The sequence below is a fragment of the Thermobia domestica genome, chromosome 1, assembly GCF_964235325.1.
Source record: "Thermobia domestica chromosome 1, izTheDome1.hap1.1, whole genome shotgun sequence".
Lineage (NCBI taxonomy): Eukaryota > Metazoa > Arthropoda > Insecta > Zygentoma > Lepismatidae > Thermobia > Thermobia domestica.
The window spans coordinates 157,335,148-157,479,326 of record NC_137454.1 but is presented as its reverse complement, the minus strand read 5'-3'; the positions used below and the strand labels follow the sequence as shown (position 1 = coordinate 157,479,326).

Below are 144,179 nucleotides of genomic sequence, written 5' to 3'. Positions count from 1 at the left end.
AACTTTTCGGTGCACAAAAAGTTGTTTTACTTTTTGCTTCAAAATGATGAAAATTTTCCGACTCATAAAAAAGTTCTTCAATTTTTCCGTATAAGACAGAAAATGTTTCGATTCATGAAAAATGGTTTAACTTGTTCCTACATAGTAGTGAAAATTGTGTGAGCCATGAAAAATTTCAGATTCTTTAAACGATCTTTCACAATTTTACATTTCTGTACACGAATTCAACCAATTTTATGATTGCTGAGGAATTGTTACTTGATTACTGATATTTTTTAGAACGGAAAATTTTCCGGAAAAATGTAGCGGAAAATTTTCCACCTCACATCACTAACAACTAGTATACTTAATCCAAGAATTACCCAGATGAAATTGGAAGCAATGGGCATATTTTCGTAAATTTATGGATGCAGCAGAGTTCAAATTTCCAACGACACATGTGCAACTAAGAAAGGCCTCGAAAAGTGTATGTGCTCGACAACCTAGCGTACAATTAAATGAAAAAAATAAACAAAATATTACAATTTTATGTCTCAAGGTTATGGCGTGTAAGCTAAACGAAACGGTGATAAGAAATGAATGAACTGGTGCCATGAAAAAGAGGGACCCCAAGAAACCTCACGCACACAGTGTTTGACAACTAAAAGGCCCTCTTGGCGCTAGTTGGAATCAAATCAGGGATATTACACACCAACGATGAAGTTCTACTATTTTTCTTGTACCACTTTTTTATTGTCAGTGAAACTATTATACATTGCAATGTCTAACAATATTGTACAACTAGAGACCTGCACGGGTCGAATTTTTCGGCCCGAGCCCAACCCAGCCCGAACGTACCTAGGCCCGGCCCAGCCCGGGCCCGAAAAGTTTTGGAGATTTTCGGCCCGAGCCCGGCCCGGCCCGATAAGTTTTTCAAAATTCTTGGCCCAAGCGCGGCCCGGGCCCGACCCCGGTCCGATAATTTAAAAAAAAATTAGCTCGAACCCGAATCTTTTTCAAAATTTAGTACTAAATTTGACCTAACCCTCAGAAACATTTTCTAAACTCTGGTTCACAACCTGACGCTTGCCTCCCGAATGGTACCATTGCCTCCTAGAACTTTACCTGTCACCAAGAGAACAAAAACTCCATTCCCTGTAAAAAAAAATCTAAATTAATTGATTTTTAGCATAAAGTGAAGATGGCAACATTGTTTAGCGACAGGCAAAACATTCCCACCTGTTGTGTTTATATTTTGGGTTCAGTGAAGGTCAAGGTCAGAGCTCAATTTACCACATAATGCCTGCAATCGTCTATAGTGAAAGTGGAGCCGCTAAGCAACACAAACTGTAAATAGCTATTGCATTCTTTATAACATTTTTCACGGACAGACTTGTTCAACGTTTGGCTTTATTCCAATTATCGTTTAACGAAAGTCAATAATTATTAAAGAATTGCAATTGATCGGCCCCAGCCCGGCCCGACCTGAAGAGAAATCAGTGTTGGCCAGCCCAAGCCCAGCCCAGCCCAAAGAAATAACAGTGTCGGCCCGCCCAAGCCCGGCCCGACCGAAAGAAATAACAGAGTCGGCCCGCCCAAGCCCGGCCCGTGCAGGTCTCTATGTACAACTATAGACATCACATATGATAAATGCACTTGAATCATGTAACAAGCATCAAAGTATATTAATCAGAAAACATGAAAACACCCATGGAAATGGAGTGAAAAAAGTTATGAATACACACACCGTTTCTAATTTATCATTCACAATGGAGAAGTAGTTAGCCAACTATTTCCGTTTGACATTTTCTGTGATTTTCCATTGTTTCTCTCAATACATGAAAACAATAGACTGCATGAGCTAATTTCTGACTTTGAACCAAATATTCCACAGTTACACCGCTCAATAAGAATATAGTTTTTTGAGTGTAGCAAGGATAGAACGAAAAGTCTGGAAATAAGGATTATAATGATGCAATATACATGATCTTACAACGGCAGAGAATACGCATGAAATGTCTGTTACCCAATCACAACTGAAATGCTGATGTTGTAATGTGTCGTCTTTATTGCAATGCGAACATGTTCCTGTATACATTAACTTAATTTCCTTTAACTTTATATAAGTTGGTATTATGTCATGTACAATTCGGTATCACATAGGTTCGACATAAGGGTCTGTACCCAATATATTCCTCATAGTTTAGCGAAACTAAGTATATGGAACTGTAATTTGTAATTCCAATTAAGCAAAAACAAGACTGCTTTTAGAATATATATCTACCAAGTTGAGATCTCCAACATTTTTAGGTTCAGTGAAAATATACAAGGGTGTTTTAAAACTGTTGTCTCTCGAAACAAAAGTTAACTGCAGTGTGCATAGAACGAACAATGTGTCTTTGCAACGGTATGACAGAATTTAAGTCATATATATAAACTTAACACGTCAGTTGCAAAACATGATGCGTGACAAAATAATATTTTCTGCATTAAATAAATATGTACTACAAAACAGATCGCAAAAAACGTTACAATAGTACTTAGATAATCAAACGCAATCCTGAAGTTATTTCAGTTACTTTGAAATTTCAACGTACCTCTTCACTTGACGAGGCAATCAAATCAATTACATTTTCTTTATCTACATTCTGGAATAAATCTTTTTATCTAAACATAAAACTTAAAGGAGACAAAGGATTTTGACTTATCGGTGTAGCTATGCATGAGACAACAGGTGAAAGTGAATAAGCGAAAGGGAACGTTACGGACTAGAGGGGTCCTTTGCTGAGTATGAAGTTTTATTGGGTTTCCTTGGAGGTTTGTTTAGCACGCAGCCAAAAACTAATATGCGTGGAGAAAAGGAAATAGACCAGCAGACCGTATATTCTAGTACCTAACCGAATAGAAGGAGAAATCGCTATAAAGAAATTAAAGAAACAAAAATCTGTGGGTGTAGACGAAATTCCAGCTGAATTAATTTTAACTTTAAAGCAAAATTGACCCAATATGCAGATGAAACTATTGGATATTATCAGTGCAGATTTAGACGAACTCGATCAATTATCGACTAAATATTTACCACTCGACAAATACTCGAAAAGAAGTGGGAATACAATACCCGGTACATAAATTATTTATTGATTTTAGAAAGGCTTATTTCTCCGTCAGGAGAGAAACATTGTACAACATTATTACAGAATTTGAAATACCGAAAATGCTAATTAGATTAATTATGATATGTTTAAATGAATCCCAAATTAAAGTCCGGGTAGGAAAACTTATGTCCACGAGCATTAACGGCGAGAATGTCCTGAAACAAGGATGTGTTTTATCGTCATTATTATTCAACTTTGTCCTGGAATCAGTAGCAGATTAACGCACAGGCACAGTAGGCACGTGCCTAGGGCGCCAGCGCTGAAGGTACGCCCAAGAAAAAATATTTAAAAAATCAGTTATCGAAAAATCGGTCTTCGTTTACAAATATCACTTGATAGGCTTATTTAATAATTTTAGAATAAAGTATTAATCTAATGTTGTACTTGCACTTTATTTTTTAAAAGTGCTGTGCAGTTTTGATGGCAATAAGGCACCGCTTTCATTTACTGAAGCGCCCACCTATGTACGCACATCGTATTCGCTTCCTTTCCGTTCTCTAGCAGATTATAAAGTTAAACAGAGGGCGCTCCAACTTAAAACTGTTTAGGGGAAAGATCTTTTTCTGTGTTAAAATGCATTAAGAAGCATTTACGGTCCAGAATCCACAACAAAAAACCTTCATCCCTTCGTTAAATGTATATTGAAAGCGAACTGTTAAGAAATGAAATGAAATGAAATCATAATACTCAAGAAAGAATTTGCGATCGCAAAAATTGGACCAAGGCCTACAGGTCGTGTGCCTCGTGATCCCTGCGGCCCCCCCGTGGGTCTCTGGCCCTTGGTGATCGCCATGTAGCCAAACTGGCCAGTCCGGCACTGATGTAAAGTAACTCTTTCAAAATTCCAAGAAATGAATGCTAGCCACTAATGCATGCCCCACTATAGCCTAATATTTTGTATTACTTGAATAATATAGAGAAAAGTGAGTTTCATTTCGTACGTTAACAGCAATATCGTCAGTATATGAGGGCACTCTGAGGTTGAGATATGGGAAGGAAATAGATATATGGATTGTATTTAATTCGTAAATTAATGGCAGAATGTGCCAGCGTTAAATAACCACTAACTTGAATTTTGGATCACGCGGTTAAATACAAGAGTTTCACTTGAATAGTCACAATTGGATGAAATCTAAGTTTCTCCATTACTTGATATACGTAAATGTCCATGGTTAAACAAATCAAAAACTGTCCTTAAATCATTTGCATCGCGAAGATCCATCAACACACAAATATGTATTATCTTCTAAAAATCCTGCTTGCATCGGTTCCAGGATGCTTCAGAGCATACTTTTTAATCTATTGAAAAAAACATTTTGCTACTATTTTGTAGTCAACATTATTAGTGCTGCATAGTGCGTGAATATAGTTAGTGCTCTACAGTCCTCCAGAGAATGAGAGGCTAGTAATTTTGATAATAATATAATTACATATGTAGCAAAAGACTCACTAATTACAGAATGACGCAGAATTTCATGGACAAGAATGGTAAACTTATCGGCAATAATAGAAAACACTTTTTGATAAAATTTCGCTACTATTCCGTGTATTCCAGAAGTTTTGTAACGCTGTAAACTGAGTATAACTTACTGAATCTCTGCTTTGGAATATGGTTGCATGAACATGTTGTATTCGAATGCCATTCTATATTCTGTAAAATGCAAGAGAACAGCAATGTTCTCTGATATATCATATAACTCGTGGTAAGCAGTACAGAATGTGCTCTATATTATTCGGATTATTGAGTACTTCCTGAATGTCAAAGTCAATTTTGAAATTAAATCAGTTTATTTATGTTTCTTAACATAGATGGAATTGTATACTCTATTCGGTCCTTCTTACAGTAAATAGCACAGTCAACCAGCCTTGACTGAGTAACGATAATTGAAGTCCGGAACGACAAATTGAAGTCCGCGACTATGAAATGGCGTTCCAACACAATCACCATCTCGAAGTACGCAAGCAAAATCAGCAATGAGCAACATGTTATGAAAGGGTTCCGAAAAGAGTTTTAACAATTCCTCAGAATATAAGAACTCTCTATCCTCTCTTCCTTGTTGCCCAGAATGTCCGTATATATTGACTGCAATTGTATTATTCCAATATAATGCTATATCTCTTCCAGCTAACATTTTAAGGGAAATAATTTATATCCCTTTTCTCACCAATATAGCTGTTTCAAAATTACTTACATCAAGTGTAACATGATTTTTAGAGTCAGAAAAATTGAAAGCCAGCAGTGACTATTTCCTGAAGACAAGATAAAAATCAGTCATAGTCACAAACGAAGTTCATAAACATTTCTTTTTAGCACTATTTTGCATATTGTTTACATATAGAGAAATAACATTAATGTGTAATGTAGTATTATAAGCAAAACAACAGAAAACTAACAATTTAATATTTTGACATAACAAAGTATTACTGCAAACAGAAGGGAAGAAAGTCAATGGATTCACTCTGAGAAGACGAAAAACATGTCCACAATTTCGGAAGTTCAGTGATTCCGCGTGATGTATTGTGTTGAATGAAATATTCAGTGACGGAAGCACCTCGCCTCTTTTTTAAGTATTGTTATCACATTTACTAGCTGAGAGGAAGAAACAGGTGTATCACGTTTATTCCATGAGCGTTATTTCTTGTTGTATCAGCAATGTTAGCTGTGGTTTCGCTTTCTATAGAAAGGCATCTGAAGTAGGTTCAATGAGTTTCATAGCAGGTGTTTGGTGTGTACCTGGCAGGAAGATCTTAGAAATTATAGTGATTTGTTCTGTACTAGCAGCACAGACAAGATCATCAACATCATCATGATTTCAACTGTCCTAGTAGAATCAGAGTTGTCAGCTTAATGAACACTTTCGTTGTAGAAGTGTTAATGGTTCTGAGTTTTTGTCCGGTAATGGTATATGTTGTTCACCAGATTTTTTGGAAGTAGTACTTAGATGCGACACTTGTAAGAGCAATGGTGGTTCACAAGATGTTGAGGAGAGTGGGGAGAAAACTGTAAATCGAATGTCAAACGTTTTGGACAATTGAGAATCATTCAGGTCTTCTTTTATTGTCACATTTAGTAATCGTGTGTTTTAAGGATGCTAGAAAAAACAAAGAATAAACTGTTCTTCATATGATATGAAGACTCGAAACCCGTTAACGAGTAATCGGGAAGGAATCGGTTTCCTAATAACAACGTTCACAGTTCGAATTCCATTTTACAATGAAAGCGGATAATTTTGAGAACAAATCTCGTTTGTTATATGTTTCACTGTTCCATATTCGATGGAAATGTACACATTAACATTATTATCTAATTCAAAATATAAATTAAAAAGCCTTACTCTGGTAATAGTTTCAATCATACTAACGAGTTGCATATTGAAGATAGTTCCGTATCCATGGATGTATTCTACGATAGGTTCTAGCTTACGCAGTACTTTTCCAAAACTTGCATCAGTATTAAAGTTTGCAAACACAGCATAATCGTCTGAATGGAGTTGGAGCTCAGTAATATTATGTCAGTCCCTTTTACACAAAGCTTCTACACAAAGCATGTAGTTATGAATAATTATGGGCAGAGGACGAATATTACGGTTCTCCTCCTCAAATACACATTTGATAGTACCTTTTCTAACAAGTTGGGACATCGTAGTATACTTAACATACAGCATACAAGTAGTATACAAGTTACTTACAGAATAAAACCACAAGAAAGTGGTAAATCAAAGCGACATCAATCTGTCAACACATCACAACACAGGAAGACGCGTCGTATCGCTAGCACAGTTGAATAGATACTTCCACTAAGCCACTACCCTTCCCTAGTTTAATAAAAAAGTGGTTACATACACAAGTCTAATTAGTTTACAATAGGAAATAAAAACTTACTCTCATCGGAAGCTTTGTGCACAAGTAGGAAAATTTTATATGCACAATATCAGTTATATTAAGTTGAAACAAGTCTCCATTTCTGGAAAGTTAAAGAAAAATATTTATATATCCTTTATGGTACAAGAAAATTGAAATAGTATCACAACTATTATATTGCAGAGCCTTCATTATGCATAATCCGATATGAGTTTTCTTTGAAACTTAATAATAATAGTAATAATAAAATTAATAGCTATATTTTGTATGATGAAATGAAACAATAGAACAATTAAAACCCTAAGGTGCCGGGGAACCTGCCAATATACCTAATTACATAATAAAATAAGTATGGCGTAGTTCCAACACTTGTTAATATACAAAATGCAGAATTTCCAAATTACTAAAGAAATCTTACATTAAACCATTTACAAGAGAGATGAATGACAACTATAAGTCTATTCAGTAATGCATTAGAGTCTACTACTCAAGAATGTATTCAGTTTAAAGTAAAAACCTAGCATGGTTTTGAAGAAACGTCTATTGTAAATAACTTCTTCAAATTGTCTAAGAAACTTCAAAGATTATATCTAATTAGACGTAATCTAATTAGACGTAAGTAATATCGAAATATTTAGCTAACGTTTTTGATTCTGTGTGCATTACTGCTATCAGACTGTTTCCAAGATTTGAAACAGGGTTCCAAGTTTTTTTTTCTGGTTATTTAGAATATTTACAGTAAAAAAAGTCATAAGTAGGACATTCTATCATACTGGAACAATTCAAATTCGGGTATCACAATGATCTCCCTTGTGGATTCTACTGCTCTCAATTTTAATAAAGGATTTATCAGAATAAGTTAACATTGTCAATATCCTGATGTACGATGCTGCTGCTGATGATGTTTAATTATTCATGATTATTAGAGATTATCATGATATAGAGAACATGCAGAGCTATATAAATGTCGCATTAAACTAGGCTAATGAAATTATATGTATATAATATATAGGGTGTTAATGAACTATACCGACAAACTGTAAGAGGTGACTCCCCACATCAAAAGAAGTCAAAAAGTTCCTATGGACCTGTGGGGAAAAGTGCATAGTTTCAGAGCTAGGGCTGTACAAAATCGAGGAAAAAACAAATTTCAAGAGGCCCTATTTCGAATTCGAAAAAAACGTGGAGTGGTGGTCTTTATCCGCGTAAAGAAAGTCACGCATACATAATCCAAGAATGCATATTTTATTAATGTGCAATGGATGTACAGAATATTCCCTGTAGGGTGAAATTCCCAGACATGCCATCAACCGAATTCTCAGATATGCTTCGAATTTATGATTGCTCCAAAGTAGGTAAACGATAAGCCTTGACAGCAGTGAACACGGAATCCTTTGGCACGATATCGGAAGTGCTGAGGATCGTCATCAGCACGGTCTCTCGTACTCGTGAAAACGCATGCTGTGATGTTTTCTTTCACGCTTATAAGTAAAGAAAATGTGAAATATACTGTGACGAAATAAATCGAATCAAATGTTATTCCGAACACAAAAAAACATGGAGCTGCTTCTTCCTAACACTTTCGACTTTACTCCGAAGCACTGGATGTCGATTGTTCTCAAGTCTTACCTCCTACCTACTTTTGACCCTTTTTGAAATCAGGGTATATCTGAAAACTCTATTGAGAGCACATTTGAGAATTATACGCTGTACAGAATACCCTGCACACCCATTGAAAATTGGTGTAATATGCATTTTTGGATTGTGTTTGCGTGACTTCCTTTACGCTGATAAGGACCACCATCCACAGTTTCTGGAATTCAAAATAAGGCCTATTGAAATTTAGCATTTTCGTGATTTTGGACAGCCCTAGCTCTGAAATTATGCACTTTTCGCCATAGGTCCATATGAACTTTTCCTCTTATTTTGATATAAGGAATCACCTTTTACAGATTGTCGGTATAGTTCATTAGCACCCGATATATATATATATTCGAAATGAAACAAAAACAACGTCATATACGAGAAGTACAAGCTACGTAATGATTAAATATTGTATAAACGAAGAAAAGTTAGAAAATGTTAGAAATACATGTATGACTTAAGAGAAATACATGTATGAAGTAAGTCATGTATACAAAAATGACTTAAGAGTACACTTGACGGAAAGATATAAATGTAAAGGTAATAACTAGACTTGCCATGAAATTTTTTATACTTGCTACTAACTCAATATAAGAGTATTTTTAGAATATTGAAATGCAAATTTCATTGTATAAAGCTTTTGTAGAACCAATATTGAAGCCGGGCGTTTTATAACAGTACAAATCCACTTTTTGGTATTATATTAGTTATATACATCGTTGCTATCCTCTAACTGGCTTTTTTGTTTAACATTCAAAACAACACAGGTTCCCGTATCTTCCGCATGCTATTGACGTGTTGAGTTTCATTAGCACCAAGTTCATGGACCTATGTTGTTAAACCAAATAAGCCCACTCATGATGTCAGTTCATATCGGCCGATTCAGTTGAATTCCGTATTTAGTAAATTATTCGAAAAGATTCTAGTAAATCGACTTCATGCACATCTTAAGGCATATGGTCTATTACCAATACATCAAGCAGGTTTTCGACCTAAATTCTCTATCAGTGATCAACTGCTTCGTTTAACTACAGTCATCACAAATCAGTACAATAAGGGCCTTCCATCCTGTCTAGTCCTCATGGACCTAGAGAAAGCATTCGATAAAGTGTGGCATTATGGCTTACTACGTAAACTACAGTCACTCCGCCTGCCCACTTGTTACCTTCGACTCATATACTCTTTTATAAGTAACCGTATCGCATATGTTTCAATTGGAAATGTACCATCAAGGCCCATTTTCCCACATACAGGTGTACCACAAGGTTCCGCCCTTAGTCCATTATTGTATATATTATACGCTTCCGACATGCCGAGCCCACCGCCTAATGTGTACATCTTTCAATACGCAGACGATACTGCCTTTTTATCGCTTGGGAAAACAATGCTTCAGGTCAGCAGAAACCTACAAATAACCTTAAACAACTTTCTTACTTGGTGCAGTAAATGGAAATTAACTGTTAACACTGCGAAAACACACGTCATTGTTTTCCTCCCTTCAAAACGACGCAGTAAAGTACACAGAAATCCTCGAAATCTTCGTGTGTCAGTAGATGGTCATTTCCTTAGACCAGCAGTTTCTGCAACATACATAGGAGTGGTCTTCGATTCGAAACTCTCTTGGAAACCTCACTTCCAAAAACTGGCGTTGCAAGCAAAGCGCAGGTTAAATCTCCTCCGTCGTCTCACTGGCACAACTTGGGGGCTAAATGCAAAGTTACTACTCAATACCTATAAAGCATTTTTACGGCCTATATTAACATTTGGTCACATTGCCTGGTGCCATGCCTCACCTACGCTATACGAAAAGCTTGCAATTCTGGAACGCCATGTTATTCGCCTTGCATATCGTATTATATCACCATATCCAAATTACCTCACGTATGAACACATTGATTTTCCCAACATCATTGATCATCCCTCTACTCTTAGGGCACGATATATAAAGTCTCGCATCACTACTTCTCATCCCTTATATCTCGATACATTACGAGTTGATGCCCTTACCGATGCAACGTACAGATTTCTACACTCGCCTCTCAACATCCTAACAACGATATATATTCAAACATCGAATCTGGATGCAGCAGAAAGAGATACCTTTGCCATTTACATGATTCACGAACATTTACCTCACATTCTACCATCATAGCACTTGTTTTTCATTCATAATTAACATTGGGCTTCCATCCTGTCTACATCAGTCTTGAGTCGCCCCGAGACAGAAGATATAACCCTCATGTGTTTAAACTAACTTACCCACTGTGATTATGGCGTGAATGCACTTCATTTCATCTATTCATATCCACATTATATTTAGTTACACTTTTTGTATTATTTTTTCATATCCAGCACCTTAGTACCTTGAATGTGTTTCCTGCACTTATGTTTTCTCATTATTCTCATTCTTCTTGTTATTATACTTTTTTTCTAATCAAGATTAATATATTTGTATTTTGTGTTAAATATTAATCTACTCAGTCGCACTTAGACCAACTACAATAGTTTACATTCAATTAACTTGTCTTAACATCTGTGCCAAAGAGAGGGCGTAAAGTGTAAGTATGAAAAATCTTATTTCCGAAACATATTCAGTTTTTATTGATTTTCTCAATATCTCTTCAGCTGGACTTTTTGAGTGATTATTGAAGTCACGGCGTCAATTGCAGTAAATATATGCAATATACTAGGTATAAATCTGTAGCTAAAGTTTATTCTGAAATGCCTTAAAAGGAGATGTGATTTTAACTCTTATAGTTACGAACTCGGCAATTTTTTTAAAACTGGATATTTTTTCATGATCAGACAACAATACCGAACTTTAAGTATAATAAATTAGCCAACATTTAATTAATCCATTAGTATTAGTACTATTCTTGGAAGTTTTTAATGTTAAGGCAAGACAAGGAATGACGTAATTTAATAGCTATGGTAAATGTATTTTAGTTTGAGGTCCAAGAAACTATGATTGAAAAATATCAAGATAATAATATTTTAAAATTACAGTAATTATATTATACTGCAGTTAAATAAAACAACAGTATATTATTAATCAATAGTAGAGGTCAAGTTTTGAACTATGATTGATTCGACGGTTTATATATATATATATATATATATATATATATATATATATATATATATATATATATATATATATATGTGTGTGTGTGTGTGTGTGTGTGTGTGTGTGTGTGTTTATATTTTTAATTATACTATTTTGTAACGTTGCCAAAATACTCTCTCAGACTGATAAATGTTCCTACCATTATATATAAACATTATTATCATTGTTGTTGTTAAAGAGAAAACAACTATTAGACTCAGTTAACTTTGTTACTAACAAGTAAAGGGTCCAAATGGATGAATCGTGTTGCGGGATGAGACTTAGTGCGCCTGATAGAGAATGTAAAAATATGTGTATGAGCAAAGTTATAGCGGCTGAGCACCATAAGAAACGGAAAGAGAGGGGTTAGAGTTGGTGGGAGAAGGGCCATGTTATAGAAATACATTAAATAAACTGTTGAATTGTAAAAATAGTGAAACATAAACACTGCAAACTGTAGTAGTTTCACATATTGGCAAAAAAAGAATGGCCAGAGTAGATCACGAACCTCCGCCGGCATATTGAAATCCGCCAATTTGGAATCTGTGATATTTTTTGAAATGGAAAGGTAGTCATATGATATATCAATTAGGGCCAGCATGTTTTCAAAAAGGCAATTATGGACTTTAGTGATCGTTATCTGTACTCGTTTGGAAGATTTAGGATCATATTTATAGTTATTTACGAAAATCTAGGAGACTGATAATCATATGTTGAAAGCTTTGATGATCACGAAAGCACATGTAAGTTAAACATATCTACAAGACAACAAAACTAATAGTGAAATTTGATATCCAAGTTGTACATTATTGCATTATCATTTATGACATTACTTCCAATTTGCTTCATATAATGCCGAAACGAACCGTTCCGGTCTGGAAGAACCGCTTCCGCTTTCGGTCGAAAATAATATGGAGTTTACATAGCTACGTTTTGTTAAATGACATACCATAAATATAGAGCATTAAACAATAACACTACTTTTTTCACCACTTGTTATATTTTTCAGTCAACTTTCTTTGTTCACCTGCATAAGCAATAGCAATTTATGACGAGCGTAGCATCTGGATGACAAGTGGACTACTGCAGTCGAATACAGCAATGAGGTTGTAGTGGAAAATAAGTTATCGGGCGAGATGGCTCTCGAGTCTCTATCGTGTTTCGTTATGTTTGACCGGTTTGTTTGAAATACGAAGTTTTCAATTATTGTGACAATGTTGGTTCGCGAGTTCGGAACTTACAATAATGAACCATCGGAGGAGGAATACAGTGAGTTTGAAAGAATCAAAAATTTGTTGGAAGGAAATGAAAGTGTAGTAAATTAGATACAAACATTGCTGACTTGGAACCAGATGAAGATGGTGATGATGTTGATAATACAGTTAATGATTTAGAAGAGCAAGAAGATGTTTCTTAATTAAAATCATTCATTGAAGCTGTAGAAGATGGTTGTTCGTAATAGAGCAGCAGCTCCTCATATATGTCTTTCCGCCACGAAAATAATTTCAATGTTAGTTTTCTTGGCTTGTAGATATGCTTAACTTACATGCGTTTTCGTGATAATCCAAACTTTCAACATACGAGTATATACGAGTATCAGTCTCCTAGATTTCCGTAAATAACTATAAAGATGATCCTAAATCTTCCAAATGAGTACAGATAACGATCACTAAAGTTAACAATTGACTTTTGATAACATGCTGGCCCTAATTGATATATCACACGGCTACCTTTCCATTTCAAAAAATATCACAGATTTCAAAATGGCGGATTTCAAGATGGCGGCGAAGGATTTTGATCTACTCTAGCCATTCTTTTTCTGCCAATATATGAAACTGCTACAGTTTGCAGGGTCTATCCTTACCTATTTTTACAATTCAACAGTTTATTTGATCTATTTCTATAATATAGCATAGCCCTTCTCCCACCAACTTTAACCCCCTCCCCTTCCGTTTGTTATGGCGCTCAAGCGCTATAACTTTGACACATATTTTTACTTCCTCTATCATGCGCACTATGTCTCATCCCGCAACTCAATTCATCCATTTGGAGCCTTTGCTTGTAAGTGAGCAAACGTTAAAGTACCAAAACGGCATCATGCAATTCTTGCATAAAATATCTGTTACATAGTAGTTATGAGCAATACACTAAGGATTTACGGGCAAAACACGTAGAGTATAATAATATGAGCAAGGTATAAAGAGATTATCACTGAAAGTGAATGAATACATCTTATTTAATTACTTTTTTTTGCTATTTATTAAATATAATATATACGACTTACTCTACTTGACGTGAATTGAACGTGAAACAATTCGGAGCATCAGAAGGTAGCCATCGGAATAAACAGCAGTCTATAGGTTGAGAATCCACTGAGCAATTACGAAATAATTGGTTACATGACCTAGAAAGTAATAAACACCTATTTATCCAGCTGAATTTTTGTATTTTGCTTACACGAACCATCAAAGTATGACACGAGGAATTCAATAAATTATCTACCTCAATATGATTGCTTAGTCAGTATGCAACATTTTTTTCCCCGTGTATCAGGACAAGAAATTCAGTATGTCTTGATCCACATCTGTTCATTGTTGGCATTCGGAATAGGTTTTATTAGAAACGGGTATCTGTGCCGGAAAGTGAAAATAAAATACTTAGAGGATCGTTTGGTTATTAAAATTCTTACAAAAGAAGGTAATTAACTAAGGAAATGTATATAAAAATTTGCAATATGTGTTAATAATTAGCAAGAAAGCTGTTGAAGATTGTCCTCATTCGGAATACACAGGAAAGGCATCCACACAGGGAAAAGCCAAAAATGATGGAGGAACATTACTTAAAATTGCACGTTATGCTTCATGAATTAAGTACTACAGTTAGCGTAGTTTAGACAATCATCCACGAACATTTGGTTACGTTGAGGCGATTTCTCGATAGGTGCCCGGAATGTTCATAGCAGATCTGAAGCATTTTCAAGATAATGCTTGTAAGAAAAACTTGTGTTTGATGCACAAAACCCACGTCTTTTTTCTCAGGAACTGTGAGGCGGATGAAAGTTTGATTTATTGTTATAAAACATACACCAAATATAAGTCGGTTAAGTGCGTAGAAAATACGGGGTTTTCTACTCACAGGAATCTTCATTCATAGAGCTCAACTGTAAAGACCACATTTCGACATAAACCGTTCTTCTCAGACAATTGATGTCAAAAAATCCACCAGAACAAGGAGATTTAATACTAATAGTATGTGATGACTGCTGTGATCATGAAACAATAGTGTTGCATCAAACTGTTAGTACAAGGTGCTGCGTCATAACAATATATCCATGTACAAGTGTCAAAAGTAGCAAACTCGATGTCGGATTCCAAGAAATGAATCATCCATCTTATAGTAGGGGCATTAACTCTATTGTTTACTGTTTCAGAACCTGAAAACATTTCTGCGTAGACAATACTTTACTGCTGAAGAGATTCACGTCCGTAGTAACCGATCGCTTAAGTAGATAAGATCATGGGAATACCTAGGATTTTGCGCATTAGAGTGCAAGTCCGCAGTTTTTAGGTATTTAAAATTAATTATACTTATCGTATTTGATATATATGACTCAACTTAGAAGAGATAAAAAGAAATGACATGGAAATGATTTATCAGATACCTGACTTTTATAGTATCATCCCGGTATTCAAAGCATAGTTTTCAACAATAAGGCAAATCTTTCTCTAATATGCAGACCATCAAGTTTCATACGAAAGGTAACTTTTACAATAAAAGTTGGAAACATAAAGTAAGAAAAATATTAGAAAATAAAAGTTAGAAAAACTTTTTGTGCTCAAAAATTTATTTGAAATTATTGAATAACTTGATCTCCATTGAAAGGCCTATTTCCTTGCAGATAGCTTCTATTTTGAGGACATTCGTCTCTCGAATGAAAAATGTTGAATTCCGTAAATGTCAGTGCAACTTATACCAAGAAACAATAAAATAAATTTTATATTTTCTTATTTAGGTAAATAATTTATTGAACGTTCCTCGTATTTTCTCAAAACTTTTAGTACTTCTTTAAACTTCACGAGAAAGTTTCAGTTGAAAATTACAAAACATCTATGTGATTTTAATTCAATTTGAAAATGTCTTAAAGTGAGTGCCATGAAAGTTCGATGGCTTTCCTTGTCCTAATCTGTCACGCATAACCATCAACAATGAAAAAGTTAAAATGAAATTTACTTTATAGGTGGAGCATATTACACAGCCATTAATCCATTTTTCCTTTATATATATAACTACATTGAATAGTTAGTCTTTTGTGTTGTTGGAAATACTAAACAATAATAGTTAGCAGGAAAGGGACATGGACCCTCAAAGTACAGTGAAAGCTCCTCATCCATGAAGGTTACGTTTCGTAAATAGGAAACTCTGATAAATGAACGGGAAAATGTAGGGATTATAAGACATATGTTTCAAACTTACAAAACTACAATAAAAATGTTTTTAGTTAAAGTTTCTTAACAAAATACATAACATAGTTAATTATCAATCTTAGGCAGTAGCTTGAATAATTAAGATATTTTTTTCTGGTTTCGCAATTTTTAAAATATCTTATAATTTAAACTAGTATTCGGCTCCGGTTTGATCGAATTTCCTTTTGAAAAAGAGTATTCTGTCCGTAAATGGATCATTTTTAATGAAAAAAAAACAGAGATAACTAGCCATTCGTATTCCTTCACTCGTATTTTTATGGGTTAATTTTACTTTTTCCGTACTGATTGTAGGTTCTTCACGCCTGTGTGAAGTTGGCCCCCAAAAAGTTTCGGCTACACGAGATATTTATTGGGCCAGAAAGTACTTCATTTGGGCTGTTCGGGCTAGCAACTTTTAGCGTTTGGGCTACTCTGGAAACAAAGTTACAGCCTCACAAAGATTGAGGGACAACTTCACGTTATCCCCCAAGTGTTTGGGCCAGACGAGATTTTTATTGGGATGCATAGTACTTCGTTTGGGCTGATTGGGTCAGCAACTTTTAGCGTTTGGGCTAATATAGTTTCCGAAATATGGGCTATTAAACTTTTTGAAAAGTGCTTTTCCTGCTTCTTTTGTCGGGGCCAACTTCACTAATATGATATTTCTGACAAACATGTTTATTGGAATTTACAGTACTTTGTGTCGACTAGCAATTTAGGAAGTTTCAAGATTTGGGCTGTTTTCGAAACAGAATTAGAGCTTCACAAAGTTTGGGGGGCCAACTTCACATTAGCCCCCAAGTGATTGGACCAGACGAGATTTTTATTGGGCTGGATAGTACTTCGTTTGGGCTGATTGGGTCAGCAACTTTTAACGTTTGGGCTATTATAGTTTCTGAAATATGGGCTATTAAACTTTTTGAAAAGTGATTTTCCTGCTTCTTTTGTCAGGGTTATCTTCACTAATGTAATATTTGTGATAAATACTTTTACTAATTAGTGTAATTTCTCTTTCTCTTTTTTTTTTTTTAGTTCTTTAAATGTTATTTATGATGGAGATTATACTTGTACGAACTAATTTGAGATAGATTAAGCTACCAGTTACTATATACTCAAATATACGATGTTTTCTTCGTCTTTATGTAATACAATTTGGAATTCTTTTTCATAAGATTTTGTCTAATGCTGCCCAACATGCATATATCCAGATTTTAGTATTTCATTATACGAAATCCGGATTTCGGCTTTCGCCATTTCATTATCCGAAGTCCGTTTTCGGTTCTTGACATTTCATTATCCGAAATTCTAATTTCGGTTTCTGACATTTTATTATCGGACATTCGGATTTCGGTTTCAATTGAAATTCTAAATCCGGATTTTGTGAATCTGAATTTTTGACAGCGCTAATTTTGTGTAAGTAGTTATCGGCTTTAATCTCCTAAATTTAGACTGGAAAACAATTACTGTCTTAATAAACTGTAAAAGCAATAACTTTACAATTGTTTGGTTATATACGGTAATCTGACCTATGAATAAGATACTGGTGAAAATTATATATACTACATATATAATTGAATTACGTCAAACCATGATGAATTATGTCCAAATAATTTTTATATCCATTCATTGTTTCCTTTCTACGTAAGCCTTTCGTGAATACTTGAATAATATATACCTGTGTTTCATGCAAAAACTCCAGGTTTGATTCCCAATGGAGTCTCAAGGAACATACAGTACTGTAACTAGTCTCCTTTATATTATTATTATTATTATTATTATTATTATTATTATTATTATTATTATTATTATTATTATTATTATTATTATTATTATTATTAACAATTCTTTGTAATTTTTAAGCCGAATATTCATCCACATTATATTGTATATAGGGAAAGAAATAAGAAAGCAATCTTTTTTTCTCACTTCGTTTATTTTAAAAGATTACGATGAGCACCTCATGTTTCTAGGGAAGTACTTGAATCCTTCTGCTCCATCTTGCTGAAAACGAAATACAAAATTATGAATTTGAAGTATAAAGCTTTTCTATATTTTTCGCCTATTTATAAAAGTATCAATGCAGGTGGGTCAAGTTTTTGCTGGAGTCTTGGTAGTCTTGGTATTCTTACACATTTAGTATTGGTTTTGGTCTTGCATATGCATCCTCGGTCCAGGAGCGTAACAAGGCTGGGGCAACCGGGGCGATGCCCCCGTCCAAAGGCGATCACGGTGCTCGCTGGTACAGTCGTAAATAAATGTGAGTCGTAATTACAAGTCCTACATATTAATGGTGACGTTCAGTTTCTCACGGTGCAATTTCACACGGTCCTGTTTATCGGATTAATCACTCTGCAGGTGTCGTGCACTTTCACATGGTCCACCTGTCAATCATTTGATTCATCTTGAAAACGCTTTCACTATAGGGGGAGGGAGGACACAGAACGACTGTCAACTAACTAAGAACAGAAAAAGAGCAAACACAAGTTAAATATGAACAATTGCAATTAATACTACAGGAGGACAGCTTAGGAAATGTTTCACTTTCACGAAAAGAATAATCAAAATAACGCGAAATTAAAATAACTTACGAACAAGACAGAAGAAAAGATAAGCAAACCTAAGTTATAGTAAGGGAGGAGAGAAAATAATAACATAAACAATTTGAAATTGAAATAATTAGGAAAAATAATAACAAAAATTATCGCAAATTGAAATAGATGAAAACAAAAAAGAATAGCAAATGAAAATAAATAATAAGGACAGAAAAGGAACATAAAAATTGTAATAATCAGAAATAGGAGATAGAACAATCACAAATTAAAATAAATAAATAATAAAATAAGCAGCACATCAGAGAATTCAGTCAGGAAGTTTAAAAAGCGAAAAAAATTGCCCGCCCCAAAGCATAGAAAAACGTTGTTATTTGTGAAACACAAAACCTTAGCTATATACTCCAAGGCAGTTTGAAGACGAACCTTGTCGTCTTGATATTTTCCGAACGAACAATACATTGCTGAGGTAGAACATTCATACTTCTGTACATCGTCAATCCATTTTGTACAAATCATAGTTCATTATTCCAGCTTTTGAAGGTGGGTAGGAGCAAGTTCGAGCGAGTTCTTTTGAAACTCGACTCGACTTGAAACAGACATCTTTAAGCTTGAGTCGAGAACTCGGATCGAACAATTTCCTCTTGAGCTAAATCGAGCCAAATCCTGTGTGTAATTTCAAGTACTTTCTTCAAGTATCCTACATAGACAATATAATTATTATCAATGATATTACTACTGCTAGAACTTATTATTATTATTATTACTATTACTATTATTATTATTATTATTATTATTATTATTATTATTATTATTATTATTATTATTATTATTAACAACAACAACACAGCATATAAAGAGGAAATACAGGCGGTTTATATCTGGATACCAAAATCCAAGGCGAGTCTAGGAGGCAATGACACCGTTTACGGGCTTTTCGGTTTGAGTTTCGGAGAAGCAAGTATTCGAGCTCGAGCCAAAAATCATTAAAAGTTATAGGGCATCAGGCAAACATGTTCAAAAATGTTCGGCCCGGATTTAGAGCTGTCAACAGCTCGAGCTGCTCAGGTCACAGCTCATTCACTATCGAGCTGAACCGAGAAGTTGGCCGAGCTTGCAACTCATCCAACCGAGCCGGCTCGAGCCATGGGCTCAGTTAGCCTAGTCAAACCGATGCACTCATTTCAACCCAGCCTGCTCAAGCCATCGGCTCAATTGAGGTAGTATTAATTCAATTGTTCGTATTTATTTTAAATTGTGTTTGCTCAGTTTCTGTTCTTATTTAGTTGACATTTTTCTGTCCTCTCTGCCCCTATAGTGAAAGCGCTTTCAGAATGAATGATTGACAGGTGGACCGTGTGAGAATGCACCACACCTGCAGAATGATTAATCGTGCGAAATTGCTCGATAATGAGCACTGTGTGAAACTGTACAGTGCGAAATCGAAAGGAATCATTTTAATGGTTTTGGGCAGGGGTGCCCACAAGGGGGGCTATGACGCAAACTGCGTCATTGAAATATTTGGGGGGTAAAAATCTATATAAATATGTTTGAGGGTGTAAAAATTAATCGAAAAGTTTATTTTTCACGGAAGAACACCTACGGATAAGAGGGGGGTGCGTCATGGACATGAGGGGGGTGGGCACCACTGGTTTTGGGTGACCACTTCCAACCTCTGCCAAATGTAAATTTAGTACTATCGTAGATATTAATAATGACGAAATTCTGTGTCAAAACCTCTTGCATAATGTGTGGAACATTGCATCTTTCTTCACCATTTGGTGTTCCACCAATGTATAGTCCAAACAGTTTATAAGATTAAAAAAAGATCCCTACCTATTACATTGAAACCTATAATTTCTGGCAGCAAAATATCTGAAGGTCTTACCTCTTTGAAATACAGACCAAATATTAATAGCCCAAAACACTAAAATTTGATGACCCAATCACCCCAAACGAAATACTATCCAGCCCAATAAAATTTTCGTCAGGTCCAGTCACTTGGAAGGGATTGAACGTAGCCCCCACCAAAATTCGTGAAGGTCCAACTATTTCAACTACAGCCCAAATCTTGACCTTCGCTACACTACTAGTCGGCACAAAGTATTGCCAATTCTAGTAAACGTATTTGTCAGAAATGTCATATTAGTGAACTTGGCCCCCACAAAAGAAGCAGCAAAATCACTTTTCAAAAAGTCAAACGCTAAAAGTTGCTGACCCAATCAGCCCAAACGAAGTACTATTTAGCCCAATAAAAATCTCGTCTGGCCCAATCATTTGGGGGCTAATGTGAAGTTGGCCCCCCAAACTTTGTGAAGTTTTAATTCTGTTTCGAAAACAGCCCAAATCTTGAAACTTCCTAAACTGCTAGTGGACACAAAGTACGGTAAATTCCAATAAACACCTTTGTCAGAAATATCATATTAGTGAAGTTGGCCCCGACAAAAGAAGCAGCAAAATCACTTTTCAAAAAGTTTAATAGCCCATATTTCGGAAAATATAATAGCCCAAACGTTAAAAGTTGCTGACCCAATCAGCCCAAACGAACTACTATCCAGCCCAATAAAAATCTCGTCTGGCCCAATCACTTAAGAGCTAATGTGAAGTTGGCCTCCCAAACTTTGTGAAGCTCTAATTCTGTTTCGAAAACATCCCAATTCTTGAAACTTCCTAAATTGCTAGTCGATACAAAGTACTGTAAATTCCAGTAAACATGTTTGTCAGAAATATCATATTAGTGAAGTTGGCCCCGATGAAAGAAGCAGGAAAATCAGTTTTCAAATAGTTTAATAGCCCATATTTCGGAAACTATAATAGCCCAAACGCTAAAAGTTGCTGACCCAATCAGCCCAAACGAAGTACTATCCAGCCCAATAAAAATCTCGTCTGACCCAATCACTTGGGGGCTAATGTGAAGTTGGCCTCCCAAATTTTGTGAAGCTCTAATTCTGTTTCGAAAACATCCCAAATCTTGAAACTTCCTAAATTGCTAGTCGACACAAAGTACTGTAAATTCCAATAAACATGTTTGTCAGAAATATATTAGTGAAGTTGGCCCCGACGAAAGAAGCAGGAAAATCACTTTTCAAAAAGTTTAATAGCCCATATTTCGGAAACTATAATAGCCCAAACGCTAAAAGTTGCTGACCCAATCAGCCCAAACGAAGTACTATGCATCCCAGTAAAAATCTAGTCTGGCCCAAACACTTGGGGGACTAACGTGAAGATGGCCCGCAAACTTTGTGAAGCTCTAATTCTGTTTCGAAAACATCCCAAATCTTGAAACTTCCTAAGCTGCTAGTCGACACAAAGTACTGTAAATTCGAATAAACATGTTTTTCAGAAATATCATATTAGTGAAGTTGGCCCCGACAAACGAAGAAGGAAAATCAGTTTTCAAAAAGTTTAATAGCACATATTTCGGAAACTATATTAGCCCAAACGCTAAAAGTTGCTGACCCAATCAGCCCAAACGAAGTACTACTCAGCTCAATAAAAATCTCGTCTGGCCCAAACACTTGGGGGCTAATGTGAAGTTGGTCCCTCAAACTTTGTGATTCTGTAACTTTGTTTCCAGAGTAACTCAAACGCTAAAAGTTGCTAGCCCAAACAGCCCAAATGAAGTACTTTCTGGCCCAAAAAATATCTCGTGTAGGCCAAACTTTTGGGGGGCCAACTTCACACAGGCGTTCTTCACTACAATCGATGTATGCATTTCTTCAAATTCTATTTCAGTTAAAATTTCATCTTCGGATTCAAACAACTCATAAATGTTGTTCGATTCCAATTATTCGAAAGTATATCGTCTTATGTTATTTGCAATTTGAACAATATTTTCAGGCATTGCTTATTAAATTTGTATGGAATGGTTATTATCTTGGTATTATTCACTGTCAAATTTCAACACCTTGTCATTTATGTTCTGTGCACTTGTGTGCGTTAAAACAATTTTGCTTGCATGCTTGCAAAAGAGGAAGGGGAGAAAACGGCAATTGCCGTGTGGCCAATAGTAGATATACTACTTAGGAGCAGATATACATACAGTCGAAGGAGAATTATAATTTCTGCGAGTGTAGAGGAACTTTGAAACCGAAAGTTGTTGTGGATTTCTATCGTTTCCAGTTTTACTATAGCGTTAAGGACGGGCATAAATTATTCTTGGGATGCCTGGGAAGGATAGTCCGTCAAGTCGAAATTGAGATTTCTTGTCTTCCGGACATATGGACACACGAGCAGAGTAAATATATAAAGGGGTTTTAGGTAAACTAAACTCTTTTAAAATCCAGAAGTATAGATTTTCTTTAAATTATGTTACGTATATATTCAGTACTGTTCTTTCGTTGTTGATCTTCAATATCTTCCTTCTTTATTGATTTTCCTAACATTTCCTTATTGTTGGTTTTCCATTTCCAGTTTTCCAGTTTTCGTTATTCTTTTTGACACTTCGAAGCTTTTTAAATTACTTTCCGTTACTTTTTATAAGTAATGAGTTTAGCAAAGAAGTTGTGCTCCAATACTTACAGATTGAATATTGTTTTGAAACAGAGTGTAACAGCTGGAACATAGGTAGAATTCCATTTCTCGAAGTCTGTCTCCATTTCATAAGCTACAGAACTGTAATAGTATGTTTGGTACAGTGTAATCGATGCCACAAATGATTGAACCATAAGAGTTACCAAAGCTACAATCCAGAAAATCCTATAAGAAGAAAAACTAAGTAAATCTATAAAGTTTTCAATTTTCTTCTTTCATTCAGAATCAATAAATAAATTACCATAGTGATTTAGTAATAATCATACAGTTGCATAATGATTTAATAATAATGATATTGGATTCCATTTTTTCTTCAAATTGTAGAATAAAACATACATATATTTCTATTCTTTACTATGAAAACCTAAACTTCATACAAAGAAAAGAATTTTGAGAAAGTTTGCTAATTTTGCTGATCACATATTAAAACTTCCTTATTTTGAGGAGATATATTGTAAGTCGTCTGTCGTCAAGATGACGTCTATGCTTAGAAGAGACGAAGTTCATGCTCCGGTTTTGGGCAGAATATTTGTGGTGTCTGTGTGTCTTGTGATTTCTATTGAGATCCCCGTAGTAAGATTACGATTAGAATATGTCATCGACAATGCATCGCACAAAACGTCAAACCGGAAATGCAGTGCAAGACATCTGCTGCATGTTCCCTAAATATACTTTAACACGCGCAACACTAAAGGCATGAATCCAGTGACAGGACCGTGTCAACGTGATTTACGCCGGAAAAATGTGACAAACCAGGTGCTCCACATACTGTGTTTAGTGTTGTTATGTGGTAATGTCCAGGTAAATCCTGGCCCAAAGTGTAGTGATCAGACAAACGCCTTTAATGTATACTACCAAAACATACAAAGCATTAGGAACAAACTAACAGACTGTGCTATAAATATCAGTGAGCTACTGGAATATGATTGCTTAGTGATGAATGGATCATGGTTGAACGAATCGGTAAGTGAGAGTGAACTCCTGTTTTCTAATCAGTTTGTCATATACAGAAACGATCGTAAGACTCGTGTGAGAGGGGTGCTAATGTGCATTAATAATAAATGGGCCAGTAGAGCACGGAATGATCTCGTACGTGATTGTGAAATTGTTTGGGCCAAAAATACAAAATTCTTTGTCGGATGTTTCTACAGACTACATAGAAACAACCCTTGATGCTTACTTGAAGCGCGCCACGAATCACTTGTAGATACTCTGTCACAAGGTGACAAACTAGTTCTCTTCGGTGACTATAACTTGGGTCTCGAATAGATCGACAGCAAACATGGGACAGCATTAAACATAAATGACACTTTCTTTATGGACTACTTTATTTATGGTCTCGATTTGGGACAATTTAAAATGCATAATACACGTACAACAGGAAATTAGATTATGTCATCTCAACTTTTCCTCCAGAAAGTGTCGTCCCATCTAAGAATTTACTTACGTCAGACTACGAGTCTCTAGAAGTGACACTCCCCGTTTCCTGCCACACTCCCTTCCCTAACAATCAACAACTCACCTCTCAAAGGAAGTTTCTACCTGACTGGAGGAAAGCCCAATGGGACGAAATCTGCAAAGCTCTACAGGTATTACCGTGGGTGGACACTTGTACTAGAAGGGACAATAGACGAGGCAGTGGATTTCTTAACCGATATTGCCCATGCAACAGTAAAATACTTTGTATCATCCAAGAAAATAAAAACAATGATATTTCCAGCATGGCACGACAAAGAGACTCGCCATATATTGCGGAATAAGAAAAGGGCTTGGGAACTGTGACGTGCATTCCCAAATGAACACACTTAAAAGAAATTTTCTGATATAAGACGTCACGCAAAAAAAAGCTATTGAGGTGCAAGTACTTAGATCATATTTCGCTTCTTTCAAATGTATCCATCGTCTGCGAGAAAATTATCAAACACATACTTCTCAAATTTACCTCCCCCTATATTAACACAGCCCAACATGGTTTTGTGTCCAATAGCTCTTGTCTTACTAAGCTAAGTAACATTCTTAATCATGCCGTAAATAGTATCTCCAACAATGCACAACTTGACACAATGTATTTCGATTTATCTAAAGCCTTCGATTCCATTAACAATCTTTATCTAGTTTCCAAAATCTCCAATAGATTCGGTATTCATGGACCACTCTTACCTTAATGACTAGCTACCTACAAGATTGCACCCAGAGAGTCATCTTGGCTGGATCAATTTCTAACTCGCTGCCTGTAACATCCGGAGTAGCGCAGGGTAGTGTACTTGGTCCACTCTTATTCATATTGTATATGGACGACCTGGCTAATTGTTTCAACTCAACCTGCAGCAGAATCTTGTTATTTGCAGACGTCTGTAAAATCTTCAGGGAAGTCAACAGTACAGAAGATTCCGACCTACTTCAAAACGACATAGATAGTTTTTGCACCTGTCTCACCGTTTCAGATTAATAGGAGTGGCAATAGACTTTTTCATCAAGAGTCGAGACTTGTTTTCTTTTCTTTCACTTAACATAAGCTTTCATCTGATACTCAACTTGAAACTCTTTCCATTTCAACATTTTGAGTTGGACCCCGTCTGGGACCCTGGAACATTTCTTTTTTTACTTTGAATTATTATACTTTTGAAATAATGACGTATATCCGTGTTTTTCTTTCTACACCTATTCCACCGTTTCAGATTAATACGAGTGGCCATAGACTTTGCATTGAAAATTGTGTTGATATTTTGACCCACCACTATTTTGCACAGGCTTATCGTAGAGAGTCGAGACTTGATTTATACACCAACTTTCATATGATATGCAAGTTGACCCCCTTTCCATTTAACAATTTTGAGTTGGACCCCTTCTGGGATCCTGCGGGGGACCCTGGAACAATTTATTTTACGTTGTACTTTTGAAATTATGAAAGAGATGTTTTTCTGTTTTTATATTTGTCCCACCGTTTCAGATTTTTCGGGGTTGCAACGGACTTAAGGTGTTAATAAAAATAAGTAACGTGCTGCCCTCAAGCGGAATGCTTGAGACCTCCCCAATTTTGGTAACCGGTTTTGATCTTACCTTGACCCAAGCTTTCAGGAATTATATACATCACCTCCCTTCCTTTGTGGGTTCAGGTTCAAGTACATCCCATGTTAGATTTGTTAGATATTTCAGTGTAAATTGGCGTTCAGCTGTATATGGAATTATGTTTGTAAATAAATAAATAAATAAATAAATAAGTACAATGTTTAGACAGAATCAGACGTTCTCACAAATCGGTAGATTTTTATTTAGTAATAACTTCATAATTTTAACATATTAATTCAATTTCTCCCCTAACGTAGAAGAAATATGATTGTCTGTACTCTGCTGGAACCTGTATTCAATTTGGAGAATTCATTTCAAAGTGTTTGCTAAAACAGAATCTAGGGTTAGGAAATAATTTCTGGTTCTTACTGTATTATTACTACATAAATTTTTATGTAGTGATATTTGTGTTTGTATGCATGACTGCGTTATTTGTGTTGTTGCTCTTTTAAATAAATTAAACAATAAATTACTGTAAAATGTATTCAGTATGGTATTTAAACTATCATTTAAGTAAATTAACTAAAATAAATTTTTATAATGTACGTAATGCTTATATTACATTCTTGTCTATAAGCATAGCATAAAATGTGTTTTTTTATAAATTTATATTGGAATAACAAGGTAAACCGCTTTTCTTATCAGCAAATAGCGTTCATGGCCAAGTGCAAATGGTCTGTAAGTTTAATGTTGACATCATTACAAATAATTAACAACTTGTCATTAACACCAGAAAGAACAAAAAGATTGACGTACTCTCCTCTTGAGTAATGTTACTCATTGATTTTGTACTATTTGTATACTAGATATATCTATATCATAATCTCATAACCTTCGATACCCAGAATGATGGTAAGAGTAGTCTCTTTCTATGGAACTTTCGAAACAATATGCAAACATTGAACTTTTTATCCAGAATGTGCTAAGTACTGCCGTGACTTTTCAGGTTAAGAAAATATTTGAATTTCTATTGAAAAAAATTCAAACGCCTAACACTATTTAATAAATTCACCTAATCTTATGTAACATCACAAATTCAAAAACAAACAATGAAACAATATTCAAAAGTATATACCAAATATTTATTTAGGGACAATGATTCATTATATATATGTGTGAGGTACTTATGCTAAGCTAATTTGGTCTGAAAAAATAATACTGATTAATCCGAAAATATCAAACTTTATTTACCTTTGTGGCCAGTTAAGTGATCTTTTACCAAGGTAAGCTACTCCATGTATCGTAGAATATTTGGTATATTCCTTTAATGATTGATATAAGGACGTAAATGGTGACATTAAGTTCCAATCAACCATTCTGTTCCTGTAACAACAGATTTATGTATGATATGCAATATCTAAATCATATATTTACTAACAGTACGTGCTTAGATTATATACGCTAACCATCGAGAATATTATTACCACCTATCTAATATTTAATATGTCTACATTTCACTGGCAGGACAGCAGAGAACAACAATGAGACATTTGTAAGTGACTGGAGATATGGCGCTCCACATCTGTACACACAAGTTATTTAAATCCTGTAAATTACGCGGAAGAGTCGATGAGATGACGTTCAATAACATTCTAAAGGAGTTCATTTGTTTTAAGATTGGGTGACGTTGAGGGCCATTGCAACAATTAAAATTCACCACCTTGCTCCTCGAACCAATGAACCATAACAATGACCTTCAGCGTGGTGCTGCTGAAAGATACTATTCCCAGGTATAAATATGGCCGACACAAATGGATGTATGTGATCAGTAATCATCTGCCGATAGTTAAGAGCTGTTATGGTGCCCTTATACGCACTACCAGGCCGATGTATGATAATATGAAGGTTCTCTAAATTATAATAAATCCACCAACGATCTGCAGCCATTATTGTGCATGTCTCGAGCAGTTGTTTCCCTGAAAGATGACTGATATTGACCTAACCATCGATGTGATGAAGCCAATATGCGATTCATTGGACCATGCGACGTTGTGCCATTATTCGGCAGTTCAATGACAATGAGCACACTCCCATTCCAATTGTAATCGACGATACCGCGCGATCAAAGGTACTAGTTGGCTGGAGAGGCACATATCTAACAATGTACAACAAATTGTGTGCTCGGACATATTCGTGGTTTGTCCATTGCTAAAGTTTGTTGCTAATTTTTGCAACAGTTTTCATCATATCCTGTTGTGCTAGTTCGATATTCTACGACGTCCGACACTTTGGTAAGGTGTGGTTGCTCCATGTTTTGTGGTTTTGGTACTGGTTTCACCGATCGTTTCCCACTTTCAAAACACACTAACCACGTCAGATCGCCAAAACTCTACAAGTCACACTGTTCACGAGATCGTCGTTCCCAGCAATTTGGCCATCACAATCTGACTCTTGTTGAACTCTGATATATTGCCGGTATTCCCCATTCTACACACAAGTATCAAACTGACTGTTCGAGTAAAATCCCTGCCAGTGTCTGGCGAGTAGTTCTACTATGCCACGTGCTTACGTCAGCGCAACGTATTCGTTTATAGGGGTGTTCATAATGTTTTGTCTGGTCCGTGTAATACATAAATATTATGTTTTGTGAAGGATCTTTTTAAAACCTAATAAGATCATTATTTTGCAAAATATACTCTATAAATTTTATGCAACATTTTGTTCTTCAAATACGTTAAACAAAATTGCAGTAATATGCTCTGCATATAACAGAACTTTTATCATAGCCTTTAATTCAGAAAACTAGAGATAATTCAATGTAAATCTGAAATTACGAGTTTTATTCTAGTGTCCTGTGTGGTTTTTCCTCATATTCATCGGGCAGGTTGTAGGATGTAATATTCTATAAGAATCTACCTATCACTTCCATACTCGTTGTTATAGCTGCTAATGTTGATTATTAGTGATTCCAATTCATCTCTCTCTCTCTCTCGGGGTGCATTTTAGACTTTGTTAAATAAACAAATTTTAGCCTTCATTTTTGTTAATGTATGATGCTTTAAAAGAAATTAAGATTACTCAATGCATATTAAAAATGATAAATCTATAAACTCTGGTAGATAGTAAAGAAGATCATACGAAGCTTTCACTTATGAATTCGATCCCAGCTCGCGACGTGTGGACTCTGTGGTGGACAAACACCGTGCTCGTGGGTTTTCTCGGGGTCGTCCCGTTTCCTCCCACTTTCTTCATTCCACCATTTCATTCATTTCTTGTAATCACCGTCTCCTTTAGCCTAACCGGCATATCTGCGGGACGTAAAACTCAAAGATTTCATTTTTTACATTTCTGAATGAATCTTTGCTAGTAATTGCAGTCGGGATCGGCTCTATCATATATGCAACACTTGCATTTGTTCTGAGCGTCAAATTCTTGTTGGAAATAGACTTCATGATGATGGTAGTTAAATTTACTAAGGTGACCTTCTGTTGAATACTACATTCATAAATCATGTTTAGGTCGCATTAGTTTAAGGTCACATTGACAATGCTAAAGCAAATGGTCAAAGAAATTCAGTATGAATTGCTTGATTGTTGTGAAATCTAAGAACTCAATTCTGTACAAACACCTATTCTAGTTAGTTAGTTATCACGGTTCTGATATGGAAACTAGTCTTTCTACAAACAAGTTCCTTATCATTCAAGGTGGTAACAAGTTTCTTTTTAACTTATATGGAAGGGAAATCAAGAAGGGAAGGGAAATAAAGATAAAAGAGCTAGTTGCAAACTGATATATTGAGATTGAAGCTCGATATTGAACTCTATAAAAAAGGATTACTATCTTTCCCCTGCAGTTGTGTTTGTTTTATCTTTCACTAGCATAATAGATTATTATTTTAAAAATAAAGACAACGGTTTGGGTACAAAACCCCGCGGCGACAACCTCGCGGGCCAAAACTTCGCCATCTAAAATCTCGCAGCCCAAAATCTCGCCGCGCTGAAACCTCGCCTCGGCAAAACCTCGTTCCTCGAAACGTCGCGAGACAAAATCTCGCCTGAGGAGAAATTTCCTCAATATAAAACCTCATCACGACGATTTTTTCAATGCAGAATGCTCTATATATTGCTGTATGTATATATTTTGTAATAACATATAATTGAATTAAAATAATGACAAGAAAATATTCTAACGCGTCCTTTGAAAATCTGTTTATATAAAAATGAAAATGCCTATGTTTGTGACATTATACCTCTTGAGCCACCCGACCGATCTCGATCAAATTTTAAAGGAGACGTAGATGATCAGAACGAAGGAAATGATGTAATGAAGAAAGTATGAGAAAACGTAATACCCCGAGAAAGCCAACACACACGATGTCTTGTATCTTTTTATTATTATTATTATTATTATTATTATTATTATTATTTGTAATATGGAATTGCATATTAAGAAACTCATTGGGTTAATTCTAAGTAAAGGTTTCATTCCGCAAGACGACATTTTGGCCATGCGACGTTTTGGCCCGAGAGATTTTAGGCGGCGATGTTTCGGCCGCGAGATTTTGTCCGTGTACCAGACACAACGAGATTGTATTTGTGGTGTTTAGGCCTTTCTGAATGCAAATGCGCTTTTCCTCCCCTTCGTTGTTAATAATAGGGTAGCATACTTAAAATTATGACTTTTAAGATGTGTTTTTTCTGGAGAAGGGGCGGGAAATAATGCCATTGCACGAGGTGGCCAATTGCCTAGGAACAATATTACATATTGACAACCCAGCTCACTTCGTGCCTAATTTGGGGATGCATAAATTGAACTGAGCTGAGCGCCTTCCACTCACCATCTAGAATGAGTGGGCAAGTTCTCAAATTCATATGCGAGAGGTTTGTAAATTTTACACATACCAATTGGGGATTGAGTTCTAATAATAAAACATTGACTTCAATGACTAGATAACAATTGTATTTCTATTTCGTAAAATGTGATGAATGTAGATGTTGTGAATTTGATTACGGATATTCGGAAACTTTGCCAGACGAGTATCGCTTATCGAGCATTGAGCAATTGAATCCTGAATAGGAGAAACACATACCTTTCAGTTCTCTTCCAGATGACGTTCGCTGATGACCTCGGTGTTAAAGAGTCGAATCCAGTATCGCCAAGTTGATACTTCTATGGACAGGCGTTGTTGCTTAGCATTAAGTCTGGGCTCACTCCAAATGCTCTAGATGAATCGTAGAACTTCTTTAATAAAATACTGGAGCTTCTCTAAAATCTGAAGCTTCCATCCAGATCGCGATGACTTCTCTTTCAATAGAACTCACGGTTTTCTATTTCCATCGAACACGCGGTTCTCTGACTCGAATTCTTGGTTCTCTATCTGACTGTCTGTCACCCTCGCTTTCTGTCCCTCACTTTCTGTCTGTCACGAAGACCTCCTGTCTCTTGGTTTTGTTCAACTTCTCCGTTCTGGAATTCTCTGGTGTCGTCTGCTGTTCGGCACGTGTGACCTCCTTTCATTTGGAAAACAAATTCTTTCCTCGTGTCAAGACTCAAAAACTGCAACACTCGATACACTCCGATTTCCCGATTCTAGGCAATTTCCTCATATCCGTGAATGTGTGAAATGTTCACAAACAGATTACAATTACTTTTCATGATTTACAGAATGTCGTTTATGTAGGAGTTAACGCATTACATACATTGTCTTCCTGCATTCGCAGACTCTCCATTGTGCATTTTTGTTTACTGAATCTTGCTGACAATTAAATAATACATTTGCATCAGCTTGCGTTAATCTCGATTCTTAACAGTTGTTTACCTTCACCTCATTATTTTATAAAACCCAATATCCATAAAATAAATAAAAATTGATCAATAAAATAAAATTATTATACATGAAATTCTGATTAATTCTGTCATATCTCAGGTTTTGAGGTTTAATAAAGAATCCGTTAACTTCAAAAGAAATTTTACCTCTTCACTTCAAAAAGTTCTAATCTTAGTTCATATTTTTATATATGGATAACCATAGTTACAAATGAACATGTTAACGGATTGACTTTGTTAACAGACTCGGCCGAGATAATCTCTTTAGATACAGATTGCAAAAATAAATAAATAAATAAATAATAATTCAAAAGTTCACCTTCTTTCAACAGTTATCGTATGGAGTAACGAACATATGTACTAATAGTACAATCGTATAAAGCCCAGTAGCGTGATCCTAACAGCACGTGGATAGGATTAAGATGCAAAATTAACAGTTTAGTATCAGGCATACTGTGACAGATTGTAAAATCTCTAACTAACTAAACTAACTCTATGGCCCATTTAACCCGAAGGTTCAATGCTGCGTTCACAAAAGCTCTCCACTGACTTCTATCCTTAGCTAACTGCATCCAGTTGCTACTTCGTATTCCAATCTCCGCGAGATCCATCTTAATATTGTCCTCCCATCTGCGCCTAGGTCTTCCTAATGGTCGTTTTCCGATTGGTCTTCCAGTCAAGACTTTGAAAGCGTTTCTACTTTCTTCCATTCTAGCTACATGACCCACCCACCTAAGCCTCCTAGACTTGACGACCCTAACAATGTTGGGTAAACCATATAAATTATGTAGTTCCTAGTTATGAAGTTTCCGCCATTCCACATTCCCGTTCCTCTTGGGTCCGAATATTCGTCTCAGGATTTTGTTCTCAAATACTTTCTAGTCTGTGTTCTTCCCTCAGAGTAACCGACCATGTTTATCAGCCATGCAAAACAACAGGCATGATTATCCTTTTCTATATTTTAAGCTTCAAATTCCTCTACAGAATTCGCGACGGCAAGAGATTTTGAACAGAAGAGTAACACGAATTTCCTGCTTTTAGTCAACATTTAATTTCTCCGTGAATATGATTTTCTTCTGTTAATATTGATCCTAGATATTTGAAACTATCCACTTTATCAAAAGTATTATTTAATATTTTAACGCATCCATAATTGGCTGTATTACGGTCCCGACGCACTTCCATGTGTTTAGTTTTCTCTGCATTTACTTCTAAACCTATGTCCCTGCAAACGTTTAATAAGATCTCTACATTTCTTTCTATTGTTCTCCTATCATCACCTATTAAATTTACATCATTAGCATATGCCATAACCTGGTGAATACCGTTCAACTCTAGGCCCTGGCTGCTATCTTTGATTTTCCTTATAACGTATTCCAGAACTAAGTTAAATAATAATGGTGACAACGCATCTCCTTGTTTCAGGTTATTTTCGACGTGAAAGCAAAAATTTTCCTACCCGCACTCTACTTTGGGATTCATTTAAACATATCTTAATTAATCTAATTAGCTTTCTCGGTATTCCAAGTTCTGTAAGAACGTTGTATAATGTTTCTGTCCTAACCGAGTGGTACGCCTTTCTAAAATCAATAAATAGTTGATGTACCGGAGTATTGTATTCCCACTTTTTTTCGAGTATTTGGCGAATTGTAAATATTTAGTCGATAGTTGATCGATTTCGTCTAAATCCTCACTGATAATCTCCAATAATTTCATCTGCGTATGGAGTCAGATTTGCCAATAGAATATTTGAAAGGATTTTATAGGACGTTGACAGAAGAGAAATGCCTCGATAATTATTACAGTCAGTTTTGTCGCCTTTCTTGTGAATTGGAACAATGATTGATTCTTTCCACTCTTGTGGCAATTCTTCCTTTTTGTAGACAAGGAGAATGAGTTTGTGTATCTTGTTCCACAATTTTTCGCCTTCAGCTAAAATTAACTCAGCCGGTATTTCATCTACACCCGGAGATTTGTGTTTCTTTAATTTCTTTATAGCGGTTTCTACTTCTATTCGGTTTGGTTCTGGAATATACGGTTCTGCGGTGTGTATCTCCTTTTCTCCACTCACACAAGTTTTTGGTTGCGTGTTAAGCAAATCGTCAAAGAAATCTTTCTATCTATTTAAGATGCTATCCGTGTCAGTGAGAACTGTACCGTCAGGTTTCTTTAATATATAAGCACGAGGTTGATAGCCTTTCTTAAATTCGTTGATTCCCTTATACATGTCCCTGGTGTTTTTATTTTTACTATTATCTTCAAGTTCCTTAATTTTAGCTTTCAGAAAATCGCGTTTCTTTGTTCTAAAAGTTTTGGAAGTTTTCCGCCTGATATCTGCGAAATTTTGTGTAGTTATTTCATTCGGATTTTGCAGCCAGCGTAATTTTGCCTGTTTTCTCTTCTCTGCTAGTTTTATGCATTCCTGGTCGAACCATGATTTATTCCTACGTATTTCCGCGTGTCCCAATTTTTCTTTTGCTGAAATTTTAATGCTATCCTTAATTTCAATCCAGATATCCTCAACACTAGTGCACTCCGAATCTTCTAAAGCCGAGAATCTATTCGAAACTTCAATCTGGTATTTCTCTCTTACCTGGCTCTCTTCTAATTTCTTTAACTTGAATCTCTCCGTTTTCATACAATGAATATTATCTTTATTCAACGATAACCTCTATCGTATTATCGCTGCTACCAGGTAGTGGTCAGTGTCACAATCAGCCCTTCTAGACGACCGGACACCATTTATGCTAGATTGCCTTCTTCTATCTACTAAAACGTGATCAATTTGATTATGTGTTTTCCCGTCTGGTGATGTCCAAGTGTATTTATGAATGTCGCGGTGAGGGAATTTTGTACTCTTCACGATTAGGTTTTTGGGCGTTGCAAAGTTCAAGAGTCTAACACCGATGTCATTACTCTCCTTATGCAGACTTTCGTTCCCTATAATCGGTTTGAAAATATCCTCTCGTCCTTCCTTCGCATTGAAATCCCCTAATAGAATTTTCATATGGTATCGCGGGAGTTGGTCAAATATAAGTTCCACTTCTTCGTAAAAACTGTCTTTTATATCGTCATCCTTATCTTCAGTTGATTCATGTACATTTGAAACAATAATATCACACCACCGTCCCTTAAGAGCAATAAAAGAAAGTCTGTCAGTAACAAATTCAACCCGTTTAATTGCTGCCGTTCCACTTCTTCGTAAAAACTGTCTTTTATATCGTCATCCTTATCTTCAGTTGAGGCATATACATTTAAAACAATAATATCACACCACCGTCCCTTAAGAGCAATAAAAGAAAGTCTGTCAGTAACAAATTCAACCCGTTTAATTGCTGCCGTTCCACTTCTTCGTAAAAACTGTCTTTTATATCGTCATCCTTATCTTCAGTTGAGGCATATACATTTAAAACAATAATATCACACCACCGTCCCTTAAGAGTAATAAAAGAAAGTCTGTCAGTAACAAATTCAACCCGTTTAATTGCTGGTAATATACGTTTATGAACGAAAAACCCTGTTCCTAACTGGTGATTTTTATTTCCTTCCCCGTAAAATTTCCGGAATTCACAGATCCATTTCCTTCCCACCTAACTTCCTGAACTCCTACTACGTCCATCCTGCATTTCTCTAACTCACTCGTTTCGGATTTTAACGCCCTTCCCTATAAAGACTCCTAATATTCCATGTTCCAAATCTCATGTCCATTTTCTTTTGCTGAGGTCGTGCCAAGTTACCAGTCCTTGTCCGAGGCTTTGTGAATATTTCTGAACAAGTGCTTTTTTTTTTTTTACAGGATGAGGTTGTTAGTCCTACCCAAACCCCCAAGCTGGAGGACCAGTCCTAGTCGGCTGTCCGCGACTGCTTATTCAGTATATTCGCAGCTAACCTCTATATCTAGTGGCCTTCTCCTCGAAACGCGACCTGAGGACGCGCCGTGCCGTAGTGACAGGAACCTACGTTACACGGTTGTAAAATCTCTGCTTCTCAATTTTATTGTCTATGTTCTGAATACGCTGTTAATGAAGAGCGACAACTTTATCAAGAAAAGGGCTGAATATACATATTCATTTTATGCCAATATTTGAATGGGGAATGGGAAGTTAGTTAATTAGCCCAAAAATGTGCTTCCATATTTCAAGCCCAACAATATATTTTATTTGCTTTACTACATTTCAGGTATTGTTTCATATTTGGCATGACTTCTCTCTCCTTCCCCTTTCTGAATGTTTATAATGTGCTACTGATTAATGGGTTAGATATATTATATGATTGCTAATTAGAATTTCAAGATAATATTTTTTATTCTTGAAAGCGTATCAACTTATGAATATATGATAAGTTTGGCAATATTTCTTTCTTCTCCTTTCCTTCGTTAGTTTTGCTTACAATTTTCAGACGAGAACGCTAAGTCGAAGCAGTAATATTTTCTTCAGATCGTAGCATTGAAGTCAAATTTTGCTTCTACCGTATTGAGACCAACATATTCCCATGTCATTTACCAGGAAAAAACTGAGTTGTGTAGTTGATCAGGTGTTTAAAAATCTTAGATGCACGATCAGAAGCTCAGAAGAATTCAATAATACTAAGACTATTAAAAAGCTATATGAATACTGAGTTCGTACCAAGCTCGAATACTTAGGCATTATGTGCAATCCACATTGAAACCTAATTTAACGAAATTTGGAAAAGTTCAGAATAGATTCCAAAGGTATTTGATATACAAGAAAACACAACTATATCCAATGACATATAGTAGCCTATCTTTGAGCTTGAACTTCAATACTCTAAGTTTGGAAGGGAGAACTATGAAGGAACTGTTATTTTTATGGAAACTTTTTAAAATAACATTGATTATATGGACCAACTTAATGAATTTAGAATTCATATTCGAACAAATATATCACTTTCTTTTATTAAGGCAGACTCTACACTAATGCTCAAGATTAGAAAGTCCCCAATATTGAAATTGAGTATAACGTACAACAAATCAGTGAAAGTTGATACTGTTTTGGTTCTTAGCAGCACAAGAAAATTTAGGGCAGATGGAGGGAATTCTTTGTATCTGTTAAATAATTAAATGTTATATATATTATGGACATTGTAATCGTGTGTTTTAACATGCTACCTTGAAGTAAATAAATGTATGAATAAATAAATGACTAAATAAGGATAAGTATCATGTTAAGCAATTGATGGATTCTTTTGTGCAGTATGCAACAGAAGAAAGCAGCATGCTACATATGCAGTTTGTATTTGAATTATGTTATTTTCTTTGTCGATGAATGTAGTGAAAATGTTAGTTTGTCAAGAGAGAAAAAAAGATAAGCATGGCACGACCATCAAACCATACATATTTTACTTTTCAATTATTTGTGGAAAGGTTGTGCTATGCAATATAGAACGGGGATGAGTAGAGTCAGTAAGTATATTAAGCATTTCAAACGTGCGTTTGTGATTTCAAGATAAAAATTACACACATTTGTTGTTTATTAGCTGATGATCTTGCATAGTGTCAATCAATAGTGTCATAAAGGCCTACATTTGCACAATGTTATGCAGATATTTCATGAATACTACAAAATCTACTCTCAGAACTACTACTATAACACAACATGATATCAACAGGCAATGCTTTATCCAGTCACGTTTATTTGTTCCAAAACTTATGTTTTTTTGAGAGAGGGTGGTGCAGCGTTATCCAGATTTCAATTCATCATGTCTGTGCTACATGTATATATATATTTGCACACTTCTTGGATATTGGCATTTGCTTTAGCTTGCCTAAGGTGACCCTTCTTACGACCACTTTTAACCATGTTGTAATATTCGGTAGAGTAACAACAGTGGGTTTCTCTAATCTTATCTTAATTATAAAAGATGTTTGTACAATTTGTACACGAGAATAAATAAGTATCTATAAGTTCTTTCCTCTATAATTTGAGCTCGAAGTTATGAGATTTGGTGGTTAAGAATGATCCAGCTTGTTTTAGCTGGGTCTAAAAGAACCTCTTGCCCGTTGCAGCTCAGAGGTAAGGTTAGAGGAGTCTCTCCCGCCTGCTACAGCTTGGATGCATAGGTATGATATGACCAGTTAACAAGTGATGTCTTCTGCCTCGAGGTGTCGTTTATATAGCCAGTCTTTGGAGGCGGAGCCTGTAGAGCAGTTGAAGGAGTCTTTGTGTTTCCTTATGTCTACTTCGTATCTCTTCGTATCCTTTTCGTGTTCCATTCGTGTGACCGTATCCGTCGACTGCTTGCTGGCACTTGTGCCGAAGTATGTGGTTTTATTTACTAATAGAGTCACACCAAATGCTCCATTATGAGGGCCATAATGCTCCAAATTAGTATTATCTACTAATTTTCAAAAAATAATGGAATATCGCTATACGCCTAAAGTTCTTCAATTAACGATGTTCAGTCAGTACCTACACCATCTTTACTTTTTAGATCAATGATTTACATAGAAAATTTGTTTCATGTTTTATGTAAAATTAATTGAAATTTTAATGATGTGATTATAATGATTTCTTCCTCAAGTCTACCATATTTAAATATCCCACGCTTTTTCAAACCAAAGTTTCAGTATATATAAACTTAATATTACTTACATTCGATTAGTAGATGTTAAAATTATATATATAACAAAATGATTTTCATGAAGTAAGGGACATTGAAGTAAATTTCAAAAGAAATGAGTAAGAGTAAACAATCAAAATTCCAGTTCATTCCAAAGAAACAGTAACAAACAAATATAATGCAAATATTCGACACCGCTAACACTAAGAGTACCAGTACTTTCTAAAATCATGATGTGTTGAAGTTAGGTCTTATCTGGGAGATGTTACTGCTACTACGGTAGAAGAATAAAGTCAATTCATGAACATTTCTGTATGTTTAATACGTGTGTTGCGTAAATTGTAATAGTATGATTCTAAAGGTTCTAGTTGGACATACTAATTTATATTTGATTGAGTGTTCTGATCATCGATTATAAATATCAACGTTTCTGGTCCACTTGATCCAATTAACAAAATAAGTTACCACTTGTCCTCACACAGCAGAGGCAAAACCGAAAATAAATCTCACAGGAAGATGATCTCACCTGCCATTAAGCAACCAATAAATAAATTTATATCTTACCTGCTCTTTTGTTTCATTACAAGTGATTTTTGTTCATGAGCCGTAGTCCAAGCTTGATGATAATGAACAATCTCTCGTGTGACGCTCAGACCTTGTTGATTGGATCCAATATTAGTTTCACTCTTCATTTCGATCACTACTACTGGTTTAGAAGTTCTCGTTTTCGGTTTTATTTTTCGGAACTTTTCTTTCGTATGACACTTATAACGAAATATCAATAATAGTATTCTCAACGTAAAATAATAGATAAACTCAATTAGAGAGAGCATGCTTCCACCTAAAAATAAGCCTGCTACCCCACCAAATGACACTGCAAACATAAAAATAGCATTAGAATTATTTAACACAGCTTAATTTTTTAAAAATTTTATTGCTATTAAAATTAGAATTGAAGCAATCTCGGGCATAATTAAGCAGAATACACTACATGGTTAAACTTCTTCGATGAAAACATAATATATGTTAGTGAAAAAGTTTCTTCAAAAGTTGATTAGTTTCTTCAAGCCTGAATGTACATATCTAAATTCGTTTTAACTAAAGTAACTTTGTATAGGTTTAATGATTGCACAAAAGCTATTTATTGCTTTATAATAATATGCTTACGTATATAAAGCATTGTTTATATTTTGTTTAACCATAAACTTGAAACTTGATATGTTGTTAGTGGAAATACGGAAATGTTTTAACTATAAACGTATAAAACCTGAGTAATTTTACGGTTTCTCAGTCGATACCATCACGTGAATACTGATTTGATAAATGTAACGTTATTAGTATCTATATCATCGTTATTTTCTATCATACTGATTTAAATGGCCAAATATAATTCTTAAAAGGAACAGAAATTATAATGATGTGATATTACTGGCTCTTCCTTTTAGCGTGGTTATATATCATTTGCTTGAGGCAAGAGGAAAATGTATCCATTAACTTTAATTTTAATGAAAGAGGTCATCAAAACCCATGAGTACGCCATACAAGCACAAAATCTTGTATTATGCACTTTATGCTATGAGGCAATCACTACTCTCATTGTCAACTTAAATTCTCAGTGTTTGAGTAAAAAAATACTAAATTTTACAAGAAAGCTTGGTGAATTGAACTCGAGTTAGTGACTTGATCTATATTACAGTTCAAGTGGCTAAACTAATAAATGGTATGTTATTTTCTTGTTTTGAGAAAGCTTCACTGCTTCAAGATCTTTAAATGAGACTGACTGACATTAGATAGCCTACCAAAAAAAGAACAAAAAAATGTACAAGATGCAGATAACATGCTAATTGAAATATCACCTGAACATGCGAATTAAAATATCTTTTTATCAGATTATTTTGCTTATCGTTTTTTACAGGTGTATTGGTCTTATTTTTGGAGAAATTACTATTACAAACAAACACAAATAGTGCCCATTAGGAAATAACACTTTCAGTGTACAAGGGAGCCAAGTCCATTTCTGATCATTTGCGACATATTTAATCTTTTAAGATCTCTATTTGAAGCTCCTTTCAGAGGTTAAGCGAATGGTGTACAAATATTGCAAATAACTCTTGTAACTATTTTTTTACATATTTCAGTTACAAGTTTTATGTATCTTTTTCTCAACGTTTTGGTAATTGGACTAGATTCACTCCCTAGTACCCTGAACGCCAAAATAACTTTAGTTAATCGCATCTAATTTAATTTCTCGTAATCAAAACAAAAGTGTTGTGTTTGTTACGGTAAATTAAATTAAATTACAATAATTCAACTTCTTACCTATCATTTCTAATTTCCCAAATACCACATCCCTTTTGTATCTAATTATGGGGAAAGATGACATGATGAATCCAATTGCCTTTGGATTACTTCCATATGCTCTGAAACGAAGTCAAATGAGTCAAGTCAAATGAGACTTTGAAAGCACAGTAGGCTTCCAAACTATGCAATACTAAAACCTTAAGTAATGCATATCCAGTTGGAATCGAAAGATAAAGTCAGTAATGGAAATTGTTCCTCGGACTCAGAATTAACGCAACAAGAAAAGTCACTTCTCGCTATCCGTACCGTTTAAGCTTTTTCTAGAGATTGATATTGAAAACAGAAGCAGTGGTACATTGGTAACACATCAAGTTTTAGCAGAGATATAAAAGAAAGTAGCATTTATTCTTGGGGCATTGATTCGATTTCAACCTGCTTCTTCTCGCTTTCTTTTGCTGTTTTATCCTGATATCTGTTGACAAAAAACTGGATGGACGGACACAGTCAGTATAGAATAGTTTGGAAGTTAATACAATATTAATACTAAAGTGAATAATGATGTAGTTATGAGCAGTAATGGAGAAGAAACAGTTTATTTGAAAATTTGAGCAAGGAACAAAATTTAAAAAGACCCAAAATGGAAAAACATAAACTGAATACAAGGAAAAGAACAGATAAATATATTATTAATTCTAATCAGAACTCTCAGCCAATCTTCCAACCGGGAAATTATTTTTGAAGTGGTGGCGAAGTCTAGTCATTCCTCAACTTTCTGCTGAAAATACTTGTTCCAGATCTTCGATTATGAATGATTGTTTTCAGTAAGCATGTAATACAAATTATTCAGACTATAGGAAGACCTTCAATAGCTATCACTTACAATAAACATCAGCAGATACAGAGATAGAGTCCTCTCTCATGAGGACATATCGAGCTGCTTTTAGGTTACTTGTGTAAAACTATTGACTACAACCGCTCGTTGCTAGAAAGTAGAACTCATTAGTAATATTTATTTCTCTTAAATATTAAACTAATTTATATAGAGTGTGAGCTTTTGAACTATCAATGAAGAAACTGCTTTGCGCTTGTAAAGAAAACATATAACAAAATATGAAGTAAATATAACATACAGGTATAGACACATTGAACAAATACACTTCTGCAGAGATGAAATAAATCTTACATAGAGACCAAATTTATTAAACCTTCTCTCTTTCCTCACAAAAAGTACAGGAAAGAGTAGAAAACAATTAAAAGATTTGTAAATATTGTGTTTTAATGTTTGACAGAAGATTTGTTTGTTTTTTTTTTTTTTTTTTACATATTATAACCTTTTAACCTTTTTAAACCTTCCTTCATGTTTTTTATTCTTTTGGAAGTCTACGACAGGATGAAGAAGGAAGTTATATCTTCCAAAAGAGCTACCTGTTGCATGGAGAAGAAATTTTTGGTATATATTTTCTCATTGATTTGTAAACACTATAACTTATATTTTATTATTATTATTATTATTATTATAAGATACAGGATAACTGTACAATCTTATATACATACAACAACTGAGACATCTTTCTTCTGATTGGCTACTGGCAGCAGCAAATCCCTTTCAAGTATATATAATTATTTACGTTAATTTTTAATGTAAAAAAAAAATCTATTTCATCACACACTTCTACACCTAGCACTCCATTTTCGACAACAAACACTATAACTTGAATATCAATCGAAAAAGTTTATTTTTATTTACACTTTCTATACATATAATATTAGGAATAAAAGCTCATTTTGCTCTTACTATAAGATTTACTGCGATTTCCACCCTAAAAATACTTTCACATAGTATTTATTTTGACTACAATCTCAATTGCACTACATTTGGAGAGTAGGAGAAAGGCACTAACAGCTGAATTTGGAAATTGTCCATTATGTGCCTACAATATCTTTTGAATTTATCCTATGTACAGTCATATCCAAAATGATTGTCGCATGTCTATAACTGTCTTCTTGTAAGAATATAATTTGATACTGATTTTGCAGGGTGCTTTTAATACTGATACTCTGTGTATAATCATGAAATGTATATTTGTGGTAAATTTCATAGGAAAAGAATTATATTTGGTCTAGGAATTAATTCGTGCGGGTGGACAAGAAATGGCGCAACGAACGGAGCGTCCCACAGTTCCGTGTATCCACACATGTGTTGCAAACCCCTGTCATTGCGTATCGTTCGTAGTATAGGGCAGTGGATTAAAGCGTCAACAACACCAGTTTGTAGTTAAGTGAACATGGCGCAATTTGTGCCTGATAAAGTGTTTTTGCGGGGTGTCCTGCTGCATTACTTTAACATGCAGAAAAGTGCGACTGAAAGTCATCGTATTTTGGTGGAAGTGTATGGTGACCATGCTCTAGCTGAGCGAACATGTCAGAAGTGGTTTGCACGGTTTAGAAGTGGTGATTTCGGCTTGGCAGATCAAGAGCGAGCTGGACAGCCAAAAAAATTTCAAGACGAAAAATTGACAGCATTGCTCGAGCAGGATTCGTGTCAAACGCAGGAACAACTTGCAGCAGCATTAGGCGTTGATCAAACAACAGTCTCCAAACGCTTGAAAGCCATGGGAATGATTCAAAAGATGTCACATTGGGTTCCACATGAATTGAAAGACAGAGACGTTGAAAGACGAAAAACCATTTCCGAATTGCTGCTTCAACGACAGAGCAGAAAGGGGTTTCTGCATCGAATTATTACGGGTGATGAGAAGTGGATCCATTACGACAACCCTAAACGAAAAAAGGCCTGGGTGAAACCAGGTGAACCAGGTCCATCACAACCAAAACGAGATATTCACTGTGCAAAGGTTATGCTGTGCATATGGTGGGATATGAAAGGTGTGGTGTACTATGAGCTGCTGCAACCGGGTGAAACTATGAATGGAGAACGTTATCGACGACAATTAATGCGTTTGAAGCAAGCTCTGGCCAGAACACGACCAGAATGGGAGAACAGACATGATAAACTTATTGTTCAACATGATAACGCTCGCCCACATGTCGCAAAACCGGTCAAAACCTATTTAGAAAATGTCGGATGGGAAGTTTTACCCCACCCGCCGTATTTACCAGACGTTGCTCCTTCGGACTACTACTTGTTCGATTGCATGAACAACGATTTGATTGGACAGCGGTTTACTTCTTCAGAAGATATCGAAACATGGGTCTCTGACTGGATCGCTTCCAAGGATGAGGACTTCTTTCGCTACGGAATCCGTACATTGCCTGACAGATGGGAGAAAGTGGTGGCTAGCGATGGACAATATTTTTCTTAAGGTATTTACGTATTTTGTGTTTGTACTACAGCTTCAATGTGTGCGTACCAACCGCACGAATTAATTCCTAGACCAAATAAATACGAAAATCAGAATGAGTAAAATAAAATGTTGCTAAATACAAAAGAGAGTTTTATTTTCATTTTAATGTTCTTACTTACCGCTCTTTTGATATGAAATTTTCCACATACATATCTTTGCCGATTATACACATACTAACATTATAAGAAATACCGGGCGAATCCGTTATCAAATTATATTTCTACAACATTTTTATGGACATGTGACATTAATTTTGGACATGAGTGTACATGCTTCGATATCTTGATTTTAGGCTATATTCTTCTACTCAAATAGATAATCACTATAAGATTTTGGCTTTATGATGGGTTTAGGCTAACATTAACGATGTTAACTCTTCAAAGGTATAATTACGCACTGACTCTAGCCGTGTGACTAGCAGCTAGATTGACCTGCTAGACTGTGTTCGTTAATTGAGTCAATCCGTGCAGATTAAGAGTATGGAATCCACTTCTCATGACTGAAGATTCTTACTTCCTTTACCGAATTTTTCATGTGTTTTGTGTGTATGTGTTGTGCGTATTTTCAAATATAACTTCAAAATACGCTAACGAATTTTGACGATTTCTTTATGTTTTGTTGGCAAGTGTATAGTTTCCTGGGGGTTTCGTATAATTTTATTAGGTATAGTAATTATATAAAATTATATAGACTAAGTCTTTCAGGTTAGACTATGAAGTTCATCAAGAGCTGACAGTGTTCATCCGTAATTGTATCAGTAATTACATATATAACTTCGAAACAGGTCAATCAATTTTATTGATTAATTCTGCTCTTATAGTAGTTTTCTTACATGGTGGTTTAGATCTGTTGATAGTCTTCCGAATTAAATATGAAACTGCTCAACGCCTGGTGGTATTAATACCGTAATTGTATGTAAGTTCACTTATAATTCACTAATACATAGACAGTTTTGAAAGAAAAAATGTTCAGTCATCTTCATTAGACTGGCCAATTTTATAAGAAGTTAATACCCTTCCTCTAGTTTAGGCAACTACCGAAAAGGGATATTTAAGTTAATGAAAACGTGCATTTAAAAACAAATTTAAAAGAAAAATAAGCGACCACAGAAAAGCACTACAAGCATAAACTAAACTAAAAGATTATTATGGAAATGTGAACCGACATCAGGAAAAGCACTAAAAAATAGAAAAAAAGACGCTAAAAATTAGAAATAATAATAAAGCGCTTAAAAGTAACTATTTATTACTATTTTTTGTATATATATATTTTTAGTCATGCCAAATCGAACAAGTTAATGTCTAATATAAAATTATTTCCAAGGTAATTTTTTGAGGCATTAATTAAGTTGGCTGGGCATTACTTCAAAACCTTTTTATAGATAATAGTAATGAATTGTTTTATGCTTTTAGGCACTCCATTATTATTGTTGTTATTTTTATTATTATTATTTGCTTTTTATATAGGAATGAGATTTCACGACTTGCCATTTCATTGAAAATATATCATGTCTCTAATTGCTGAAATCCTATCCCAGTTTCGGCGAAATAAAATATACTGGATATTTAGTACTGACTAGGCCCTCTTTGCAAAGTATTACTTAATAATAAATTCACGTTTTAAATTTTAAAATTATTATAACAAATGTTACCAATTATTGAAATGAATTTCCCATTTACGTGAATATCTTAATTATTATCAGGAATACAAATATAACAAACGGATTACTTAGAATGACTTAGACTGTCTTGTTTGAAAGTTCTTATCATGCAGAAAAAATACTTTATTCAAGACAAGAAAGAAAGTTGACGGCAGCAAATTTTAAAGTACAGGTATGTTACTTACTTCCCAGTAAATCCAAGGTGAGTTTCAAAGTGTTCTTCGTCGCAAGGTGTGACACATTTGCAATTTTGCACCATATGGACAGTCCTGTTTTTCCTTGAGTTTTCTACAAAATACGAAAGAACCATGTAACAAAAATTTGTAAGATAGTACTAAAAATATTCCACAAAGCAAATCACATATATGTAAGAGTGTCACGAACATGTATGAACTGCGTACAAATAAGCATAAAGCATTACCAAGTTAACTTTTCCAGCAACGAAACTAACTTGATTCTAAGATAACAATCACGTATAAGGTTCTAAACTTAATGACATTTTAAAGATAAAGTAGAAAATCAAAATCAGTTGTTAGCATAATTAATAGTGGATGCTAAAAGGTGTGCCTTACGATATCGATAAATTTCCCTTATTCTCCCATTTGAAATTTCACGAACAGATCAATCGACAGTACTGTGTTATCTTAATATTGTTTTATTTCTATAACATTAAACTGCTTTAAATTCTGAAGACTGATTAAAGCGCCTCATTACATGCACAATGGAGATCTTGGTAAATGCTATGTAATGTTTTACTTGCGTCGGAGACACTGAAACGATCAGATGGTTCAATATCCGTTTTCTGAGATCAAACTATATGAAATGTAGACCTACAGGTTTACGTACTATGTGAACCACGAAAGTGAATTCCATTGAGATTCGAAACATACGAGCTGTTTTCTGTGTATATAATACACCCAACGTTTCAAGTTATACACTAATTTAGTTCGAGCTTTCTACAATAGTAATAGTACACTATAGTAATCTAATTGGCTTCTACTAAAAGAAAATAATAATGACGCATTTACCTAATTTCTCTGAGAAACATATTAATCCTTCAAGATCACATTCTATGTATTTTCCTGAAAAAAATATTAGAAAGTATTATATTTAAGAGGAAAAAGAATCAGCTGTCCCTAAACATGTAATTAAACAATTTTTACTTTAATATTGGTATAAGCACTTCATGGGGATTTTTCTGAAAAGCGTGAAAGTCAAGGAACCAGAAGCATCGGAAGAGTTATGTAGCATCTTGAAATGTTACTTGTGTAGTATTGGAAAATAAATTATACAAGAAATTATATTTAGATTTAAGTTAAATGAAACTGCCACATGCCTTTGGATACAGTGTAGAATTTAAATTGTGTTATGGAAATAATTGGTTTTCTTACTCTCTGTGATTTATAGTTAATTGGAAAGCATATGGAATGTAAACATCAGTTTATGAAAAAAGCGCCAATTGTAATTTAAAGTGAGAGCTTTGAAAGTGAGTCGCTTTGAAAGTTTGTAACCACATTACATCTGTGTAATTTCAGTTATCCTTTTCGATGAAAGAAAGTTTGTAGACCAAACCTATAAACATTGGCTACTCATCAAGAAAAGGCACAATGTGTATTGTGGTTTATTGAAACAAAATCCGATACATAGACTGCAACCATCCATTCGAAGACAGCACAGAATACCTATGATGATGATGATTTCATAACAACCACCACGAAGAATATCTTAAGTAACAATAGAGTTGTTACTAGACATACTAGAGTTATCTTGGAATATTGTTACTATGTAGTTGACATTTTATTAACATCGACATTTTGAAGATATTACAAATAACTTGTGATAATACATTTATTCTTCGAAATTGAAACACTTGGATCTTCACTCCTTCCATCGGTAGGAAATACCAAAAATGCTCAAGAGTCATCATTACTCATTTTTATTGAACGTAATGTAAGACAAATAGGAAAATAACATGCATCATGTTATTCACAGGTTATATATCAACTATATCCTATAATGTAGTGTGCTCTGCTAAATTCTAATGCACTTTAATATTATAAATATTAATGTGAAAGTATGTAAGACCAGATATGATATTTTAAAATACTACGATGACGATAAGACACAGAAAAAAGAAAAGATTGTCACGACTGAAAACCGGAACAAACTGTAACGACGGGACTACTTCAAACTGGGACGTACATGAAACCATAAAATTCTGTTACCCAAAATAATGTATAATGACTGTGAATAAAAATAAAATACAATGAAGAAAGTTAACATTTAGTAGCTGTTGTTTTCATAGATGCAGTTAAGACACAACAATAGCACAAAGTACAAAATTTACATAAAATTAAATTTGTGCTTGAGTGAAAAATTAATATACAGGGTGTAACGTTAGTACATGGCCAAAAGTGACTAGGTGATTGCGGACATTCAAATAAGTAAAAATGTTCCTATAAACATGGGTTTGATGTCGCTTCGTTTCCGAGATGCAGGGTGTTCAAATGTCGAGTCCCAATAATGGGTCAGTACGGGAAAGTGAATGGAAATGCTCAATATTACAGTAATAATATAACCAAGTGAAAATATGCCTGTGTAGATACATTTACACTAACATAGAGAATGAAACTAATCAACATTTGAAGTTATTGGGTTCTCAGTGTTGCCAACCGGGTACAAAGTGTTATGTTTTCAAATAGCACTAGACGCCCACACGTTAGCATATGGTCGCTAACATCAAAACTTTCATAAACATAGGTCCAATTTCGCTTCGTTTTCGAACGCCAAGACGTCCGAGTGTAAAGTCAATAAAGGACAGACAATAGGAAACAACGGTTCAAGGATCACAACTGTTGCATTAATTTGAACTCTCATGTGTTATTGTGTCGTTACAAATGAATGCACATGAGAATAACTTACGTATGAAGCCACAAAGTAATTAAATGTTAAAATTCACAAAGTAATGTTATTGGGTGAGAATGTTGCCCACTTCGTATAAAGGCCAGAGTGTATTTGTCAGGTTACCAATACTGACAACCCAATAACCTCAAATCTTGATTAGTTTCATTATCTATGTTAGTGTAGAATATTTTTGCGCAGGCATTATTCCATTTGGTTGTCTTATTCCTGTAATATTGAACATTTCCATTCACTTTCCCATACTGAGCCATTGGAGGGACTCGACATTTGAACACCTGTATCTCTGAAACGAAGCGACATCGGACCCATGTTTATAGGCACTTTTTTACTTATTTGGATGTCCGCAATCACCTCGTCATTTTGGCCATGCATTAACGTTACACTATATATATACAGTGGCATATTTACGATTTTATTTCGAGAGGGCCTATGCAGAACACGTGAATAAGCACTTATATTTTTCCTTAGAATTGGTAAGAAGGATTATTGTTGTACATGGAATTTCGAGGGCGAGGGGCTTGAGTCCCCTAAATACGCCACCGTATATATATATACTTGCAATGAAGTACACTTCATAATAAAAGAAAATAACAATTTTGTTTTTAAATCATGTATGTTATTTTCTTTATCCATGACTGAAGAATATAAATGTGATTAAAAGGTATTTTTCAGTTTAACGTCTCACAATTACACCTGTTAAGCTAAAGGAGACTGATGATTAAGGCAAATGAATGATGACGGAAGAATCAGTGGAATGTTAATGTAGGACGAAACGGGGTACCCCGAGAAAACCCATAGATACCATGTTGTCCACCACAAACTTACTTTGCCGTGGATCGAACCAGAGACCTTATGTAACAGACGTAAACACTACCCTTGAGCCTCCGTGCCCCCCTACAACATAATTGTACGTACAGTCAAATTGTCGATTTCTCCAAAAATGATAGATACATCCGAAAATTTTAGAAGTATAATATTTTCACATGAACATTTTGTCTTAATTATTCTTCATCACTGAGTTTTTTAAAACTTTGAAGTCACTCTCATTAAATGATAATTGTGTCAATTTCCCGCTTTTAATATTTGCTATTTTCATGGATAAAAGAAAATCCTATTTATGAAAGTCAAACTCGTCTGTACGTCATGTTAAATTTTGACAATAATAAATAATCACTCGAATAGATGTCACTACTTGCGACATCGCTTGATTGCCTGAAGCTAATAGAGTGTCGCTAGCGTGCAGCAATATGCCAATTTAACACTACTGTTACAATTTAGCTGCAATTTAAAAACTGTGTTCATCAATTTAATTATCGCAAAATTTATAATGATGGTGCTAAAATGAACAGGCTTTGATCTTTATTATTTAAACAAGGACCATAACCATATTTGTATTTGAGTAATAATATTTGTGTATCTTCCTGTTACTTGATGGATAATGTAAAATAAACAATAATTGTAGATACGCAGTTAGATCTTCAATTAAGCACGCTGCACGATTTTAAGGTATAGTGTATATCAGTCCGAATGCTTAGAGGCAATAATTAATGTTAAGTATGCATACATTGATTAAATTTCTGGTGTAAAAGAATTTCATGAAAATATTTTACATAATGGTTGATGAAAGAAATAATCTAACATTATATATGATTCAAAATCTAGTTTTCAAATGTCGTTGAACTTAATAGTGCTAAAACATATGCAGAAAACATTATAATAGTAGATTAAAAAAGATTTTAAAAAATCTATACTCACCTGTGAACTGGAAAATTTGAGGAACACATCCACAGATTTCAAAAATTTCCTTGTACTTGCATTCCATCTGACAGGCAACAGGAGTATATAAAGGACTTATGTTAAGTGCAACTTCATCCGAAAATAAACATTTTCTCTGACTAAGAGAAAGTTCCTTTATCGCTGGTGTACTGACTGATGCAACAAGTAGCAAGTCGTAGATGTAGGAATCAATACCATTCTTCAGTATGTATATTATGAAGTTCTGCATTATTTGAATCAAATCATGTGGAGAAGTTACAAAAATCTGGAGGAAAAAAATGTCATGTTTGTATAAGTTTATAGAATATTCATATATGTGAGTTTATACATGTATATGTAGTACTGTACATAAGTATGGAGTCAATGTTGCATTTACAAATCTCTTCAATTTTTTTCTCATATATAATAACTTATTTTATTAAAATTAATTTAATTCATAAGTTTCCATAACGTAACGTTATCTTCCTCAGATATAACATATAACCTTAGTTTATTGTTATATGTTATACATTTAAAATTGATAGCAAATATTTGAAGAATACATATATACATATATATACATACACATTTTTTCAGATGATAGCAATATATTTCTTAATTTTCATTTTGGTATATGAATTAAGATCTCTCTCGGCTCAACTTCCATCTGGTAGAACCATTCTCGGTAAAGCGTTCTGTACAGTACTGTCCTTTATCAGTACATCGTTTAACTGTGAAAGACATGACGGAAAAAGACAGAAGGTGAATAAGAAAAAGAAAAAAGATAAAACGGTGGTGCTTAGAAAAGGAAGAGCGAAAAATAATATGAAAAAACAGCATAGTTCTGCATAGTTATAAAAGGAAAACTTCTTCTAATAATTTGACAGGAGGTAATGTATTTAAAATGGAAGCCACACTGCCTCGCTGAACTGCTATGCTGATACATTGTTTCAGAAAATTAGTAGCCGGTTTGTCCCAATAATGTGTGCCATACGTTGGCCTACTTCTTTGATGAAATTTAGACCTTCGAGGCCCCAAGTGCCACTCGATTCAATGACCACGGTCACGAACATGTACCTATCGAGTAGTTCTTTATATTTTCTTCTTTTCTCACATTCTCTGCGGGCTGCAATAGCTCTTTCTCGTGATGACGAAAGAGTAAGGTTGGATGACGCGAAAATGTCACATCAGGTGAAATGCCAGAGATGAAACTTTCCCCTCTTCTATGGTACCAGCGTCATGCCATTTGGTCTTTTGCCGTCAGATCTGTTACATCCCGGAGGTTCACGAACAGATGGAACTATCTCCGATGTGAGTGCTATTCAGATAATGTCATTCACGTTCAAATGTCTCACGTATATTCTGGAACTACTTATGCAAGAGAGACTGTGTAGCCCTTTCTGGTTGACTGATGTACCACATTTAAAGCAGTTGTGTTTTCGCATGTGTCTACCCCTAGGCGAAGTGGAACTGCAATATGAAAACTTTCATTTGAAAGGTGTAGTCCTAGATTGTGTGAAGGTAAAGCCTGTAGCCAAGCACCTGAAATTGGAGATGGGGAGGCGAGAAGTCTGGTCTTGTCCTCTTGACTTTCTGCTTCTTGTAGTATCACTGATTGATGCAATTTGATGATCGGGTTGTCTCAAACTGATTGTGAACTTCTGTTCGTTGTTTCAGGAGGACTTAAACCAACTAGGTGAGAGCAGCCAGATATGCAGTCTTGGACATTCAATTCTATGTGAGGCTCATTTTCTTGATTGAAGATTATCTCAATGGTATGCCGGGATCTATAGGACGACGTTAAATATGCAGAATACGCCAAATCTATAGCCCTACAAACACCAAGACCTCCAGAATCAAATGGAAGGGAAGCCTGTATCCGTTATTATTTAGGTTACAGTTGAGTAATGATTCTTGTCCACTTTTCAGAACAATGTCAAACTTCTCTAGCAAATCGACTTCACGCCAAGAAGGAGAACAGCGTAAAAAATTTGATTGATTTGATTAATCTTGGCATGGATAAGGACGCACGAAGAATGTAAGAAGCTGAATGTGCTGAGACTAGGGTCGGACGTGACAAGGAAAAAACTAACTTTCTAGTTTTCTCGGCTAACAAGTTATGTGTTCCCTCAGGTGAAAGGGCTGCATCAAGAAGAAAGGCTGAACAGGTTGTGGTAAGTTGTATTCTCGGTGCTGAATTTTAAAATTGTGAATATCACACTTCCATTTGATCTTGCGAAATTCCTAAAAATCTGGTACTATGATTGTGAAGGAACTTTGAGGACTAGAATTGGGAATACTAACAGATCCATCCATGCGTCTAGTTCGTTTGTGTTTACAATACGACGGATAACATCATATATAAATTTCATGAAGTTGAATTCCCGCTGTTGATTTTTTAAATTGTGAATATCACACTTCCACTTGATCTTGCGAAATTCCTAAAAATCCTACTCCACATTTGATGAAATTTCAGTGTAATCCAATGTCTGCTGCCATTGTTCGAATATTGTGAAGCTCCTTGATAACTGTGCCAGGATCTCCTGCTATAGTACCATCATCTAAGTACCAGATATTTAATTCTGTGCTTAATCTAGGCACTATGGACTGAATTGTAATGGCGAACAAAGCGGGACCTAAAAGATTGCCTTGTTGTACTCCACGTTGCCAAAGTATCACCTAGGAATAGGTTACTTGGGTGGACACAACATTGATAGACACAGTGATAAATTGATGGAAAATTATCTTTCATTGTGAGTAGCATTACAACTCGGTTCAGTTCATTGAAAGCATTACGAAAGCTTTTTGTTGTGCATGAGGAGTAGAAAAGTAAATGCGAGATGCATGTGCTGTTGCTTCGGCTCTATTGGGGACGCATAATCCCAATTGATGAGGATAAAGTTAAGTTACGATGGATTCTTTAATTCTGAAACATATAACTTTTGCTGATATCCTTCTCCAAATGTTGCCCACAGCGATTGGTCTAATTCCACCACTCTTCTTATTGGGTGCAATAAGTGATGCTCCAAAATAGGTTGGTCTTATTTCGTGAGGTACGTTACCTGAAAGAATTAAATGAAGTAATTCTAGAATCACTGTACTTAATCTTTCCTTTGAATCTGATTCGTGTTGTAAGAGTAAATCCTTAAGAATCGAATGACGGAGACCATCGATACCTCCTGCTGATCCGGATGGGAAGGATTTTATTGCATATTCTTATTCAGTACCTGTTACTCTTGGTATATTAGGCTGATCTGGTAATGCAAAAGTGTCTGAATGTGAAGGTGCTTCTCCTTAAGTGCTTCTAAAACAAAGGCATTAGGTGTGGCGATAATTTCTTCAAAAATTAATAATCTGACTGCACCTTTTATGTCTCCATTATTGAATTGGTTTTCGACTCTTTTGGCGTGAAAGGATGTTAAATGTTGAGGTTTGCAAACGAATCTCGGTGGGAATCATTCCATTTCGAAGGCTCTTTGCTATCCATTCATGCGTCTAGTTCGTTTGTGTTTACAATACGAAGAATAACATCGTAGAGAAAGTAGCTACAGATGACCGAGCACCTCTTGGGACTCTTCTTAATAAAGGTACAAATGATTTTAATTTGACTATTAGATTGCAAAAGTCGGAAATTTGCTTTTTTTGTTCTGATTGTCATATTCAATTCCATTTGATGAGGAAGCATTGTAATTCAGAGATTGCTTCTCTTTTGGTATGGAAAGATTATTATTCTTGTGGGCGGTTTGATGACTTTTCCTAATGTGGATGGCAAGCCCTCTGTGATTAGCCAGACGTCTTTCACAATGAGGGTAGGATACATGTTTTCCATCGTAAGAAAAGATAACTGATTCTTCGTTGTTAATAAGTGACACGCTTCCGATGTCAGAAATGGTTTCGTCAAGATTGAGGCCCTCGTGGCAGGAAATAGCATTGGAGATTAAAAGATTTACGTCATCATAACTGGAGTCAAGCCTCCGCCACTGCACAAAGGCGGCTCTGGATTGTTATTTCCGCGTAATGATGACTTCATCCGCCATTGTTGGTAAAAATAAATAATTTTGATCAAACAATAGAAATTTTTAAATTGGTGTTTAAATAATAATTTAACGAATTGAGAGAAAATGTATCACTGAATCAAATTTAAATCATAAAATCACCTTAATATCGAGCGATATCGTTTGGGAACAAGCACTCCTCCGGAAGCACCTTGCCCACACACAAACACAGATACAATTTACAAACGCGAAAGATATCACCTAATCAAACGAAAATTGCGGAATAAACACTATATGCACATTCAATATTTGGACTAAAGAAGAACGTGCTCAAGCACTAGATAAATAGAATATTGGACTCTATGGTTCAGAGACTTGGACACTGTGGAATTTATTTAGCGAAAAAATATTTAAAGATCTTCGAAATGTGGTGTTGGAGGAAGGCGAAGAAGGCAAAATGGAAGGAGAGAGTAACAAACGAATATATATATTTTTTTTAAGAATAAGAGAGAGGAGAACGCTTTTAACCAACATCCTTCGTCGGAAGATCAATTGGACTGGACACAGCTTGCGAAGTAATTGAATTCTCCATATCGCAATAGAAGGAAAAATGAAAAGAAAGTGAGGAGTAAGAAGAAAAAGAACACGATTGATGATTTGAAAAACAGAAGAAAATATTGTGCGTTGAAAGAGGAGGCTGAAAATTGAGAAACGTGGAAGAAACATTTCCAAGTCCGAACGTAAGACAAAAAAAAGTCAATTAGTCCTACGATCTGCCAACAGGCAGAATACTTAATAATAATAATTATTATTATTAACCGTGATTTAAGTACGGAGAAAAGAAAACACATATGCTATGATAGAAATTGTTCCATTATCAGTTTATTAAGATATGATTTCGTGCACATGAGTATTATCATTCGTCAAGCTCACGTTATCACCAATTTTAATACCTGCAAGTATGCAATAACACATAACATAATTTAATATCAAAGAAAAGTGGTTGGTAACATTTGTAATGCAAGTTCTAATTCTAATATCATTTGATAACTGTGATCTAAGCAAGAGAAACTTCATACAAACAAAATATGCTAAACCTAAGGTTGCAGAGATACAGAAATCCGAAGTACTTTTAAAACTAACATTAGGGTAAAGAATTTGTCAACTAATTACCGAAGAGCAGGTGGAGCATAATACCTTTAGTGGCATCTCACTTTTACTATTCAACAGCAGATTCTGTAGTTCAGAAGAATGTTACGATTGTTTTCACAAAATATGGACATGTGTACGAGTCCAAATAAGTGTGGCTAATTCTTAAAGAACAAAAGCGAAAATAGCGTATTTAAGATGGCAGTTGGTTCCACTTGTGTGATTATGTAAATATAATCTACGACGGTGTAAATAGAAAGTATTGAAATTGTATGTTTAACATCACAGGTTCTACCCTTAAGGTTCAGGATTTGAGTGAATGTTGAAAGTGAATGATTACGGAAACATCTATGAAATAGGAAAATAAGAGGAAAGACGGTAAATAAAGTGAGGTGAAGACGAGATATTAAGATTTTTGTGAGAGCAAGTTCGGGTTGAATGGAAATTAGCATTTTTAAAGGAAACTCCCATTGTCTCGTTTTCTGACTTTTCGTTAAATGGATACAATTTCTAACACGTTAAGGTCATTCCATTGTACACTATGTCTTTCAAGATTAAATAAAAACTTGAGGATTCTTAAACCTCATTGTACCCTTAATGATAAGGAAAAAGTACATTAAACAATGTATGTGTAAACATTATAAACATAGTAAACAAACTTTTTTCTTTGAATTATTTGATACGCACCTGCACCTGTTTCACCTGAATAGACGTACCTGCCTCCAATACTTGTAGTATCTGGTGTCGTCCTTTAGTAGGCATGTTCAATTTTGCTGTAATTCTCATAGGCAGTTCAGTTGAATAGAACACACGGTGCAATGCATGGCGTTGGATGGTTTGGTGTATGTTCGTCGTGGTATTATACAGTTGGGACCAATACAGGCGTACACATTTAATGAAATGGCAATTACGTATGTATGGTAGTGCTGATGGGAACTCACATGAAGCACGACGACTATATCATGAATATAATCGCGTTCTTCCCAACAGTAGTGCTTTTGTTGTTATCGATAGGAGGCTTCGGAAAACAGGTGCATTGCTAAATATGATTCAGTTGGATTCAGCAGAACACAAAATATCTATGTTCTATTAATACGTCATAGTACATAAATTCATCGTGGACAACATCGTGTTCATCGCTTTCTCCTCCAACTTCTCGTTCTAACATTTCCTTCATCATCATTATCTTCCATTATCTTCCAATATCTTTAATCATTCCCTTCCAATATTCTGATTCTGAATAATAAAATTACAGAATATTTTAGCTTAACAATTTCGTGATATCTTGCTACATAAATATTTAATTTAGCAGCCAATTCACGAATCGATAAATGTCTATCTTATTTAAAGAATGTCTCTGATTTCACTGTTCTCATAGCTCACTCATATTGATGGACGCCCATTTCTCACATTACGCTGTACATTGATTTGTCTTCCTTAAAATGCTTCCATAACTGACTTCTTTACAGTATTCTTGTTTGATCATCTTAGATGATTCCTGAGCACTTTGGGCAACTTCAAACAAAATTCAATAGCATTCCTTCTATGATAATTAAAGGTAGATCAGTTTCATCTGCCATTGTAATCCACATTCGAGTTTTACTTTTATAGCGAGCATACAAAGGACATCTGTGCGTTCACTTTACTTACATTAATGCCACGATTGTCTTCATGTTACCAATTATACATCAGTCTATGTTCACGTGCCACAAGTACAGACTTACTTATACAGAATCGATGCGGTTATGCCAGTCCACAAACTTTTGGAAGATACCTTATATGTTACTGGGTGCGTCAAAAATGTATACACACCTTTAACTGTCACAGAAAATTTATTTGCCAGCATAGAAGATTAAAGTTCAAAGAAAAAGTAATAATATGCTTACTTAATGGGTGGCAATAGAATTGTTGGTCTAGGTGAATCTTCAGTTGTGGTGCCGGAACTATTTCAGCGTTCATTACAAAAATCTTCACAGCAAGTGTGACGTGAGAGAGATATAGGTGCTACTATTGTGCAACGCATAATGATAAAAGGTAAGTTGCCTCTATACATTTCAAGGCTGATGCAATAATTAAGTGATGATGACCCATATCGTTTTATGAATAGCTTCAGGAAATGGTTACACGTGACACAGAATTTATAAGTAGCATTGTTTGGTCGGATGAAGCACAATTTAAACTTAATGAAACGGTCACTAGTATAGTATTGTGTACTGGCCTGAGAATAGTACCAACATTACTTTTGAAAGCACTGCGAATTGGACTGATACTATAAGTGGGCGATACTGTGTGTTTTGACGATATTGTAACTGGACCAAAATATCCAGTTACAGTTTTTGCTTGTTGATTAAATTTTCTCTGCCAGTCTTGCAATGTACGGTAATGACAGGTTTTAATACCAACACACTATTACAGGGATGTATGAGCATACGTGGACTAAAATATACCAGGCAAGTGGATAGGACGCAGGTGACCAATTGAGTTTCCTGCGCTCTCTCCTGATCGTTCGACTTTTTCTTAGGGGCAGTGAAAGATGAGCTGTACCTTCTAAACCACATATTCTGGACATACTTTGGGATGAGATTACAACGGTATGAGCAGAAATCCAATTGGACAGTGGTGTGCTAGGTACGGATGCAGCCATGACCAGTACACAGAAATATATCGATGCTAAGGGCCACAATTCTTAACATTTACTATAACCATTATTGGAACATTAAGTTTGACCAGAAACTACATTAACTTTTTTTAAAAATTGGACCGTAGCAGCATTTTCCCAGAAATTTAACCTCGTAATTTGGAAATAAATTTCCTAAGACAGTTCAAAGTGTGTATACATTTTCTACGTGCCCGGTATCTATATCTTTTTTCAAGTATTTAAATATGAAATAGTTTGAACTTTAATATCACCAGTACTTACCTTTGTATTGTTTTGTGGGAAAGGTATAAAGGTGAAGAACTGAGGCTCACTCATGTCAAATTTCATCAAACGTACATCAATATCCGCTGACTGGTTACTGGATCTGAAACAAACATTATTAATAATTGATTAAATTTATTCAGCTGAAAAGTTTATGAAACTGTTTCTTTATTTTGTGGATGCGAATTTTAAATTGTGCTGTTATACATACGTTTTAATTCTTCCTTTGTGACTCTTAACACTTAGTAAGTTTAATTAATCTCATACAGACGCCAATTATAATTCCAATGTATATTGCTGTTCCCTCTCAAGTGGCATAGATTGGTGAATCTTGAACCATATATAGAAAGTAGTAATACAATATGATACAAGACCCAATGCAAAGAAATCGTGAATAGGAGAACAAACGTTGAACTTTTACGCTGCCGCTAATTGACAGCAAGCAAACTATCGAACTGGAAGAGAGGTACACACAGGAAACTGTAAACAATTGAAACGCATCTCTTCGCGTGAGACTTTCATACCAGGGTAAATGTAGTGTAGAGAAGGCCTCTCCGTAATGTATAACAGTTTTCTGTGTCTATCTCAGCAGACTAGAAAGGGACGCGCTGAAAATCAGTTGATGAATTTATAGAAGCTACTGAATAAACTTACTGCTTAAAGTAAAACAGCTGACGATTTGGGTAATGTTAAGCTATTCTAAAAGAGATGTTGAATTCCAAAGTAATCAAGAAACCTAACCCGTTTTAAAGGTATGAAAAAAAAATCGTAGTTACAAAAATGCCAATGCAATGTGGAAAATTTTGATGTTATGGGGAGTGCTGGAACATATTTTCGTTTACAGTAGATTATTGTTCTACTTGTTATCAGAAAAGTTCAAGTGTGACAAACTAATAAGTTCCAAAGGTATATTTGCATGAAGGAACGTGCTTTGGAAATTTCGTTTGCGTACTAGCTTTTCTCTTTAGTGAATGAGATGAAAACAACATAGTAGAAAATAGAAAATGAAATGACATTTTTAGTTTTGCGTCCTTTGTTTATGCTCTTTAGACTGAGAAACCTATGATTTGTGAATATATTGTGATTGAAAACGATAATTATTGTGTATTGGAAATAATAAGTTTTGAGCATATATCAGATTGGACTGGAAATTGGTGAAAACAACGAACATTATTAATTTATTGTTATGAATAGTAAATTTTCTTAATCAGATCAATGTTAAAATAATACCTTTAAATTTTCATTTCTTTCAATATAACTTACAGTTCATTGACTCTCAGATATAAAAGAATTCCTATATAGTGTTGACTCTTTCCCATTTGTTTTTCAATGAATGGACCGCGAGCGTAAGTCCAAAATTACTTGCAATTTTGACGTAATTGAAGACTTTGGGGCAAAAACCCGACAAGTCCAGAAAGTAAAAGTTTAAAGGAGATAGCTTCATAAGGGTTTATCTTCATCCGATTTTCTTCAAACTTGGCGAAAATAAATCGATACGTATTGTTTGTTTCTTTCGGAAAATAGGTTAAGAAGGGCAAAGAGGCCCGTTTCAAAACAGGGTCCCCTTGATTAAAAGGGTAACATTAAAGAAACGAGGTTCTGCCGATGAAAAGATGACTTTAAACTAGGAAATACGGGTTTTGTCTATTCTGCGAGAAAAGGGTTGCAGGAGCAATGGCTCCCTTCGAAATGACAAAGGACCCGCACAATCTTTACGGAAATTTGATTTCGGTGGAATTGCTTGAAACTGTGACATGTTGTAGATATTGTATTCTTGAGAAAAAGTATCAATGGAAACAACCACAAATGTGATAGTTTAGCCACAACTGGGCCAATTTTTCAAACACAGCCTGATGTAACGATATTCTGGATTTCGGTAAAAATGACTGGAAACGTGATATGTTGTAGACACTGTAATCCTGAGAAAAAGTTTTAATGGACATAATCAAAAACCACTGATCGTTTGGCCACTACGAGGCCACGTTTTTGAAAGCATCCGAACATAGTGATATTCTGGATTTCGATAAAAATGACTGAAACTGTGATGTGTTGTAGATATTGTGATCCTGAAAAAACTTTCAATTGGCACAACTACCAATCACTGACTGGTCACTATAAGGGCATTTTTTTAAAAAAAAAAAACAGCAGAAGATAGCAGTATTGTGGATTTCAATGGAATTGCTTGAAACTGTGATATGTTATAGATATTGCGACCTGAGAAATAGTCTCAACAGTCACAACCACCAATGACTGACCGTTTGTCTACTACAGGGCCACTTCTTTGAAAACAGTAGAAGGTAACGATATTCTGGATTTCGGTGTAATTACTTGAAACCGTAATATGTTGTATATATTATTGTTTCGTGTCTTTAAAAATAAGATATGTTAACATTTACTTTGAATATTAAGAATATGAGAATATATAGAATATGAATGTTGAACATTTATATGGATAATATATATTTATATTGATTTGGATTAAAAGGTTCAGGATTGTTAGTTAACAATTTATTGTATGATATTAAAACGATAATACAATTAACAGATTCTGTGTACAGTTATTATAAGGCACAATTTTAAGGCAATATTCATTCCTGTCATTTAGATAAGTGCTATTATCTTATACAGAAATCTACAAACACATACAAACAACAAACAATAATAATGCTTTTAACTGTATGTCTGTTTAGGACCCATTATATAAGATGAAGTTAAGCAATTTGTAACAAGTCTACAACAAATATAAATTACATTTATAGTCGGTAATAATAGTAAAGTATTAAAACTGAACAAATGATACAAAGAAAAAATAAAATTTCTGCCCGTCCGATAAACCATCCTAATCACTATCAGCCAAGTCTAAACCAGGTAGGAATACCATGGTGGTGGTTAATGTGTGTTCAGCCAATATCAACAGTAAGAGTAAAATTGAGAGTTGCAAGAGATAACTTGTCATTTCCAAGTCCGGTATTTATTTATGGCAAAACCACACACTTTCACTTTTTACATTCATACGTCACCTGTTACTTTTCCTTTCAATTTTCCTCTGTTTTTTTATTTAATTTTTACATACTCAAGTTTCTGCCAATGAATTACCTTATATATATATATATATATATATATATATATATATATATATATATATATATATATATATTTGTGTGATATATATATATATATATATATATATATATATATATATATATATATATATATATATAGGGTGGGTGCGCTATATATGGAATACGTTCTTAATATGAAATACCAGACTATTTCGTCTACTATGTGCTGCCGCCGAGAAGACTTTACGTAAACTTGTACACAGTGACACCCTGAGTCTGCGGATGAGTGGAACGATAACAAAACATTTTCTTTTGTTGCAGAATATTTTTCTGAAGAACTTGAGTTTTTCGGACGTACCCTTCCAAGCTGCTGAATGTACGAAAAAGGCATGTATTATCTTTGAGTTTGTGATGTTTAGATTACATATATAGTGTACCATAAGGGCATAAAGATTCAGCACATTGAGAATCACGTAAACGCGTGTAGGAAGAGAACTATCCAAAATAGCAATTTCCCTAATATGGAATACTAGCAGGATCCTAATATGGAATATTCCTAAATAGGTTCATACGTATGTGAACTAGAAGTGAAGAAGAATAACTGAGTTGTAAGTTATATTATAGTCCGCGTCACTCGAATTGGCGTATGGCGTCAACCAATAAACTTGCAGTGCGCTGTTGGCAAACCTTTAGTGAGGTTTCTAATCATTCGTAAATGACCATAAATATGAACAAAATCAACTAGGAAAGATTAAATTTCTTACTGAAGGTTTGGAATCAGCGCACTGCTAGCTTATTGGTTGACTCCATATGCCAAATCGAGTGACGCGGACTGACAGGCCTGACATATTATTTTAGACCGAGCGTCAGCGAACGTCTCCTAGTCAACACGTTTGGCATTTGTGTTGTCTGTCTGTGCGCGATAACTCCTGAACGCGTGAACCGATTTGAATGAAATTTTCACAGATTATTTATTAGTTCAAATGTCCCAAATACCGTGTCGTCTACAGTGCAAAGTGAAGAGAACAGCACGACAATACAGATTGAAATAGTGAGTCTGCTACCACAGCATTACAGCATTGTGAGTCCACAACTACAGCCACAGCATTGCAACACATTTGGTCTAAAGCCAGGTGAGGCTAAAGTAGTTACGAACACTCTACACAAAAATGATTTAGAAGCTGCCTCTACCTCATTACAATGGGCATTTACCTCATCTCTGCAAGCAGTTAAAAAATGTTTAACTTTGCAAGCCCCTCCCCCAAAAATCCAATCGAAACAGCCAAAGATAAGGACATCAAGTGGCTACAAGTTAGAAAGTTAATCTGAAGAGTCAGTGAGTGACTTGAACGAAGATCGTGATAGTTTAAGTGATCCTACTGATGATGAGGAGGAGGAGGAGGAATGTGACATTGTGGTAAATTATGGTCGCTTAGTGCAGGGTAGGGACATTGGTTAAAGTGGACACTTTGTAAAAGATGGTCCCACGACACGCTTCCCATGAAAGATGGAGAAAAATATGTTTGTGGCCAGTGTTTTGCAAAGCAAAACTGAAATTAAAAAATTGTACGCCTTAAAACACACTAATCCAGTATGTTCGAACTTTTTCTTTATATAGGGCATTTTTGTATACTTTATTTGTCCCATGTATTTTGCTTCCCCGAAAATTTCGTTTTACAAGCATTTTATAAACATAGGCCTAATAATGAATAAGTCCAGTCAAGTTCGATAATTATCTTTGTACTACGTAGAATTCTGGTATTTCTGCTGTTTTATATTTTAATTATCTTACGAATGTTATGTATTTTTTGTTTACGTCTTATAGACCTATAGGCCGCAATGCCTACAACGCGACATTTGGATAATTCGAGCATGGACACGATCACTGCTCAGACCGCCCATTCTGAGTGAGGTTTTCCCTTATTTTCCTCAGTCCCATCAGGCGTATGAAGAGATGGTATTTTTCTGGAGGCCGGACCGAGTCCTTTTCAATTCGTAGACTTATATTAAGGGCCTATGTGATTTCGGAGTTCGAAGCTTGAACACTTCATATGCTTCTTTCCTTGAACTAATATCTAAGTAAATTTATTCCTTAAATAAACAAATAAATTGCTCGAATACATCGCCCATGCTCGAGTTGTCTAAATGTCGTATTGTAGGTAGACACATACATTTGTTCTAGTATTTCATTTTAAGAGCAGGTAGTGTTCCATATTAGGAGCGGGGTGTGCCTAATATGGGAAATTGAGTTTCTTTCAATTTTGTAATATTGTAAAAAATCAATAATGTGGAACACACTTTCATACTTGTATTTTGTTTTGCAAAGGTACCACAAGTATTATGATGTATAATATTTTTATTCTGGAATACGCATTTCTGAGAAATGAAGAAGAAACAAAAAGTATTCCATATTCGGTGCCTTTACCCTATATATATATATATATATATATATATATATATATATATATATATATATATATATATATATATATATATATATAGATAGATAGATAGATAGATAGATATAGATATATATAGATATATAGATATATATATATAAATTTTGCAAATAATCGTTCCAAATTATACCATAGTTGTATTAAACATAGGGACATTCCATGTCAAATCAACAAGTCATCAGACTTGATCATCTCAGATTTGTGTAAAAATTGGTGTACAGCTTTATTACAGTGGGAGATGAAAAAATCTCAAATATTATCTCTCCCCCTAAAAGTGTGACCATACAGGGTGTTCAAAAATGTCTAAAATTGCATTTTCTCAGTTACAGTGATTATTAAAAATTCTTATAAAATGGTTAATACGTGCACTAGAGACGTGAAACAAACACCATTGGAAAGCTTAAAGATTGCTCTACAAGTTGTATTATATTGAAAAAACCTGTAAAATAAAAAAATAACACTTCAAAAATTCAAATTAAGATTTGAATTTTGAATTTTGAATTTCGCATAGAAATGTCCCTCTGAATTTGTTCAAAACTGTTTATATTGTAGTCTCATATGTGTACTAAAACACCACAAAGTTGCATTTTGAGCACTCAATGGGATTCGATTCAAAATTTAACATAAAACATATATTGCTCGATATTGACCATGTGAATATCTGGGTTCAGATCGACAACCATTTGCCTGGAGTTATTTACCTGCAACATCAAAAGAATTTATATTCAATTTCATTTGTTTCTTGATGTATTCATTTGAGTTTACACAATTATCTACCTTTGATTTCATATGGAATGTCCCCATAACATTATGATCTTCAGAAAAAGTCTCAATGGGCACAAAAACAAATCACTGGCCATTTGGCAACTACGGGGCCACATTTTTTAAAACAGCAGAATGTAAATATTCTGGAATTTTGGTGGAACTGCATGAAACCCTGAAAAGTCCCATCCCACAATCCAGAAAAGGGATGGGAAGAGTAGTGGCCAATATCATTTAAGCATAGACAACATTTCCATGTTCAACTTGCGGGACAAAGGAAAACCCTGGAAAGCCCTAGACATTTTTTCTCAGAATCTCAACATCTGCAACACATCGTAGTTTCATTCATTTACACCGAAATCAAAAATATTGTTATACTAGGGCTGGTTTCAAAAAGCTGGACCTGTAGTGACCAAACGATTAGTGATTGGTGGTTTTATCCATTGAGACATATTTTCAGGATCACAATACCTACAACCTATCACGGTTTCAAGCAATTACACTGAAATCCAGAACACTGTTTTCTTCTACTGTTTTCAAAAAATAGTCTAGTAGTAACCAAACGATCAGTGACTGGTGGTTGTGCCAATTGAGATTTTTTCAGGATCACAATATCTACAACACATCACAGTTTCAGTCATTCTCATCGAAATTCACAATATCACTATGTTCGGCTGCTTTCATAAACGTGGCCTCATAGTGGCCAAACGATCAGTGATTAGTAATTATGTCCATTAAGATTTTTCTCAGGATCACAGTATCTACAACATGTCACGGTTTCAGTCATTTTTACCAAAATCCAGGATGTCGTTATCTTCGGTTGTTTTCGAAAAACATTAAGCTTACATTAATATCCTGTAATTTTAATAAATCCCTTAATTTGAATAATTTGATTTCTAAGTTCCTTTATTTAAATTCCGAGTCATTACTACGCTTCCCATGTAGAATTTACAGTGTTATGTTTGTTGTACCGTAGAATTTCCAGATAATATGAGTGAACAGTTAATTCGTTTACTAATAACTAAATGGTTCATTTTTGAAAGTTATCGAAGATTTAATTTACTTTCAAATATTGTATTTTCTAAGCAGCGTTTACTAGCTGGTGTTATCGACAGAAAGGGAATAAGAATGCGCTTTCCGATGCTGTATGGGTATAATAAATCCTGACAAAAAGTAAGATTAAAATTTATCGTCTTTTTCTGCATCAAGGCTATATGAGACGTCGACCTACAGCTTAACGTGGAATTCGAACCACAAATCCTGACAAAAGTTTCCACAGTTTCCTTCTTTTTCATCTGCACGGTTATTGTCAAGTTAGTGTCTACACTATACATACTGACACATTCCTCAGTCAGATATCGAACAGGATAAGAACTTAACGTAAATAAACATCTAGGGATAAAAATTACACAATAAAAAATATAATTAGATACTTACTTCACTTTGGCATATTCAGCAAAATAAGAGTTTGCTGCGTAGCATAACCCATATTCAGTTCTAAGAGGATTTTTTTCGAATACGATTTTAGTGTAAAAATCAAGCGGCGACCCTTTTGCTGCTTCAGTTACCTAAATTTTAATAAACAAACAAAAAGAAAAGAAAATAATTTATACAATTGATTGAATGACCACAGAGCGGTCGTTTAAAAATAAAATACATCTGTATATAGGTTGTCAAATAGCGCGTTTATCTCTGTTCAAATTTAACTTAAAAACCCTTCATTAAATTAAGTTAAATGACAAGATAATAGAAGGTTAGTTTACTTTTTTTCTGTTTGGAAGGGGAGATTTCAAACTTTGTAAACCTGAACAAAACGCTTAAGTACTATATGTTTGTCAATACAGTTAAACCAACATGAAACACAACAACATAAAAGGAACAAAGCTTGTAAATATGTGATGTTCTTCCCACATGACGTACATTTGCACAAAACTGAAAATCTTCTACATGGATTGGATTTTACTATCCTATTATCATATAAAAAAGCAAAAGTGATCACATTAATGGTTAATACTATTATTTTTATATCGATGACCTGAATTTACGTGTTAACTCATAACGTTGCTTTTCTCCTTACTAACTGAAATATTAAATGCAAATGAAATTTATAAAATAAAAATTTATAATCCTGTTCATAAATCCAACTCTAAATTTTTCACATTAAAAAATTGCAAATATGCATATATTAGGTAGCTTAAAACGTAATAAGCCTTTGGCATACGAGATAGCATAGCAGGCAAATTTCAATATATATATGAGTCGCAATGGGCCAGACCTAACGTGATTTGACTGATAGTTGAAGCTAGTAGACGTGCAATAAGTGTTATAATTATTGTATCCAGATATGAGGTACTGAGACATAAAAATAAGTGAACCTTCCACAAAACTGTGCTGTATTTAGCGCTTTTTCGTATCTATATGGATAAACGTACGCGCCTTTGACATCTGAGATTCGTGTCCGATCCGCGACGAGGGCTCATGTGGTTCGGATTATGTCCGTATTCTAACGATCGAGAACTTAACTGTCAGGATTTAACGTATCAACCGTATAACCGCTATCTGGCACCGTAACCTTTAATTTATTTCAGTCTCTTGAGAAATCTCTGAATAGCGTTGGGAAGCACATGCCACAATTTTTGGATCATAAACCACGGAAGTTCTACAGCGACGATATTATGTCGTCGGGAATGTGGGAAAGATGATAAAAGAAGTGGTGCATATGCTATTTCATAACATTATTTTGAAATTACAATAACATTGGTTAACAAAGTTTTTCTCACAAGAAATCTGAATAGTTTTCTTAGCTTCGAGGGTGCTAAAGTGGAAAATGAAATCAGTTTTTGTCCATCGTGCTCAGTTTTCTTGTGACATGCTACCCCTCCTTATTGAAATCCTTGAAAATCTGTTAAAACGATGCATATGGTTTATGCTGCCATGGCTGAATTTAAGTAACTTGCAGATTTATTGATTGAAATAAAGTTGAGAGAAAGCGAATACAATCGGGAAAAGTCTAAGAAATTCCGATGTGTGCCCCCGAGATCAAGGAACATACTCCAGAAATGAGTGACGTTTGGTAACCTTGCCGATGAGTCATATTCAATCACATACAATTGCGTTCTGACTCTTGCCATGTGTGTCGCAGCATTGCGAGTTCTGATAGCGTGGAAAGTGGTTGCATGTTTTTCTAGGTTAGTGAAATTTGGGTGTTGTGGTCATTCGAAGAAGAAAAGATGTATAAACGACAATTGACTACCCTTGTGAATAAATGCTACGAACTTTATTTTGGGTGTAAGATTGGAGACCAAGACAAGAAATTGCTCCCCCCCCCCCCACATATACTGCTTGACATGTTGCCTGGGCAAAAGGTTCACTACGTTTGCCGTTCGTTGTTCCCATGATTTCGCGGAACGGATCACACAACAGGCTGTTATTTTTATATAACAAATATAGCTGAAATCACGTCGAAAAAAGAAGAGTGTGCAATACCCGGATTTATAATCTGTTATGACACTTGTATGCCACAGTGAGGGATTACCGTTATCAGTGCCTCCAGAAAATGTGATAGTGAGTGAAAATGAATCTGGTAACGAGCATGAAGGTTCAGAAGATGGGATATCCACTCATGCCGACCCAACATTTAAATTGCCGTGTGAATAAAATATCCCACAGATTTTGACACCAGGTGGTCTCAATGATCCTGTTCGCGATTTAAATTTGTCTAAGCAGCAACCTGAGCTTTTAGCTTCCAGATTGACAGGATGGAATCTTCTTTCTCCCAATGCAAAAGTGAGTGTTTTTCGCGACTGCCATGCTGTTTTTCCTGAATATTTTTCGGAGGAAGATGACGTGTTTTTTTTTTTTTTTTTTTTTTGTAACAATATTGAATCCGTTATGGAGACTTTTGGCCATGCATACAGTGAAAATGAGTGTCATCTGTTTATAGAACCTAGTAAATTGAGTCTCAAGGCAGATCTTTTCATCAACGGGAACGAATTTCCTCCTGTTCCGATTGTTCACGCAGTTAACCTTGAGAAGACTTGTGAGACTTTGAAACTGTTTCTCACTCTTATCCAATATGACAAATACAAATGGAATATCTATGGAGATCTAAAGGTAATTGTTATTCTGTTTGACATGCAGCCGGGGTACACAAAGTACTGCTCCTTTATATGCGAATGGGACATAAGGGACAGCAATCACTATTGTGAAAAAATGGCCTGCTCGCATGAACTGCTACCTGGACATAAAAATGTGGCGAACACTCCTCTTGTTGACCCTAGAAATGTGTATTAACCTCCATTGCACATAAAAGTGGGACTTATCAAAAACTTTGTGAAAGGTATGGACCAAACAGCACGTGATTCATGTATCTGCGACATAAGTTCTCAAAGATCAGTGATGCTGAAACAAAGAAAGCAATATTTGTAAAACCATAAATTATGGAATTAATGAATGATGAGAATTTTGTTGACTTGTTGAGAGAAGTGGAGAAAATAGTATGTCTGTCCCTTGTAAATATGTGCAAGAACTTTCTAAGCAACCATAAAGCAGAGAATTATGACGATATTGCATAGTTCGTTCGCAGCAAAAAACCTGCAACATGAGCATGTAAGTTTATTGTGAAACTACGTCTAACAGCGTAGGGAATCAACATAACTTCTAAGTGGTAAAAATTACGCCCGGAGAAACCTCGGCCTCCTCCTCTTCTACACACTTATTTTGGAGCAAAAGGTTTCGTCGTTTTACAATAAACTTACATACTCATGTTGCAGGTCTTTTGCTGCGGACTGTACATAAACTAATGAGATCATATCACCGTATGGGATGTAACATGTCACTTAACCTTCATTTCCTGAACGACCATTTGGACTTCTTCCCGGATGACCTTGATACCATTAGTGACGAACATGATGAACGCCATCACCAAGATATTTCTCAAACGGAAAAGGATTATCAAGGGAAGTGGAGTGCAGCAATGTTGTATGACTATTGCTGGACCTTAGGACGAGACTTTCATGAGGCAAAGTTTCGCAGGAAATCGGGTAGAAAACATTTTTAGGTAAGTTTCTTAATTTTAACTTGCTTCTATGCTGCTCATTCCTTTGATTTTTTGTGTACTAATACCGATTTTTAAAAACTTTATGTAAGAAACTATTCTTGCGACACCATGTCCCTATGGCAAATACATATAATACGTAAGCTGCCATAGGCATGCACAAAAATCACTTTCATATAAAAACTGACGCCAATGGAGAAAAACTACAATTTGATCTGGATTCATTGTCAAATTATCTTCCAGATACAGTTTATTTTGTTCTTGTGATAAAAACTTTATTATTTTGTGTAAATCAATGTAATTATGTTATCACTTTTGACCTTCAGAGGCTCATTACTTTCTAGACAACCTAGACATTCATTTATATGTTCATTTATTACGTAGCCAAAACCCACTGGTGAAATCCTTTCACCTAAATACATGAAAAAGCCCATACAGATATAGGTCGAAAACAGCGTTGTATGAAAGTTACGCAATGCCGCAAAGCACGAGGAAAGTGTAATTTTGAGGCTGCCTATCTGGAAAACTGTAAGACATATTACAGACAATTAAAGAAATATCACAGGAACTAGTACACTTTCTATCTAAATATCCACGTTTCAGAGTTAGCTGGTACTGGAGCAACGAATCTTATAGAGGGAGCTGAGGTATCAATACTCTGATTTAAGCACGTATAGGGCAAAAAAAAAAGATATATTGTGATAGAAAATGTCTAATTATCGGTTTATTAAGCTGTTATATCTGTACATGAGTATTATCATTTGTAAATTTCACATTATCTCAATTTTAATATCTGCAATGCAACCACACATAACCCAGTTTAACATAAAAGAAAAGTGATTGATAACACTTGCAAACCAAGTTCTAACACAAAATATAATTTAATAACAGTGATCTAAGCAAAATAAACGTCATTAAAAAGATGATAAACAAATAATTTCAGATATACAGAAATCCGAAATGTCGTGTGAAAAGGAACATCAGGGCAAAGGATTTGAAAAAGTATTTACCAAAGAGCGGGTGTAAGAATGTACCTTCACTGACATCTCACTTTTTCTATGTAACAATAAATGCGTTAGATATTGCGAGTAAATTTTGATGAAGGAAAGGATAGAATAAAAAGTTGGGGAAAATGGGAGATTTCGAGTAAAGCCATTAACATGATGTTGTCCACCACGAATTTACGTACTATGACGTATTAATAGAGTATACATCTTTTGTTTCCTGCGTACTACGCTGAACAAGAATTCAGATCACAATATTAATTATTACAGATGCTGGATGTGTTCTCCGTTAGCCTCAACACAATACTCTGCACGAGAAATTCACGTATAATATTGAAACGCATAGACGTATTACGAATCATTACAAATCTATCACGAATCTTTGTTCCAATTCGTGCATTTCGTTTATTTCTGTTTTGTGCAGTATATTTTTGTGGGGGTCTCCACAAATAAATATCCAAAGGATTTAGATCAAGGGAGCGAAGAGGTCGCTGTATTGGTACTCCTCGCCCCATTCAACTGTCTTGGAAGTGATGATCAAGAAATGCACGAACGTCTCACAGAAAATGTGGTGGAGCACTATCATGCATAAACTAAAGTTGAGATTTTCTCGAGAAAGGAACATTTCTCAACCATTCCGGAGGATTTGGTTGAAGGAATTGCATGTATGTTGTACCTATGAGACGTTACGATAAAATTTATGGCCCTAGAAATTCGTCGTCTAATACATCTGCCAGCACATGAACCGAGAATTGATGTTGGTCTCAAGTAGGTAAATTTGCGTCTTTCTTCTATTCCTTGCACATGTTGCAAGTAGTAGTTATACATTTGTTGTTAGCGAAACACTTCCCACACGGTCCCATGAGAAACACCTTCTAGCATTGTTAGCTTTTTTGTACTGATACAAAGATCTTCTTTAATTATCTGAAAAGTTCTCTCTTCTCGATCAGAAGTCAAGACTGTCCGTAGACAGTCCGTAGACTGTCCTTTATGTGGATTCCCATAAGCACGGCCACAAATAAGGGCATATCTGTCATTTCATTAAATGTGTACATCTACATTGATAATATTTGAGTAATACCACACACGAGATGAACATACACGAAATCATCTAACACCACACACTGCACCATGTGTTCTATTCAACTATACTAACAACGAAAATTGCAGCAAAATCGAACACGTCTACTAGAGGACAACACTAGTTGCGTATATTCAGATGAAACAAGCGCAGGTGTGTTTACAAAATACAAGGTTTGTTTACTATGTTTATGATCTTTATACATAAATTGCTTCACTTTTCCCCCTTATTATTCAGAGTTTAATGAGGTTTCGGAATTCGCAAGTTATTTTGATTTTATCTTGAAAGAAATAGTTTAGAATCGAATGGTTTTAACGTGTTAGAAATTGTATCCATTTAAAGCATGAAACGTCAGTAAACGAGACAATGTAACTTTCCTCTAAAGGTGTTAAAGTGCATTCAAAACCAACCTTACTCTAACAAAAATACCAGTATCTTGTCTTCACCTCGTTTCACTTACTACCTTTCCTATTATTTTCCTATTTCTCAGATGTTCCTATTTCACTTTCAACATTCACTTAACTTCTGAACCTTGAGGGTAGAAACTGTGACATTAAATGTAAGCTTTCGTTTCTGTCCTTTTACACCGCTCTAGATTGTATTTACAAACAAGTAGAACCAACTATCATCTTAAATACGCTATTTTTTCGTTTTTTCTCTTAATATTTTTTCATGCTTCTTTACGCCCTCACACACGTGCATACTTTGTGAACATAAATGTAACTTTCTTCCGAGCTACGAACCTATACCCTCTTCACTAAGTACTTTTTCGAAACCTTTGCCCTGATTTGTCTGTTTTTGACAACATTTCGGATTTCTGTATCTCTGAAACCATTTGTTAATTATCTTTTATTTGTATGACATTTTTCTTGCTTATATGACCGTCATCAAATGATACTTAACGTTGGAACTTGGTTTGCAAAGTGGTATCAACCACTTTTCTTTAATGTTAAACTGTGTTATGTATGGTTGCATAATTGCAGATATTAAAATTAGTGATAATCTGAAATTTACACATACTTATGTACACGACATAACAGCTTAAACAAACCGATAATTAGACATTTTATGTCAAGGTGTATCTTCTTTTTTCTATTCATACTTAAATCAGAGTACCGACACCCCAGGTCCCTCTATAAAGTTCATTGCGCCGGTACCACCTAACTCTGAAATATTGATATTTAGATTGAGAATGTACTAGTTCGTGTGATATTTCTGTAACTGCCTTTAATAGTTCTCGAGCTAGGCACCCGCAAAATTACACTTTCCTCGTGCATCGCGGCATTGATTAACTTTGAAACAACACGGTTTACGCCCTTTGTTCATATGGGCTTTTTAAATTATTTAGGTGTGAGGATTTCACCAGTGGATTTTGGATACATAATAAGTGATTTTGGCTACCTTATATATATCAGGTGTTCATTTATTTTGTAGCCAAAAGCCACTGGTGAAATTCTCACTCCTAAATAATATATATAATGCTCATACTTCTGGCTTCGTTAGTCCAATCCTTATAATTTTTAACAAACTTATTCTATCCATCATAGCATCACTAAATTCGACATATGCGCCGTCACCGGACTCTGAACTGGCCTGATCTTACGATTTCATTTCCAGACTCGACTTGGTACTGTAAAGCATTTACAATTTTCTTAATTAAGTCGTTAAATTTATTTGACTGTTCCACATCTATCTTTCAGGTCTGTTAACCTATATTTCCATAGCATCTTGATGATCCATCCTTGAATTTTCTTCGATTCTTGAAAGCATCTCCGAAGGAGACAAGACACGTTTGTTGCGAAGCTCTAATTGATTAACAATAGACATCTAGAACTTTAACTGAATCACAGAAGGATGATGATTTGACGGAATTGGCATTCTGTTTTAATAGACCAAGGGCCAAGGGGGTGATAACTTCCCCCCTAGGGAACTCTTGCCACTATATTAGAAATGTTCGTTAGGGTCCTTAGAATCAAAAAATAGTTGTTGGTCAAAATATAAATGCAACACCTGAGTACTAGAGCCCTTAACCCTTTAGCACTTGTGTATATTTACAGACATCGATGGGATATCTTTAAATGACCGTAGATCGGACCGTTAGTGCAACACTGGAACAAGTTATACCTCGATTGATTTGTAAGACTGTAGGTTTTCAGTTTACGTTATGAACGGGACATTTCTGTGTACAAGGGAAAACTAATTGAGCGATATATAAGAAAATTTCCTCTAAAAACGCCCTTCACGCGATTCTTTTAGTTATTATGTGGCAACATTGCAAACTACGTGAATAATAAAATGTATTTATGTGTCCCATTTCATGTTCAACTTACAATGAAAATTTCATCTTGATCCATCAAATAGCACCAAAGGAAATTTGTTTTATATAGTTTGCATAGAGTTCATAATAATAGATTTTCATGAAAGTACGAGTATGACTTTATGTCAATGTTACGACCGTCAGTCTACACTGGAACAAGTTATACCTCGATCGATTTGGAAGAGTGTAGGCTTTCAGTTTACGTAACGAACGAGACATTTCTGCGTACAAAGGAAAAATAATTGAGGGATATTTAAGAAAATTTCCCTTAAAAAAGTATCTTCTCGCGATTCTTTTAGTTATTACGTGCAACACTGCTAACTAGGTGAATAATAAAATGTATTTAGATGTTCTGTTTTATGTTCAACTTAAATTGAAAATTTCGTCTTGATTCATTAAATATCAGCAGAGGAGATATGTATTTTATAGTCTTCACAGGGCTCGTAATAATGGATTTTCATAGAATTACGAGTATGATTTTGTGTCAATTTACAGTTATTACGTGGTAACACTACAAGCTACGTGAATAATAAAATGTATTTATGTGTCCTATTCTATGTTCAACTTAAACTGAAACTTTCGTCTTGATCCATTAAATAGGAGCAGAGGAAATATGTATTTTATAGTCTTCACAATTTTCATAATAATTCATTTTCATCGAAGTATGAGTATGACTTTCTCTCAATGTTCCGTTTTATTTTTCTATAGAAAAAAGTGATACAAATTATTTTAGTTGATTTTCTCATTCCTTATATTATGACAAATTCCTAGTACTGAGAAATTCGTCTATGGTATAATATAAAGCAATAATTTTACTGTTGTACGGTTACATTATGTTCCTTTGAAAATACTTATTGTTCTGCTATTCTACAATGAATACACTTCCAAAAATGTCTGCTGACATGTGAAGTTATCAAACAACTCTCGAAGGAATTGCGTAGGGCATGTATTCCTATTACATGTGCACAGAGATAATCGCACTTAATATAGTATGTAATATGTAGTTTTTAAATTGCTGTAACATTAAATAATTTGTTATATTCTTTGTGTTCTTGTCTGTCTATAAGCTGGTAATAGTAGCATATTCGCCCTAAAATCCATGTGTTCTCAGTTATTCTGGAAAAGAATGACAAACAAAAACAAGCCAGTCAGACAGACGACAATTGCAAAAAGAAAAAGGATTACTGTTGTGAAAAATCGAAAATTCTGTGTAATACGCTACGCATAAAACGAAATTGAAACGACGACAAATTTCATAAAAAAAAAAAAACTTCCATAAGAACTTTCAGGTCAAAGTATTGCGGCAAGAGACTGGCACTGCAAAACTGCACCGCTTAACATCAAATTGCATCCAAATTCATACAGAATACAACACAAAAACCCGGTCTATCCCTGGGACTACCAAAGTTTCATAAAATTACCACGATTGCTAAGTCAGTCTACTGAATCATGTGAGGCGGAAAATTGTACACTCTTAGTGGATAATTTACTATATTTGGAGCATACTGCTATACGGCAGTATGTAGCAGACATCCTGTTTAACGAGGAGCAGTGCGTATTTGGCTAAAAATAGAGCTAAAATTGGGATCACGAAAAAAGGGAAAGGGAGTTTTATGGGAAACTCTAGTGACATGTGTCACTAGAATAGCTGAACGTGTCACTAAAGGAACACCTATTCGATAGGAAGACGAATCACTACTGTTACAGATTGAAGAAGTGGATTTCATAGCAGCCGAAATGAGGTACCACAACTTGTACCAGATCATCGAGCTGAAATTGTTCATGGAACAAACATACCTAACTATAAATTCATTAAAGGCACAGTCTGTGCAGGTATGACTAAGTGTTTTGTTATTGAAAGACATTTATTGTTACTATGAGCTATTCTTAATCACCACCAACAGGTGTGAGTTAATTCGTGGCCACCCATAGCAGGAGTGCTACGTTCCAAAAGCTCAGATTTACCTAATATCTCATGCAGTATATATTTATCCTTCTAAGTGGAAGCGATATGCAAATCCTCGGAAATTATCACAGCAAATGGGGGAGAATACAGATGAATCTTTTATGACTGATGGTTGGAGGTCATCACCGCTTTGGGAGACAAAATCATACATTGTTGTTTATAATCTAAATATTTGTGAATATGAATATGAGTTTCACATATGGTTGAGTAGAAGTATTAATTCTGTTCTACTTGTGAGATATCTGACGGTTATACCTAGTAGCATCTTATTTGACATCAACCATGGTACATCTCTAGCAGCTGAACAAATATCTTACGTTAAAAATTTGGGGCCACAGGTTTTCCGAAGACTTGGGCCTGTATTACTTGCATCTAAAAGGATTGATATAAACTTGAAAAGAAGATGATGTAAGCCTAAGCTCATGGCATGTAGTAATTTTACCGTGGTAATCCACGAAAGATGTGACGTTTGTCCATGGTGAATAATGAAAGCTCGCAGTAACAATAAAGCTGTTTCAATAACTAAAACACTTACTGACATACCTGCACAGACTGTGCCTTCAATGAATTTATCTTTAGGTATGTTTCTTCGATGAACAATTTCAGCTCGATGATCTGGTACAAGTTGTGGTACCTCATTTCGGCTGCTATGAAATCCACTTCTTGAATCTGTAACAGTAGTGATTCGTCTTCCTATCGAATAGGTGTTCCTTTAATGACACGTTCAGCTATTCTAGAGACACATGTCACTAGAGTTTCCCATAAAACTCCCTTTCCCTTTTATTCGTGATCCCAATTTTAGCTCTATTTTTAGCCAAATACGCACTGCTCCTCGTTAAACAGGATGTCTGCTACATACTGCCGTATAACAGTACGCTCCAAATATAGTAAATTATCCACTAAGAGTGTACAATTTTCCGCCTCACATGATTCAGTAGACTGACTTAGCAATCGTGGTAATTTTATGAAACTTTGGTAGTCCCAGAGATAGACCGGGTTTTTGTGTCGTATTCTGTACGAATTTGGATGCAATTTGATGTTAAGCGGTGCAGTTTTCAAGTGCCAGTCTCTTGCCGCAATACTTTGACCTGAAAGTTCTTATGGAAGTTTTTTTTTTTATGAAATTTGTCGTCGTTTCAATTTCGTTTTATGCGTAGTGTATTTAAGTTGAACATAAAACAGAACATCTAAATACATTTTATTATTCACCTAGTTAGCAGTGTTGCACGTAATAACTAAAAGAATCGCGAGAAGAGACTTTTTTAAGGGAAATTTTCTTAAATATCCCTCAATTATTTTTCCTTTGTACGGAGAAATGTCTCGTTCGTTACGTAAACTGAAAGCCTACACTCTTCCAAATCGATCGAGGTATAACTTGTTCCAGTGTAGACTGACGGTCGTAACATTGACATAAAGTCATACTCGTACTTTCATGAAAATCTATTATTATGAACTCTATGCAAACTATATAAAACAAATTTCCTTTGGTGCTATTTGATGGATCAAGATGACATTTTCATTGTAAGTTGAACATGAAATGGGACACATAAATACATTTTATTATTCACGTAGTTTGCAATGTTGCCACATAATAACTAAAAGAATCGCGTGAAGGGCGTTTTTAGAGGAAATTTTCTTATATATCGCTCAATTAGTTTTCCCTTGTACACAGAAATGTCCCGTTCATAACGTAAACTGAAAACCTAAGTCTTACAAATCAATCGAGGTATAACTTGTTCCAGTGTTGCACTAACGGTCTGATCTACGGTCATTTAAAGATATCCCATCGATGTCTGTAAATATATACAGGTGCTAAAAGGTTAATTGCCCCATGACCCAGTTGTTGCATTTATATGTTGACCAACAACTATTTTTTGATTCTAAGGACCCTAAGGAACATTTCTAATATAGTGTCAAAAGTTCCATTTCCTTGGCCCTTGTTCTATATGGTTGGCCTCGATGTTCAAATTCGATTGAGAATCTACAATTTCTTATTTCAAAACATATTATTATAAGAACACAGTAGCTTAACTCCAATCATTCTCAATATTGACCAAATCAAGTCTAAAGGGTTTCACAAGTCCATTAAAATTGACATTTCCTAAATGACTTGAAGTCGCGACGTTATTCAACAGTTCATCCTCTTATTAACAGTCATATAGGGAAACTTGTCTTTGACCGCTAATACTGCACTACTTAAATTCGTTGCACAGGAACATGAATTGAAGATCCATCCTAACTTTCAGAAGTAATATTCGTATCATGCTCCTCCATCTGACGCTGGGGTCGAAGCACTAATTACAAACAACTGCTACCCTATGTCGCGCAATTATATTTTTCATTTGATGCCCAAATCTCTGGAACTGAAATATTGTATACTGAAATGTTACATTTTCCGAAACAATGAAGCTGGTATATTAACCTTCGAATTTTGTCCCTTATTAAGTCAACGTTGGTCTGCTTGACCTCCAGATCTAATTCCAGGCTGAATTGGGGGAAGATATTTTCGCTTTTTCAGTTTTACACAATAATACAATGCTATCAGTTTCGTACTATGTCTTAGATTCAGTTTATAGGCAAAGTAACCAACAAGAGACGACGTCAATCTCAAAAAGGAGTGCCAGCTAAATGCTTCCATAGCAACAGGGTGACTATAATAAATTTGACTCGTTCAGACTACCCTCCTAAATTTAAAGTTAATTTCTTTACTTTTATTTTGTCCTCATGTTTGCTTTAACAGCATTTCGGATTATGTATCTCTGCGATCATTTATTTAGCATCTTTTGTTTTTATGAAGGTTTTCTTGCTTAGATCACAGTCATCAAATGATGTTTGTTGGTTTACAAGTGTTATCAACCACTTTTCGACATTGAACTGTTATGTGTGATTACATAATTGCAGATATTATAATTGATGATAATGTGAAATTACGATGGGGCTTGAAAAATTCATGAAATCGCCTAGAAGAAATAAAAATTGAAACATATCACTGTAGTCATTAGAAAGGTCATATATTGTGAACCTCCCATTACGTATATGATCATTTTATCATTGTTATTTGTTTGTTACAGGTTCTGTAAGAAAATATGGCGGAGTAGCTAAGGAAATTCGAGAAGAATGAGCTTAGCGGCTTAGCAGTAGAGAAGTTTTTTGTGCTACAAGACAAATCCTATGGAAATGCATAAAGCTTTGCAGGATACTTTGGGGTACACGCTCCTGGATAAACAACAGGAGTAGATGAGGTGTTTTAAGACTGGTCATCATCAGACTGAAGATGAACCTCGCCCAGGCAGGCCTTCAAGTGCAGTGACCATGAAAACATCAACAAAGTGCATGACATGATCATGGAGGATAGTCTCATATCGATCAAAAACATTGTTGCGTGTGTGAGGATGTCGCGTAAGCGTATGGGTGTCATAATAGCAGAATATTTGGACATGCGGAAGGTCAGTGCCAAATGGATCCCAAAATGTTTAAATGCTGACCAGAAGAGAACACGGGTGCAGATGTCACAGGAAATTTTGCAAAACTTTCAAAACTTTGGTGAGTTCTTGCGCAGTCTGGTGACAGATGATGAAACATGGCTGCACTACTATGATCCAGAGACTAAACAGCAATCCATGGAGTGGCGCCACAGAGGATCTCCCCGACCCAAATAGTTCCGGAGCCAAAGATCAGCTAGGAAGGTGCTTGCATCGGTGTTTTGGGATAAGGACGGTGTCATCCGTATCAAATATCTTAAAAAGAGTGAAATCATCAATCCTGGGGGTTATTCCAGCTATTTGATTGAGCTGGAAAAGGCTCTGAAGAAAAAACGTCTTGGAAAAGTGAGCAGTGGTGTTCAGTTCCTCCAGGACAATGCACCCTCCCACAAGGCTAATCAAACTATACAATTGCTGGTGGATCTGGGCTTTACCTGTGTACCTCACCCACCCTACTTACCTGATCTTGCCCCCTCCGACTATTACCTCTTCCTACATCTCAAAAAACATCTCAAAGGCAAATGTTTTCCATCCGATAAGGCACTCATTGTGGAGGTGGAGGGCTGGTTTGCACAGCAAAACAAGATCTATTTGCAAGGGTTAGAAATGTTGCAGCATCGTTGTAAAAAGTGTATGAGCTTCGGGAGGAATATGTTGAATACTCTTTTAAAATGGTTCTTCCAGGGAAATTTCTTCTTGGTGATTTCATGAACATTCCAGCCTCCCCTTGTAACAAATGATAATACTGAGGTACACGACATCACAGCTTAGCAAACCGATAATTAGACATTTTCTATCAAAATGTATTTTTCCGTACTTAATCAGGGTACTTCCGTACTTCTTATCCTTACTTAAATCAGGGTTCCGATACCCCAGCTCCCTCTATAAGATTCGTTGCGCCGGTACCACTTAACTCTGAAACATGGATATTTAGATAGAGAGTGCACTAGTTCCTCTGATATTGCTTTAACCACCTTTAATATATCTTATAGTTTTCGAGCTGGGCAGCCTCAAAGTTACACTTTCCTCGTTTTCGGCACCGCGTAATTTTAAAACAAGGCGGATTTGTCCTATATTCATATTTACTTTTTAAAAATTGTTTAGGTGTAAGGATTTCACCACTGTATTTTGGCTATATAATAAATGAACACTCTGTATTAAAAGAAGAATGCCAAAACACATATCTCTATAAAACTTTTAATGACATTATAGATAATTCTCACTTTCTGAACATATTTGACTTCAAGATTACCATTTTATTCTGGTAAATCGCTCTCAAATTTGCATCGAAACTCGCTTCTCATAAGATTTAGCAAAAAGTATTACGAATTGATACAATGCAATCTATGTAGATATAGATGGATCATTATCTTAATGATCTTAAATCCATTGCCAAAATGCTAAAATAATTCAATCAGTTGTGTTGTAGAAAAGTGTATAATGGTGATCAACACTAAGCTTCCCTACTATATAATTTTTCTGTGGTTTTAAGTTTCAATTAGATTTTCATCGGTAAGCTCTAATGAATGTTCTTACAGTTTTTTTTCTGTTATTTTGTTCTTTGCCTCAGTCGCATTATAGCGAAAAGTTGCAAAGTGAGATCGCGTACAACGAAGGATCTATGTAATCAATGATGTAACTAAGGGCCTACAGGACCTTTAATGCGGGGCGCTCATGAGAAAAGTGGGCTTATGTAAGTTCAGAAGACTAACTTTATGATGTTAGGATGTTAAAATCCACTTTTTCAAGTCTCATATTATCTCTTTTACATATGCATGGTGGTCCCATGAATCCTTAATGCTAATAATAATAATAATAATAATAATAATAATAATAATAATAATAATAATAATAATAATAATAATAATAATAATAATAATAATAATAATAATAGGGGAAGAAGAAGAATACGAAGGAGAAAACATTTAGAGGAGGAGAAAATAAAATTATTTGCTAAATGTAACACATGGTGTGCAAAGTGGTCAATTGTATCCTCAAACATGTTACAATTTTTAAAACTCCAGTTTAATCTCTGGTGCGCCTTGTATGAATTACAAATACGATACGAATCAAAACAAGTATTTTAGTGATATTTTTAATGTTTGAATATTTAAAATGTCACTAAAATTCAAAACGTTGTGGACGAAAATTCAAAAGGAATTTACTATATTATTATACTAGTGCATGTTATAACAAAATGTACTGGCCGCCGCAATAGACTTTCTCGTTTATAATTTCTTAAGTTAAAACATGTTATGGTGCAATCATCATTGAAATATTTATTAGTGAAATACGAACAAAATTATGAGGCGTCACGTTCATAACCTATATTGCGCCAAGGGTTAACCCTATATTGCGCCGTGTTAATCCAAATTAACAAACCATGTTGAGCGTGATACTTTGAATGTCATACCATAGATGTTGCCACTCCTGTTTTAAGTGGTTTCTTTTATGCCGTACCATCTGTTATGAACACTCATAATTACGTCTGTTGCGGAAGTAGAGGTTTTTCAGCAGTTTCTGTTGCAAGCGGGGATACAACGTGCGTGGATGCATTGCTTTGTTTATTTTTAAAGCAAGAGGAGTCGAAAACAGGAGAATTTTTCCTTGAAAAAATATTTTTCTAGAAGGTAAGTGTCTCTTGTTTATGTTAAGTGCTTGTAACTTATCATAGTAATTTCATTTTGTATTTTATTGTCCGAAATGTGTTTGTATATTCTGATTAACATTGAACAACTACGAACCTCTTTTACTAAGAATCAAAGATTTCTTCGATAGACCTAATGGAAAGTTTGAAATGTTTGTTTCTTACCTTCTTTTCTTTGAATTTTTTCATCTTAGATCTGGAAATTCATTGTCGGCTCATGCAAAACATTGTTGCATGCAGTGTATGCTTTCAATGTTGCTAACTCATGAATGAAAATAATCCGAAGTTGAACACGAAAAAAAATTACTAAACGTAACAACGTCATTTCCGACATCTTCTATTGATTTCGATTTTTTAAACCTCTCTCTCTTTCCTTTCTGTTACTCTTTTGTATTATTTACTGATTTATTGCTCGATAGATTCTTGAAGACTGTGAAAACTTTATATTACTTTTACAGATGAGCAAGAATATATTTTCGGAAAAACGACTCGCTCAGCCATACATACCGCCAGCCAACAATGAGGATGAGCAACTTCAGGTAAGCGATGATGATTTAGAAGGAGTTCTAGATTCAGATAATGAAAAATGGCGTCCTAAATCTGAAACTTCAAAAGGATCTGAAGATATGTTCAAAACTAATGTACTCGAGTATTTTGCTTTGATTTCATTGAAATCGATACTTTGAGATTAGTAAATTTATTGAATCGTTTGCATTTTTTTACAGATGAAACAGCAAATGCTAATTCCAGTCATTCTACAGCTACTGCCAGTCGTCAACTCCAATGGAATAGGATAACAAGAAATGATCCACCTCTTCAGGCACCACAATAGAAATCGCATTTGTCTTCTCCAAATGAAGTAAAATCTCCAATTCAATATTTTCGGATGTTTTAGTGTTGATATTCTGGAGTTGATCTTCATGAAAGCAATTTATATTCTAACCAGAAGAACCCCTATAAACCTTTGGAACTAATTAACTTAGAATTAGAAATATTTATAGGAACCGTAATTTAGTTCATGTTCATTATTCGTATACCAAGAACAAGATTGTATTGCAGTTCTTCTTGTAGAATTCGCCAAGTTGCTGATAACATGTCTTACGGTATTGTGTTTCACTAGAAAGAAAAAAGTTTCCTGTAATTCATACACAATAGGTGTGGCTTCAATGTAACCATGAAAGATATGTTAGCAAGTTCAGATTAAATGTATCGTGATTCAGCATACATTATAGTACGTATTGCTTACTAAAGCGTTATGAACATCTGCACAATACTATATGTGTTAAGAAAGTTTGTTACGTCTAGAAGCAATTTTGTATTGTATATCAATGAAAAATTAAACAAATAAGGTTCATAAGTGCGCAATGTTAATTCAAATACACAATCCTCCTGACGTCATATTTTAAATATGTGAGTCAAAATTTGTTATTAGTTAGTTTTAGATTCGCGAATGCAGTAAGAAAAACATCTAAATATTTTTTCGCGAAAACATAAATAAATTGCGCAATATAGGGTTAATTAATGATGATCCTTACAAAAGTTAAACGCATAGAGATGTTTTTGATATCGAATGAATGAAGTGGGAGAATCATTGCAGATGATATCAACCAATGCCATCGTGAAAGGAATCCTATCTCTTCCAACAGAATTCTATAAATATTTTTATACTATTTGTTTGACTTAAAGAAATTCATATTTGACCGTTTAGCAATTTAGCCAAACATAGATTTACTCCTACTGCTGTCCAACAGAATTCTATAAATATTTTTATACTATTTGTTTGACTTAAAGAAATTCATATTTGACCGTTTAGCAATTTAGCCAAACATAGATTTACTCCTACTGCTGTTTTTTTAGTTATAACTCCTAATATCTTTTCTGACGTTTAGTTCCAATTTCAATCCAAGGTGGGGTAATTGGGTCGAATAAAAGCTTAAGTATATTACATGGCCACCACATTCTGGAATATTAGGATAAATCACGGATTATGAGGATTGCAGGAAAATAAAAACATATCAGAAAAAGTCATCATGCATTTTACTTAAAATGTCATGGAAAGTCAGGGAACTTGAATGTGCAAGACTGAGTACTGTGTGTAAGTATAACATTCTTTTTTCCAATCTAACATTATTTCCCCTCTATAAGTTGTACAGATTGACATGTGAGGAGGACCACAATGATACAGCATTTCCAGTGATGACAGTGATGCAATGTTGCTATTTTGTGCTAACAAGGAAAGTACTTGATCTCGAACGGGTGAATACGCACAAAAAGTTAAGCATGTGTAATGTTAGCATCTCGGAAACAAACAGTGATGTCCACTTTTCTGCAACATGGTGTAAACGTCCGCAAGAGCAGGACAAAGTAGAGCACGTGCTATAACTATAGGGCGTCTATAACTTCTGACCCCGGGCCATTTTTGCGGAAAAGGGTTGGGTGGATGGAAACATCAGTGCACACGTATCCTATCAGTTTTAAGGGCACATATTTTGAATGAACAAATTGTGTTATAATGTCCTCGGAGGGTCCTAGGCACGGTTCAACAATAACTTTCAAATGGTAAGGAGGTCAAGTAGTATATCGTTGGAAGGACATTGTGAAAATAAACAACATGAAGCATGTCCCGAGTCTCTACGTTGTGTACAAAATCGTACGAAATCAAAATGTCAACACAGTTGTCATGAAAGAGTGTGACCACTATTTTACGTAAGGTGCGCATATAGACTCAGGACTAGTTGCAGCTTCTTTCCTTTCACAATATTATTGTCAAATTTATTGTTGAACGTGGGCCCTGTCTGGGACCCTGGGACACAAGTTTTTCATTCAAAATGAGTGCCCTTAAAACTAATAGGATACGTGTGCACTGATGTTTCCATCCACCCAACCCTTCTCTGCAAAAATGGCCCGAGGTCAGACATTATAGACACCCTGTAATTATGGCACGTGCTCTACTTTGTCCTATTCTTGAAGACGTTTACAGCATCTTGCAGAAAAACGAACATCACTCTTTGCTTCCGGGGTGCTAACATTACACATACTTTCCTTTTTGTGCGTATTCATCCGTTCGAGCCCAGATACTTTCCTTGTGAGTGAGTAAGGTACTGTCTGTGTATGTAATTTATTTGTATATAGTATGATAATATATTTGTATTTCTGTATTTACATGTTCTTCATATATGCATCACTTATAATTTTATTTACTCCTAATTTTAATTTATCTCCTTTTGTCAGGAAAAGAAGTAGCTGAGATGGCGTCCTAAATTTTATATAAATAACAATTACTCATATTGAACATAACAGATATGTAAATGGTAATTAAAGGAGTATGTTGGACGGTTATGGGGATGAAGCAGGCTGTTAAAAATGTGTATGATAGAGCTTACCCCATATCTTCCCATTTATATTTAAGAATTTATGTAAGGGAAAACCAAGAATTTGTGTCAGTGAAAGTCGGGGAAGTATGTGGGAACCCTGTTTCGGATTCTATATATAGCAGTCATTTCCAATTGAATACTCTATGGCGTCACAGTTTTCAGCTATCATATTCTTTAAAGTGCACGAAGAGGAGAAAGAGCAGACAAGAACACTGACATTAAATTAAAGCATTGGTGTCATACAAACTCGAATATCGTTAGCGTAGTCGATGATTTCGTACGTTCGTACTACACGTAAACCCATGACTACGCGCAAGTGCAAATGCTGTGTTACTCTATTCTCCTATTTCATGACCCTTCCGTGCTTTGGGGGGCGCGGTGGCTCAGTGGTAGAGCGTTCACCTCTGGTGCTCGGGGTCCTTGGGTTTAAAACCTGCTCCCACCAAGTGAACTTTGTGGTGGACAAACAATGTGCTCGTGGGCTTTCTCGGGGTTCTCCCGTTTCCTCCCACTTTCTTCATTCCACCATTTCACTCATCTCTCATCATCACCGTTTCCTTTAGCCTAACCTGCATAACCGTGGGACGTAAAACTTAAAGATTTCATTTCATTTCCTTCTGAGCTTTGATTTAGTGATTCTTTCTGCTTTTTAGTCTGATTGTATAAGTGCGATTGAAATTGACTACTGTGTAGCATCGGAGCTGGAAGGGAAATGGATCCTAATCAACCAATTAAAGCTTCGAGCTTCATTTTGTTGTTGTTGATGTTTATAGTTCTTCTTCTTATTGTATAGTTCTTAAAGAAATACTATTATTATGTAAATTACCTGAGATTGTATTTCGCTGATTGAATTATTTGGAATTGCAGTGCCTCTAAACTTTACAAAGTCTTTCATCGTAGATATATTGAGATTTCCTATTGCCATTGCATATTCTAGGTAGAGGATGTTCTTAGTACCTGATAATTTTCCAAATGTACTGCAAAAGAAGAAACGTTAATATTAATACTGTGTGCTTGTAAGTGATGTGTACAACTTCCTTTCCCAATAGCATGAATACTACACTACGTACGTTCAATTAACTTTCGGGACTACCAAGAAATAATACATTTAACGACGCCAGAAAATTTTACTACCATGTTAGTTTTCAACATACGTCCCTTCCTAAGAGAGCAAATCGTGGAAGCGGTTGTAGAGGCTGCTGAACGAACTATCAAAGTTATTCATCGGAATGCTGTTCAGCACCCGCCCTTATGTACCCTCAAAACGCTCCCTTTTAAGGACTGACTTGGGTTAGGGAAGAGCATGAAGCCTAATGGGATCAAACCAAATGATTACGGGATGTATTCAAGAGTTATGACCATTCTTTTGACTGAAAATTGACGCAGAAGAAAATGTGTTGGCCCGCACCAGTTTTCTTGTGCGTCAGCTATTGGTTGAAAGAAGGATCATAGTCTTTGAATATCCTCATACTTACCTGATTTACCATCATTTGACTTCATAGTCTCCCTTAAGCTCCAATCTTCTCTCAAACAGGGGCGTTTCGAAGATGCATTGATTCAAGCTAGTGTGGCGACGGTGATAAACAAAATTGCATTAGATGACCTTCACGACTGGTCCCTTGAGCATATGACGAGGAAAAGGATGTATGTAAAATATTAACGTGGTAATATTTTTTCTGACATCGTTAAGTGTATTATTTCGAGATAGTTCCGCAACTTATTGAGCAGTGTATACATGTATTCTCTGTTGTACGAGAACTAACTGACAACTACGAAATTTTGGTATCCTTGCACTAATTCGGGATTTTGGCGAGTGGTGACGTTATTTGATTCGATTACAGAAATTGTGTCTTCACAGAGAAGGATATGTGTCTTTCGGCTTACAGAGTTAAAAATCTGTAACATGAGTGCAGCGAAAGCTCAAAATAGTGTCCACCGAGAATCTTGAACATAATGTAGCATCTGCACTAAGTGGAAGAAGAAGTTCAAAAATGTAGGAAGTGTTTTAAAAGCTACATGGAGCAACATGCGCGCCGACTACGTGGGTGCCCCGGGGCTTCGGCACCCACAAGAATTTTAGTTTGGACCCGGGTTTGAACCCGTTTCTCTTGCGTTTAAATCAGCAGTATTGTCGACTGAGCTAGGGCAGCCCTAATTTATCCTTATAATACCGGTATATTTTACTTTACCACAGGGACAGCCGTTTATGATAATGTTCATAAAAGATTTTAACTAAAAAACTATCAAATGTCGGGAGTTCCCTGAAAACATATAACACGTTCCGACATGGATATGCACCAACATAAATTTTGGAAAGTCGGCGCCATTGTGGTGCAACAGATCTTTCACTCTAGAAGAATATGCTGAATGGGTTCGTGAAGCACAAGTAAGTTAATTCGCGTTAGCAATGGTGCACATATGGAGACGTATTGGTTATATTCTTCATAGTTTCTACTTCTACTGTATGTTTGTAGGATACGACTTCTTTGTTCTATATATTTGAAATTGATTAACTAATACAATTATGTTAGAAGCATTTTTCAAACCTGTTATTATTATAAGACCCTGATTCCTTTTACAAAATGCATATACACACATTCAAATCCATATTTTGAGTGCTAGTGGATATTCTAATAGTATTTGCATAACTTAGCACATTCTTGAAGTTAGAATGATTGTAATATTTTTAACGTCGCGAATCAAAAATTTCGCGTGTATTGGACATTCTTTAAGAAAGTATTGTTCCTAGCTATGAGTGGTAATACTTTTTTCTAACAAATATTTAAACAAAAGAATTCTTGTCACTTTCACAAATACTATTATCATACATAGACTGAGCAGTGGGGATGTTAATAACGACTTTCGCCAATATCTGACATTATACGTCAAATCTCTCCATAATTTCTTCCTTGAAATTTTTTCACTTTTGCAGTGTCTTGTAAATGTGTACTAGTCTGTGTTGTACAGGGTGTCTCAAAAGCTACTTTTCAAATTCACTATCACATGGCAAGACTTATAATTGACATAGAGAGGTGAAGTGAGAGCTATCAACTCAATATTTTTAGTTGACAATGAATTACTTCTTACCTTTACAGATAACAAAAACAATAATTGAAAAAATGTGTCTGCATAGTAAAAGATACTACGTATGGCTTGGTTTGTTGAAACCAACTAGGGATAAAAAGTCCAATGAAGTTTTAGAACGCAATTCGATAATTTATCATGTTGGTCTTCCATAATGTAATGGAACAGCAACTTCATGTAGACAGGCAGTTCAGATTGAAAGTATCATGTAAGTAGACCAAGAAAACGTGAAGAAGATATAAAACAATTCGACAGGCTTTTCAGTATTCACCACGACTTCTATTCATAGACCATTACAGGAGCTGCAAATCTTTGTCATGACAGTACGCAGAGTATTCTGAATGCGCCTTGATTTTCTTCCATGAAGATTGCAATTAGTATAGAAGATCAAACCAAAAGACTGATCAAAACGCACATAATTTACTAGGGACATTCTTGCAAATGTAAATAGAGGTGAATATTTTCTAAAGAAATAGTAGCATTTTTAAATTAATCCACCTTTCATGTATGTAGGCAAGCTAATAATCATAAACATCTCATCGTATGCTGTTTCATCATAATCATCAACTAATTCGTATGCTGTTAGGAAGGTGATATTTGACATCAAATTTAGAGTTTAGTGCTGCATGCTAGGTGATCGCATTATAGGGCCATTCTTTTTAATGAAAAAACAGTTAATGGAGCAAATTACCTTTATATGTTGGAACTAGTCCTGATGCCACAATTAAATAACCTGTAATCACGTGTACTCTTACAGAAAGACGGTGCGCCACCGCTTTGGGCCTGAGATATTTTCTGGCAGGAATTTCTCACAATATTATATTGGGAGAGAAGGTAATATTGCCTGGCCAATTACATAATCTGACATTAGAACCCTGGACCTCGTTGTATGGGTTATATCAAGGCCATATTACACAGAAGGCCCGTTCTTGATATGGATGTATGCGGCGCAGAATAACCTACGTTGTCATTACAGTTGACGGTGACATGCTACAAGGGATTTAGACAAAGTTTGAATATCGATTAGATGTTGTACGTGCCATCAATGATAAGAATGTGGAAATGGGTTTGAAGTAAGAGGAAGAATCTTTTTTTTCTGAATCGAATAAAGCTTACTTTGCTTCTCTGTTCATCATAAGTCATGCCATATTACAGTGACGTTGTAAATTACTTATGGGACACCAGGTACATTAGCTCCAGAATTTGTATAAGTACTGTATGTTGTGAGTATGACTAAGGAGGAATGTAGTTGAAGCTTTATATTAAAGGAATGCGTATCAGCAAAAGTGACTACAGATCAGTTGGTAAATTGTTTTCCGCCTAACATATTCAAAAGAATTGAAGTGTCAGAAGTTTCAACTTGGACAACATTCTAAAACACTCCAAATATCAAATGAAAAGAGAAGAACAACTTACCACAAAGGCAGCTACTTCTTACTGAGATAAAACCCAGGTCTGAGATTAACACATTTTCAACCAACCTTGGTAAGTACCTTATATATTTGTTTACTCTTGACGTCATCATCGTTATCAGCGACCTCAAAAACCCGAGAGTACATAAACCCATGCAAATTGCACTCTGTTTTCATATTTTAACCAGTTGTTAGGATTCTAACCCACTGTGCAACATTGCCATCTGTTACAAACCTTAAGTCTCAGCTTTCACAAGATACCGAATATCTCTGTCAGTACGTGACTTATCGATCTCGCATAACTACGCTACTACTCCTCATGTTTTACCACCTTACATTATAGGTTTCTAACCATACAGTACTACTGACCTTTTCCGAGTTATTGTACCTTTCTCAAACTCAACTTTTCTCTTCTGTTGATGGCAATACTGTTCAGCTGACCCTTCTAGACTTAGAATCAGCTTATACACTTCTTGTCAGTATTTAATTTAAGGTGTACAAAATGTTAGTACTCCCTGTATTCGCCGACGGCGTTTGCATATGTTTCACTTATTTCTCGAAAAGTTTGCAACACTGATCTCGTTTACCATATCTTTTTTTTCTTTATTTTTATTGTTGCTTCCAATGATATCCAATTTAGGCCATTTAATTTACAAAAAAACTTTTCTTGGGTTGGCAACACTGTTCATCCGGTGATGTTCTTCAATACACGGGCAGTTGTGGTTCTGTCTCTAGTTGTCTCGTGCAAAGTTTCTTTTCTCTGTCTCTTTTAGTTCCTACGTTATCACGGTTGAAAATTCTAAATTATATTATAATGTGGAAACGTCATTTCATGACTTTGTCGTCAAGTCGGCATGGGTTAACGTTCCTGCTGCTATTTCATTAATGTGTATTTTGGGTCATATAAAATACAGTTGCGGGTGTGCGAATCGCAACACGAAATTACCCAAAATAAGGGACTCCTAATATATATAATGGATAGAACATATATAAGGCTTATATATTTGCACTTCTGAGTAAATAAACCGCACGGAGACAAGGAAAAGTATTTCAGGAAACCTAGTGTGGAGGAACAACATTAATGACAGACAAACAAGAACATCATTAGCGTAGCTGGTGATTTTACAAGCATACTACTCTTTATTTAATTATTGTACATTCACTGGCAAAATTTGCTTATTACACTCTCGTAAATCATTTCCTCCCGCTTTTAATCTCAACACGTTTCCATCACTTATTTCTCTGGTTGTAAAAGCGCGTTTCTGCTTCATACATGTCCGGCCGGTAATTACTATTTCAGTGTAATTAGCCGTTTGTGCCTTACACAGAATCGTTTTTGGTGTTGTATTTAAGAGCTTGACCAACGCAATGCTAACTTCCGTATTTAGTAACACGTACGTGAAGTTAATAATGATTTATATGGAAAAAGGCTAACTACAGATCTTCAGTAGGGTTGTCCAAACACAATAGGAGAAACCAATAGGCCTATAAGAGAAAAAAGGACTCACTTAACTTGGTTTCTCCTTGGACAACCCTACAAAAATTTAAGGTTGCACAGTAAAAAATGAGGTTTGAAATAACACAAAATTACTAAAACTTTAGCATATTACTTGTGTGTCAATTCAACACCAACACATCGCCTTCAGAGCATATCAGAAATACCTTGTTATTGGCTGTGAGTATTTGCATCGTTTTTTATTGTTTGGTATGAGTGAAGCTTTGCGAAATAATTTTGAATTTATGGGAAGAGACTAATAACATTCTATAAGTGATCGATTACAGAAAGCATAGAACATTATTCGTTACTTGGCATAAGTGCCAATATATTTCGCAAAGCTTTACTCATATTAAACGATAAATACCAATGAAAATTCTCTCAGGTAGTAACGATTTATTTCTGATATGCTCCGAAGGCGATGTGCTTCGTGCTGAATTAACACTCAAGTAACACCTTAAAGTGGTAGTCATTTTGTGTTGCTTCAACACCATTTTTACAGTGTGCCTTATATATCTATAAATCGTTGTTAACTTCACTCAAGTGTTACTAAATATGGAAGTTAGCATCACGTGTTAGTCAAGCCCTTAATACAACGTTAAAATGACTCATAAAGTCCCTTTAAGTTATTCGAAACATCTCTCATCGATAACTTGACTGTTAGTATACGTATAATCAACCAAAACTTTTTATTGTAGTTTTATCTTTCATTGCACTCAGCCACGTGGCTGTTTCATTATATTGTGTACTATTTGACTATAACATGAAAATTTGCTAACTGAACTTTAAAAACTTACCGTTTGATGTACTTCTTGGCGATACGTTTTTGTGCCAATGGATCAGCACATACGGTGATTGCAGGTCTGTTAAAAGCCCAGTCATTTCTGTTTCGTTCAATTGTCAATACCGTCGGATTCTGTTGATATTTTCTCCAAGATTCCATAATTATTACAACCGTCACAGCAATTCCCATTGTAAAAGCAACAATCCAAAGGAATCTGAAATATATTGAAAGTTGACGAGTGAATTAACAAGCGTATGTTGATGTAAATCAATTTTTTTGGGGTAGAGAACTGAGAATACATGAACTTGTGGAACTGGGTTGTTCTTTGGCAAGTTTAATTTTGGGATAATGATTTAAATAACATGAATTTTTGATGTACTCGTATTTACTCAGCGATACCTGGCAGATCACTTGAAACGCAGATTGAAAAATAATTATGTCATGGGCTTTCTGTTCAATCATTTCTTCTCGACGTAGAAAGTTTATTCTCTTCTCTCATTTTTCTAGTGCATCTTTTAAAATCTCTTTTCTCAAACAATTTTATAACCAGTTCCTCTTTAATTTTGGAACATAGCTAGCACCTACCTCGAACTAAGGTTTTCTAATAGCACTTCGATCATCATAAGATACTTTCCTGAGGAGGAGAGGAAAAAGTGAAAAAAAAGAGAAAACCCATAAACACGATATTGTACACCACAAAATTACTTGGCCTGAAATCGTATCCGGGATCCGACGAACCAGAGATAAGTGTTCTATCACTGAGGCATTTTTTTCTAAAATAAAAGAAAAGTTAATTAATGAATTGAACATTCCCTAAGTAACTTTATTCCCTAAAAAAATATTGTAAACTAACCCACTATGTTGTGTAAGTAAAAGATGAATGTGTCTAATAATCATACATAATTCACAACTTATTGTTGGAGACTTACGCTAATTTACTAGAACATATAGTTTTGTAGGTGATTTTAATTTAAAAATGAATTTAGTAGACATCGTAAAACAAGACTTATTCATGTAAGCAAATTTGTAAGAGCTGTGTGAGTAAACGTAGTGTAGAAACTCCGAATTTACCTCCATAACGATAATTATCATGTTGGACTGGTTGTAGTGAGGATCCAATGTAATTCGACAAATAACCAACTGTGCAATTGAGTCTCAATATGATTGTATGGCTAAATGATGAGCATATGATGAGTGTATGATCAGTGTGTAATCAATGTATGATCCTGAGTATTGTTTCTTCTTGCCTTTTTAAAGAAGGGAAGAATTAATGACGTGGGAACAAGAAAATTCACTTGAATCCACTTCTGTCTGAGAAAGGAATTCACAAACATAGGATACTAAAATATTCCTGCATTCTGACAGTTGTATTAATAAGTAACAATGATTGGTTTGTGTAATTTCCAGCTCAATATAAATGTTTTCTCAGAAAGAACAAAGGATTAAGATTTAAACAATACTGGTACGTGTAGCATTGTATCAAAGATTATTTGAGCAGAAACGCCAAGCTGTTTCCCTGAGACATAATATTACTTAAGGAAAATCCGTTCTTTCAACTCTTTCCACTTTTAGGAATTAATTAAGACCTTTATTAACTTGAATATACATTTTAAGTATCATACCACATCTCGATTTATGACTCAGTTCTTTAAATATATAGCATATACCTTTCAATGCAACTTCGACCTTTGATGCCTGATTCAGGAAGGCCATGAAACTTGGTATTTTTCAGGAATAACCTTGTATAATCTGATATTTCCTTCTCCATATTCAGTGCAAATTATTTTGTAATGGCACTTAAGGAACCTATTTAAGAAAAGAATACTAAAATTTATTGATAATATTCACTTGACCCAAAGGAAATCAACGTGTGCATTTATAAAAGAAGCAATTTACATAAATTTATAATTACTAAATTAGTAAATCACTCGCTTATATTATATAACAACAAACAATAAATTTCAATGTCGTTAGTATTCAAACGCAAAGCACAAAAAGAAATTGATACCAGTCACTGCTTAAAAGTACAGCTTTTTTCAGATGAGAAGCAACATGAGCAGTAGCCAATTACACATGGCCGCATAGGTTCTGTTGTTTTTATAATTTGGGGTGTTTTATATGTATTTGAACATGTTGAAACCGAAACTGGCACTAGTTTTCTCATATCACGTAAGAATTTCTTAGAATTCACGATTTATATATGTTGATTGCGTTATGCATATTTAAGCATAATTCAACTGATTGACGCTAGATGTCACCAGTACGTGGTCAAATTATCTAGGCGGTAATAAAACTGAATGTGTTTTAAATGTAAGGAAGTTTAATTAAATTAACTAAAATTTTGCCTCCATGAATATTTAAAATATTTCTATATCAAACCTTGTTATCTCATTTCAAATAAATTTCATATTTAATTATCGCAAATCTTAGATGTGCTTCAATATTATGAAATGTTAATATCTTACCCTACTTCTGATGCAATGCACCACGAAGCCACTCTTCGTAAGCCCTCTGTTACTCTCCGACATTCTCCACTCTCCCTGCTCTTTACTTTGTATTATCATGTTCTTCCGCCAAATAGTCCCGATTTACTACTTCTAGAAGATTTTCTCGTTCCTACTCCACCCCCATACATCACTCCTTCATATGTTGCACTGTGACCTTCCAATACTAATAGGGCTCCCCCTCGTCTTCATTGCGTCCAGAGTAGTCCCTGGACAGAAGATAACCTACATTAGTCTCTCTAATCCTGTTTATGTTGTGTTGTGTTGTCAAGTGCACCTCATGCATTCATCTTGCATCACTGCTTTGCTATCACTAATGTCATAATGAATTGAAAGACAGTATTCCTATCCTTTCCTGATGATTATGGTTAACGGCCATAATGACCTGTACTTAAATGCACTTAATAATAATGAAGATTATATAGAACCTCCTTGCCCCTCGAAAATACCCCCAAATCAAAAGTGAATAGTAACTTCACATCCCAAATAAAGGGCGTAATCCTTTGGGTGGGTGCTAGCTATGGCTAGCAAAAAAAAAGCCCTAGTTCTCTTTTGTAGTTCGTTGAATACTGTGTTGCCATGGCATCTCGTGGTTGTAAGAATAGACCAGATTTATTTTGTTACATCTTTGGTAAATTTGTTCCACACAAACAGAGACAAAAAATGACAGATTTTGTAAGAAGGGCATATTTCGCATACTTCCGTATGGAACTTGGAAATCAAGATAAATCGTGGACTCCACACAAGCTGTGTAGATCTTGTGTGGAATCGTTACGGAACTGGAGCACTGGAAAGCGGTCATCTATGCCATTCGCAGTACTAATGGTGTGGAGAGAACCCAAAAACCACAGCAACGATTGCTACTTCTGTTCCGGTGAAATTGTAGGACACAATACTCGAAACAAGACAAATATAGTGTATCCCAATATTCCCTCTGCAATGAGACATGTGCTGCACGGCCTAGACTTGCCTGTTCCGACACCTCCATCAAGTCTTGAGTTTGTGAGTGATCCTAGTTCGTACAGTGATTCAGTGGAAAATAGTGAAATAGAAGATGAAGTTTACAACCCCCTAGAGGATCTCGTGACCCTATACCACTCACTCAGCGCCAGCTCAATAATATAGTTAGAGACATAAATCTGTCTAAAGAATCTGCTGAACTTCTTGGTTCCAGACTTAATGAAAATAACTTGCTGGCCTGTGAAACATTTTCCTGGTACAGATATCGGGAAAAAGAATTTGTGCAGTATACCTCAAAAGAAGATTCTGTCGTGTTTTGTTGTTATGTGTCAGGTTTGTTGATCAAGTTAAATTTCCCTTACCTTTCTAGTGATAGGGGATTATTCATTGACTGGAATAAAACAAGTTTAAAATTTGTTCTGTTATATAATAGAAATAAGTTCCCCTCTGTTCCTATTGCTCACTCTGTGTCACTGAAAGAAATATATGACAATGTGCAATTTATTCTTAATAAAATTAAATACGAGGTACATGGTTGGGTGAAGTGTGGAGATTTTAAGATTTTGAGCATTGTACTTGGGTAACAAGGTGGGTATACAAAAATTCCATGTTACATCTGTGAGTGGGATAGTAAGAAGGGGGGAAGGAAACAGTGGCCATTACGGAAAACACTGAACGCGGGATCAGAAAACATCATTCAATAAAATTTAGTCAGTCCTGAGAAAGTTATACTTCCTCCCCTTCACATAAAATTAGGATTGATGAAACAATTTGTTAAGGTACTCGATAAGGAAGGCGAATGTTTCAAGTTCATACTCGACAAATTTTCTTCACTTTCATGTGCCAAAGTGAAAGAAGGCCTCTTCCTTGGCCCAGACAGTAGGAAGTTAATAAAGGATAAAAACTTCGAGGCAATAATGACTAATGCTGAAATGGATGCTTGGATAGCATTTAAAAGCGTGGTGGTGAACTTCCTGGGAAACCACAAAAGTGCTGATTACAGAGAAGTTGTTGAGAATATGTTAGTTAAATTTCAATGCAACATGAATCTCAAGTTGAACTTTTTGCATTCTCATCTTGATTACTTTCCACCAAATCTCGGAGATTAAGTGAGGAACAAGGCGAACGGTTCCACCAAGACATGAGGGATATGGAGAAAAGGTATCAGGCACTTTGGAGTGTTAGCATGATGACGGATTAGTGTTGCACATTGCACAGAGAAACTTCAGAAGAAATAAAGAAAGCTTATAAGAGAAAGAGTGCTAAAAATGTGAAAAATAAGTATGTTATATGACTGTGTTGATTTCCATTTTACAACGTATATATTTGTGTATATATTTCCATATTATATGTATATATGTAGTAAACTGTATGAGTAGAGAATCTTATATTCTTTTCTTTGTCTGTCTGGATTTACATTAAACAAAACATGTTCAGTTATTTAGTATAATAACCTCTTTAGTCTGGTAGAAGATAAGAAATAAGGTATAATAAATCAGTATTGAATATGAAGGCCCAAATTTTGACATTGATTTGTAAGAAAACCTTACGTGACAGGGAAAAACGAATTCATTATTCGTAATCAGCTAGAACAAAGAATTAAGTTCACCTATTAATCAAAAAACAACATGAACTTTTTTCAATTTGCAGCCCTGTGTTATAGAAGATATTTAATGCTATGTTGCCGGGTGGCGGAATCCCCTTTCCTATATAGCGATTTCTTCATCTAGTGTTACTCCAAATAAATTGACAGCAGTATCCATAATGTCAGAAATTATATCTCAATAAAATTAAAAACAGTTACTGTACATGCTAGAAATATAAATTTAACTAAATTAGTTAACGTTTAATTTATTACACTAGAACTGCTAAAAGCTTATCATCTGTGTCATTCTGCTGTGGCCATCGTCTAGTTTGTATTTTTTCATGTATAAGCCTGAATGTTTAATTAAAGAAAGTACCAAGTTTTGTTATTCACTATTTCTCTAAATCACTTTTTTGTAAGTTTTCTATATGCTGTGCAAAGGATCATTCATAGTATTCCTGTTACATGGTTAGCTTCTCGTTGCTTCAGAAGAACCCCTCTTCCTGAAGAATTCTTTGCTTTAGCAAATATATCGCATATTATACATAATGCGAACTTTACTCACTAAAAAGTAATTCATGTAAAAATAAAGGTAAGAGATTATTTTACCTCCCAATTGTATCAGCTCTCCTTGACTATTACACTTCTCGAAACAGTTTAATTTGTTTCAAATGTGCATGTTCGTTCAGCAATTTTGAATCCATATGTTGAGTAGAAGAGAAGAGAGGAGGTGAAAGTAGATAATGGTATACTTAAACTTGAACAAGAAGCAAAAAACTCACATGCTGTTTGTTATAAAAATGTTTCAGATAATAACTATGATGTTATTACTTCGTTTCTTTAAACTACTCCTAATTTACTATGAAAATGTAGGTTAAAAAATTCAATTTCATATGCATCTAGCAGCAAAATGAAGCAAAGTACAGTTAGTAAGTTGTTTTGTGTACCATTCTGTGATAGGTACCAGTTCAATTTCCTTTAACAATAACATATTAAACAAAACTTTGAGTCCGGAACTACTCGCACTTCCAGGCAAGTCAACTTATTCTAAAGATTTTTCACAATTTCTTTCCTTGGAAACATTTAAAACTCTGTATGATGAAAACCAGTTGACATAAAAACATGCAGTTTGCACATAGTATGTGTTCATAATTCTTCTTCTCTGTCGAGTATGGCTTGTACTGTATTTTCTACTTGTATCCTCATCCGCAATAAATTGTTCGCATATACTGTAACTTCCACATTTTCATTAATAACTCAGTTTTCTTAATATATTATCGCTTCTTTGTGCTTTCCTTAACAAAGCAGTGTAGTAATGAATAATTATTTATGATTTTTATGAAAAAATAAAGCAAAATAAGAAAATTATAAGCAAAAAACTGTGATTGTTATGAAACTTTAGTCTGTCAGATAATTACGCGAAGAATATCCCGAAGGAAATTCACTCCATACAGTGCACAGGTATTAGGAGCACTCACAAATACGTAAAATTGAAGGAACAGAAAATAATGTATTTTTGAGATGAACATACAATTCACACTTCACGTGAAGTTCCAATATGGGAAATCAATCAATATCTTCAGTTGAAATTACTGAAAAAAAAACAGAAAATGGCTTTTTAAAACTCCAAGTGTAAACCTGCGCTTGGAGCGATTCTATTTCTAATATCAGAACGCGTTATTTCGTAACATGCCTGCGTGGCCAAGCGGGTTTAGCAATGCTGTTGAAATTCTAGAACCGAAGGGTGGTAGTTCGAGCCTGAGTACGGAAAGCTTTTTTTTCAATATAGTGAAATATTTTTTAAAATATAAATGTCTAGTTTGAAGTGCTTAAAACACAAGACCAGATGAACAATCACTTTTCAAAGCTCAGTCACATTTATTCACTATGTTCATCAATTAGGCTATATACCAAGACACTTAAATGTGGAACGTTAATACCACATCCGTTATAATGAGAACAGGTTTGTGATCTGAATACCAACCTTAAACCATACGTCCAAAATGAAAATTATTCATGTTCTTGATACCTATTGCAGCACTCAGTTGTAATATAGAGAGTGAGAGTGCGAAAGAGAGAGATAAAATACTGTATACAGGGTGCGGAAAAATTCCCGGAACGGTCCAATATCTCGCGAAGTATAAATATCACCAAAACAAAAATAACACATGTTAAATAGTTTTAAAGAAGCTATCCAATGATAGAAAACGCAATCACCTATCCCTACCTCCTTGGGGACTACGGGGGATAACTTTATAATTTTAAATGGGAACCCCTATTTCTTATTTCATATTTGGATTCTCCAGAAAAAGTGATAGTGATTTGATCAAAAATTGAAAACAGTCTGTGCGAAGATGAAGTTACATGGAATACAATATCGATAATTGTTTTGCAAAGTAGCTTTATGAAGTAGTTCTTAGTAGTAGGGTTATTTACAACAAAAATAAGCCATTTTTGTCACCATTTGTATTTTCTTGAAAATTAATAAATATGGACAAATGCATTATTTTATGGAAGTTAAAATGTATGAATTCGTTATGTGGGTAAAAAAATCACATAAAAATTTTACTCTGCGTGGGAATCGAACTCACGATCTTTCATGCCGCAGTCCCGTACGCTAACCGCATGGCCCAGAGCTCGACACTGAGAGGCCACATTTTCATAAAGATTTGCTGCCTCCATTTTTAATGTGTCGATTCAAGTGCTATCCGTGAAGGCACTGTTTTCAATTTTGGATCAAATCACTGTTACTTATTCTGAAGAATCCAAATGTGCAACAAAATATGGGGATTTCCATTTAAAATTTTAAAGTTACCCTCCGTGTGGGAATGGAGGGTTGCGTTTGGTATCATTGGATAGATTTTTCAAAACTGTTTAACACGTGTTATTTTTGTTTTGCTGATCTGTATATTTCGGGAGATATTGGACCGTTCCGGGACTTTCCCCGCACCCTGTATAAGCTTGTATTTTTAATTAAAACAGTTAGTGTAAATCATAATCTGGATTTTTATAAAGTAAATTAAACAATCATATAGAAAATGTATACAGTTTACAATTGAATTAAATTGCAATTCCAGAATCTGTAACATTATACATTTCTTATTTATTTACATCGAATGTTAACTTATTGTATAGTTTATAGCATGAGTATCAGCTGATATGTAACACAAAATTATCTATAAATTGAATTTAAATAGGAAATGATATAGTTGCTATAAGAACAAGTTTATGAAAATGAACTGTATAATAATGGTTGTATTTGCAACAGAGTTTGTGTAATGGAGTAAATATTTACACCGCCAGCTTTGCAATACTGTGCGGTTTAAATTGTCAATCTCATCAATTTTACTTATTTCGCTTGAATGTTTATGGAATTTAGTATAGCATTATGAAACATTCAACAACTGATCTAGTAGTGAAACATATTTAATAAGATTACCGCACATTACGGTAGATTCCGAGATCGCTTCCAGCTTTGCGAGCACTTGATAATATTTTATTATTATATTAGATAAAATATTATGTGGAAGAGCTAAATTAAATTACAAAATGAAATGAAATCTTTAACATCCCACTATTACGCCCTTTAGTCGGGAAGGTTCTAGATTGCTGGTCCTCACATAGAGGAGAATTTGGATTAGTAACCAGTTTGGTTCTTTTCTTTATCAAATCTCAATACACAATTCATATAGTAATGTCGAGCAAGCGATAGCGAGTGAAGGCAGGTTAACCAGGTTGATTGCTTTCTTCATCACCACTCAATTGGTATACGGACCAGTGTTCTAGAATCCTGCTATTTTAGGCTAAGGGAGAAGATAATTAAAGTAAGAAAAATGATATAAGAATTGGTGGAATGAGAAAGTGGAAGGAAAAGGAAATGCTTTGAGAAAAGTCATGTTGTCCACCACAAGCTTACTTGGACGGAATAAAACCAGAGACCGCATGCACCAAATTTAAGTGCTCTACCAGTGAACCATCGCGCCCCATAAATTAAATAAGAAAGATAAGTAGTAGGCATTTTATAATTGAATATTGTATGTAAGAAACGTATTGTCCATAAAGATTCTTTCTCTTCAAGCTTTTGTAATTGATGTTGCAAATTGTCCGATGCTTTGCAATGCGGGTCAAAGGAATAAATGCATTTTTTCGGGATAGTATCGTCTGCCCTTTGCTGCTATTGGTGGTATAAAAGTAGTGTTGAGTTGATTTTTAGTTTCTTGTTCCTTTTGTTATGTGAATATAAACTAGACCAAAATTTTTTACTGGTGCCCATTTCAGAATCACTCGGTAGCATGTTTTTAGTGGAGGAATGTTACGTGAATATGGATTACACCAAGTCACAAATATTTTGACAAAGATATACATTTTATTACACAAATAGTTTCTGCTTTTCCTTTTACTGCAAATGTTTGTTTTTAATAGTGATTTTTATTCTTATTGTATCCGTGAATACACATTCAAGACTTTTGTTTAAAAAATAAGTTGTTTAATAAGGCACTGAAAAGTGTTGGATTTTGTAACACTCTAACACTTAAAAACATAATACTGAGTGATCCTGAAATGGACACCAATAATTAATTTTGGTCTAGTCTATATTCACGTAACACTTTCAACAGCGAGGCTATATGAAACGTGGGCTTACTAATTAAAGTGGAATAAAAATTAAAAAGTCTAGTGGCTAGTGCGAGTGTTTTTGGTTCTTGTAGTCTCGGGTTCGATTCCAGGTAAGGGTCGATTCAGGTTACATTTTCAGGGGAGTTTACGGGATGATGCCAGTGTTTTGTAAGCTATTGACAAAATAATAGAAAGACAGGAAAGTAATTCTCCTGAGAACTGAAAGTGAACAATGTTTTCGCATTTATGCTTAATTTGCTACTAGCGTGACACATTAAATTGAATATAATATAAATATTAGACACAAAATTCGCTACTTCACGGTTGATAACATGGTAAATGCTAGGTATTGTTAAACATTAAACGTAACACCTCAATTTTATATCAATAAATGACTTAAATAAATAAATAACAAGACAGAACAATACTATTAACCTATAATTGCATAGTATATAAATTGAAAACACGTTGTTTCTCATAACGAAAAATTGCTGAACCATTTGAAATGAATTTTATTAACATAGTTAACACCTACCTCGGACTGGGTTGTTGTCACGCCATTTTTATTGAAATGCGTATCCAAACAGAAGAGAGGAGGTTAAAATGTATGCCAAACATAGAATCTCTCACGTTTGTGAGATGAAATATGATACATAAATTCCTTATTAAAACGAGTGTGCACGTGTCCGACCGTGTTTAGAAATTTCGGTACTAAATGGAGAAGAGGGGCAATTTGTATCGTTTTTGCTCAATATTTAAGAATGATGACATCGAGATTGTGTCTTGTCTTCACAGCAAAACGGGTGAAGCACTTGAAATTATCTTTTAAATATACGGTATTTAGCATTTGGTCCAGTCGGATTCATTAACACATATGTGGTAAGAGAAACAGATGGATATAAACACCTTATTTTAAAATATGTGAGCAAATCTTCCGTTGTCCTTAAAAATCCACTTTTGAGGGGGAAATGGGGCAAGTTCCAAATAAGACGGTCAATATGTAAAAGTGACGTCGTGTTTGTCTGTCCGATGATCACGGGAAATCAAATCAGCCGTTTGAAATAAATATTTGAATACATTTAGTACTTGCAAGAAAATGGTTAGCTGACGTTCACTAGAAACTTGACAAAACTTCGATACAAATTAGAGGATAGTCAGCTATGTCTAAATCTAATATTGTAGGTGGAAGTGAAAACGACGAACGAAGTAACAGCATTAAAATTTAGCATTAGAAGTCATTGAAAAACAGAATGTGATGCGCGAAAACGAGAAAAAAAGAGAAGGAAAAACGTAACGTTGCCGACGACAACACACTGAATGGTGCTTATCGAAAGACCCATAAACGCTATTCATTAGCTCATTCTTCACGGTTTGGATTGCAAGAAATAAAACTATTTCTTCGTGCTAATACGCCTCTCAAAACGAAATGTTATATTTCTGCAAAATTTGTTTTTCTCACATGACTGGATAATTTTTTAAAATATTCTATTGTGCTGAAGAAAACAAAACCATATGACAAGCTGTATTTGATCTGAAGACCCCATGATCTTTACTACATGTTGTTATTCATTACATCAGCGAGACGTTGTTTGCAATGACACTGATACATTGAGTGGTTTGTTCGAGAAAGTTGCTTGTCTCGATTTTGTTTACTCTTTAGGTTTTTCGTAGAATACATGAAAAAGAAATACATTTTTCGCTTAGATATCCAGGAATCCTGTTTTAACTGATCAGAAAACAGCAATCTACTGGTGAAATGATATGGGGTAATGTGTAGCATTTTGTTTTCACGCCATCGATAGCAGCAAGGGTCACATGAATTACATAAAAAGGGAGTGTGTTGTTATGAACTACTATCTTTTCAAAAAAAAACAAATCTACGTGTTACTTCGTAGCTCAGGGGATAAGTGAGAGATTACAGTACAATACACAAGTTCGCACGATCGAGTCTTGCCCACTGCTATTATGTTTTTTTTTTATTTTCATTATTTAACGGTGAAAGTGACGTAGATACATTTTCATTGGCATTCAAAAAAAAGAATGGAAGGGAATACGTAGCCCTGAAAAGGGCTGTTTATATATAAGTGTCTAATAGGAGGTGCAATGACCTTCTACATCGATGACTGCCTGGAGCCTTCTGGGCATGCTTTCGATAAGTCTGCGGAGAAAGCGTTCACTACGGGAGACTTCCTCCCAGCTATTTTCAACGATTTCCCATAGTTGATTTTTTGTGGATGGAGTCGGGTTAGGCCAGTTCTCCTTCAACACCCTTTTGACCTCTGCCCATACTGTCTCAATTATATTCATATCGGCTAGACGCGGTGGCCAATCTAGGACCTCTAAATCAGCCTGCTGCGAGAGCAGCCAATTCTGAACTAATTGACACATATGAACCGGAGACCTGTCGTGCTGAAACTGGATTACTCCATCGGGGTAGATAAAACGCACAGATGGCAACATAACATCCCGAAGGATATGCAAATATTGCTCACCTGTAAGACGCCCCTCTACCCTATGGAGTACTCCAAGACAATGTGATGTCATGAAATCCCAAGCATATACAGATACGCGTCCACAGTGACGTTTGTGGAAAACGTATCTGGGATCATGCCTGGAGCCTCTCGGACGATACACGACTACTGGGCTATTATTTGAGGAAGAAAATGTGCATTCGTCTGTGAAGACAACATTTCTCCAATCACGGTTCACATTTTCTTCCGCAAATTGAAGCCGTCGTCTTATATGCTCTTCCGAGAGGAATTCTTTCACCGCAGCACGACGGGCGTGAAAATTAGCTCCCCTAAGACGCCGTACAGCAGTATCTCGAGAGCCTGGAAAAGCTGATGCGTGCCGAAGTTGTCTGGCGGTCATGTTGGGATTAAGTCGGGCAGCAGCAACAAGCTGCCCATCCTGCTCAGGTGTCGTCACACGACGCCTACCACTACTTCGGCGCCGCATAGTTTCTCCAGTCTCTCGAAAACGCTTTATCCACTTCTGTGCTGTTCTTGGTAAAACTCCACACCTTTCAGCGGCTTGTGAAGCGCAATAGCCTTCTTGTACTAAAGCAAGAACACGCTCTTTTCTATTCTCAGCCATTTCTGACTTCTACCCTTTTCACGAGTTGCACGTTGAATGAGCACTCCTTTTAGTTGAAGCTATTAAACGACATGCGCAGTTGGTTACTCCAAGAGCTAGTAAGATAGTAGTTCTTATTTGCTAAGAGGCAGAAAACACGTTATTTCGATATATGTTGTTTGACTACAAGGGAGCACTTCACAACTGATTACTGAGTGATAAGATCTGTGATATTCTGTTCGACTTTCCTTTAGGCAATTTTAAACGTAATAGACAATATTTGTCTGACCTTGTCAGTGCCTGAGGCAGAAGACAAAATCAATGAAAATGTTTTCAACACAACATTTTCGATTTATGTTTATCTCCTATCCGTTTTTGTTACGATTGCCTCCTTTAGAAATATCAGCTCTCATTTTTGGCCCGTATAAGGAAATGTTATTGCGGTTTTCCAACGTTCAATATTTTTGGCAAAATTAACACTTTCAAATAAAGCTAAACAAGCATATGTTTCACAGACAAAACAATATGTAAAGTTCTACTTTCCAGTTAGGCAATATTCCTTCAAAAAATTGCAACTATAGTTTGCATCTCAAGTAATAGGGTAAATGTGCCAGTAGTCGACCATTTAAGGAGATTTTCAATTTCGTTAAAATATTAAAAAATCATTTTTTTACTAATAACTTTTACTGCATATGTCATTAGAAAGAACAGTGTTTAAATTTTACGTTTGTGTAGCTCGCATAGGAAATCTTTTATAAATAATTACATAGGAAAAAGAAAATACCAGGAACCCTGAAAAAAACAGTAGTCGCCCTATGAAAACCAAAGTTCAGCCATTACTTTAACCAGTACTCAGCCACACTATAGAATTGACTTTTTTAATGGAATTTTAGAGATCAATTCCTCAGTAGCAAATTAAGGGACAAATATATTGCACTCAGAGTTCCTACAAAGAAAAACTACGTGGAAAACAGGCCCGCAACTAGAGGGAGCTAGGGGGCCTGGCCCTCCTAAACTTTTCGTGGCCCCTCCAGACCTCAACACAAAAAAAAACACAATTTAGATATGTGTAAGAGATTTTTAATGACTTGCCCCCCCCTAACATATCTATGCCCCCCAAACCTCTGTGGCTAGAAGCAGGCCTGGTGGAAAATATATTGGGATACAGGAAAAAAGACTTCTTGTATGATATTTACCATAAACTAAGAAAAATGTGCCTCGGCCTAGACTAGCCTATTTAAAACTAATATATAGGCCTATTTATATTTACATTTATATTTACATTGATATTTATATTTAGCTATGACATTAACCCTTTAATATGGAGCTCATTAAGCACATTCAGGACACATAAGCACTTGTTTAGCAGGTTCCTCGTACGATAATTCACTGAGGCACGTGCACCTTAAGTGGTACCAGTGATCACAAAAGTGACACCCAATATATTTAAGTGTATCGTTCTCAATATCACTTATGAATTCTTCTTCAGGTCTTAGACGGCATTTCAACAACTTCTTGCGTCTCGTCTTTTTTAACTACTAGTGCTACTTGGCTTGACAGTCCTTTTCTTTTTGTATGACTTAAAATTTTTCCTTTCTTTTGTATTCTCTCCCTTTTTCATTTTAGACGTTCCTCTTCTAGTTTTCTTTTCTTTTCATTCTTTACCATCTGATAATTTCTCCATGCTTGGGAGGATACTGCACTTTCAACTTTTTCTCTGGGCACATGTTTGGTAGTTTTGTTTTTGATTAGAGCTAGCCAGAAAAGATGCTAATCAAAGCCAGATGATATGGAAGTATTTTACGAAGGTTTTCTTTGAATTTCTTCTGAGATCATATGGAGTTATTTCTGGCTCTACTGACTGTAGAAACAGAAGCAGACCTTTCACCCTGCGTCGCTTCAGTACAAGATGCCATAACGGATATGTTGTTTTCCTGGTTTGAGTCAGACGTAACTTCTATTTCTGATATCAAAGATATATTTGTGGGCTCTAGACGGCCAATTGCTAAAATTTTGTATGTTCCAGGACTAAGATATCGAACATTTCACTAGCAAGTATCTACTGATAGCAGATCGATCCTCTTCGGATAGAACAATAACCTTATATGTGTTCATTAGTGTAGAATAAGAAGACTCTTTGGATAGAGTATCCTCAACGCACCTGATTGCAAAAACATCTGACACTGAGTCTATTCTAGTAGATGTCTTTGGACTGGTTGAAAGAAACGCTAAATCACGCGTTCTTAAACTGTTAGACATATTTTCCTCACGCTCACAGTGAGTTAGAATGTAAATATTTATGATTATTCTGTATTGTTTCGGCAATCAGGCAACTCTAGGAACAGAGCAGATAAGAACAGATAATAATAATAATAATAATAATAATAATAATAATAATAATAATAATAATAATAATAATAATAATAATAATAATAATAATAATAATAATAATAGTTGAAGAGCAATTGCAGCTTTGGAATTAAAAACGTGCAGAAACGCGACATTGTGCTTAGTAATTTACAAAAATAAATCAATTAGATATTGATAACCCTTACTTCCTCATAGCTACCTTAGATTAAAAGACTAAGCTATGATCAGGGTCAAGGGCGTCGATCCTGGTAGGGCCGGGGGGGCCGGGTCCCCAAAGCTTATGTGGGCCCCCTATTGTATTTATGAATATACAATATTTGGCATAATTTGAATGCAATTTGTCTTAAAATCCTAACCTTCCGCATCCGAATGACCCCCAAATTTACGGGAAATCGGCGCCCTTGATTAGGGTAAAATAAATACTCATTACCTCCTTTTTAAATTTTAGAGAAATAATTCAGACCAGCCATAAATCCTTAACCTTTTTTCCCTCAGTTCTAGAAAAATACAAGAATTGAAATGGTTACAATACCAGACTGATATTAAAGTACGGGACAAAAATAAACGACCAACATCGTCATAAGTTTTAATGGCATTTTAGATCGTTTAATTTTGTCCCGTACTTTATAACTGTATTATACTTGTATGATGCAATTAGTGACATCATAACAGTTACTTTTTCATTAAATCGTTAGAAAAGTCTTCTACGTATTAGTTAAGTGTCTTAGTTATATGTCATGTGTCATTTAAATTGAATGAATGATAAGTGGATGACTACTGGAGTGTATGTATCCAGTAGTCGTCCGTTGAAAGTAATGGGGGGCTGACCATTGGAAATTGAAGTGAAGAGTCATTTCCAGTAGTCAGCCCCTAATGGCTGACTACCGGAAAACGTTATCAAAAATGCAACTTGTAGTCAGCCCCCCTTATTTCTACGCAATATCTTGTTTTGTATCATAAACAACGAATTTTTAATAAGCTACGATACATTCATGCATAGAAGAAAGCAATAACTCGTACTATTTTACAATAATATAATTTTAACTTAACTTTGAAGTAAAGCTTCTTCCTTATTTTTTTTATTAACAAAATGCGCACTTTGCTCTCTTGCATCAGCAGACCTCAAATGATAATTTTTCTTTTCTGCCACAAGGAGTCACACCAGGCCAGAACAAATGAGGTTGAATACTGGAGCTCTGATTTAAGTTGTAGTTGAATATTTGTTTGATAACAAGCTTCTGTATGTTTATTTAATATGCTTTTTACTGAAAAATGGCTGACTACTGGAGACGGCTGACTTTAGGCACACTTACCCTCCTAACTAACTACGGTAACTAATTCTATGGCGTATGGAACCCGGAGGTTCAATGCCGCATTCACAAAAGCTCTCCACTGACTTCTATCCTTAGCTAACTGGATCCAGTTTCTACTTTGTATTCCTATTTCTGCGAGATCCATCTTAATATTGTCCTCCCATCTGCGCCTAGGTCTTCCTAATTATAAGCTCAAGTAATATGTAACATAATAATAATAATAATAATAATAATAATAATAATAATAATAATAATAATATCTTAGTATCAAACTTTAAGCGATTTTTATATGATGCATATATTCATGAAAATAGTCACTACTTGTTATGTACTCATTTGGTGTTCCCCTAGGGTTACTAGGAATTGAAATCAGGATCTCTGACTGTGCAGTCCAGTATGCTAACTGTATGACCACAGAGCACGGATCTGACAAAAAACATATTCATAACGTTTTGCTACCCCTCCTTTTCCCGTATCGATTAAAGTACCATCCGTGAAGGAATTGTTTTCAATTCTGGGTGAAATCAGTCACTTTTTTCTGGAGAATCGAAATGTCCAATAAGAAATGGGGGTCCCACTTTAAAATTTTAAAGTTACCCCTACCGCCAAAGGGAATGGGGATAGCGGATTTTGTTTGGTATAATTGAACTATACATATAAAGCAGAAACATATATTCTCATTTTGGGCGTGTGTTTTCAATTTGATATTAACTTAGAAATCTATTTGAACTTTGGTAGTGCTAGCATTTCCATAGCGTCATCTTCGTATACAAACAGATGGTGAATATAAAGTGACAGAGGTTTGAAAGCTGACAGTTTATCTGATTTTGTTTTTATAACCAATTCAAATGTTAAAAATGTAACGTTGTATTTAGAAAAAATAAAATATCCTTATATTGAAAGAAAACCGGACTGGGAACCGAACCGTCAATCATTACTGTAATTTCAAGCGCCTCGCTAAACCCACTTATTTTCTTCTTAATTTACGTCGCGAAAGGCGGCCCCGAAGTTCACTTACCAAAGTCTACTTTCCCCTTATCAGTAATTTCTGTCTATTTCCTGCTCGGTTATACACGTTTTACAGTAACCTTGAATGATAGGGACACAAACACAGACACGTCGAGAACATTTAAAATTTCAAAAGTTCTCCCACCGGGAATCAAACCCGGTACACCACAGACACACATGCTAGCCACTAGACCACACAGCCAAGTTATAAAGCCAGCGTGTTTTAATAATTCTACTGGAAATGCAAGAGGTATGCACTTGTAATACATTGAGTGATTTATTCGAGAGAGGCAAAGCACTTTACTTTGAATTCATTTATTGGTTTCGTTTCTACTGTGTTTATTCTTTGTATTTTTCGTACACTACTTGAAAAAGCAAATACATTTTTCGCTACGGTGTCCAGAAATACTATTTTAACTGATCATAAAACAGAAATCTTTCGGTGAAATAATATGGGGTAATGTGTGCTATTTTAGTTTCATACCGAGTTCCTTCGTAGCTAAGCGGTTACCATACGCACCTTTGACGTAAGAGACCCGGTTCGATTCCCGGTGTGAGCTCATGTGGTTCGGATTTCACGCTAATCAGTAGGTAAACGTCTCATATAGCCTCGATGCTGAAAGGGATGTTAAAATCAACTCAACATTATTTTATACCATCAATTGAAGCAAAAGGTAGACGATACTATTCTGTTAAAAACATGCATTTATTTCTTTGGCACATATTACAAAGCATCGGACTATTTGCGACACTTCAAGAAAAAGATGCTTTATGAATATTAAGTCGCTTCAAGCGTTCAAATCGCTTTGTAAAAATCCAGATTATGAATTGCAATAACTTTTTACGTTGTAATTAAAATAACAGCATATATTGTTTTCTATCTCTCTCACATACTTTCTCTCTCTTTCTTTCTTTCTCTATATATACACACCTGTATATTACAATAGGTATCAGAACATGAATAATTTTCATTTTGGACTTGTGATTTAAGGTTGGTATTCAAATCAGAAAGTTGTTCCCATTATAACAATGTTAACGTTCCTCATTTTAGCGTATTCGTATATAAATGATGACAGGGTGAACAAATGTAACAGGCTTTGAAACGTGATAGTTCATCTGATTTTTTTTCAAGCACTTCAAAGCAGAACTTTATATTTAAAGAAATGTTTCCGCATGTTGAAAAAATCAAAACTGCAGGGAGGCAGATTCAAACTGCCGCCCTCCGATGCTAGACTTTTAAGAGCACTACTAAACACGCTTGACCACCGAGATAATTCATGAAAGAATATGTTGTAAAAATGCTCATATATCGCTCCAAGCGCACGTTCACACCTGAAGTTTTAAATAGTCATTTTCTCCCTATATCAGTAATTTCAACTGAAGATATTGACTAATTTTGCATATTGGAACTGTGCATGAAGTGTGAATTGCATATTAAACGCAGAAATACGTAGTTGACTCTTCAGTTCATGTTTCTGTTCAATAGCTTCACATGTTAGTGAGTGTTTCTGTGTCATTTTCCCTCTTTTTTCCCACGGGGTATTCTTCGTGTAATTATTTGACACACTAAGGTTTCATAAGATTAAAGGTTTTTTGCTTGTAATTTTCTTATTTTGCTTTATTTTTTCTCTAAAATAACAAATAATTATGCATTATTACACTGCTTTGTTAAGGAAAGCACAAAGAAGCGATAATATAGTCAGAAAAGCGAGTTATTAATGAAAATGTGGAAGTTACAGTATAATCGAACAATTTATTGCGGATGAGGATACACATACTTAGATTAAATACACGATCAATGAGCTAACTTGGCATATTTTAAATAAGGCCTAGTTTTAACTCATTTTTCGCCACTGAAAAATTTATGTTGTACAAAACTCAACTATAGTTCGACAATTATAGCAGAATGATTCAAATTTCGGCCAGTTACGAAACACATGGGTATATGGGTAAGTAAGATAGACATATCTTATTAGAGTTAAATAATCAATATTCGATTTAGGAACTATGTAACACACACAGATCACACACATGCAATAAAATTCAATTATAATATACGTGTTCAAAGAAAAAACTTAAAATTCTGAAAATAACAAAATTCAAAGCAAAGTCAAGCAATTAATTTATTCGTTATATTTATTACAAGGGAGGAATTGCTCACCAAGTTCATATATGTAACTAGATGAACTACGAATAGCAATAAAATTGGGTTATTGGCAAGTACGATATCTCTCCAATTATAAGCACCGACTAAATACTTGTGTTATGTATGATTTAATAAAATGAGATGTCTTGATAGACGATATATGCGGAGTTCTTTCCAGTTCCTTACTTCCTTAATATGTTCTTGTTTTTAACCCTTTCAGGCCCAATAACCATTTCAATGGACATTAGTTTATCATGCTATTTCTTATTATTATAATAGAATGCTTTAGTTAAGAACATTTGGTACCTTACGTGGATACTAGATTGTACAGTCAACATCAAAAGTAATTCCCCCGTGATTGTTATATAGTTTTATAATGAAAATATAAAATTATGAGAATTGCTCTTGAAGTTTTATTATGATCCGTCTTCATCACACCACCAAAGTGAATGAATACATGAATTTCCACAGTGGCCAGATATAGACTATATAGTCCTATTGAAGAAATAAAAGCAAGCAACTTCAAGTTGAATTATATAGAGGTTTTACTCAAGTTGTGAATTATAGACAGGTTTTATACAAGTGATCGAACGGGAATAAAAATACTTTAGATTATGAAAAAAATGCAATTTTCTCCACCTACTTCCTTTCAAATTTGGTGGCGCCGCTCTTGTGTTACAGGGACATACAGCTAAAACATTTTGTACATGCAGATAACCAATTTGAAGTTTTTTCGTTCTTTTTTTATTATTTGAAATTATGAGTTTCCGTATGATATGCGAACACTCCCTTGTTGCTTTCAAGTTATATAACAATAGGAAAGAAATGAGTATGATAACCGTGACCAAAAAAAAAAAAAAAAAATGAATTCAACATGTCAACGGATTTACACGTTTCGGGACCTCTATCGAAAAAGTGATTTTTGATGTCAGTTCGTCCGTCCCAATCTACCCTGTTTACTCATCTAGAAATCAAATCATTCAACAAATCTGGATTAAATTTTAAACTTAAGTTTCGTTAGGAGAGTATCTCCAATCTCACTCTCACCTCGCTGCTGAAAGGAAAGCTAAACTCAAATCAGAAATAATATCATTGATATAGGGTACACGTCGGACAACATCCTCCACCTATATAAATCTCATAGTGGAGAAAATTTGTGTGCGTTAACTGCATAGGAAAAGCGTATTCTAGTTCTACAGAGGCTTACCAACAGTCGCCTTCTGGTTGAAAAGTTACGTGTGACTTAAGTTGCATGTGTCTAGGCGGTGGTGATACCAGCACAAATACTGGTGGAGTTATAGCAGTCAAGAGGAGAGTTACTTTTGCTATTAACTGTACCATTCATTCAACTACTTGCAATCTGAATGTTTTATTTTTATTTGTACAAAATGCAAAAATATTTCTTTTAATGACTAAAATAAAATCACGTCTAGAAGGGTTTTAGGGATGGTATCGAGACGAGACGAGACGAGACTTTGCACAGTCTCGGTCTCGTCTCGGTTGATAAATAGCGGTCTCGGTCTCGGTCTCGTCTCGAGTCAAAAATCGCCGTCTCGGTCTCGGTCTCGTCTCGGTCAATAGATGCTTGTCTCGATCTCGGTCTCGGTCTCGAGGGCCAAATCTCGGTCTCGTCTCGAAAGTCTCGAAATAAATAATGTGAATTAAAATTGTGAAAGTATTATTATTGTACAGTCTGTCGTTTCCACTTCTTATTTTTTGCCTTAATTCTTGAAATTATGGTATGGTGCACCTCTTCAGAGCTAATTTGCTTGCGCTAATGCTTTCCATGCGTGTGTTCCAGGTTCAATCATCAGTGGGTATATCATATTTGGGATAAAACCCTAATAGTAACCCATATTTCACTTTTTAGCAATAGACTTTGTCTCATATAGCCTTAGTACTGCCTATACAATTAAACTCTATTAAATTAACTCCAGTACTATATAGAGTAGTTTATTTCCTTCCTTTGAATCAGAATTGATTAATACCTCCTAACGGATAACGCAACACATAGCAGTACGAATGTATTTAATCGTACCGAAATTGAAATTTTACAATTTCTCATTTATTATCCAATACATTCTGCTTTGACTGTCATTTTAAAAACAGAATATAACGGTCATTATCTTAACAAATAGAGTAAATTATTACTATCATATATTTTGTTTCAAATTGATCAAATGCTTTATTACCGTTTCATATATCCGTGTTTAATTTACACTTTATAACACGAACTTCCTGAACCTTGTGGTGGGAGCTAAGGCACTCACCTTTGCTATATTTGGTCTTAGGTTGGATCACCAAGCAAGTTAGATTCAAAGTCTGATATTTCGCATAGTTCGCGTCTCAGTTTAAGTACATTCTGTTTCTTACACAAGTTCATAAGGTCGTAATGCATTACATAAGCATATATCCAGAGCCGTAACTAGGCAGGAGCAACTGGGACAGTGTTCCGGGGTTCTCACACATAAGGGCGTCGAAAAACCCAGTCAGGCTTACAAAATTTCTACTCTGAGAACTAAAGAAAGGATGATACCTAAGAAATTAAAGGATTTAGTGCTATAATTTAAATAAATTGTGATGGATACTGCAGATCTATCTCTTTGTACGTTAGGAAAAATGTAGCCCCTCGGTGGCGACGAAATCAGCTTTCGGGGCCCATAGAGCCATTGTTACTCATCTAAGTAGGACAAAACAATAATTTGTTTCCTTTTGGAAATATCTTGTTTTATACTTCGTACTACTCTTCGCAGTAGTTTATGTGAAGTATAAAAAAGTTTTAAAAATTATTTATTTTTATATTATATTATTTTATTTTATTTTATTTATTTTTTGCCCTGATTAACCATAGAATTTCAATGATGTCACGCAGAGGCGTAAGCAGACTACAGCACGCTTGACTACAGCAGAGCCGTAAGTAGCACGCTTGACTACAACTCGCGAGGTCCCAAGTTCGATTCCCGGTGTGGGTACAGTTGAACGACCGAAGTGGTTCTATTATAATCAGTAGCTCCACGTCTCCTTTAGCCGCCCTAGCATAACCGTGGGAGGTTAAACTAAAACAAATCAACACAATGCGTATTACTCGTACTAACTGTAAGTCTTTGAATAATCGCATATACACTGAAAAAAAACATGGTCCAGACATAAGGAAAAAACGAGGATAATATGCTTTCTGTTGGGAACACCAGAACGCATATCTCTCCTTATATTTCCTTATATCTGGACTTGGCTTTTTTCAGTATAGCTAAATGGTATGGATCGAGTTTGAGGCGGTCGATGGTCAAACTAAAACAACTGAAAAGTAATTAGGATGTAATTAGAACTTTTAATCAAGCACGGTTTTAATCTAAAGTGTACCATGCCTAAGACATACAGAGAACAACTAGTGATACTGAGAAGTTTCATGTTACGTTTAATTTCAGTTACAATTTGCATTTACATGTATTGCTGGAACGAAAACTTTGAGATTAACATTATAAGTAGCTCAAAGACTATGAAAAACGTCGTCTTTTGAAAACATTCCTACACTATAAAACAAATTACGAGTAATTTTAAAATATTTTGCAGTTTAGCTACATTATTTGGACTATATTTAGCAATTTATTTAAGTTGTCAACACTGCTTAAAATAATGTAACTGCGACTTGTTATAATTAACCACCAAAAACTATTGCTGTAATGTTATAGAAACAAAGTAAAGCAATAATCATTATAAAAATTTATCACAAATACGTCATTTTAAGCCGTATAACAATCACTACTCATTTATTTGGTATCTCTGAAATGGTTTGAAATAACAATTGTAAATGGCATTATAATAATTTAAGTCTTTTGGAAGCATCTACAGGATGAGACGTGATATGTCAGCGCGTTTTCGAAGTAAAGTCTGTAGAAAAAGAAATTCTCTATTTATTGTAACTTTGTTCCTTCATTCATTCGAAATACATTATACCATAATCATAGTGTTTGACACTAAGATACAATTGATGCACATTGCACCATCCATGCCATTTGAGTTATTAGAGATCTTCAAAATGTTGATAAGAGTGATACTATATTGTTCTTTGTTACATTGAATAATGTATGTGGTACTGTGGTTTTATTTAATATCGAAATTAGAAATATGTAATACCTTACGTAGTGCAATTTGAGAAAATACAATACAAATTTATGTAGCGTTGGCAACATTGCTTGTTTATCTAGTTGTATTGCAGAGTATCTAGAATAATTTCCCCTTCAATATTTTACACAACATGGTACAAAATTATACACTAGCTGATATACCCACTCTTTGCACGGGTCAGATAAAATATCTATGTAAACAAACAGAACAACAGAAGAAATAGATATCGGCCATTTTCTACTACTGTTACATATCCTGGTAAACACCCCCTAAGACCCCCTGGTTCCCAGCCGATGGGGGCTGTATTTGAAAGTCAACACCTGTTGGAGTATCACCATTCATCTTAGCGACGGCCAAAACTATGAATTTGACACTAATATCGGCCATTTTGGATTATTTTTACAATTCTCGATATTCCCTCCGGTGACCCCCGGCCCATATACAATGGTAGCTGAATTTGAAGTCATTGCTACAAGAAGTGTCACCATTGATCTCAGTGACCACGAAAATATGGATATGACACTAATATCTGTTAGTTTTTAATATTTTTACATGTCTCGGTAACCCCCGCCAGCAGCCAAATGGGGTAAATTTGGAAGTGACCCTCCCTGAAACTCTCTGGTTTGAATAATAATAAAAAAAACACTTCGTCGTGGTCTGGGGCCTGGATCAAGGTATCCGTGACCAAAATTTGACAACTCTCGGTCCGATCGTCTGGTCTCCAGACCTCACAAAGACAGACGGACAGACAAACACACAAACTATTTTTATCTATCTACCTATATCTATCTCTCTCTCTCTCTCTCTCTCTATATATATATATATATATATATATATATATATATATATATATAGATAGATAGATAGATAGATAGATAGATAGATAGATAGATAGATAGATAGATAGATAGATACACGGGGTGTTTCAAAACAACGCCGACAACATTCGGGAGGTGATTCCTGACACCAAGATAAGACAATAAGTATAGACCACCCTAGGTGCACAAATGCTTCTTTCGGAGTTACAGGCTGCCGAAAACATGAAAAAATGAAATTTAATGGTCCATAGCTCCAATACTATGGGATCTACCGTAGTCGGTCAAGACTTCACTTAACAACTAGTATGTACCCTATCCAAATATCTATGTATCAGTATCCTGCGGTACTTCTGCAACGCTTTTTACAGAGGTAGTTGGTGAGTACTTCAAATTATATGCCCTTAGCCAAACTCTTTCTATGAAAACTGTTGCGTGAGTACCGCAGGATTCTGAAACATGTATTTTTGGATAGGGCACATATTAGTTCCTAAGTGAAGTCTTGACCCGACTACGCTAGATCCCATAGTATTGGAGCTATGGACCATTAAAGTTCATTTCTTCATGTTTTCGGCAGCCTATAACTACGAAAGGAAGCATTTGTGTACCAAGGTTGGTCTATACTTTCTGTCTTATCTTGGTGTCAGGAATCACCTCCCAAATTTTGTCGGTGTTGTTTTGAAACACCCTATATATATATACAGAGAGAGAGAAGGCTACATCAGCAGTGTATTTTGTTTCGGAAGAGGTTTGAAAAACAGGTAAGAAACATTTGTGCTGTGCGCGCAGTGTGAAAAAATGATCACAAATTTATTTCGGAAGAGGCTTGAGTCTGATAGGCACCCCTAAATACAGGACTGTACATCAGTCAACCGTTCCCATGTTATCTAACACTGCGACGAAAGAAATTTTGAATGAAGGCAATTTTAATTTTTATCAATATTCGAGACGAGACCGAGACTTTCGAGACTGAGCTAAGTCTCGTCTCGGTCTAGTCTCGATTTATAGAGGCCTGTCTCGGTCTCGTCTCGGTTATGTAAAATCCGTCTCGGTCTCGTCTCGGTATATAAAAGCCCGTCTCGGTCTCGGTACCATCCCTAGTTAAAATCTCATGAAATAATATCTTTAAGTTAGACGACACAAGTCAGTGGAACGTCATTTCTGTTTTTCTTATATAAAGGTATTATTTAAAAAATATTTTTAACTATTTTTCTCTCTTGATATAAGTGCAAGTGACAAATAACACTGTACGTTTATCTACTTTTTTTACATCCTTATTATACGAGTTCCATGGTAGCTACATGGGTAGCGTATGGGCCTTTGGCGCGGAAGATCCGGGTCCGATTCGAGAGGGAGCTCATGTGGTACGGATCCCACGTTTAGTTATATATCTACGTCTCATATATCTTCGCTGCCGAAAGGAACACTAAACAAATGAAACCAAAAATTATTATAAAAGCAAAATGCCTCAGTCTCTCAATTCACAGTCAGGTTCAACGCTGCTAATAGTTCACAGACAGGTTAATACCGTCGAAATCTGCGCTGCCTCTTACCTGATGCCAAGAAATGTCGCTAGCGTGGAGGTTATTTGTAAGTATATACCCTGTCCTTGTTACTAACGTTTTAATTAGGGCGTAATTTTAGGTAACGTTGGAAGAAATCCGTTATATGATAATTTACGTAATGATTTCAACATAGGGTGCGTATGCCTACTTTCAAGTTTCTAGTTTCACAGTATATCATAAAATGAAATACTACAAACTTAGGTTGCGAAGCGAGAGTATTAGATCTCAGTTCTAATAATAGTTCTCATTGTTGATAATTAACGTCATATATTACGTTATATGAAGAAATATTTTCTTTCTCTGTCACCTAAGGGATTTCTAAGAAACTAGATGAAATTATTTATATAAAAAAGTGGTGTAATTTTTCTAAAGTGTTAGAGTACGAAGTGCAGCATAGAGTTTATAGTATTGTATCATATATATGTAAATGGAGAGGGGGAAGTAACCCAAATGGCTTTGTATTAGTGTACTTAAACTTTCCGTAGCTATAGTTGGAATCCTGCTACACTCTTAATTTTGGAAATTTTCTTTAAAGACTGGGATTTTTGGTGATAAAAAGCTGTTACACAAGTAGCCTTGTCAATCATAAAAATATTATTTATATTTTTTTGTACTGGAAATATATATATACTATTCAAACTTTAGTAAACGTGTAAAACTGTTAGTACGACATTTTACAGTTTTGATTCCTAAAAGAAGCGGTGTGTGGAGAAACCAGGCAGTGATCATCAAAAGCTCATTTTGTCAGACTTCAAACAAATTTTAGATTTGCAGTGTATATCTTATACTGTAGGCCTCTATATAGTCTATTTACAGTTATAACTATATTTGAGAGTTCTCTGAGCTGAAGGAGATAAGGAGACTATGAGGAAAACATACGTTTATGTCAGAGAATTTGTACATTTCTCACTTGATCTCTCATAAAGGCTAGGTATTCTTTTCATTAGGTCTGCATTGTTTATTACGTCAACCATATGCAATTTTGTTTTATGTTCTATTATTAATTAATGTTTATTTTATGAAGGTTATTATTTTTTAATAGTTTTTTGGCTAGATTTTCCTTACAATAGTTAATTTGAATAACCAGATGAGAGTATTATTTATTTAATAATAATGAGTAATAAAAAATGTATGATATAGAAAATGTTCTAGTGCTCACACATGATAGAGCTACCAAATTTTTACACTAAAAATTAGACACACCCTATCAAGGGCGCCGATTTCTCTTAGGAGGGCATTCAAGCTTGTGTTTGGTTACAGACAAGGGTCTAAGAAGCAATATATGAGGATTTTAAGACAAATTAAATTCAAATTATGCCAAATAGTGTATTCATAAAAATACATACAACAATAAAAAATACATGTTCATAAAATATATGTGGGCCCACATGAGCATTAAGGGAGCCCGGACCCCCCCCGGATCCTCAGGATCGACGCCCTTACATTCTTAGAAACTTAGAATCATAGTATTACACTTTCCTATTAGAATCTCGAAGACTAAAAAATCGGTGGTATTCATTTTTAATATAAGAAGAATATTAGGCTACGTTTCGGAGGAAAATGGGAATATTTGAAGCTTTGTACAGTTTGTTGGGGACGGGGGCAGAATATATACACTTATGTCCAAAATGATTGTCGCATATCTATAACTGTCTTCTTATAAGACTATAATTCAATAATGATTTTGCAGGGTACTTTTAATATTGATACTAGGTGTATAATCGGGAAATGTATATTTGTAGTACATTTCATAGGAAAAGAATTATAAATACGAAAATTAGACTGAGCAAAACAAAATGTTGCTAAATGGACAAGAAAGTTTTATTTTCGTTTTATTGTTCTTATTTACTGCTCTTTTGACATGAAAATTTCCACATACATGTTTTTGCCGATAATACACATACTAACATTATAAGAAATACAGGGCGAATTCTTTATCAAATTATATTCCTACAACAACATATTTATAGACATGCGACAATAATTTTAGACATGAGTGTATATCCTGGATTGTTGCAGCTAAACCAGGACATCTAGGAATTCAACATATATAATAAATTCATTATTGATTGGATTGGATATATTAAACATATATATAGCAAAATCAATAACAAAATTTAATGTTTCGAAACTAGGTAACATATTGCGAAATAAGGAAAGATAAGTGCGAAACTATCTGAACTTTAAGACACAATTATTAAATTTCTAAAAGCAAAAATAACAAAAATAACAATGTACATGTATCTGTTCATATTAGAATGGTCTTATAAAATATTCTGCTCTGTTATTATTTGCTAATTTTGTAATTGATATATATATATATATATATATATATATATATATATATATATATATATATATATATATATATATATCAAAACATAAATGTTTACGAAATTAGATATTTTTAACCTACATAAGGAAAGAGTGTACCTAATTGGAAATTATTGAATGTTTCTAATTTTGGACCTTTCAAATTTAGAAAGTCAAATAATTTATATCTTTCAAGGGCATTGTAGTGTGTTATTTTACAGTGTTGCCAAAGGAAAAGTTGAAAATAAGTAGTTATTTATGTCTAGATATATGAAAATGTAATTATTTTAAATTTATTATAATATAACACTTAAATTTATTTACTATTACGGTAGAAAGCTCTAAAATAAATGTATGTACTGTCTAACTTACGAAAAATATAAAATCATGAGATGTACTCACAGAAAATTAATACATAAAAAACAGTTAATAACTCTACTTTAGCAATAAACTCGTGACTTTCGTATCAGAATAAGGAAGGAATCATTGATATTTTTATGTGGAGTGTTACGAAGTCTGGTACACTAATAAACAGATTATAATCTGACCTGTCAAACATGATAGATATTTACATAGTAAACACTCTACACTTTTTCTTATTACTTCATTATTTATATCCAAAATGTCTAATAAGGTATAATAAAGAATATGAAATATATGAGTATATTTGTAATTTACTTACCATGTTGATCAACCTCAGGCAATATAAATAAAGAAATTGGGACATACATACTCGTACACAGCACGTTAGAAAAAGTAGATCAAGTAGTATTATATGTAAACAAATTGATTTATGGTAAGTAATTAGTTTAATGATTGCGAAATTGTTCAATAAAGTTATGGAGGAGAGGGGACGATAGGGAATGGAAGGGAGGATATAAAGTACAATTCTTTCAATAGATTCTGGGTGAATGTCTCATTTTCCATTGCTGCTTTATTCCTGGTTACTGAAAAGGAACTTTGAACTTCTAAGAAGGAAATTACTACGTATTTAAACCAAAACAAAAATAATAAAAGAGCATCGAAATTATTCGTATTACTCTTTTGCGTCAACTCCTGTAAGTTTGTTTCTCACTGACTGATCCATCGACACAAAATTAGTGGCTTGACACAATTACCTTCGAGATTCCTCTTAGCGATATGAATAAAGGAACTCGCTCTTAAAGCCGACAGACTCACGTTTGAATCCTAGTCGTACTTCAAATAGTTTATCTCCAACGTTAATCTAGTAATCAACCAACCAATGAGTTTCTAAATTTTATACTTTTCGTTACTTTATTGGTAGACTTTACCTGACAAATATATTAATAAATGTATGAACGGTTGAGTTGGATAAGGCCTCATGTCTAAAATTACAGAAAATGACTTTCTTTTTAAGTTTTGGAGCCTTTAGGAAGAGCCTCATCTATGGAGAAAAGCTGGAGTAAATATCTTTTCTCCATACATAAGGCCCTTCCCAAAGGGTTACAAAAGTGAAAAAAAAATCATTTTTGCTAATTTTGGACATGAGGCCTTATCTAACTCAACGTTTCATATTTATTTTTAAAGAATATGGGGGATGATTTGTAAGATTCTTTAATGCATTAAATTTAAAATACTGAAAAAACTTATTAACAGATCTTATCAACCTTTAAGCACTAGTAGCTTTTAGCCCTCTTTATATGTAATGGGCGAAACACAAACAACTGACTTCAAATTATTAACATAATAAAAACTCAGACAATATTAATTTTAAACTTTTGCAAGATCTATCCACACTTCAATAAATATTTGTATGTTTATTGAAATTTAGTATTCGTTCTCAGTACCGAGGCTAAGTAAGACGTGGACCTACAGTTCAAGATGAAATCAAAACAACCGAAATGCGTGCAATTTTTTTAATGATAAACCGTAAATCGAACCCCGGATGTCGTGAGTCAAAACCGAATACTTGTCACTAGATCATTGGAGAGGGGATGTCAAAATAGTTTAAACATATCATCTTTTACATTAACTTTGGTCACAAATGAACAATGTTCATTCTGGTTCTCAATTCTTACGTCCAATTATACATTTATTTCCTGGTAATCTTTTCATCTGATAGGGTGACTCCATACAATGTGTACCTACCATTGAATTGTTATTATTGAAACAGAATCAATACATTCAACGAAAACCGAAGGTAATATATTATGACGACTTTCAGTATTTGTGGACATTAGTAACGTATTAATGTCAAAGCTATATGCCCTTGACAAAAACAAAAAAAGAACAAGAAGAAGGAAGAATCTCATATTTGCTAACTATTGATTATTACTAGAAGTTCTTTCAGTATTGTACGTAATTTATTCAATCATAACAAGAAAAATGCATATATCGGCTGGAATGTATACATATATCTAGATACACATATTTATCAAAGTAATGAGAACACCATAGCAAAATGCAACTTGTTAAGATGTTTTCCCTTTGTGTTTTATTGTTAGTGTTTGTATCTTAGGAGCGGAAGACCCGGGTTTGATTCTCGGCGAGAGCTCACGTGGTTCAGATCCCAGATTAAGCTGTGCGGTCCACGTCCCTTATAGCCTAGCTGCTCAAAGGGACACTAAACTCTAATCCAACCAAACTAAATGCAACTTATGTACTTAGTGCTGGGTTGAACTATTTTTTGCTTGTAGTATAGCTTATATTCGAACCAAAATTCAAGCTAACCATAAATTGTTTATGAAGAAATATCAAACCATTCTTCATGCACTACAACACTCATTTGCGGTAAAAAAAAAAAAAAAAAAAAAAAAAAAAAGACGATGACAATCTACACGGGATTCCCTGTTCTGAAACTAACCATCGATGCTCAATAATTTCAGGAATAAAGTCAGCAAGTTATGCTAAAGTAGACCCATGGTTTCTTCAGGGAGAGAGCTTTTAGATACTAAGAGCAAACCAAAGCTCTTTTTCAGTATAAAGAAATATTAATAAATCATCACACCCCATACATATTAGATACATGGCCATATTATTATTATTATTATTATCATATTTCCAGCATGTTATCCTTTTCAATCAGAATATTTACAGTGCTTGAAGTTAGAACAATAGGTGCTGGCAACAGATAAGGCTGTGTGAATTGACGCACTATCATCTTGAAAAGCTGCATCGTTGATAGGAATAAAAATCTGCACCATAGGATGAATATGGTCAATACTGGTCGCAAACATTTTGGAACCAGTACATAGAAACAATGCATATTTATCATGGCTATATAATTAGCATACTTGTCTTCGGCGTGTGATACCCGGGTTCGATTCGCTGAGAAAACTTATTCACTTGGTTCGGTCCCACTTTAAATTGTAAGTTCATGTCTACACGAGTGAATAGACGCTACTTTTGAAATCAGTCTAACGTATGCCTAACAAAAAATTCTAGCATTACATCACTTCTCAGGTGGTTTTAATAAAGATAGAAAATGCCTTCTTACTAAGTCTGTCAGTCTTTGGCTGCATGTTGTTCTTATAAATACCAGATGCATCGATGTCATTTCCCCTGTAATTATGGGAGTGAAACATTTCTATCCAATCAGTTTTCTCAATAGCTTAGGGATACAAACAATTATATTTGTTGCTTTTTCCTATGAATTCACATAACATGTCATCTTGGACACTTGCTCCCGAGAAGTAATGTCATTTGCAGATACTCCAACTCACTGCACATCTACAATTTGTCCTCTGAAAACTCTACAGGTTCCCTCCTGCTCCATTTTCCACCATCATCGTCTGCCCCATTGAACTCATGAATTCAAATTACACACGACCTCCAGTACTGTCCAATATCACCCAAAATGAAACGTTGGGAGAATGATGATTAAGGCAAGGGTCAATCCATGCTAAGTGATCGAGAAAAAAGAAAAATTGCCGCTCGACCTTTTCAAAAAAAATCTTTTTTTTTTCATGAATGTTTATCCTATATCAGGGTACTTCAAAACCACAATTAATTATTTTTTACAACATCCCATGGCGACGCAGTGGCTGCCGCCATTTTGCGTTTTTTCTATTTTAGGCGTTTACGTGTTTTGAATGTCTCAGCATGTATTTGTCCTAACAAATTGAAAATTGTTGGACGTCTCCAACTCATGTAGAGCTAAAAGTTTGATCTCTTAACATTTTCGCCTAAAACCACTTGAAGGGACTGAAATCAGGGCCTACAATAGCAACATTTTTGAACATTGAAAACATCTTTGGGAAGAGGAAACAACTGACGTAGAGGTCTGAATTTGTGTGTGCATGTAGTAAGAGGTCATAAGTTAATACACAAAAATTTACAGACCTGTAGCTGCTCCCAAAGGCCTGGAAAAACTCGTAAAGTTGGGGAATTCTGTGTCCAATATCTCCAATGGGCCTGAATAATAAATATGAAATTTTGGGAATAGTTAGTACTTTAGAATACCATAACACAGAACAGAGCGCGTTTTGTGTTTTTGAGCAGAACGGTGTCAAAGTATTAAGTAATGACGTCATACTTTAGGAGGTGTTTTGTTCACAAATTCAACTGGAAATTCGTTGTTGTGAAGTAAAACAAAGTATTATTAATGGTTAGTCCATTCAAGGCTCTCAATCTCCTTTCTTTCCTCTAGTTGTAACACTGTCTTATCACACCCACAGCAGCACTGATGAAGAATACCGCTATCAGCAAAAGGCGAGACAAGTCAAAATGCATACTTGACAAAAAGTCCGTAAGTACTCATTGTTCTTCCTGTTTGCTATATCAATGATATTCAATCATGTTTATTCTTGTTTTAACTGTCAACTCATGCAGGAAACTGTTGTCCTTTCGTTTGATCTACATTCCCAAGTCAGTGAACACTTACTTGCTGTGAACGTTGACTGCAGATTGGAAAGAGAACCCACAGTCACCACCGATACTGTGAGATCTTGACAACATTGTGCGAAGCAATCAGGAAAAACCGGCCCCTAAAAACCGGATCCAACGCTGTTGAAGCAATTTTGCTGGTACGTCATCTACCACCCTCCCTATATCTCGAAGCTTCAAGTAACTTTCACTTCTTCTCGCACTTGAAGGAGCAGCTAGGAGGCCGTCACTTCGCTTCAGAAAAGGTGAAACACTTTGTGCCAATGTAGCTGAACACTCAAGGACAGGATTTTTACCAGGAGGGAATCTTCAAACTCATCCCACGATGCGACAAGTGCCTCAACCGAATGGACCTGCCGAAAAACAACTTAACGTATGTACTATCTGTTGACTGTATTTGTTCTGAGAAATAACATATATACACGCTTCACTGTAGGTTTTGTAACCTTAATTTCTGATCTTCCTTCGTATATCTTTATTTCTGAAAAATAATAATATACTCTCTCTTACGTGGTGTGTAATAGTTCTATTTTATTTTCGTTCTTATTTCCCTGTTTTTCCTTTCAGCTAGTATTGGTTTGCAACTAAGCAAATACGACTAGGCAAACAGTAAGCTCGTAAAACAAGCTGACTAAGGCTGCAGAATTTAGAGGGAGGGGGGGCGGAAAAGAAAAAATCAATATTTGGAACATTTTTTCTATAATATTGCTGTAGCATTAAACAATTATTATTTGGTTCGCTGCATTAGAGTGTTACCTTTAAACAATAAACCTAAAAATTTGTTTCAGAACTATTTCATAATCTACACTCAATACTGGTAAAAAAGCGTTGAGTGACGTCACCAACCAAACTACTGACCCTAAAAATATCTTACATACTAAAAGTTAAATGTACTGTAGAACAGTCTGTAGTTAAAGCACAACTGTCAAAGAAACACTAGAACAATTTCATTACTGGACAGCTCATCACGAGGTGGGTGTAGCGTGTGAGAGACCTACAGGCATAAATTGCTTCGGGTTGCAAGATATCTAAATCCGCCACTGTTTTCAGCTACCTTCACTACATTAGCACTCTCGGAGAGCCGAACGTGATAGTGCGTGTCAACACATTCTGGAATATCTTAGTATACTAAAGATTATCTTACGTGCATACCAACAAGATTATACACACACATAACTGACTTTCGCTTCTCTTACTGTTCTGCCTCTATGGCAACAAATAAAAAAACCGGAAATGGTAGCTTTCTCCCCTTCTGATCGCAATAGAGGGAAGAGTTACAGAAGGATTGGCACCTATTCCTGAAACACTAAATTCATAATTTAATAAGACTCCCGGTACGTATTATCGCTTTTGTACTAAACGAATCAATGTTGAAACCAAAAGTTGCAGTAAATTTCAACTATTTCCAGTTTGAGTAAAGTATTAAAAGAGGATATGGTATCTCTATTTGGGACGAAATATCTTTATTAGAAATCCGTTTCTCACTTGATCTTAAACCTGTCGCCTGGCAGATCAACAAACTGAAAGCCCTTCTTTAAGACTTCCCGTATTTATGTATACGGCAGTCTGGTAGTCTAAAATACTGTATATACTTTGGGTATTTCACATATGTATTCACATGTCATGCTGTTTTAAAACATTGGAAGACGTAACTAGAACATTGTAAATGCACCTATTGTTTCTGAGACAGTTTTTTCTCCCATCCTTATATTACGCACGTAACACACCTTTTCAAAACATACGGTATTGAAAATGTATACAAAGTACGTATAATAACCCAAACCATTTTTTTATGTTATTGTTTTATTTTCAATAATATGTGAAATATGATTTCTACAGTATTCTTAGAATTTTGATGGGTGAAGTATTAATGTTTCAAACATATTTTTTATGAGAATGTGCTCAGATTTTTTTCTTTTAGTGTAATAAGATTAGGGATTGGTAGGTTGTACTTTATTCATCAATTTGTAGTTTCAAAAAAATAAATGCTTTCGGAGTATGTCTCCTAACCCTAGCCATTAGAGGGTTACGCCCTCTCTTTGGCAAAGCTCAGAATAAAAGAGGTTTTACTTAATTACGAGACACTATACAGGTATTTGCGAGTGATAATGGTGAAGGAAATGAACCAATTTGATGCGACACCTTGAGATGTTACTCAACACAATTTTGATGTAATTCTGTTACTATTCGTTTCAATATCTAAACATATATAAATAATTACCAAAACATGCAATGGAAAATAGAGTACATAATCTTTAGAATGTGAGTAACACTTATCATTTGCATACTGTGACTGCCTTGTGTTAGCCACATTGAGGAGAACATTGTGGCTCACTGGTAGAATGCCTACCTCTGGTGTGTGGGGTCCCTGGTTCTATTCCGGTAAAGTAAGTTTGTAGTGGACAACATCGTGGGTTTCCTCGGGGTACTACAGTTTCCTACCACACTATAATTCCACCAATACTTCCATCATCATTCGCTTGAAAGTCAATCCATTCTAAGTGATCAAGCATGTGCCGCTCGACCATCACCAAAAAATCTAACTTTTTCGTAAATGTTCATCCTATATCAGGGTGCTTCAAAACTACAATTAGGCCTAATTAGTTTTTACAACATCCCATGGCGACACAGCGGCTGCTGCTATTTTGCGTTAGTTTTATTATTATTTTAGGCGTTTACGTTGTTTTCAATATATCAGCATGCATTTGTCCTACCAATTTGAAAATCGCTGGAGAGCTAAAACAACTTGTGCAGAGCTAAAACTTTGATCTCGTAACATTTTTGCCTAAAACCACTTGAAGAGGCTGAAATCAGGGCCTACAGTAGCAACATTTTTGGACATTGAAAACATATTTGGGAAGAGGAAACAACTGACGTAGAGGTCCGAATTTGTGTGTGCATGTAGTAAGGGATCAAGAGTTAATTCACAAAAATTTACACACACAAACTCCACACGAGAATGACACCTGTGCTGTCCCAAACCGCAGTGGCCATCACTTTCCCGGCAGATGGCGTAACCTTAAACTTCTTTGTCTTCGGAGAGGAGGTCTACTCCTTTGATGACCACTTACTGCTGAGGGAGTAACGGTGAAACCATGTTTCGCCACCCATGACAATGCCATGAAGCAAACAGTTCCCTTTCGTGAAGAACCGTTCAAAAGTTGCAGACTTGTCCCCATGCTCTTCTTTTTGTGTTGTTTGGATACATTGCGGCGAACTCATCGAGAACAAACTTTTCGGTACTGCAGAATATTTTGCACAATGTGACGAACGCTCCCGAGCGAGCTACATTTGAGAATTCCTTTTCTATATGGTGTACATACGCAATAGCAATTTAATTTCAACTACAGTTCGAAGTTGATATAATAAGAAAGAAGTCATTGCAGCACCAGATTCCTTCCCCCCCCCCCCCCTTCATCTTCTTTGGCTAAATTCTACTATATCTCAACCATAAAAATTAGAGCGTTTTTCATTTAAGAGTACTTGAACTATATAAGAGCACACTTTCCTAATTCGGAAGCTAGTGTACATCTATGATACCTGAGAATTAATTTTCATGCAGTCTTACTTTAGGGTTCAGACCGGAGGCCTAGTTGGAATTGAATAAGAGCTTTAAATATTTGATACTTAAAATAAATCATTGGTTGTTACTAGATTTCCCATGATCAATTTTAAGAAGCATGACCACTTCTTATAAGTGACATTTCCCAAGTGTAACACTCCGATTTTGATCAAATTTGGCAGGTAGATACTGCACATAAAATAAACGAATACGTGTTTTGTATTTTCTGCAAAAGCCCCCACCCAAAATTTTGAAAGTTCAGGCCCGAAAAGCAAGAAGAAGTGAATTGAAGTGAATGAAATTGTGCAGATATTGTAGACATAAAATACGGGTTTCCTAATCTAACCGTTTTTTTTTTTTTTTTTTTTTTTTTTTCAGGAAAATACGAAACACGTATTCCCTCATTTTAAGTGTGCACAATTTCGTTGACTTCGGTTAACTTTTTTTTGCCTTTCGAGCGTCAACATTCAAAATTTTGGGTGGGGGCTTTTGCCCCTAAAACCGTTTTTCTGCAGACAATTTTAAAAAAAACACCTATTCCTTTATTTCATGTGTAGTATCTACTTACTAAATTTTATCAAAATCGGAGTGTTGCACTCAGAAAGTGTTACTTTTTAGTTAAGGAAACGTAAGGAAGCCCCAGTGAGCGCTTCACTAGTCATCTGAAGGGCGACTCAAGAACTACTCCGACTTCACAAGAAAACATACATACACACTCAGCCATCTCCGCATCTCTCTGCTGTCGTTTAGGTGCATCTTCTTGGGAAGATTCCTCTATGTCATGAGACTAACTACAGAGTAAAGCTACAAGTTTCAATACGGTTTTCGGAGGCTATACAGGATAACAGAACTGAAGCCATGATTTCATAACCGCACAAGTCGAGCTGAAGAGATATTGAGGAACTAAATAAAAACTGAATATTTGTTGGAAATGTGAACTTGGAAATCAGATTTTTTTCATGTTGTGGCATTTGTTATTCAGCAAAGTGTAAGTATGAAAAAATGTCTGATTTCCAAGTTCATATTTCCAACAAATATTCAGTTTTTATTGAGATCCTCAATATCTCTTCAGCTGGACTTGTGCGATTATGCAAGTCACGGCTTCAATTAGGTCTCTTCGTAGAGAAAATAGTATTTAATTTCGTGGGATGGTTCAGTGGTATAGCTCTCTCTCTCTTATGTGAGAGATTCCTGGTTCAATCGCAAGATATGTGAGTTTATAGTGGACAACATCGTTTCCTCGGGTTTTCCCGAAATTCCTCGTTTTCTCTTGTATTCTTATAGCATCAATTCTTTTATAATCGTTCATTATGCTCATTCATTCGCCTCCTCCCACCCAAAAGGAATAAACGTGGGGCGTTAAAGTTAACATTTATTTTCAATTTTCTAAGTTTATTCTGATGTTATCTGTAAATAAACTCTGCTGACAAATGTCCCGAAGACCACGCAAAACATACATTTATTTATATTTCTAAGAGCTTCAGTTTCAGCAGAAATGGAGAGGCATCGCTAGAGTGACCATGACCCAGGAAGACTTAATAGATTGACTTCATTAACGAAGTCGTCCAAGGTATTCACTCTAGCCTATCTATTGCAACAAACAGAATTCAAAAATTAGGTTTCAAACTATAGTTGTTGTGTGGACTTACGGATGTACGTAAGGACGTACAAAGATTACAATTTTATTACTCCTACTTGCGAATTCTAATTTTTAAAAAAAGACTATCTGTGGAAGTTCTTTCGACAGGAAAGGCATTTAACCTTTAATAAGGAGTTGGATATAATTCAAAGGTGCAAGGACCATAAAATACTTTTATTTGTGAAATATCAAGCCATATTTTTATAATCATAATTTCAAATTTTAGTTTACATAAAAGTATTCAAAAGTGCACTCGGCCTAATGTGGTGGGAGGAAAGATCGGATAGACCTGAATTCTACAGTTACTCAATTCTTGCCCCACCCATACCATCAAAAATACACATTTTTATACCAAAACCTGCTTTTATTCGTAATTTCTGGTGATCTCTTAGTACAGACCAGTCTTTATAAATGTTTGTACTGTACTGTACTTTTTAAAAATATTACAGAAAAAGAAATTTCAAGAATAAAAATATTGAATACATTTTAAGATAAATTCTATATCTAGTTTCACAAGAGTAAACATAGAATAATGTACATTGCACATACATACAATTATAAAATAATCAAAACATAAGTAAATCGTAGTATAGTTCTTAAATAGATGATTTAAGTGTGTCCATTCATAAATGATTACGCAACTTTGGAAAAGTAGGACTAAAAGAGTTAAAGTTACAGTCCTGGCTTTTATCTAACAAAAACATGGTCTTTTTCATGAAGGCGTTACAAGTCAAATTGGTTATTCAAAAATTTTATTTTTAATTTTATTACCAAGTTTTATTTCTTGTTTCTTGTTTTTTCTTTTTTTTCATTTCTGGAGCTAAGCCGGATAGTACAGAGGCTGGATAGTCGAGAATCTACTGTATTCACCTCCTTGAAAAATATGATTTCAGATTTCCTAACATAAAACAGTGCTACGTAGTCGAGTATAGAGGAAGAACCGAAATTGTACACTATCTCCCAATACAATGCAATTCACACGAATACAAAAGACCATGTTATGGTCTTCGTCTGTTGTTATTGTTATTCTGTCTTCTCTTAGTTCCGTTAACACTTCCGGTTACATTTTCAAGTAGAGTAATTTTAACCATTTTTTGGTAAAATATTCGTCTGATATGTATAGAATACTACATAACAGTATTACAAGTAATGCAAAGCACTCATAAAATGCATCGCTTCATAGACTGAGTTGTGATTTCTATGCAGACACGCAGACACTGCTACGCATGTAGCCATGATTTCGTTCTAAGAATTTATTTCACGGTGTTTCAAAGTGTTCCTGTGAAATGCTCTATCCACAATATGATAGTTGAAATTCAAGATCGTATCATATCTTCACATATACTTTCTTCTCTGTTAGTAAAATAACTTGGATGTTGAGGAAGCAAGTTATTTTCTCGGGTCTTACCCTTGATCCGAAAAGTTATTTCGTATTATAAACTAGATTAAGTTACACTATTTTGACTTCAAGTACCATTGAATTTTTCCAATTGAAACTAAGTTCCCACTCCCCTCCACCTCCATCCACAAGAGTTGTTAGCGGATATTCCTCCCATCAAGTTAATGCCTTGGCCTCCAATCATATATTATTAATAAACAAATTTCAATTAACATAATCACTTTTAGTACCAATTTGCCCTATAATAAACTACACCAAAACTACGTATATAAACAAAGATCTGAGATGTGACTGATCAAAATTGGATGGTTGAACTGCAATACTTTATTTTTTATAAATATGTTTATTACCCAACATCTAAATCAAATTAGTGTCCTCGTCGGTAAATTAAAAACAGAGGTCTCACTATGATGAAGTATATAAATTCAACGACACTCATTAAGCTTGCCCCCACAAAGAGTCCAAACACACCTGCTACGGATACTGTAGAAAGAAAAAAATAATAAATAAATATTAACTTAATATAATTATTAACTAAAATTATAATTATTTAAAATAAATATTAACTTCAAGAAACAAATCCTTTAATATTATTTTATGTATTTGAAATTCAAGGGAAGTAACAGGTCACAGTGTTCACCATATGAAGGAGTTTGATTTGATCTTTTTTAAACCAAACTCCTTAACATGATAAATAACAACCTTAGCCTTAAATATAGTATTTTACCTCAAATTAAATGAAGCGTACTTTAAGATGAATAAATATTTAATAAAAGAAAGTATTTAAGTCTTGAAATTTGTCGACTAGAAAGACATTTAGTTTCATTTTAGCGTTGTATTTCAAGGAGAGACTGTTTTATCATCCTGAGCATTATACTAAGACACCAAACTCGACAGCACTATGGGCAGTTCATGAAGCAAAGATGATATCCACAATTACTCCCATAGTAATACATAGAGAACCAATTTTTTGATTATGCAAATCTTGTATGCAAATCTTGGGATAATTGGATGCGATCCTTGAATGAATTCTATTAACTCTATCTCTAACTTTTGAGCCTCTGCATCTTTGCCATGAAGTTGTTCTTCAGACTATGTTTCTCCCAGATGGACACACGGACAGACAGTGTAAATAATTTATTTTGTTCATTATGATGATGAACATGTACATGGGAATCTTTTACATACGAAGGATGTATTGGTGAATTAGACGAGTGGGTTAACGGTGTCTGAGTTATTGAAGGCAGTGCTTGACAGAAAAGAAAGAGAAGAACTAAAAGAGCAAACAATATTACAGATAGGCAGGTGTCCAAATTCAGAACAGGTATGCGAATTGTTGGGAAAAATATGTAACAAGCATCTGGTTAAACGTTTACATGTTGCACCTAATTAAAAATTTACATTCTGTACAGATGGATACAAAAAATGAAGGGAAAATTTGATTGGTTCTGGAAGCGTAGGCATGTCCTCCTGCCACTTTCCGTGTATATTTAAGTTGTTATTCGTAGATTGGTCTTTCATAAAACTGTTCCATAATTGTTATAAACATATAATTGATATTCTGGTCACTTTTGTTTTATGAATACAGTAAATAATTATATAAAGAAGTCTTTATTTTTAAACCGAATTACTTCAAAACTATTAGGAAATAGCTTTTTAAAAAAATATATATTATGTGCTTGATGTCTAATGATGGAAGACCTGCAACTGATATGTGCAACAACATAGGTATACAGCTGATGGAAGATGTACAATATAATATTAAGATAAATTTAATGTAGAAGTGAACAGTCGAACACAATGTAATTTTTCTGCATACATTTCCCTTACAGGATAAAACACTATAAGGTTCAAACTCATGACCTCAATGAATTTCCTCATGGCTAAATAATTACCATACGCCTCTTATTCGTGGGACACCTGGATTCCACCCTTAGTGGGAGCTCACTACATTAGGATTCCATAGTAAGGCTCTAGGAATACTTAGTTTCAACGCTCGTAGGTATGTTAAATTTGAAACCTATAAACACGACTAACAAACTATACTATTATTCGCTTATTTGCGAACATTACCACAAGAAAGTAATTGGTAAAAGGTGCTTTTTGTAAATTAGCTGATTCAGAGCTAGGGAGACAAGCGAGTAACTGGGATCGCAGTCTTAAGTGGACCTATACAGCATCTGCCAGGGTAACAGATCGAAAAATCAATAATGTCATTTGATCTAGTTCTTTTCCCGTCTGTATTTTAATTCTTATTCATTCGTAAAATAGATATTTTGCGTCTTGTAGTCTTCGGAAGTAAAAACGTCTCAAAAGAACTTTAAACAAGTGAGTTTCGTTTCAGTGTAGATTTTCAAACTATGCACTGAGAAAAAAAGGACTAGGATTTCCGTGTGGATACATCGTATTTACGCGGGTGCGCTCCTTAAGTAATGTAATTTCATGTATAAAAGTACAGCAAGTGGGAACACCATGCCAAGTCTGGAGTTCGGCGTCGAACTAGACTCGCTGTGATTGGATAATTTTATTCACATGATTGGTTTCGTGTTGAAAACTATTACTCTCGTAAGGTAGGGAGTCACAGACTTAGAAAGAAGCAGGAGGGAACAATCGTAGGAAGGTGGTAACAACATTATATACGTAAGTTACCACCGTCGGAATGGGCATGGCGTTAAGGTAGGGAGTCACAGATTTAGAAAGAAGCAGGAGGGAACAATCGTAGGAAGGTGGTAACAACATTATATACGTAAGTTACCACCGTCGGAATGGGCATGGCGTTAATTCTAGATTTGAAATGGTGGTCCTACAATACAAAATTTTCGCTGGACGGTGGTGTAGACAGTACTACGGATGAAACAACATTACTTAATGAGGTGACGCGCGTAACCTGGTAAAAACAGCATTTACATGCCGACTGGAGTATGCATTTCTCTCAGTGTGGGAATTCAATGTTCAAACTTGAAGTAGTAGCTACATCTATAACTACTGGCTGCAATAGAGTAACAAGATCAAAGAAAGAAATTGTTCCTTAAACGTTGAATCCATATAAGCCATTGCTCGTTATCTCTTAGTGTTTTTTGTTCTATGGGAATAAAGGTTGAGTTAAAAAAATAATTTGAACCACTTCCGGTTTGAACAAAGGGTTAGTGGAGGAGATTGAACAGATTCTTGCGACGTTGAATCGACTGCTAAAAGCCACTTCTCGATATATATCCCTTTATTCTCTGATACCTGTCAACAGACAGATAGTGCTAACTCGAGCAGAAAATTAGGGGGAATCTCAAATTTGCTCGAGAAGGATGGTCAGTAAGCGATTCGCAAAGAACGCGCATTGTAAGCTCTAAAGCTAGAAGTCGATCTGTGGAAATATGAATCAAAACCTAGACCTAGCTCAATCTAAAAGCATGTAGATGCTTTTACATAATAAGAATCAAATTGCAGACACAAAATATGTTTTATGCTTCTATAGACAAAATTCAACTGTTTAATATTGAAAGTGGCAAGAATTTCAATAAATCAACTCGAAGCTACTTACTCACCTTTTTTTATGGAGAGGAAAATAAATGAAAGATAAAGTTTATGGAAGACTATAAATCTGACTCAGACAAGTTTCCAAAGTCTGCTACAAGCGTACGTTTGCTCAAGAAGGGATACAAAGAAAAATACCACAAAAAGGAAAGGAAATTGAGTTTAAGATGAAGAGAAATCAATTTGGGAAATTATTACCTATTTAGCTAGTTTAATAGCGCATGATATCAATCTCGGAGCAATACTGTCATACTCATCAACACCTGCGCTTTTGTCATTATTGCATGTCGATTGCATTGTGATTAATAGTTCTCTCAGTACAATGTTAAAAGTAAATGCTGTATCCCAGGATATCGACAGTTATTATAATTTTTTTCTTACATATTCTTGGATAAGTGACTGCTACACGTGGTGGAATCGCAAAGAAAATCTAAGTAAGATTGGCTCATACAATTGTCAAAAAGTGACTTAGTACCGAGTTTTACCCCCAGCCTCATTCAATTAATACTGTAAAACATAACGTCATTCAGCAGCAGCGAGAACACCTGGAGACGCTCTATACAGTATAATGGGTTCCAACCAAAGGAGATGATCAGATTTCATTAATGCATTGAGAAGTAACTCCTTCAAACAGATTATATAAAATTTCTTATCATAGATTAGGCGAATAACGAATATAACCTCTACTTTGATTGATTATAACTTTTTCTGGATAAATGAAGAATGTGTAACGAAAAGGAAGTGGAAGAAGTGAATGTATTGCTATGTATTTGGCTTGTTGATTGCATTAATTATCAAAATACTACTACAAAGTCTATTTATCCACAATGTGACAGAAATCTGTGGTCAATATCGGTTGCATATAGTCGTAATCTAGGGTAATCTGTGGAAACATTTTGAACAGAAGTAGTAATTCTATGGTATGATCATAACAGATGGTCGCCTTTAGGCTAGATCAAAGCTATACATTTTGTATAAGCATTTACAATAAATTAGTACTTGCCTGCAATGTCTACTAAATCATGAACTACTTTCAATCGTCTTCTAGTCTTTGCAAGGGTGAAAAACACGTTCAATTCACAGTAACCACCAACGTCCGTAAGTCCTTTACTGCAATAAATAATGAATGTATATATTCAATTGTAGGTTCACCAAACTTTACACATAGATATATATAAACGTACAAAATGCTTCTTTCAAGATATAATTCCATAGTGTATGCGAGCTTCACAAAACATAATCCCTTACTATTAAACTTTTTACTTCGAAACTTAGTCTAGCTCTTGGATAAGATGTACAACCAGTTTGCAACACTTACAGAAGTCAAATACAGTTGTAAGAATTTAGTGTTTCTTTTTTCTGCAATTCCTCGTTCATATTGAAACATTTAGCTGATTAATAAGAACAGGATTAAATAATTAGGAAATTCACTTACAATAGTTCACTTAAATATTATTTGCAAACTTGGTGTTTTTGGATTTACAGTTTATCTGTAATTTTGAAATAATGAGAACAGAAAAACTTCCGTAGCACCCAATTACTTAGATAATAATATGAAATATAGTGATCAACATCCTTTTCATATTATTTATCATATGTAATATGATCATTAGTTAGACATTGTAGTCAGTTCGCAAAAAAAAACAGCGAAAATAAAGTCTCGGAGATATTGATCAGTTTGTTCTCTGAGTACTAGAACACTAATGTTTTCTCTGTATTTTTTATGTTGACAATGACGGAAACAACACCTAATGTTTAAAGATATTCTCATGTCAACAATTTAATAACATTCCAAACATGTATACCATTTCCTGCGCTGGCTGACATAGTGACGTATTTGATTTTTTAAAATTGAGTTATCTTGAGATATGATCGCTATGTAGATATAAGAAAAAGTATGCTTTCAAATTTGCCAAAACGTTCCAAGTCCTGCTAAACATGATCATAAACTACGTCAAAGTAGCAATAACTAAAAAGAAAGTTACAATGTCAGCCAATCGACGATTGTTCATTATTCGTTTTACTATTTTTCATTTGTAATTCATACTTTCAAATATTACAAAATCTTAATTATTTCAATACTCTGATTTCAGATGTTCATTAAATCAATGCATAAAATATTTTAGAAAGCAATTTGCAATTAAACACAACTCATAGAACTCGTTATAGCCTATGTAAATTACACAGTTGTAAGAATGACGTTAAATTAATCATTATGCTGTATGGCGATGTTTTGGCATACTTTTTTCCGAAACTAACAAATATCACAAAGATATTTTTTTATATATTATATTGAAGACAAGTCCTACGCAATTCAATAATTAAGCTAAAACTTCTGGTTAGATATATGTATGTAATTCTGCGATGTTATATTATGCATTATGGAAGGAAATGACAGAGGTAAGGACAAATATTGTGTCCGGTTCTAAAGTAGTGAATTGAAGCGGAGAGATTTAGCTGAATACTTTAATGTATGTGGTTTTCTTTATTTAGCGAAGTTTTTATAATAATTACGATGCTGTGGGTAATAACTGTATAAGAGAAATGATAAGCACACGAAAGGAATATTATGCCCAGAAATGAAATTTTATAAGTCCGTGAAAAAAAAGTAATGAATATACGTTTCTGATTACTATTATAAATATTTTGAAAGCAGTTTCCAAAAACATCCTCTCCTAACTACATTCATGAGTTGGAATTTAAGTTACTTTTCGATAGGCTTATGGAAAAATTAAGTTCTAGGACATCGATTAGAAAGCTGTGAAAGTAAAGAATCAGTTTTAAACCTTAAAAAAATTAATAATGTTTCTCGTTAACTTATATCTAAACCTTTGAGAATAATAAGAAACTGAAATTTACCTTATAATTTGCATGTGGTGCAAACTCTGTGAAGTACAGCTCAAGAGACAGTCGCACTGAAATCCTTTCTTGCCATCAATTATAGAATTGACAGGTTCCAGGAGATCTTTACACGAAATAAGAATACATTTATAACATGTAATACATAGAATACAAAAAAAAATAGAAGCTCAAAATACAGAATATCAAAAGTTATTTTCCCTTTTACTTGACTCTTAATTATTTTGAAGTTGAAGGATTAAGAGTTACAGTGATTCACGTCCACTCTTGAAAGAGATTGAGATAATATTGCTTTCCTATTATTTTCTGATATATGAGTCACTCTAAAAGTTTCATATTCATATATAGATTTTCCAAGGTCATGTTAATAAATGATAACTCAAGTGCAGTGTAATCAATATCCGGAAGCAAACTTACTCTATGTTTCTTCTTCTTGTAGAAAACGATAATTCACTTTTGCTCCCAATCATTTAGTTCTAAATAACAAAATGATAATATTAAATGTATTTGAAGGAAACTGGGATTCGTTACATGGACATCACATGACACCAGGCAATGAAGACACTTTAATTTAGAATACTTCGCAAACAGAATACTGCTACTAAAACAATATACAAAAGTTGTTTCATCTTTTATATCTATCCTCTTTCTTCCTAAGATAAACATTATATTTTCAGTACAGTTACTTTTGACTTTTTGTGTTTTAGTTATAAATAAGCAATTATCTTCATAAGGAACAAAAAAATCTTTACAGCTCGCTCATGGCTAAGCAACTAGCGTATGGGCCTTTGGTATGGGAGGCCCGAGTTCGATTCCGGGAATGAATTCATATGTTTAGGATTGTACTTTAAGCTAAAGATCCACGTCTCATATAGCCTCGCTGTTGAAGAGGACACTAAATTGAAATCAAATCAAGGAAGTTTTTAAATTAACCAATGCAACACGAATTTGCTTACAAATAACAGGTAATAAAACAAATATCTTAGACACAAAGGTGTTAGGCAAGACACATACGTCATAATATGAATATTTGAGAACCAAAACTTGAAAGGTGTTTACCTTTTAGATACAAAATGATGATTATATGAAGTGAAATGTTTCTTTCACTTTTGAGTCCGTTAGTTTTTCTGTAGAGTAGTTAGAAATATGCTTGAAATGAATCTAAGTGTAATACATAAAAAATGCACTAACAGAGAGAAACTTCTATTGCATAAAACACAATGCGCCAACAACAAAAATTCAGCAAATAGCACAATAGTGAATAATTCTAACTATCAAGAGTATTACAAACATGTTCATGTCCTGAGAAATATGGCAGATAATATATGTAATTACTCAGAGCAAACAAACCACTATCGAAGCTACGTATGTAAAAGAGATTAACCCCTTCAGTGCGTAATTTTCAGATGCGAACCGCTGTAAAAAGTGTAGTTCTTTTGAGAACTTTGGATGTTAATTCTAAATCTGTTTCAAAATCACTTATATCAGAATCACTAATTAATAACTCTTCCTTGATGTCAGCATCGTTGAAATATCGTTTTGAAGCTATTACTGTGCTGTCTGCTCTCAAACAAAACAAAGAATGAAAACTGTATTTGACGAAGCCCAAATTCTATTTTCATTTCTTTCTTTTTCCTCTTCTTCTTTTAATTAAGCAACAATTGAAACCAGCTGAGCGCAAACTCGCTAAATATTGTCGAGATAACATTACTCATACTATGGGCAAGTATATTCGCCATGCGCAATACAAAATAGCCAAAGAAAAATGAAAGCGTATATATACGTCATCCGCACAGCAGGTGCGTTTTGAAGACACGAGTTAACTCGCCACCCACTGAAGGAGTTAAAAGTACAGATCTGTAATAACAATGTTTTTTTTTCCTTGTATTGTGCACATGTAAAAAGTTAATCACTAATATGCAGAGAACAGTAGAAGATGATGGTTTTCGAAAACAAACACTTGATGAAAATGTTTGGTGCAAAAGTACGATAAAAATGGGAATGGAGACAGTTACACAGGAAACTACACTACATTCTTGCGTCATAATATGAATATTAGTAATAAGGCATTTTAAGTCGGAAGTATTACGCGTCTAGGGGAAGTCCATGCGCAATGGATACAATTCATATTTAACGGGTTTGCGGAAAGATACTTTTTAAGGAGTTCAATAATGAGGGGAGGGATATAGAAGTGAATATTTGGTGAGTAACAACAATAAGAAAAGAAAGAATGAATTTTCAGATATTTACCTTTATTATCTTCTAAACACCTCATTCCACGTGCATCACATAATACTTCATTTTCTAGAAAAATCAAATAGACAACTAAATAAATGAAACATATAGCTATATAAAACTCAAAATGCAAATATTATAATGTATTTTGTAAATTGGTACAAGACTTTTCAATGATAATGCAGGTTTGAATGTTTGAGGCGTCTCCATTTGTAATAAAGGTAAAATTTTCAAAAGATACAATTTATATTGAATCAGTTTAAAAATTCTTCACGACACAGTGGTTAGGTGGTAGAACACTCACTTCTGGTAAGAGGTGTTGCGGGTTCGATTTCATGCTATGTAAATTTATTATGAACAACATGGTGCCAGTGGAGTTTCTTGGGGTTTTCCTGGTTTCTTTCACATTTTCGTTTCACCAATTATTTCAGAATCATTCAAATTCCATCTTCATTAGCCCACAGGACACAACTGTGAGATGTAAACTAATATATTTCATTTCGGATGACTATTAGAAGTTGTATGTGGATCATCTGGGGTCTAATTCTGGTTCACAGCAAGTGTGCGAATTATCTACATTGTCACGAAGGAACACAAGCTTGAACTCGAATTCATGCTTTACAATCATTACAGTAACAAAAAATATTATGGAACCAACTATTTACTTGTCTGTTTGTAATGTAGTTATTTCTGATGACAAGAATGAAATTCGTACGTTTGTGAGTGAGGAACTCTATCTTTTCTTAATTGCACTCAACTTAATTACACTTTCCACCATGTCATCTGAAATAGAGTTAAGCTATGGTTCCTATTATTTCCTCAATTTTAGAAAACAGAAAAATTTAGTGCTACCGAAAGCCTGTAATGATATAATCGTAAACCTACTATATCGCTGAAAGTAAACTGTGTATAAGAAGTCAGTATTTGCTTTTCTACTTTCCAGTCCAACACATGGCTCGGATAATCCATTTTTTTCGAAGAACCAAATTACATTGGGTTTGGCAGTAACTCAACTACTTTGCTAAATAAGTGAATAACCCCTTGCCTATTGCATCCACATCCATAAGTTCAGCAATACATCGAAACATAAAGCAAAAATCATACGATTATTTAGAAACATTTTGCAGGAAAAATCTATCAAAAGTTAACAACGTTTCTGATGTCAAGGAAATTCGTACGCATATGTGAATTCACACAATTCTGCTTTGTATGTGATTTAATGTTATTGCTACAGAACTTGCCATTTTCAGTAGTTAGAGGTGCGTCAGTACAGTTGCATATTTCCATCTTCCTCTTGAATCTACACTGTGCTAAACATGCTGTATAACTGTAATAAGGATAAGCCCAAATTCCTTTGGTTTCATCTGGAAATTTGCAGTTTCTTGAATCTACTGGAATATGTCGTACATCACGATCAGCAACTTCATCAATGACAATGAAATTTGCTGTAAATGTTTCATAAGCTTGATCCATTCTTACTGTTTCTAGACTTGCTCCAGTGCCCAATGGAATATCATACCTTCCGTGTGCTACTGCCTAGAACAAATACAGGAAAATCACATTGTGTTCTCATCTATGCTTATACTGAGAGTAACAAATCTTGAAGGTTTAAGAGACTAATGTATTTTGAGTATACTTTGTACCCTTTATCGGCACACATTATAACTGATATTGTGTATATTTCGTAAAATAATAAATTAATTAAATATGTTGTTGGTTAACTACAGTAGTTAAAACTTCATTTGCTCATAACTATACATAGAATATGAAATTAGGGTGATTTTGTTGATATTCTGTTTGAAGTAGATCAAGAACACTGTGATAATATAAAAAGGATCTCAGCAAGACAGATGATTTGAGACATGATACAATCGAAGAGGGAGCTTTCGTTTCTATGGTCACGAATCTTTCTTAAACTATAAAGCAAATGAGGAAGTCAGTTAAAATTCTATGATTTTTAGTAAAAATTGTTGTAGATTATCTTTTACTTATACACGGTATTGTATAATTATATTAGTTTCTGAGTTATTATTAGAATAATTAAAATATATCTGGACCTTATTTGATCAGTTGCTAATATTATACAGTATATGACTAATTACAATAGCTCATAGTCACTCTCTCTCTATTACCCATTTAACATTCCTTACATTTCTTCTTTATTATCAATCATATTATATTCATTAGTCATAATTATATTTTAGCATTCTACATCTACATTTCACTACTTCACATTAATATTATATGAATTTACTAACGTATATTTTATTTGTTTATTATTATCCGTAACTAGCATAAGATCATTTCAATAATCCTTTGTCTATATATTGTGTATATATGTTTGAAATATTGTAGACGCCAGGTCACCATTGCGACTGGATATACGAATTTTGCGTCTAGATAATTCAAGACCAAAATACGTAGATATATGTATCAAATTGGATTTATATTACGATGGCGTCTCGAGCAAAAGAAAGTTTTTCGAGTACTACGTTGTATATATATTCTTCAATTACATCTAAGCACTTTCTGCCTGAAATCACTCCAACAGATATATTTTTATTAGCTATTTAAAACAAGAAAAGGTTTTTGTTTGTTTGTTTTATTTTGTAATATTTGAAATATTGTCTATATACGTAACTTCTTACCTTTACAGAAACAGCTGTCCATTTGAAAGATAACCTTATGTGCACATCATTGTTAATACTAAGGTTAATTGGAGTTAATCCCCTATAAATTGAATAAGAGTGGATAGGTGTAAAAGTCTTATATGTATAGTAATGTTATTAATTATTATTAATATATATTTTTGTCTCTTTACTAGCACATTGAATGAGAACTAGTCCTTGAAGTAAAACGGAAAAATCAAAATCAATGCCTCGTTTCTCGCGACTCAATACTTAATTTTGAATGATCAATTTTCCTATTAGATCCAAAATACATACATACAAACATTTTATATA

The 144,179-nt window shown here is 34.8% G+C and overlaps 1 protein-coding gene across 1 annotated transcript; it reads right to left on the bottom strand.

The window, feature by feature from the left end:
- Window positions 1–38,219: 38,219 nt before the first annotated feature.
- LOC145668725 (uncharacterized) lies at window positions 38,220–94,524 on the bottom strand. The gene is made up of 11 exons (XM_081736884.1): window positions 94,424–94,524; window positions 92,770–92,970; window positions 86,808–86,958; window positions 77,022–77,171; window positions 66,492–66,622; window positions 58,772–58,874; window positions 50,708–50,993; window positions 47,059–47,112; window positions 46,216–46,318; window positions 41,024–41,124; window positions 38,220–38,482 (listed from the first exon to the last, which is right to left on the bottom strand). The coding sequence occupies exons 1-11, from the start codon at window positions 94,522–94,524 to the stop codon at window positions 38,220–38,222; spliced, it is 1,644 nt and encodes a 547-aa protein (XP_081593010.1).
- Window positions 94,525–144,179: the final 49,655 nt, after the last annotated feature.

Bases quoted from the DNA above. Each gene is read 5' to 3' on its own strand.
- LOC145668725 (XM_081736884.1), bottom strand. From the start codon at position 94,524: ATGGAGAAGGAAATATCAGATTATACAAGGTTATTCCTGAAAAATACC. The intron at 66,623-77,021 runs GTATGTCAGTAA...ATTAAAATTTAG, and splicing joins TGAAGGCACAGTCTGTGCAG to GTAACTGAAGCAGCAAAAGG. The intron at 58,875-66,491 runs GTAAGTATCTAA...TGTTTGTTTCAG, and splicing joins GCTGAATATGCCAAAGTGAA to ATCCAGTAACCAGTCAGCGG.